Source organism: Pristiophorus japonicus, chromosome 22 (assembly GCF_044704955.1).
Source record: "Pristiophorus japonicus isolate sPriJap1 chromosome 22, sPriJap1.hap1, whole genome shotgun sequence".
In the NCBI taxonomy this organism is placed as follows: Eukaryota; Metazoa; Chordata; class Chondrichthyes; family Pristiophoridae; genus Pristiophorus; species Pristiophorus japonicus.
In genome coordinates this window covers 53,407,675-53,539,670 of record NC_091998.1, presented here as the reverse complement: position 1 = coordinate 53,539,670, position 131,996 = coordinate 53,407,675, and the positions used below count along the sequence as shown (strand labels likewise).

At 49.1% G+C, this 131,996-nt stretch overlaps 3 protein-coding genes across 7 annotated transcripts in view; 2 read left to right on the top strand and 1 right to left on the bottom strand.

Annotated features, from left to right (window-relative positions):
• The window catches only part of LOC139235039 (phospholipid phosphatase 5-like), a 21,008-nt gene extending 19,283 nt beyond the window's left edge, over positions 1 to 1,725 (top strand). For 2 of the 3 annotated variants that reach the window (XM_070866148.1, XM_070866149.1), the window contains exon 8: positions 1 to 1,725. This exon is cut by the window's left edge and continues 2,026 nt beyond it. The gene's annotated coding sequence lies outside the window, so the exon portion shown is untranslated. The other variant, XR_011588406.1, reaches the window with a different exon arrangement.
• An 8,955-nt stretch (positions 1,726 to 10,680) lies between these two features.
• On the bottom strand, positions 10,681 to 62,487 carry LOC139235038 (triacylglycerol hydrolase DDHD2-like). 3 transcript variants are annotated; one of them, XM_070866143.1, is made up of 18 exons: positions 61,793 to 62,487; positions 60,812 to 61,182; positions 55,727 to 55,937; positions 53,676 to 53,869; positions 50,517 to 50,606; positions 47,598 to 47,808; positions 45,319 to 45,460; positions 43,882 to 44,090; positions 34,831 to 34,943; positions 32,009 to 32,101; positions 30,343 to 30,438; positions 28,967 to 29,128; positions 25,947 to 25,997; positions 21,816 to 21,971; positions 20,639 to 20,741; positions 19,210 to 19,383; positions 13,582 to 13,729; positions 10,681 to 11,627 (listed from the first exon to the last, which is right to left on the bottom strand). In XM_070866143.1, the coding sequence occupies exons 2-18, from the start codon at positions 61,163 to 61,165 to the stop codon at positions 11,546 to 11,548; spliced, it is 2,589 nt and encodes an 862-aa protein (XP_070722244.1). In that variant the 5' UTR covers positions 61,166 to 61,182; positions 61,793 to 62,487; the 3' UTR covers positions 10,681 to 11,545. The 3 variants fall into 3 exon arrangements, with proteins under 3 accessions (XP_070722244.1, XP_070722246.1, XP_070722245.1); XM_070866145.1 differs by having other exon boundaries at positions 43,882 to 44,003; XM_070866144.1 differs by lacking the exon at positions 25,947 to 25,997 and having other exon boundaries at positions 61,793 to 62,486.
• Positions 62,488 to 78,396: 15,909 nt separating this feature from the next.
• Positions 78,397 to 94,037, top strand: LOC139234634 (matrix metalloproteinase-21-like). Its single transcript, XM_070865320.1, has 8 exons — positions 78,397 to 78,586; positions 84,630 to 84,742; positions 85,608 to 86,304; positions 88,163 to 88,302; positions 89,324 to 89,465; positions 91,338 to 91,595; positions 92,651 to 92,823; positions 93,741 to 94,037. Exons 1-8 carry the CDS (start codon positions 78,397 to 78,399, stop codon positions 94,035 to 94,037), a joined length of 2,010 nt encoding a protein of 669 aa, XP_070721421.1.
• The last annotated feature ends 37,959 nt before the right edge of the window (positions 94,038 to 131,996 follow it).

Here is a 131,996-nt window from a genome sequence, read left to right as displayed (position 1 = left end):
CTGTGGGCTTGTGTATTTATGTCGCTCTGCTGCTTTAAGTATTTTGTACAGAATGTTATGTATAGTTTCCATGGACCCTTCCACGGTGTGTGGGAGGGAGGGAGCAGAAATGTAGACCCTGGTCACAGATGGGCTGTTCACATTCCATTTACAGACTGGGAGTGCCTGGTCTTCACAGCGACCGCCTTTCAGGCTTGCTGCGGGGCAAGGGCAGAGATCAGCGTTCCCTTTAGGCTGGCTCTGCTCTCCCGCGCAGGTTTATAACTGAAAAACCACGTGCGCACGGAAATTTGACTGGGCCAAATTCTATAGAATTACAGAAATTTACAGCACAGAAGGAGGTCATTTTGGCCCATCGTGTCCGCGCCAGCCGACCAAGAGCTACCCAGCCTAATCCCACTTACCAGCTCTTGGTCCGTAGCCCTGTAGGTTACGGCACTTCAAATACTGTATTTTTTAAATGTGGTGAGGGTTTCTGCCTCTACCACCCTTTCAGGCAGTGAGTTCCAGACCCCCACTACCCTCTGGGTGAAGAAATGTCCCCTCAAATCCCCTCTAAACCTCCTAGCTTTAAATCTATGCCCCCTGGTTGTTGACCCCACTGCTAAGGGAACTAGGTCCTGCCTATCCACTCTATCTCAACCCCTCATAATTTTATACACCTCAATCAGGTCTCCCCTCAGCCTCCTCTGTTCGAAAGAAACAAACCCAGCCTATCCAATCTTTCCTCATAGCTAAAATTCTCCAGTCCAGGCAACATCCTCGTAAATCTCCTCTGTACCCACTCCAGTGCAATCACATCTTCCCTGTAATGCGGTGTCAGGATCTTGGATTGCCCCAAAATTAGAGGGAACATTAGTAGAGAAAATTATTTTTCGAATCACATTTCAAATTAGACAAGAGCGCGGGAGAAACTGGGTGGGACTGTTCAATCACAAGACTTCAGTCAACAACCCCCTGAGGCTGCATCTTGGAGCCAGAATTGGTTAGATCAGTGGTGAATAAAACACACACGCACACCTTCACCGTTTTGCTTTAGTGCCACTTCCAACAGGACGACAATCCTGAAAGGACACACTCTCGTTGGGCACATTCCAACCTTGTACTGTCATGTTGTGATATTCCTGTCATGGACCTTAGTCTGAACCACGGACAGGAGCAGGGTCTGTTGAACAGGCCGCCGGTTGTACATGAAACTGAAACCCTCCCCCTTGTTCCCCTTCACCATGATCCGCTGGTAGTCTTTGAATAGCAACTGTTTCCAATTGCAGGCGAAGCAATGAGCTAGTGAGCGGAGTCCTCGCCGCCTGTGCGTGTGGTTCTCGTGGGCCGAGCGCAGTGCCTGTTCACGCAAGTGTAAATATCGAGACACGTGTAAACAACTGTCTATGTAACCAAACTTGCTGCTTTCGTTCAATAGGCAGAGAAAGGGGCTACAGTCGGAGTGTAGTCCAGAGGGAAGGAAAGCGCGAAGCAGCCCGCACATACACCTTGGGATATTCCCGCTCCCCTTCCCTGGAATGTGAATTTGACCAGAATATGGTAACTGCAGACCCAACTATTGTCTTTGTGAATTGACCAATTCACTGAGTGTATTGTGAATTATACAAGGGGAGACTGCGGCAAGTTTTAGTCCTCTGTTGATCACGCTGTCTGAACAAAGTAATCTTAAAGTCAACTCTGTGTATAAATGGGAGTCATCTCTTTGTCTTCAAATAAAACAAGGACCAATATTTAAAATAGTTTTAGATTTCTTTCTGGTATTTTTCTCTTTGAGCTTTACTTGCATGGCACCATGATTAGTATAGAATTAAGCAGTCCCTCGTATCGAGGATGACTTGCTTCCACACCAAAAAGGCTTGAGTTCATAGGTGTTTCACTGAAGGACCTAATATTCCAGATCCCGAACTACATGTTGAAGGGTGGAAGATGCCTGTGCGTGGATGTTTTTAACGGGTGGTGGCAGCAGTTGCACACCAGCCACCACACGGGCTCGACAGGGCTAGGTCTTGGTCCAGTGGCAAGGATTAACCAATGAGACTGGAGACCTGCTCTGCTGCACAGACCGAGTGCACCCACATACTCCTACTATCCATAGATCGCAGTGTGGGCTGGCCCATGTTGCCCCTAGGCCCTCGCCTCTTCTGGGCCCCAAACCCTTGCCTCTCCTGGGCCCCGATCTCTCTCTGCTCCGGTCATTCGCCACAACTCCGCCCCGATCATTCGCCGCACCTCCGCCACGATCTCTCGCCGCACCTCTGCCCCGATCTCTCGCCGCACCTCCGCCACGATCTCTCGCCGCACCTCCGCCCTGATCATTCGCCGCATCTCCGCCACAATCTCTCGCCGCACCTCCGCCCCGATCTCTCGCCGCACCTCCGCCCCGATCTCTCGCCGCACCTCCGCCCCGATCTCTCGCCGCACCTCCGCCCCGATCTCTCGCCGCACCTCCGCCCCGATCTCTCGCCGCACCTCCGCCCCGATCTCTCGCCGCACCTCCGCCCCGATCTCTCGCCGCACCTCCGCCCCGATCTCTCGCCGCTCCTCCGTCCCGACCTCCCCGCTCCTCTGCTGTAACTGGGACCCGCTGATGTTCCTGCCCACACTCCAATCGGCAATCTGTGTTTAGGGTCTGTCAACTCGCTATGCCATACTCCAGTTTGCAGGCCATCCCACAATCCAATCGCTATCAATCTCAATGCCCATTCCCTACATGTCAGCACAGAAACGACTCTCTCAGAAACAGCAGAGGCAGCTTTTTTTTTGAAAAATAAAATCCCAGTCTACCTACAGTCCCACACGAAATGAGACAAGAAATATTTAATCACGACGGGTTGGAATCCAAGGCGACTCAGTGTCTGCACTCGCGCCTCTGAGTCAGAAGGTTGTGGGTTCAGGTTATACTCCAGAGACAAGAGCACGTAAATCTAGGCTGACACTCCCAGTGCAGTGCTGAGGGAGCACTGTCGGAGGGGCCATCTTTCGGATGAGACGTTAAACCGAGGCCCCGTCTGCCCCTCAGGTGAACGTAAAAGATCCCATGGCCACTATTTTGAAGAAGAGCAGGGGAGTTCTCCGCGGTATCCTGGTCAATATTTATTCCTCAATCAACATCACAGAAACAGATTATCCGACCATTATCACATTGCTGTTTGTGGGAGCTTGCTGTGCGCAAATTGATGATGCGGTTCCCTGCATCACAACAGTGACTGCACTCCAGAAAAGCACTTTTAGATGTCCTGAGGTCGTGGGAGGCGCGATATAATTGCAAGTCTTTCATTTCCTTTTAACCGTATCATCCACTTTTTAGTGCAAATGTAAGATCTGAGAAACTGAGCGTGGTGCTATTGGATTCAGTATAAAAAGTACCCAAAGACATGACTTTTAATGAAATTAAAAGGGAACTAGCCCATGTAACGTGGACAGAAAAATTGACAAAGAGCACATTGCAGAAACAATGAGAAACATTCAAGCAGGAGATAGCAAAGGTCTGCTCCAGACAATCCCGCCAGAAGGAAAAGGCTGAAAACATTGGGCTCACTCAGAGAGATTTCGCTGCGAGAGTTGTCAGGATCTGGAGATTTCTGCCTGAAAAGGTGGGGGAAGCTGATTCTATAAATAATTCTAAACAGGAGCCGGACAGGTACATGAGGATGACCAACTTACAGGGTGGCAGACAAAAAGCAGGGGTGTGGAGACATGGGGGGGCCGAGTGGCCTCCTTCTGTGCTGTAACTTTCTCTGAGTAGAGAAATTCAAATTAAAATGTGGTGGGAATTTTGAAAAGAGGCCTATATCAAACATAGCTAGGGCTGATAAATATATGGAATATAAAGAGGAGAAACAAAAAAAGATTAGCCAGGTGAAGCAATAGCATGAAGAAAGACTGGTGAAGAAAGTAAAGGGAATTACTGGATAATTTTATAAAACCTTTAAGATGAGTTAAAGGAAGGTAGGGGCTAATTAGAATTGGAAAAGGATGATAACCGAATTTCAGAGATGCTAAATCAGTGCGCGGCCTTGGTTTTTCACATAAGATTGTAGTCCTGTGAATGCAAAGGTACAAAAGGAGTAAATGGATAAGATAACGGGATTAGATGATAGATAATAAGGTTGTACTGAAAGAAAAAGTGCAACTCAAATTGGAAAAATTTGCTGGCTTGCATCCAGCCCAGAGTGAGAGAGCGCCACCAACTGACCGAAGCTGACAAGTGCATAACATGTCATCATCATCGGCAGTCCCTTGGAATCGAGGAAGACTTGCTTCCACTCTTAAAATGAGTTCTTAGGTGACTGAACAGTCCAATACGGGAATTACAGTCTCTGTCACAGGTTGGACAGACAGTCGTTGAGGGAAGGGGAGGGTGGGACAGGTTTGCCCCATGCTCTTTCCGCTGCCTGCGCTTGATTTCTGCATGCTCTCGGTGATGAGACTCAAGGTACTCAGCGCCCTCCCGGATGCACTTTCTCCAATTAGGGCGGTCTTCGGCCAGGGACTCCCAGGTGTCAGTGGGGATGTTGCACTTTATCAGGAAGGCTTTGAGGGTGTCCTTGTAACGTTTCCTCTGCCCACCTTTGGCTCGTTTGCCATGAAGGAGTTCCGAGTAAAGCGCTTGCTTTGGGAGTTTCATGTCTGGCATGCGAACTATGTTACGAGGATGTTACCTGGACTGGAGAATTTTAGCCATGAGGAAAGATTGGATAGAGATTGAGATTGTTTTCTTTGGAACAGAGGAGGCTGAGGGGAGACCTTATTGAGGTGTTTCAAATTATGAGAGGCCTGGATAGGGTGAATAGGAAGGACCCATTTCACTTAGCAGAGAGGTCAACAACCAGGGGGGCATAGATTTAAAGTGAGTGGTAGGAGGTTTTGAGGGGACTTGAGCGGAATTTTTTTCACCCAGACGGTGGTGGGGGTCTGGAACTCACTACCTGAAAGGATGGTAGAGGCAGAAACCCTCACATTTAAAATTGAACTAAATGCATGGACCTGTTCATCCGTTTTTCCCTCTCTGTGAAGGCTTCCTTTTTTCTCTCCAAACTTTAGATAATTTCAGTGCATTTTATGCGCAAAATGGGCAAAGTGCTCCAAAGCAGTGAATGTGAGACAATCCCAACTCCTTCCATCCTCACAGCCCAACATCGAGGGAGGAAAAAGAACTGTATTCAACTTTGCTTCACTGAAGACTTGCATTTCTACAGCACTTTTCATGAACTTGGGATGCCCCAAAGCACTTTACAGCCAATTAAGTACTCGTGAAGTGCAACCACCTTTGTAATGTAAGAAATGCGGTGGCCAATATGTGCACAGCAAACTCCCACAAACAGCAATGCGATAATGAACGACTGTATAATCTGTTTTAGTGATGTTGGTTGAGGGATAAATATTGACCAGGATACCGGGGATAACTCCCCTGCTCTTCTGGGATATTTTACAAGAGAGGGCAGACGGGGCCTTGTTTTAACGTCTCATCTGAAAGATGACAGCTCCCTCAGCACTGCACTGGAGTGTCAGCCTGGATTTTTGTGCTCAAGTCTATCTTCACAGCCCAGTGCTGGGGACCATCATTGCTGCCCATTTCACAGTCCCAGTGTAACTCCTGAGCTAGGTACCTCCTAGTTTTGCATTTAATAGAATGGGCCATATATCCTTGGACCCTTCTTACTCTGGCCATGTCCCCCTGATACTCAGAACCTAAAGCTTGAGACAGCAATGAATGATCGTTTCCAACTCTTTCATTTTCTCCCATAAGCAGAAAGCTTGACTTCCAGCTATACGAATATACAGAAAGGACATTCAAACTTGGGGAAGGAAATAGAAGCAAAACAACTCAGTATGGTTTCATGCTCCAAAGAGTGTTCACTTTGAGGGCAGAGAGAATGGACTGGCAATGGTGAGTATTGACCCAAAGGATTGCAGCAAAGGAAACCAGGGTGGTGACGAGGTCGCCAGTTTGCTTTCCAAGCGTGCTGCTGCATGTGAGGTGCCTTCAAACCCCACTTAAAAGCCATTGTCTTTGAGTGTGGAAACAACGTGTATAATTTAAAGCGGTATGGAATGACATTAACCTGGAAGCTATAATGGTTCAAAGCTTGGTTTCCAACACCATGGCTTTTGCATTTGATTTGCATGGGGATGAAGCTAGGAAACAAAGTCTATCATTTAAAGCATGGTAAATGGAGCGTAGAAGTTAAGTATCAACCCCAAAGTGTTTCTAGAGCAAAGAAGGGTGAATGGCTTGCGGAGAAGATGTTCACCTCCTAGTGTTGGAGATGTGTGTGAAGTAAGTTCAAACTCAGAGAGAGTTTAGTTTAGTGAGGGTGTGATGTGAATCCATATTTTGAGACCTAAAGGAATGTTAAATACCAACCCCAAATGTGCTAAAACTAGGGAAGGCAGAGTGGCTGAAAGGATTGCAAGTTTGTCTTTCTGTGATTATGGGGCTGTAGGGTCCAGGTTCAAGACTGGCTAAAGGCAGATTAAAGTTAGAGACAGTGGGTCAGAATAAGATTGGGCAGATAAGTGGAACATGATGGGTTACAGCAGGGGATAAGGAATGCAGTGGAGTAGTGACAGGTAGACAAGCAGCAGAATAGTGTGGGAAGAAGTATCCCCCTCCTTGAGGGAGGAAAGGAGAGAGTGCTTGTGGAGGACAGGGGGAAGAAAGGGTTAGTTGGGATCAGTAGAGAGGAAACACATTATTTTCACTGCAGTCTAACAAAACAAGGGGACATGTTTTCATCACCTCCTCATTAACTCTGTCCTCCAGTGTTCACTCTCTTCTTTCTCCCACCAGGGCAGGGCCTCATCACTCAACCCTTCCAACTCCTCCTGTTGCTAATCTGCCTGCATTCCTTATCCAGTGTTGTAACCCATCATATTCCCCTTAACCAACCCATTTACTCCAGCCCTGCTATTCCTGCCCAATCTCACTCTGGCCCACTGTCTCTAAACTTTATCTGGTCTTGAACCTGTATCTTACACCCCCATATTGCAGGAAGGTGAGCTTGCAATCCTTTCAGCCACTCTGCCTTCCGTGCTGGTATCATGTTTGGGGTTGATACTTAACTTCTGCTACTCTTCTTGACTTTAAATGACATCAGCATGTCTTTAAACCGGAAAAGGTGGGACATTTTGCACTCTGTCTATAATCTCTACCTAGGCATGAACTTGCTTCGCACCAGCCTTCACCACTGGAAGGTGAACACCTTATCCTCAAGCCATTCAATCTTCCTTGCCCCAACACCTTCCACTTGTTACCTAACATCTTCATTCCCTTTAGCGTGCCTTAAATTAAATACTTAGCTTTTTCGCCCAATGAAAATTAAATAACAGACCCCAGTCAGCTTAGAACCAGGTTCTTACATACAAATACCATTGGAAACCAAACATGCAGCCTCTTAGCCAGCATGATTCCTTGACTGCAAGGTATTTTGGGTTGGTACTTAATTTCTTCATTCCCTTCAGAGTACCCTCAAACACACACTTAGCTTCTTGTCCCAAGGAAGACTGGACAAGCTCCAGGCAGTATTGAGCATGGGTCTTACACACGAGCAGCATTGGATACCAACCTGATATCCTCTTGCCCACCGCGTCTCCAGCTGAAAGGCTTTCGGTGAGGTAGCTCTTCAATTCTTTGTGATTTAAAATTATCCATTTCTTCACACCACAGAACTGGCCCAGGGGGGCTGCAGTCTTGTTCCGACACACTCCTGCTTACGAAGGACCAATCCCAGGTCTTCACCTGGATCCTAGCAACACTCACAGGAAGCTTGCTATTCGTTTTCAGCATGTTCAGGTTGATTGTGGTCAATCCGTCCCCATCACAACATCTCAAATTACTATTTCTTTCTTTAACAGTGATAACAGAGAAGGATTAGAAGCAACACCAAGATTTGAAGACAGAGATGATACCAATTTGACGTTCCCTTCCCTGGTCGAGTGCTGCCTTCCAATTTCATATTACATACACTTAAAATTCAGCCTACATTTGAAGCATCAACCCTTTAAACCCAAGCTTCTCCCTACTTCTCTATCCCTTTATCATTCTTAGAATTGCAAGTTTGCAAATACTGCAGAGCTGGGGTGAATGGAGAACAGTTCAATTTTAAGGCAAATATTCCCGAGCTGGGCTGAATTGAGGGCAACTCAACTCGGAGGCAAGGATATGCCCCTTGATTCCCATGTTCTTCACTGAAGGGGATTTCTCTGCACAATTTTAATGGATAAAAGATTTGAACCAGGGAACAGAGTCCGCTTGGGAGAGCTTTGGCCCATTCAATGATCTCCTCTGCTAATTTCTCGCCCTTCCCTCAGTTTGCTTTTCTAAATGCAGACCCTGTCCTTCAAATATAAATACCCCAAAAGTATATTGGATGAATACTTGAAGTGGAAAGATATGCAGGGCTATGGGGAAAGAGCAGGGGGTGTGTGCGAGTGATTGGATAGCTTTTAACGAGCCAGCAATGACTTTCCTTCTAGCGATAGAGCTGGACCTGTTTCAGGCTGGGGTGGAGATCATCTCTGGTGGAGGTGGGGATCCTGTGATTTAAATCAGGGCCTGTGTGATAATTTGGACATGTTTGGATTCTCTCCGGTGGGAGGGGGGGGCGGCGGAGAGAAATTCTCCAACACACGCCCCCACCCGTAATTAGCTTGGACTTTTATATCTTTTTGTATTTCCCTGGAAAGGACATGGATCAGTGGGGAGTGTCTGTCTTGTGGTGCTAAATAAGAACGTAATAGGAACAGGAGCAGGCCATATGGCCCCTCGAGCCTGCTCCGACATTTAATACGATCATGGCTGATCCAATCATGGACTCGGGTTCACTTTCCTGCCCGCTCCTCCTATTCCCTTATCGGTTAAGATATTTCTGTCTTAAATTTATTCAATGTCCCAGCTCCCACAGCTCTCTGAGGCAGCAAATTCCACAGATTTACAATCCTTTCAGAGAAGAAATTCCTCATCTCAGTTTTAAGATCATGCTCTCGAGTTCTAGTCTACCCCATCAGTGGAAACATCCTCTCTGCATCCACCTTGTCAGGCCCCCTCATAATCTTATACGTTTCAATAAGATCACCTCTCATTCTTTTGAATTCCAATGAGTATAGGCCTAACCTGCTCAACCTTTCCTCATACATCAACCCCCTCATCTCAGGAATCAACCTAGTGAACCTTCTTTGAACTGCCTCCAAAGCAAGTATATCCTTTCGTAAATATGGAAATCAAAACTGTGAACATCACAATCGTGTGGGACAGGCTGGATGGACCAGTAGGTCTTTCACTGTCCATCATTTTCATAGGTTCACGTATACCATTCAGACACATTGCAATATGACTGAACTGCTCGGTTATGACAGCAAACACTCACACCCAGATGATGAACTTGCTCAATGTGATTCCAGGGCAGGGCTTCGGGAGTGAGCCCTTAAAGTTTTACATGGATTTCTGAGAAACATGGCGATTTCAGGAAATGAAGCCAAAAGTTAATGCTGCTGATATAATGGATCTTGGACCACCTTGGGTATACCCGATTGTTCATGGACAAGGAGGGATTAGAATCAAGTCGACTCCTCGGTTGTGTTCCCAAGTGTTCTGCTGGCTGTGTGCACCTGCTCAAGTGATATTTCATAGCCCTCCGGACTTCAGCCTTGCAAATGAAGCTGTTCAGAGGGCGAGCCACTGGTCAGAGGACATGGGCTCTGCCGGGCGCGCGAAGATCTGGCGTGGAGATGGAAGGTCCAGGTATGTTTCTGGGCTGTGGTGAGCAGCCCCTATGCTGTTTATGGAGGATACATCAGCCACAGTGGTGCTGTGGGAGGGAAGGGGGAAGATGGTTGAGATTTTTCATGTTGGAGATAGCCATTGTATAATTCATTTGTTACCTGCCACGTGTCAGCTTAAGGCAAGAGTCAATCAACAGGAGCTGCCTCTTATGTTCTTATTTGCAAGATAAGTAATTAAGAGTAGGCCATTCGACCCCTCGAGCCTGCTCCCCCCATTCAATAAGATCCTGGCTGATCTTCTACCTCAACTCCACTTTCCTGCACTGTCCCCATATCCCCTCGATTCCCTTAATATCCAAAAATCTGTCCTTCTGTCTTGACTGTACCTAAAAACCAAGCCTCCACAGCCCTCTGCGGTAGAGAATTCCAAAGATTCATCACCCTCTGAGTGCAGTAATTTCTCCTCATCTCAGTCCTAAATGGCCAACCCCTTATTCTGCGACTGTGACCCCTGGTTCGAGACTCCCCAGCCCCAGGGAAACATCCTCCCTGCATCTACCCTGTCAAGCCCTGTAAGAATGCTGTACGTTTCAGTAAGATCACCTCTCATTCTTCTAAACGCGAGAGAATATAGGCCTGGTCTACTCAATCTCTCCACCTAAGACAATCCCCCTCTGTCCCAGGAGTCAGGCTGGTGAGAGGAGAGGGAAGGGAGAAGATGGAGGTGGAGAAGGAGAAGAGTGGGAGACAGAACGAGGGAGAGTGGAAGGATGAAGAGGGAGGGAGGAAGTTCACGACGCGTGTGTTGCTCAGGCTATTTCGCTGGCGTTTCCTGCAACGACCTCATCACACACTGCTCAAATACACTCCAGCAATCATCTTGTACTGGGCCTGCACACAACATGCACCGCTAATGCATTACAGTATTCAGAAAGAGTCTCGGTAACATTACAGTGCATGCAATATACAGCTGCAACATTCAGAAACAGTGTTTATCTTTATTGCTGGTGCACAGGCTTGCATTTGGTCCACTTACACCCACCCCGTAATTATGGAGGACACAGGAGTGGAATTTTTATTTTTGAGTGAGGAGGAGGAGGAAGAGGAGTTAGAGAGAGCATCCAAATTGAAAAATAATGTTGTAAAAGCAGCTTTTCTGTTAGTCATATCTGAAGCAGCTCAATTGTAAACTGGTGAATCATCAAACAACAGGGTTTGATTAAATCTGCACTCGGGTCAGGTGCAAACCCAACACAAACCAGGAATTCGACAAATAAATAACGAAGGCCGTGCAGAAATCACGACTGGTCCGATCTGTGCCAAGGATGCACTTTGCAAAATGTTTGTCGAGGACAATCTTCACCGCCAGCCGCTGAAGACCCACAGCTCCTTGGCCAAAGTGAATCTTCCAATAGTTGCCGTTAGTGATTAGGTTTGTGGGCGGGTTGTGGTGAATGACATACGCCGTGTGCTTCTTCGAGCCGTGCCCACCACCCCCGTCCGCTGGCGAGACAGGGGGCAAGTCCTTGCGCCACGCCTGGCGGCCCCCCTCACGGGGAGCACCGCTCAAAACAGCAACCTCAAATCGGACAAGAGTTTCCAAGAGGTTTGAAGACCAACCTCATCCCTTCTGGAAGGGGCACGGCATTTTCGGTGCTTGCCACAAGGGGAAGACAAATCAACCGTGTGGTCCAGGGCAAACGGCTCCCGTTTAGCAATTCAGCTTTAAAAACAGAAACAAAAACAAACAGGGCGAGGATACATTGACGCCTCCCCTGGGTCCCGTTAGTGTTAGTGATGAGTCGAGATGCCCTGTCTATCAGTGCTGCGCTTGTTCAAGACTGACTCCCAGCGTTTGGTAGACCTCCTTCAGAATTAACAGTGCTGTGTCTTCCGATTCCCTGGAGGACAGGACGACAAAATGTAGGTCAGCTTCGAAAGAAATGGCAACATGTGTTTTCATTCTGTTATTTATACAAGAACATAAGAATTAGGAGTCAGCCATTCGGCCCCTCGAGCCTGCTCCGCCATTCAATGAGATCACGGCTGATCATCGACCTCAACTCCACTTTCCCGCCCGATCCCTCGATTCCCCTAGACTCCAAAAATCTATCGATCTCAACCTTGAATATATTCAGAGACTCGGCATCCACAGCCCTCTGGGGCAGAGAATTCCAAAGATTCACCACCCTCAGTGAAGAAATTCCTCCTCGTCTCTGTCTTAAGTGATCCTGAGACTGTGACCCCGGATTCGAGGCTCTCCAGCCTGGGGAAACAACCTCTCTGCAGCTACCCTGTCAATCGCCCTCAGAATCCTGTATGTTTCAATGAGATCACCTCTCATCCTTCTAAACTCCAGAGAGTATAGGCCCATTCTACACAACCTCTCATCGTAGGACAGCCCTCTCATCCCAGGAATCAATCGAACATCCATCTAATTGTTGAGTGAAGAGGGATTAAAGGCGTAAAGGTCGGCTCAATGGGCCCACCTGCTAAATCCTGGGCCTAGTTTCTTCGATGAGTCAACCCGCCAGAATGAGGGCAGGTCAGATGGTCAGCAACTCCAACGTAGAAAAACACCCCAAGGCACTGCACAGAAGTGTAATCAGGCAAAAATGGATGCCGACCCAGGAGGAGCAGAGGGTGGGAGAGCGACCAAAAGCGTGGCCAAAGAGGGGGGGGGTCTTAAATAAGGGAGGGAGATGGAGAGACAGAGGGGAGGGAATTCCAGAGTTTGGGGACTAGATAAAAAGACTTTTGCATTTATATAGCGCCTTTCACGACCACCGGACATCCCAAAGCGCTTTTGGGGTGTAGTCACTGTTGGAATGTGGGAAATGCAGCAGCCAATTTGCAGCACAGCAAGCTCCCACAAACAACATTGTGATAATGACCAGATAATCTGTTTATTTGTTTGTGATGTTGGTTGAAGAATAAATATTGGCCAGGACACCGGGGAATAACTCCCCTGCTCTTCTTCGAAATAGTGCCGTGGGATCTTTCTGTCCACTTGAGAGAGCAGACAGGGCCTCGGTTTAACGTCTCATCCGAAAGACGGCACCCTCCGACAGTGCAGCGCTCCCTCAGCACTGCACTGGGAGTGTCAACTTAGATTTCTTTGTGCTCAAGTCTCTGGGCTTGAACCCACAACCTTCGGACTCAGAGGCGAGGCTGCGGCCCACTGAGCCACTAGTTGGCACAGAGTGGGAGAGGTGGCCAAAAGGAGGGGTCTTAAATAGGAGAGGGAGATGGAGAGACAGAGGGGAGGGAATTCCAGAGTTTGGGGACTAGATGATTGAAGGCCCGGCCACCAATGGTGATCTAAGGGTTGGGGGGGGGGGGGGGCGAGATGTATAAGAGGTGAGAGAAATACAAGTTTATTTTCAGATCTGCTGCATTTCTAGTTCCTCCCCACCTGATGCACTAAAGCAGGGTAACCCAGTATAATGGAATGGGCTATTTTTCAGCAAAGAACATAGTTTCTGTCTCCGTCATGCTCAGTTCCACCCATTATGTCTCGGCTCTTAAAAATCCCCCCCACCCCGCAACCCCCTCGCCCAACAGCACACCTTTGGCTCTGGTGTTGCTCCAGGTCACTGGGCCAAGGCGTGCACTCTGTTTAAATGTCACGTGCTGCAACGCTGACAGTGACTTAGAAAACACCGCAAGCCGCTAACTGACCCAACGCCTCCGTCAGCGAATCGCCGCCAAGTCTTATTCTACGTCGCAGTCCCGCTGCTCAACCAAGCGAGCTGTCGGATCTCAATCTCGTGTCCCTTGCTCGCCTGGCTCCCCAAATCCGAGCACTGAGCCCCCCCCCCCCCCTCCCCCCTGCCACTGTGCCGCCGCCCCTACCAGTAACAGAGGTGGCTCTGCAGCGCGAAGAGATACTCGTTGAAACTTTCAATGGGTTTCTCCTGCAGCACGTAATCGATGCGCCGTCCCCCGTTCAGCATTCCGATCTTGATCTCCTCCTCCAAGGAGCAGCTGCTGTCGGTCTCCGCTTCAAAAAACAAAATCAACTTCGGGTCACGCATCTGGAAGGCACTGCCTGAGAGGGCACTGCCTCAATCACAGCTTTTAACAATAACTTGTATTTATAGGGCAACAGGCATTGACATAGAAACACAGAAAATAGGTGCAGGAGTAGGCCATTCGGCCCTTCGAGCCTGCACCACCATTCAATAAGATCATGGCTGATCATTCACCTTAGTACCCCTTTCCTGCTTTCTCTCCATACCCCTTGATCCCTTTAGCCATAAGGGCCATATCTAACTCCCTCTTGAATATATCCAATGAATTGGCATCAACTCTCTGTGGTAGGGAATTCCACAGGTTAACAACTCTCTGGGTGAAGAAGTTTCTCCTCATCTCAGTCCTAAATGGCTTACCCCTTATTCTTCGACTGTGACCCTGGTTCTGGACTTCCCCAACATCGGGAACATTCTTCCTGCATCTAACCTGTCCCGTCAGAATTTTATATGTTTCTATGCGATCCCCTCTCATCCTTCTAAACTCCAGTGAATACAAGCCCAGTCGATCCAGTCTCTCCTCATATGTCAGTCCTGCCATCCCGGGAATCAGTCTGGTGAACCTTCGCTGCACTCCCTCAATAGCAAGAACGTCCTTCCTCAGATTAGGAGAGCAAAACTGAACACAATATTCCAGGTGAGGCCTCACCAAGGCCCTGTACAACTGCAGTCAGAGATCTGACGACGAGATCCAACAACGCCTCCAGTGCGCCAGTGCAGCCTTCGGCCGCCTGAGGAAGAGAGTGTTTGAAGACCAGGCCCTCAAAACTGTCACCAAGCTCATGGTCTACAGGGCCGTAGTAATACCCGCCCCTCCTGTATGGCTCAGAGACGTGGACCATGTACAGTAGAAACCTCAAGTCGCTGGAGAAATACCACCAGCGATGTCTCTGCAAGATCCTTCAAATCCCCTGGGAGGACAGATGAACCAACATCAGCGTCCTCGTACAGGCCAACATCCCCAGCATTGAAGCACTGACCACACTTGATCAGCTCCGCTGGGCAGGCCACATAGTTCGCATGCCAGACACGAGGCTCCCAAAGCAAGCGCTCTACTCGGAACTCGTCCACGGCAAACGAGCCAAAGGTGGGCAGAGGAAATGTTACAAGGACATCCTCAAAGCCTCCCTGATAAAGTGCGACATCCCCACTGACACCTGCGAGTCCCTGGTCAAAGACCGCCCAAAGTGGAGGAAGTGCATCTGGGAGGGCGCTGAGCTTGAGTCTCGTCGTCGAGAGCACGCAGAAATCAAACGCAGACAGCGGAAGGAGCGTGCGGCAAATCGGGCTCCCCTCCAACCCTTCCCTTCAACGACTATCTGTCTCACCTGTGACAGAGACTGTGGCTCTCGTATTGGACTGTTCAGCCACCCAAGAACTCATGCTAAGAGTGGAAGCAACTCTTCCTCGATTCCGAGGGACTGCCTATGATGATGATGTATTTATAAAGCGGTTCCGTGTGGCCCTGGCCCTGATGCCAGCCCGAGATCCCCTGGCAATGGCAAGACTGGACGGTCAAGATTCGCGTTGAGGAACCGTGCCCGTTGATGGCGTAACCATTCTTTGTGACTCACTTTTTGTATAGTTACAAGGTCAGCGCCTTCAAAAGGAGCATACCACGTCAAGGTACAGCATGTGCTGGAGAGCGACGGCTGTGAAGAGGGCGACTGGATTGGATGTCACCAAGGTCGAGGTCGCTGATTGGAGCGTGGGCAGGTACTGCAGGAGCAGCGAGGTTGGGGCGCAGGAGTGGCGAGTGATCGTGGAACAATGTGATCGAGGCCCAGGAGAGGCGAGGGCCCAGGGGCAGCACGGGCCAGCCCACACTGCGATATGTGTGCACACTGGGTCCGTGCAGCAGAGCAGGTCTCCAGTCATCCTGGTTAATCCTTGCCACTGGACCAAGACCTCGCTCTGTTTAGCCCATGTGGTGGCTGGTGTGCAACGGCCACCACACGTTAAAAAAAAATCAATACACGGGCATCTTCCACCCTTCAGGATGTAGTTCGGGATCTGGAATATCAGGTCCTTCATTGAAACACCTGTGAACTCATCCCTTTTTGGCGTGGAAGCAAGTCATCCTCGATATGAGGGACCACCTAAGAAGAGAAGTATTTATATAGCAACTTTAACGTAGTAAAACGTCCCAAGGTGCTTCATAAAAACATTATAAGACAAAAATTTGACGTCAAGCCACATAAAAAGAAATTAGGGCAAAAGCTTGGTCAAAGAGGTAGGTTTTAAGGGTGTCTTAAAGGATGAAAATGAGGCAGAGGTGTGGAGAGGTTTAGGAAGGGAGTTCCAGAGCTTGGGGCCTCGGCAACAGAAGGCACAGCCACCGATGGTTGAGCGATTATAATCAGGGATGCTCAGGAGGGCAGAATTAGAGGAGCGCAGAGATCTCGGGGGGTTGTGGGGCTGGAGGAGATTACAGAGATAGGGAGGGGCGAGGCCATGGAGGGATTTGTAAACCAGGATGAGAATTTTGAAATCGAGGCATTGCTTAACCGGGAGCCAATGTAGGTCAACGAGCACAGGCGGTGATGGGTGAGCGGGACTTGGTATGAGTTAGGACACGGGGCAGCTGAGTTTTAGATGACCTGAAGTTTGAGTAGGGTAGAATGTGGGAGCCCAGCCAGGAGTGCGTTGGCATAGTCAAGTCAAGAGTCAATTCAAAAGGGAATCGGCTAAGTACCTGAAGGAAAAAAACATTTGCAGGGCTATGGGGAAAGGGACTGGCTGAAATGCTCTTGGAGAGCTGGCACGGGCTTGACGGGCCGCATGGCCTCCTTCTGTGTTGTAACCATTCTATGAAGACTAGCGAGGTGTCCACAAAGCATTGCTTCACGGGTGGCAATACCAGCATTTATACAGTGCCTTCTGTTGTAAAGCCTCAAAGGGCTTCTCACATCCTAGTCAGTGAATTTATTTGGGGCGGGTGGGTGGGCGCGCAGGGAGGGGGGGTTGGGTGAGGGAGACACACGGTGATGGTTAGGGAAAAGGGGCAGCCAGTCTCACACTGCCACGTGATGTTGCCAAGAAAGACAAGTTGACCAGGGCACTGGGAGATCACCCTGCTCCCTCTTCAGAGAGGAATGTGGGAATGAAGGGTTGTGGACAGTCTGTGGGATCGGCAAAGCACGTGTTACAAATTGTGTCGAAAAGCAAGGCGACCTTGACAGGAAAGTAGAGTGCAAGAGTCACTCGGCCATGTCTGTAATGGTCTGGAATAGGTCAGCTTGGTCACTTATGTTTGTGGGCATGGGATGAGTTCATGATGGCAATGAGGTCCCTTCTGGTCAGGGTAATAAATGATTGCCCTGAAAAACTCGTCCTATCAGGTCACTTGTGTTTATGGAAGTGCATGTTTGTTTAGTTCATGCTGTTATTCTGTTTGTATCTTTGATTTGTTGGTGTCATGCACGGATTGTGGCGATTAACGGAGGGATTTGGGAGGAGCGAGACGGGAGGAAACCACTGTTTATCAGCAAGCTCACACTGGACTCTGGAAGTGTGTTGTCTCACGGAGCTCTCATACTGGTTTAGTGAGGTGCGGAGTTCCAATCAAGACCCGATCCTGCATCGCTACAACTGGCTGTGTGCGCAATCTGGCGTTTAAAGTCACGAGACACAGAAGAACAAGGGAGCAGACCAACAAGAACCTCAAAAGATGCCAGGCCCACAGATCATGCGGCGCTCCCTCGGCACTGGAATGCCGGCCGATACACCCACCACATCTCCTCCCCCACCCCCCCACCGCCGGGTTTAGGCTCAAAACTACGATCAGCCGACCCCTGGCCGAACCCCCGGCAAATGCTACCGATGGAGCCAAGCTAACGGGCGCACTGACCTGAGGAGAAGGATACCTGGGGAGAGAGAGAGGGAGCACTTTGAGACACTTGTTAAAATCAAGACCGATTTCAATTCAATCGGCAGGACTGGTGTTCCAGAGCTGACTGGTGACTTGAACGCGAGTTAACAATAGAGATGGAACTAATTGCACATCTTTCCCGCAGTGCCGAGACGCACAGGTTTCCATAAGAACATAAGAAATAGGAGCAGGAGTCGGCCATTCGGCCCCTCGAGCCTGCTCCGCCATTCAATAAAATCATGGCTGATCTTCAACCTCAACTCCACTTCCCTGCCCGCTACCCATAACCCTCGACTCCCTGATAGTTCAAGAATCTGTATATCTCTACCTTAAATATATTCAATGATCCAGCCTCCACAGCTCTCTGGGGCATAGAATTCCAAAGATTCACAACCCTCAGAGAAGAAATTCCTCCTCATCTCTGTTTTAAATGGGCGACCCCTTATTCTGCAACAATGCCCCTAGTTCTAGATTCCTCCACGAGGCGAAACATCCTCTCTGCATCTACTTTGTCAAGCCCCCTCAGAAATAAGATCAGCTCTCATTCTCCTAAACTCCAATGAGTATAGGCCCAACGTTTCCTTAGAAGACAACCCCTTCATCCCAGGAATCAATCTAGTGAACCTTCACTGAACTGCCTCCAAAGCAAGTATATCCCTCTTTAAATAAGGAGACCAAAACTGTACAGTTACATAGAAATATAGAAACTAGGTGCAGGAGTAGGCCATTCGGCCCTTTGAGCCTGCACCACCATTCAATATGATCATGGCTGATCATGCAACTTCAGTACCCCATTCCTACTTTCTCTCCATATCCCTTGATCCCTTTAGCCGTAAGGGCCACATCTAACTCCCTTTTGAATATATCCAACGAACTGGCCTCAACAACTTTCTGTGGAAGAGAATTCCACAGGTTCACCACTCTCTGAGTGAAGAAGTTTCTCCTCATCTCGGTCCTAAATGGCTTACCCCCTATCCTTCGACTGTGACCCCTGGTTCTGGACTTCCCCAACATCGGGAACATTCTTCCTGCATCTAACCTGTCCAATCCCATCGGAATTTTATATGTTTCTATGAGATCCCCTCTCATTCTTCTAAATTCCAGTGAATACAAGCCTAGTCGATCCAGTCTTTCTTCATATGTCAGTCCTTCCATCTCAGGAATCAGTCTGGTGAACATTCACTGCACTCCCTCAATAGGACTTTTCTGCTTTTATACTCTATCCCCCTTGCAATAAAAGCCAACATTCCTTTAGCCTTCCTGATTACTTGCTGTACCTGTATACTAACTTTGTGTGTTTCATGCACAAGGTCCTTCTCTGAACTGCAAGTACATCCCTCCTTAAATCCTTGTTTTGGTTCAAACCCTTCGGCTGAATTCACCCACCCCACCCTCCCATCAGGAAGCCATGATTGGAGGTGGAGAGTAGGCCGTGATGATGTGACCCAGTCTCGCTCCGGCCTGGATACTTGCTGGGATTCTGGGAATGCCGAATCGATCCCGCTTGTCGTTTGGGACGTGAACGTTTTACGAGAGCTATAGAGAGAGGCACGGGGAGGTGTTGGAGGGAGTTGGCCCCACCTTCAGTCTCCTTGGCTGCCGGCTCGTTGCCGTGGTGACCCATGGCGGCTGCGTCGGCGAGCAGTTGCGGCGTGGCCGACTGGATCCGGGTCAGCGACTGCCAGGCGCTCCTCAGGGAGCAAAACAATCCATTCTTCAAATCCGAGCCCATCCGGGTCAGGCTGTCCTTCAGTTCTGCTCGGACACACACACACAAACAGATGGCAGTGCAACAAAATAATCTTCATATATAACCCAAGATCCCGCCCCCAGACCGGGAGAGACCGCCCCGGGCCCCGCCCCCAGTCCGGGAGAGCCCGTCCCCAGAATGGGAGACCCCGCCCCGAACCCTGCCCCAGACAGGGAGACCGCGCCCCGAGCCCTATCCCCAAACCAGGAGACCACACCCCAGGCCCCGCCCTCAGACTGGGAGACCCCGCCCCGGCACCCCCCCACCCCCAGACAGCAATCGAACGGAAGGGAAAATATGTACTTTTGATAAAAGTTTTTTTCCCAAACAAAAGTTCTTCGACTCAGTAATTTAATTTGTGCGCTGTCTCGCCAGTTCCAGTTGTTGCCGGGCTTGGCCGCATGGAACCAGGTGGCCATTTAGCCTGGAGCCACCTCCGTGCACACCTTTGGTTACAGACACGGGGGCTGAAAGTGCCCCCCTCTTTAAGGCCCATTACCATCTCCAAGAGCCTGTGTGACTTCAAGCAGGGTTGAGGGAGGCTGTGGAGGTCCTAGTGGACGGGGAACGGACAATAGGCCACCGAGAGGGGAGGAACCAAGACGGGGGGCGGGGGGGGAATGGGTGGAAAGAGTAAAAGAACAAGTCAGGGAGGGGTGTGGGAACAAGAACTAGAGAAGCGTCACTCTCTGGTCCACCTTGGCGGCCTCGTGTCTCGATCGTAATGTGCAAAGCAGCCAGCGCAGACTCGCTCCAACAGTGACCTGACCCAAGTGGTAGGGGAAGCGGGCATTAGCACCAGAGTGCCTGCACCCGGGTACAAACAGGATGCTCCTGTCCTCCACAAGAACCCAGCAAGATAGTGGATTGCAACTACAGCACCGTGTGGGCTGTGGGGACAGAGTGTGGGGGGGGGGGGGGGGGGGGGGGGGGGGAGGAGGGCACTAATTGGGTCACTCTTTCAAAGAGCTGGCACAGGCACGCTAGGCCGAATGGCCTCCTTCGGTGCTGTACCATTCGCTGTATGCAACCACAAACCTTTTGGGCCATGTCCACAGCAGCAGGGTAGACCGGTGTCCACAGCAGCAGGGTTACCGGTGTCCACCTCACCCCTGTGCAGAGCCAAGTTGGATTCAGAACTCAGAAAGGCTAAATACACCAGATAAATTGGAAGGCGTTGGGTCAAACGTGGTCAGACCTTGCACTGGTTTAACAGGTGCCATGTTCGGGTCTGACCATTGCCATCTGGATGTTACTTACCCAGGTGCATTCTCTTCCTGCCCTTGTGGTGAGGGATCAGCATTGGCTCCAGCTCCACGTCTGGCACGATCATGGGCTCCACCCTGTAAGCAACGGGATCAAACTACAAGGGCGGGTGGGAGGGGAGAGAAGGACAGACGTCAAAAAGGGTCATCACCAAGTGTGACACAAAGCTGCACCATCTGACCCCAGACCGTTTCCTGGCTTCAAACTCAAAACCCCGGCACCTTCATCAGGAGAGAATTACGGAGGAGATAAGCCTCCAAAAGGGACAAAGCAGTTGTGTTACTTGTGGTGAATCTGGCTAGTGACCTCTAGACTTGACTATTCCAGTGCACTCCTGGCTGGCCTCCCACATTCTACTCTACGTAAACTAGAGGTGATCCAAAACTCAGCTGCCTGTGTCCGAACTTGCACCGAATCCAGCTCACCCATCACTCTCTTTGCTCTCTGATCTACATTGACTCCCGGCTAAGCAACGCCTCGATTGCAAAATTTTCATCCTTACTTTCAAATCTCTATGGCCCTCACCCCTCCCCATCTCTGTAATCTCCTCCAGCCCCATAACGCCCCCTCCCGCAACAAGATATCTGGGCTCCTCTAAATCTGCCCTCCTGTTATAATCGCTCCACCATCGGTGGCGGTGCCTTCTGTTGCCTGGGCCCTAAGCTCTGGAATTCCCTCCCTAAACCTCTTGGCGTCTCCTTTAAGACTTGCATTAAAACCTACCCCTTTGACCAAGCCTCTGCCCTAATTTCTCCTTATGTAGCTCGGTATAGAATTGTGTTTTATAAGACTCCTGTGAAGCTCCTTGGGGTTTTAGTGTCACAGTGGGCAGCACTCTTGCGGAGTCAGAAGTTGGGGGTTCAAGTGTTTTTTGTGTCAATTTTTAAAAATTTTTTCCAGGGAAGCCTCTCTCGGGGTTGCTCCAAGGCTGGCTCCTTGCCTTGGGATTTTCAGTTGCTCAGATGGACTAGCGCACTAAGAGGAGGCGTGTAACACCTCCCTTCGCGCTCCGCCCCACTCTCGGGGCCCAGCTGCTGAATGCTACGGCTGCGGACGCAAACCATCTCCCGGCGCAAACTTTACCGCCCCGCCGCCATTACCGCCCTGATAAACCCTCCGTCCGAAAACGCAAACCCCGAACTTGCCCGCAGAGCCCGGAGCCGATACCTACGGGGTGATAGATGTTGAGGAACCTCCGGCACGTGGGGAAAGTGTAGTTGGGATCGATCCTCTTCAGCCCTCGCACCGTCAGGAACATCCCGATCGGCGAGCCGAACGCAAAGAAGATCTCCGGTTCAAAGTTGAGGCGCGGATAGTTCACTGAAACCTGAGGCCCGGGGTGTTGGGGTGGGGGGGGAAAAAATAAATAGTTCTTTTTAAAATTCAATATAAATGCCAGATGGCGAACCACCTTCACAGAGCAACTGTTGGCTCATGCTGTGCAGCCTCGACAACCAGCAATTCTATCACCGATTGGTTCCTAGGACACGAGGGTTGTCCAATGAGCAGAGATCAAGTAGATTGAGCCTACATTCTCTGGAGTTTAGAAGAATGAGAGGTGATCGCATTGAAATGTATACATTTTTTAGGAGGGCTTGACAGGGTAGATGCAAGGAGGACGTTTCCCCCTAGGCCCAGGGGTCACAATCTCAGAATAAGGGGTCGGCCATTTAGGACTGAGATGAGGAGGAATTTCTTCACTCAGAGGGTGGTGAATCTTTGGAATTCTCTGCCCCAGAGGGCTGTGGAGGCTCATTCTTTGAGTATATGCAAGACAGAGATCGATAGATTTTCAAGACTGAGATCAATAGATTTTTTAGACAATAAGGGAAGCAAGGGATTTGGGGATAGTGCAGGAAGGTGGTATTGAGGTAGAAGATCAGCCATGATCTAATGGAACTGCAGAGCAGGGTCGAGGGGTAGCAAGGCTTACTCCTGCCCCTAATTCTTATGTTGCCCTTGGCAACGCAGGCCAAAGGGGCACAATTCATGGCTGCAACAAGAGGCACCAATTCCTCGAAAGACAAGTAGCTTCCTCGGATGACCTATCCCCAGGTGACCTTTGGCTTTGGCCTGCTCTGTTGTCAGCCAAGCAGCTGACAGGCCAGCGCCCATTCGGAAGCAGATGGGAGTCACGGCTGCCCTGCTCCCATTCTAAAAGGAGGCCCCATGGAAAGCCACATCCTCTGCATGCCCTTCATTCCGAGCAGCTTCTCCCACAAGACTTGTGAACGCCATGATTGTCTGCCACCTGGCAACGTTTCGCACCCAGGCTGCACGGAGGGGATGACGCAGTCGTTGCAAGAGTGGTAATTTCAGCTTAGCACCAGCTGCAATGCCACGCGCTGGATCACCCCCCCATGCTGCTTGGCTTGGCGTGGCGTACTACACATTAATCGCACAAGCCCAACAACACAGGGGCCAAAGCGTTATATGCTAAAAGTGGGCTGCTCTGAAGATACTTAGACTATAAGAACATAAGAAATAGGAGCAGGAGTCGGCCATTTTGTCCCTCGAGACTGCTCCGCCATTCAATAAGACCATGGCTGATCATCTATCTCAACTCCACTTTCCTGCACTATCCCCATATCCCTTAATAGCCATAAATCTATCTGTCTTGAATATACTCAACGACTGAGCTTCCACAGCCCTCTGGGGTAGAGAATTCCAAAGATTTACCACTCACCGAGTGAAGAAATTTCGCATCTCAGCCCTAAATGGCCGACCCCTTATTCTGAGACTGTGACCCCTGGTTCTAGACTCCCCAGCCAGAGGAAACATCCTCCCTGTGTCTACCCTGTCAAGCCCTGTAAGAATTGTGTAAGTTTCAATGAGATCACCTCACATTCTTCTAAACTCCAGAGAATATAGGCCTAGTCTACTCAATCTCTCCTCATCGGACAATCCTCCCATCCCAGGAATCAGTCTGGTGAACCTGCGATGCACTCCCTCTATAGTTAAGTATATCCTTCCTTCGGTAAGGAGACCAGAACTGTACACAATACTCCAGGTGCGGTCTCACCAGGGCCCTATATAATTGCAGCGAGACATCTTTATTCTTATACTCAAAACCTCTTTTAAGAAAGGCCAACACATCATTTGCTTTTTTGATGAGGATGAGGATGGAGGAATTTCTTCTCTCAGAGTGCTGCAAGTCTGTGGAATTCTATGCCCTTGAGAGCTGTGGAGACTGGGTCATTGAATATATTTAAGATGGAGATAGACAGGTTTTTGAGCAATAAGGGAGTCAAGGGTTCTGTAATATAGGACAACATACCATACCATACCATACATCAGCCAACATATCAGACTGGATAAAACATGCAGTTTGGTTACAGTGCATGCTACCAAAAAACGTTTCACCCAATTTGAGCATGCCATTTCCTTCATGGAGTACAGTAGTTCAGGGGCTTCTATTTATTATATAACATAATATTATAAAGAGCCATTGACCTTGCAATGATGGATTGCGTGTCAGCAGTGGCTCAGTGGGCAGCACTCTCGCCTCTAGGTCAGAAGGTTGTGGAGCACAAAAATCTAGGCTGACACTCCGAGCAGTGCCAAGGGAGCGCCGCACTGTCGGAGGTGCCGTCTTTCGGATGAGACGTTAAACCGAGGCCCCGCCTGCTCTCCCAGTTGGACGTAAAAGATTCCACGGCACTACTTCGAAGAAGAGCAGGGGAGTTATCCCTGGTGTCCTGGGGCCAATATTTATCCCTCAATCAACATAACAAAAACAGATTATCTGGTCATTGTCACATTGCTGTGTGTGGGAGCTTGCTGTGCGCAAATTGGCTGCTGCGTTTCCCACATTACAACAGCGACTGCGCTCTAAAAGGTTGTGACGAAGGGTCACAGACCCGAAACGTTAACTCGGTTTCTCTCTCCACAGATGCTGCCTGACCAGCTGAGATGTCCAGCATTTTCTGTTTTTATTTCAGAATCCCAGCATCCGCAGTATTTTGCTTTTGCTCTACAAGTACTTCATTGGCTGTAAAGTGCCTTGGGACATCCGGCGCTCGTGAAAGGAGCTATATAAATGCAAGGCTTAATAAAAAAAAAAACTCATCCTGAAGCCGTGATCTGCCCGTTAATGCCGTCAAAACCCTCGGGTCTTCCACCAATCAGGGCACTTGGAAATAGCCAAAGTGGCATAAATCTACCGGGGCATCTGATGGAAAAACAGGAAGAGCAAACCTGGAAAGGTTTAGAACATCGGGATCCAGACAAGGTATTCTCTTGGAGCTCCCTGCCAATGTCATGCTCCTCGGTATGTACCGCGCGCTCCATTTCCCCGTGAACAGAACCCCCGTGCTCGTTCAGTGAGAAAAATGCTGCGTTACAGAATAAACTCGACATTTACCAATGACTTGGGGAACAGAAATGGTGCAGAGTTCAAAAGATGCTGCCGAGCAGGTTCAGCCGAGCGCTGGATCAGCATTTAATCACAGGTTGCAGAATATTAACTATTCACTGAGCAGAACCGTTTCAGGTAACACCCCTTGAAATTACTCGCGTCACCGCTCATTATACTCGCTCTCTCCCCCCCACCACCCGGGGAACCAACATGCGATCAGGACACAGGTTCCTTCAAAGCTGCCTGGCCTCGCGTTAATTAAAATGTTAATCCTCGGATGTGGGCGTCGCTGGTAAGGCCGGCATTTATTGCCCATCCCCTAATTGCCCCTTGAGAAGGTGGTGGTGAGCCGCCTTCTTGAATCGCTGCAGTCCGTGTGGTGAAGGTGCTCCCACAGTGCTGTTAGGGAGGGAGTTCCAGGATTTTGACCCAGCGACGATGAAGGAACGGCCGATATATTTCCAAGTCGGGATGGTGTGTGACTTGGAGGGGAACGTGGAGGTGGTGGTGCTCCCATGCGCCTGCTGCCCTTGTCCTTCTAGGTGGTAGAGGTCGCGGGTTTGGGAGGTGCTGCCGAAGATTAAGAGGAACGGTCCCACACAGGACGCTCAATGGCCTTTGCATTGTACAAACCGCACGTGCGCAAAACTTGAATTTAAAGGGACCGCGCACGGTAAAAAAATATTAGAGGGAACTATGTGCGCAAATTTAAAGGGACCATGCACTAAAAGGAACAGGCCACGCAGAACAAAGTGCAGCTTGTAGGGAACATTGTTCCGGACGTGCTCACATCAGAGATTACACACGCACGCAGACACTCGCTCGCTCGCGCGCACACACACTGCAAACCGTGCATGCAGCTGTCGAGAGTGACAGGGACAGACCAAGGCACAACACAGCAAACACAGGAGACGAGCGAGAGGAGGAGGTACGTGAGAGACCAACCTGGCCAGTGCCAATTGCCAAGTACCAGCTGGTGGCATTGGGAGGCGCGGGCTATTCACAAAGATAAATCCAAAAAAAAAAAATCACACAGGGGTCAAAGTTAACAACGCAGCCAACACCGACCTTCAACAGGAGCCTGCGACGAAGGCAGAGAATGCTGGAAACGCTCAGCGGGTCGGGCAGCGTCCGTGATAAGAGGACAGCGTTAACATTTCAGGCCCACCACCCTTCATCAGAACTGGGAAAAGCTGGAGATGTAACGGGTTTTAAGCAAGTGTCAGGGGCAGGGGGGGGGGGAGGAAATAACACAAAAGAGGTGTGTGATAGGGTGGAAGGCAGGAGAGATTAAATGACAAAAGGGATGATGGTGCGAGGCGAAAGGAGATGGTAATGGGACAAGTAAAGGAACAGAAGATGGGTCTAGATAGGGTGTCAATGGGAATGGCAGAATTACCTGCTGTCCAAAAATAAATAACATTTTAATCTCTCCTGCCCTCTACCCTATCACAGACCTTCCCTTTTGTTCTTTCCCCCCCCCCCCCTCCCCCTGCCCCTACATTTGCTTAAAACCGGTTACATCTCTAATGCTTCCCACTTCTGACGAAGGGTCATTGCCCCGAAACGTTAACTCTGTTTCTCTCTCCACAGATGCTGCCTGACCCACGGAGTGTTTCCAGCATTTTCTGGTTTTATTTCAGATTTCCCGCAGCCGCGGTATTTTGCTACCGTTTCACTCGAACCCGTCGCTGATACAAAAGCAGACGAGGCAGCCGCTTGTAAAAGGCACCGACGCTTCGGGTGGGCATCCGGTGATGAAAATTCCCACGCCGAGGGCTGGATTTTCGGCGTCGAGGATTTCGGGGCGTTAATGGGGGCGGGGCGGTCCTGATACCGCCCCGGGAACAGTTTGCGCCTCAGTCAGCAAAATTGGGCAGCTGGGCCCCGGGTGTGGGGCGGAGCGCTAAGGGAGGCGTTGCACACCTCTCTCAGGGCACTAGGCCGGCTGAGCAAGGGGCAATCCTGAGCCAAAGAGCCGGCTTGCGGATGCCCGGAGACAGGCCTGGTGAGAAAAAAAAAACCCGATAAAAAAACCCCACCTCGGGGCTGGATTTACGGCTCGTTGCTGCCCGTGTTTTCGGCAATGGCGGCAGTGAGCTTTTCCGGGCGGGCGGCCAGCTTCCTGTGTTTTTGGGGCCGGGATTGCGGGACGTGGAGCATTACCGCCCGGGAGAGATGAGCCGGCGTGCAACACCCCGCTGGTTGCGACACCGGCCAGATTTTTGCCTCCTGCATTACCCGTAGCGCCCTGCAGCGCCCCCTGGTGGGATCGCCTGTGAACGGGGACGGCCCGACCTGCAGCGCCCCCTGGTGGGATCGCCTGTGAACGGGGACGGCCCGACCTGCAGCGCCCCCTGGTGGGATCGCCTGTGAACGGGGACGGCCCGACCTGCAGCGGCCCCTGCAGCGCCCCCTGGTGGGATCGCCTGTGAACGGGGACGGCCCGACCTGCAGCGCCCCCTGGTGGGATCGCCTGTGAACGCGGACGGCCCGACCTGCAGCGGCCCCTGCAGCGCCCCCTGGTGGGATCGCCTGTGAACGCGGACGGCCCGACCTGCAGCGGCCCCTGCATCGCCCCCCGGTGGGACCGCCTGTGAACGGGGACGGCCCGAGCTGTAGCGGCTCCCGCAGCACTCCCTGGTGGCCTGACCCGTAACGTCCCACAGCGCCCCCTGGTGGGACCGCCTGTGAACGTGGACTGCCCGAGCGACTGCAGTGAAGTCAGTAATTGCCGACCTCGGGTAAGCGCGATTAGGTTTTTTTTATGCGATTTATGTGGTGGTGGTGTGGGCTGTGGATTGGGAATGTTTTGTTACAATCTATGTGGGAGTGTTGAACTTTGCAGGTTACACACACTTCACTCTCGAGCGTGTGTATTGTCAGCTGTAAACAGCTCCGGGATTGCAAGGACGGGATGACCTCGGGGAGAGACACAAAGAGTTCCAGAGGGTGGCTGCATTCAGATTCGACGCAAGGGTTTCCTGACCTGTGCAGGGTTCTGCTTTTAATGGATTAACAACTAGTACAGGCAACAAGGACAGCTCAAGTGGTTGTGGGAAACACCTCAATGCCTAGACTGCACTCAGCTCTATTGAAGTGTGTATTGCACCATGTGTAAAACTCTGCGATGCCACCCTCCAACAGCATTCGACCAGAGCACATCCAAACGGACTGGGTCAGAGTTCATCCGAGCAACACTCCTTCCAGGGACAGACATCTGGTCAACTCTTGGTCACTAGGAAACCTTGGGAGTCCATGAGATTCATTTGTTAGCGTCGATTATTGCCCACTGCAGAGAGGGGAACAGCAGGAGGAAGATGGATGTGTATTGAATGGAGTGAGTTTGTCAGCCATGGCTCAGTGGGCAGCACTCTCGCCTCCGAGTCAGAAGGTTGTGGGTTCAAGTCCCACTCCAGAGACTGGAGCACAAAAATCTCAGTTGACACTCCAGTGCAGTGCTGAGGGAGTGCCGCACTGTCGGAGGTGCCATCTTTCGGATGGGATGTTAAACCGAGGCCCCGTCTGTCCTCTCAGGTGGACATAAAAGTTCCCATGGCAGTATTTGAAAGAAGTGCAGGGGAGTTATCCCCGGTATCTTGGACCAATATTCATCCCTCAACCAACATAACAAAAACATCACATTGCTGTTTGAGGGAGCTTGCTGTGAGCAATTTTGGCTGCGCATTTCCCACATTACAACAGTGACTACACTCCAAAAGTACTTCATTGGCTGTAAAGCACTTTGAGACGTCCGGTGGTCGTGAAAGACGCTATATAAATCTAAGTATTTCTTTTTGTCTTTTAAGTTTGTGCTTCCGTAGGTTTGTGAAATTACACACAATTATTGGCACTTTCTCAAACCTCAACAAGCCAAATTGGCAAATAAAATGCAGGCCTGTGCCACTCCTGGATTTACTCAGGAAGCCGGATCCTGTGTCAGCTGTTGGTCAAGCAGTGCTTACCTGACCGATGCCGACATCGAACTGTTCGTAGTTGACCGAAGTGACGCTGCTGTTGGACAGGGGGCGCTGCGACTGCTCGCCGCCCCCTTCCTCCTCCGCGGACTGGCCCACTTTCCCAGGAATGGCCCTCGGCTCGCCCATCTGCTCCTCTTCCCGGTTCTCCTGCCAGATATAAACGCACTTGCAATAATGCCGTCACTGCAACACTCTGCGGATTGCCGAAACAGAGATTTCAGCTCAGGAGGCCGATCGGGCCAGTGCTCAATTCATACCTCCCCCCTCTTCCTCTCTGCCCCCCACACCCAACCTCCGCCCCCCCCCACCTCTGCCTTGCCTCCCCCCCGCCACCCCATGCGCCCCTTACTTACCTCCACTCCCACCACCCCCCCACCTACCCCCGCCTCCCCCATCTCCCTACCCCCCTTACCTACCTCCGCCCCCCCCACCTACCTTTCGATTATTTCATTACAATAGTGACTACACTCCAAAAGTACTTCATTGGCTGTAAAGTGCTTTGAGACATCCGGTGGTCGTGAAAGGTGCTATATAAATGCAAGTCTTTCTTTCCTTCAATGGCCTCTTAGAATAAAATCAGAATTTGCAGCACAGGAGGAGGCCATTTGGCCCGTCGTGCCTGTGCCGGCTCTTCGAAAGATTGCTTTGTCCCCCACCCCACCGCCAGATTTTTGTCCAGAGCCCTACGGCAGTGCATTTGACAACCAGAAACCTCCACCACGCGGCAACATTCCTTCCGACCGCACTCTTCACGTTGAGGCAGAGTTGTAGCTTACACTGGAGGTGATACAAAACTCGGCTGCCCCGTGTCCTAACTCGCACCAAGTCCCGCTCACCCATCACCCCTGTGCTCGCTGACCGACACTGGCTCCCGGTTAAGCAACACCTCAATTTCAAAATTCTCATCCTTCTTTTCAAATCCCTCCATGGCCCTCGCCCCTCCCTATCTCTAATCTCCTCCCCCCCCCCCCCCCCCCCCCCCCCCCCCCCCGAGATGTCTGCGCTCCTCTAATTCTGCCCTCTTGAGCATCCCTGATTATAAATCGCTCAACCATCGGTGACCGTGCCTTCTGTTGCCTGGGCCCCCAAGCTCTGGAACTCCCTGCCTAAATCTCTCCACCTCTCTACCTCCTTCAGGACATACTTAAAACCGCCCTCTTTGACCAAGCTTTTGGTTACCTGCACTAATTTCTCCTTATGCGGCTCAGTGTCAAATTTTTAATCTCATAGTACTCCTGTGAAATGTCTTGGGATGTTTCACTACGCTAAAGGCGCTATGTTAATACATGTTGTTGTTGTATACCAGCAGCAAGGGCAAGCAATCAGCAAGCGACGCAGCACAGCGCGATCAACGGCTATACCTGGGCACTGGCCAGCTTCTTCGCCAGACTCAGGATTTTTTTCCTTGGTCCCAGAGGAATCCCCAGCTCCTTCAATTCGGTGTCGGAACACATCACCTGATCAAATAAAAATCAAAAAAAATGCGTGAACGGAAAATCAGGAAGATTTACAAGATTCATTTCACTCCACTGATTTGAGTATAACTTGTCACACATTGCAAAACATTATGCATTCGAGCCAAACTTCCCCTATCTTCTGACACTCCAGTACAGTGCTGGGGGAGCACTGCACTGTCGGAGGTGCCGTCTTTCGGATGTGACGTTAAACCGAGGCCCAGGCAGCTGAAGGCTCGGCCACCAATGGCTGAGTGATTATAATCAGGGATGCTCAGGAGGGCAGAATTAGAGGAGCGCAGACATCTTGGGGGGTTGTGGGGCTGGAAGAGATTACAGAGATAGGGAGGGGCGAGGGCCATGGAGGGATTTGTAAACAAGGATGAGAATTTTGAAATCGAGGCATTACTCAACCGGGAGCCAATGTCGGTCAGCGAGCACAGGGGGTGATGGGTGAGCGGGACTTGGTATGAGTTAGGACATGGGTCAGCGAGCACAAGGGGTGATGGGTGAGCGGGATTTGGTGCGAGTTAGGACATGTGGCAGCTGAGTCTTAGGTGATCTCAAGTAAGCTAAGAATCATTTTAGTGAGCAGTTAATTGGGTTTGCATGTATACTTGCTGAAGCTTTATCGGGTCAAGGGGTAAACTATGGTTCTATCCAACTTGATGACTTGTGGAACCAATGAAATATCAAGCCTAGTGACCAAAATGCTTCAGAACATGAGCTTGGCAGCTTCTCGGATTTCACAGGGACAGAACTTCAATCCAAGTATCAACCAGGATGGCAGGACTGACATATGAAGAAAGACTGGACCGACTAGGCTTATATTCACTGGAATTTAGAAGAATGAGAGGGGATCTCATTGAAGTATACAAAATTCTGACGGGATTGGACAGGTTAGATGCAGGAAGAATGTTCCCGATGTTGAGGAAGTCCAGAACCAGGGGTCATAGTCTAAGGATAAAGTGTAAGTCATTTAGGATCGAGATGAGGAGAAACTTCTTCACTCAGAGAATTGTGAGCCTGTGGAATTCTTTTCCACAGAAAGTTGTTGAGGCCAGTTCGCTGGATATATTCAAAAGGGAATTAGATGTGGCCCTTACGGCTAAAGGGATCAAGCGGTATGGAGAGAAAGCAGGAATGGGGTACTGAAGTTGCATGATCAGCCATGATCATATTGAATGGTGGTGCAGGCTCAAAGAGCTGAATGGCCTACTCCTGCACCTATTTTCTATGATTCTATGTAACTGGCACATGCTCTTTGGCTTCCCCCTTGAATCAACCAGTCTCGGGTTGTCCATCTGTGTTGCAAGGACAATCGTTGTGTGGAAGAGGAAGAGGGAACGGATGAGGTGCATCTCAACACCGCAACAATGCCTCTGGGCCCGTTGGCCCAATGCCAAGTCATTGACTGTTCCTGTGGCGCTCCATGGGTTCAAATGTCCCAGGCTACCAAGGACTGCGCACTTTTCAGGCGATTCACCTTGGAGAGGAGGTTTGGGGGCGCAGGAGAGAGATGTGGAATTGATTGAGAAGAAAAAATGCAGGAAGACTTTCAGACGCATCTTACCAGTGACTCCAAGTCCAGCTTTTCCTTTTCCAAAATGCTCAGGAACTCGGACAATCCGTGTTTTTTCAGGGCTTCCTCCACAGTCCTCACCTCCTGGGGTGTTCAAACAGAAAAGAAAAAGGCTTCAGCGTTGCGTACAGTTTGGCCCAAACTCCGTGCGGCCGGTATCTGTCTGGCGGTCCCGTGCCGAGGGCACAGGTACTGATGTCGGGTAAGGAGAGGATCGGGTATAGCTGAAACCGTCCTCAACGCTTGAAAAGCCGTGCTCACGTTCAGCGCTGTGGTTCTCAGATGGCCAAATAACAACATGTGGGACTGTTCGAACTGTCCCCGAAACAACAGCCACAGCGGGTGGAAATTTGAACAATAAAAAAAAAAAGAGGCTGGAAATTGTTGTTTGCAAAATTAAGATTCGCGTTTCTATAACGTTGCTCCGTCTACTTCAACACAGGCATATGCCCATTTAACATCTCGACTAAAACAGTAAAGGAATTGTTATGTATGTAAACCTGTAATTACCATGTCTAACCACCAGAGAACTTATCCCCTGGAGTCCCAAGGGATCCCACAATCCCTTGGGAGCACCTGTATATAAGGAGACCTCACAGGCTGGAGAGGCACTCTGAGATCTGTTATAAAGGACTACGGTCACACTTACTTTGAGCTTACAGTATCTAGCCTGACTCCTTATCCAAGAACAGGAATTTCATACAAACTCAATAAGCAGTTGTACATAAGAAATAGGAGCAGGAGTCGGCCATTCGGCCCCTCGAGCCTGCTCCGCCATTCAATAAGATCATGGCTGATCTGATCTTGGCCTCAACTCCACTTCCCTGCTGGGTCCCCACAACCCTCGCCTCCCTTATCGCTCAAAGATCTGTCCATCTCCACCTTAAATATAGTCAATGACCCAGCCTCCACAGCTCTCTGGGGAGAATTCCAAAGATTTGCGACCCTCAGAAGAAATTTCTCCTCATCTCAGTTTTAAATGGGCCTCCCCTTATTCTGAAATTATGCCCCCAGTTCTAGATTCCCTCACGAGGGGAATCATCCTCTCTGCATCTACCCTGTCGAGCCCCCTCAGAATCTTATATGTTTCAATAAAATCACCTCTCATTCTTCTAAACTCCAATGAGTATAGGCCCATCCTGCTCAACCTTTCTTCATAAATCAACCCCTTCATCTCAGGACATCGTATACACCAATATTGCTGTTATTAAAGACCAGTAGGTAGTGGAAATACATCAGTGGGGCAGAGGGAGGAGGTCACTTTTCAAATGACAGTTTGATCACGTTTAAATATACAGGACATCGGGTACAGGAGAAGGCCATTCAGCCCCTCGAGCCTGCTCCATCATTTCATTAAACCAAGGTCGGTCTGTAACTCATCTCCATTTCCCCGCCTCCGTTCCGTATTCCTCGATACCCAACAGACATCTGCTGATTTTAGTCTTGAAAATTTCAATTGATCCCCAGCATGCACCATCTTAGGGGAAAGAATCCCAGATTTCCAATGCCGTGTGTGGAAAAAGCACTTCCTGATTTCACCCAGGAAAGGTATAGATTTAATCTGGATTCCCAACTCCTCCTTCACCAGGAATTGGTAAACCAGATGACATTCCATTACCCGCGCTACGCCTTAACGCTGCTCCCAAGGCCGCTTGCCGCTCCTTGTATGGCCCCGACCTGCCGCTGCTGTTCTCACGCAGGCCGCGGCCATAAAAGGAGCGGCGAGCGACCATGGACAGCGTGGAGGAATACCGCTTCAGGGAGCAGCGCGAGCTGGTGCACTAGGGCGACGGCAGCAAAGAGTGACATCATCAAGGTCCAGGTCGGTGATTAGAGCGAGAGCAGGTACAGCAGGAGCACCGAGATCGGGGCAAAGGAGCGGCAAGAGACTGTAGAGGGATGTTATCGGGGCCCAGCCCGCACTGCAATATGTGTGCACGCTAGGTCCATGCAGCAGAGCTGGTCTCCAGTCGTCTTGGATAACCCTTGCCACTGGACCAAGACCTAGCTCTGTCAAGCCCGTGTGGTGGCTGGTGTGCAATGGCCACCACACGTTAAAAAAAATCCACGCACAGGTATCTTCCACCCTTCAGGATGTAGTTCAGGACCTGGAATATTAGGTCCTTCAGTGAAACACCTGTGAACTCATTCTTTTTTGGCGTAGAAGCAAGTCATCCTCATTTCGAGGGACCGCCCATGATGATTATTATGTCTGTGACGTACCTATGAATGACTCCACGAGGCAATGTGTTGTACTCAAACTGTAGTGACCTTGGTCCTTTATTCGTAACTCCAGAGTGAGGCAGCCGCATGGTGGCTCCCCTTTTATGCAGCCCCTGCCACCAGGGCAGGAAACCCCAGGCTCCACCAGTTGCACCCTCTAGTGGTCCCAGCATAGTATATACACAGTGTAAACCTTATTGATAGTACATCAGGTAAACAAGTCTCCATCTTGTGCAACTATACAGTGACTACGCAGGAGTATATCTATAGTCTGCATATATAACAATGATGACAGGTGGTAAATTGCCTCTGTGAATGTGCAGCCACCATAGCTCCCTCCAGTGTACTGTAGCACTGCTCCTCGCATCTCCCGGGATGTGAAGAATGGTGAGGAGCTGAAGTTGCATTAAACTTACACAAGGAGGGAAGCAACTCCAATGAACGTCAAAAAACCAGAGAGAGAAAATTCCAATGCACCACTCTCTCGTTCCCCTTCCAGCCAGAAATCCCAGTAAAGCCCTCCCATAAACCGCACTGGTGTGACGAGCAGCCCCGGTCTCCATGCGCGGGACCTCCCGGACTGACTGTACCTTGGTGGAGGAACGACAATTCTTCCTTGCCTCGTGCCGTCTGCCAGTGGATTCTCTGGAGCTGGAGCCGGAGCTCGCCTGGTTTGTCAGAATGTCGAAGATTATCAGAGAGCCTGAGAAAAATGGGACACCACGTTAATGGGAGTGAGTTCCACCTTCTCACCACTCTCTGGGCGAAGAGTTTTCTCCCGAATTCCCTGTTGGATGCATCAGTGACTATCTATGGAACTTAGCTTTGGTCTCACATGTAGAAACATCTTCTCTACGTCGACCCTATCAAACCCTTTCATAATCTTAAAGACCTCTGCCCCTCGAGGTTAGTTGGGGTTAAGTAACTCCTTGTACAAGGACAATATAACTCATGTGGGGTACAGTACCATAGTGGCTATGTTACTGGACAAGTAATCCAGAGGCGTAATCCAAAGATCCGGATATCATGAGTTCAAATCCCACCACGGCAGCTGAGGAATTTAAATTCAGTTCATTAAATAAATCTGGAATTTAAAAAAGCTAAATAGTCAGCACACTCAACCCGGTAAAAGTAAAGCCGTTGCATTTGACTCCAATGGTACTGGCAAAAGCTTGCCGATATTTACATTTATTTTATGGCACAGAAACAGGCCATTCGGCCCAACTGGTCCATGCGTTTATGCACCACATGAGCCTCCTCCCACCCTACTTCATCAGTACGGTAGCATCATGGTTATGTTACTGGACCAGTAATCCCGAGGCCTGGACTAATGATCCGGAGACACGAGTTCAAATCCCACCTCGGCATCTGGGAAAATTAAATTCAGTTAATTAAATAAATATGGAATAAAACGCTAGATGCAGAAATGGTGACCATGAAACTACCGGATTGCCGTAAAAACCCATCTGGTTCGCTAATGTCCTTCAGGGAAGGAAATCTGCCGCCCTTACCCGGTCTGGCCTATATGTGACTCCAGGCCCACAGCAATGTGGTTGACTCTCAGCTGCCCTCTGAAATGGCCCAGCGAGACACTCACTCAGTTGTATAATGCGGCTCAGCACCACCTTCTCGAGGGCAATTAGGGATGGGCAATAAATGCCAGCCTCGACAGCGATGCCCACAATCCGTGAATGAATTTTAATAAAAGCTTCAGCACAGAGATGTAATCGTAGGCTCATCAGCTCCAGCAGGAGTCCCAGTTGTCACAATCGGACAACGATACCTGGGAGTGGGTTAGAGGCAGAAATCTACAGAGGGCTTCCATGGTTTATATTTATAATAATGGACACACAGATAGAAACATAGAAAATAGGTGCAGGAGTAGGCCATTCGGCCCTTCGAGCCTGCACCACCATTCAATGAGTTCATGGCTGAACATGCAACTTCAGTACCCCATTCCTGCTTTCTCGCCATACCCCTTGATCCCCCTAGTAGTAAGGACTACATCTAACTCCTTTTTGAATATATTTGGTGAATTGGCCTCAACAACTTTCTGTGGTAGAGAATTCCACAGGTTCACCACTCTCTGGGTGAAGAAGTTTCTCCTCATCTCGGTCCTAAATGGCTTACCCCTTATCCTTAGACTGTGTCCCCTGGTTCTGGACTTCCCCAACATTGGGAACATTCTTCCTGCATCTAACCTGTCTAAACCAGTCAGAATTTTAAACATTTCTATGAGATCCCCTCTCATTCTTCTGAACTCCAGTGAATACAAGCCCAGTTGATCCAGTCTTTCTTGATAGGTCAGTCCCGCCATCCCGGGAATCAGTCTGGTGAACCTTCGCTGCACTCCCTCAATAGCAAGAATATCCTTCCTCAAGTTAGGAGACCAAAACTGTACACAATGCACCAGGTGTGGCCTCACCAAGGACCTGTACAACTGTAGTAACACCTCCCTGCCCCGTACTCAAATTCCCTTGCTATGAAGGCCAACTTGCCATTTGCTTTCTTAACCGCCTGCTGTACCTGCATGCCAACCTTCAATGACTGATGTACCATGACGCCCAGGTCTCGTTGCATCTCCCCTCAACATCACTCGTCCTCCATTATCATTGGGTCAAACTATCGCTATCTTACTCCATCACGAGGGGACCATGGAAACGTTACCAGAACTGACAGGTTGTACCCGTTAGGAACGATCGAACAGACTGGGACTCTTTTCTAAAGACAAAGCTGAGGGGTGAAGTGATCGAGGTCTTTATGATTATGGAAGGGTTTGACAGGGTAGACATAGAGAAGATGTTTCTACTAAAACTCGGGGACATAGAATAAGGGGCAGCCCATTTAAAACTGAGATGAGAAGGAATTTCTTCTCTGAGGGTTATAAATCTGTGGAATTCTCTGCCCCAGAGAGCTGTGGAGGTTGGGTCATGGAATAAACTTAAGGCAGAGATGACACATTTTTGAGCGATAAGGTTATGGGGAGCGGGCAGGGAAGTGGAGCCGAGTCCATGATCAGATCAGCCATAATCTTATTGAATGGCGGAGCAGGCTTGAGAGGCCAAATGGCCGACTCCTCCTATTTATTATAAAGAACATAGGAAATAGGAACAGGAGTAGGCCATACGGCCCCTCGAGCCTGCTCCGCCATTCAATAAGATCACGGCTGATCTGATCATGGACTCAGCTCCACTTCCCCGCCCGCTCCCCATAACCCCTTCTCATTTAAGAAACTGTCTATTTCTGTCTTAAATTTATTCAATGTCCCAGCTTCCACAGCTCTCCGAGGCAGCGAATTCCACAGATTTACAACCCTCTGAGCGAAGAAATTTCTCCTCATCTCGGAGTTCGGAGCAGCGGGAGTCCGGGGAGTCGGCGGAGGCCTATAAAAGGACCAACGTCGGCGGGAAGTGGGAGTTCGGAGCAGCGCAAGTCCGGGGAGTCGGCGGAGGCCAGCTGGTGCAGCTGCAGCAGGGACAGAAGGTAAACAAGAAGTAGAAAGAAATCGAAAGGTGACAGCCAAGGGGGTAAGTGATTGGTGAGTAGTTTTTCTTTTTCTTTTTCTTTTCCTTCATTAGTAGATAACCTTTATCATTGTTGTTGCCAAATTAAATTAATCTAGGGGTTAAGTCATGGCAGGAGAGCTCGGACACGTGTCATGCTCCTCCTGTGCTATGTGGGAAACTCGGACGCTTGCAGTGTCCTTGACGACTACATGTACGGGAAGTGTGTCCTGCTGCAGCTCCTGACAGACCACATTGCGGCACTGGAGCTGCGGGTGGATTCGCTCTGGAGCATCCGCGATGCTGAGGATGCCATGAATAGCACGTTTAGTGAGTTGGTCTTACCGCAGGTAAAGATTACACAGAGATAGGGAATGGGACACCAACAGGAAGAGCAGTGGAAGGAAGGTAGTGCAGGGGCCCCTGTGCTCATCCTCCTCCAAAACAGATACACCGTTTTGGGTACGGCTGGGGCAGGGGCGAGGATGACTCATCAGGGGAAGGCAGCAGCAGCCAAGTTCATGGTATCACGGGTGGCTCTGCTGCACAGGAGGGCAGGTAAACGAGTGGGAGAGTTATAGTGGTAGGGGATTCTATTGTAAGGGGAATAGATAGACGTTTCTGCAGCCGCAACCCAGACTCCAGGATGGTATGGTGCCTTCCTGGTGCAAGGGTCAAGGGTGTCTCGGAGCGGGTGGAGGACATTTTGGAAGGGGAGAGTGAACAGCCAATTGTCGTGGTGCATACAGGTACCAACAATATAGGTAAAAAACAGGATGAGGTCCTACAAGGTGAATTTAGGGAGCTAGGAGTTAAAATCGCAGGATAGCTCAGATGAATACATGGCTTGAGGAGTGGTGCAGAAGGGAGGGATTAAAATTCCTGGGACATTGGAACCGGTTCTGGGGGAGGTGGGATCAGTACAAACCAGACGGTCTGCACCTGGGCAGGACCGGAACCAATGTCCGAGGGGAAGTGTTTGCTAGTGCTGTTGGGGAGGAGTTAAACTAATATGGCAGGGGAATGGGAACCTACGCAGAGACAGAGGGAAGTAGAATGGGGGCAGAAGCAAAAGATAGAAAAAAGAAAAGTAAAAGTGGAGGGCAGAGAAACCTAAGGCAAAAAACAAAAAGGGCCACATTACAGCAAAATTCTAAAAAGGGTCAAAGTGTGTTAAAAAGACAAGCCTAAAGGCTCTGTGCTTCAATGCGAGGAGTATTTGTAATAAGGTGGACAAATTAACTGCACAGGCAGCAATTAGTGAATATGATATAATTGCCATCATGGAGACATGGCTCCAGGGTGACCAAGTCTGGGAACTCAACATTCAGGAAGGATAGACAGAAAGGAAAAGGAGGTGGGGTAGCGTTGCTGGTTAAAGAAGAAATTAACGCAATAGTAAGGAAGGACATTAGCTTGAATCTGTACGGGTGGAGCTGCGGAACACCAGAGGGCAGAAAATGCTAGTGGGAGTTGTGTACAGACCACCAAACAGTAGTAGTGAGGTTGGGGACAGCATCAAACAAAAAATTAGGGATGCGTGCAATAAAGGTACAGCAGTTATCATGGGCGACTTTAATCTACATATAGATTGGGCTAACCAAACAGATAGCAATACGGTGGAGGAGGATTTCCTGGAGTGTATTAGAGATGGTTTTCTAGACCAATATGTCGAGGAACCAACTAGAGGACTGGCCATCGTGTAATGAGAAAGGACTAATTAACAATCTTGTTGTGCGAGGCCCCTTGGGGAAGAGTGACCATAACATGGTAGAATTCTTCATTAAGATGGAGAGTGACACAGTTAATTCAGAGACTAGGGTTCTGAACTTAAGGAAAGATAACTTCGATGATATGAGATGTGAATTGGCTAGTATAGATTGGCGAATGATACTTAAAGGGTTGACAGCAGATAGACAATGGCAAACATTTCAAGATCACATGGATGAACTTCAACAATTGTACATCCCTGTCTGGAGTAAAAATAAAACGGGGAAGGTGGCTCAACCTTGGCGATCAAGGGAAATTAAGGATAGTGTTAAATCCAAGGTAGAGGTATATAAATTGGCCTGAAAAAGCAGCAAACATGAGGACTGGGAGAAATTTAGAATTCAGCAGAGGAGGACAAAGGGTTTAATTAGGAGGGGGGAAATAGAGTCTGAGAGGAAGCTTGCCGAGAACATAAAAACTGACTGCAAAAGCTTCTATAGATATGCGAAGAGAAAAAGATTAGTGAAGACAAACGTAGGTCCCTTGCAGTCAGATTCAGGTGAATTTATAATGGGGAACAAAGAAATCGCAGACCAGTTGAACAAATACTTTGGTTCTGTCTTCACGAAGGAAGACACAAATAACCTTCCAGAAATACTAGGGGACCGAGGGTGAGTGAGAAGGAGGAACTGAAGAAAATCGTTATTCGGAGAGAAATTGTGTTATGGAAATTGATGGGATTGAAGGCCGATAAATCCCCGGGGTCTGATAGTTTGCATTCCAGAGTACTTAAGGAAGTGGCCCTAGAAATAGTGGATGCATTGGTGATCATTTTCCAACAGTCTATCGACTCTGGCTCAGTTCCTGTGGACTGGAGGGTAGCTACTATAACACCATTTTTTTTTTTAAAAAGGAGGGAGAGAAAAAACGGGTAATTATATACCAGTTAGCCTGACATCAGTAGTGGGGAAAATGTTGGAAGCAATTATTAAAGATGAAATAGTAGCGCATTTGGAAAGCAGTGACAGGATCGGTCCAAGTCAGCATGGATTTATGAAAGGGAAATCATCTTGACAAATCTTCTAGAATTTTTTGAGGATGTAACTAGTAGAGTGAAGGGAGAACCAGTGGATGTGGTGTATTTGGACTTTCAAAAGGCTTTTGACAAGGTCCCACACAAGAGATTGGTGTGCAAAATTAAAGCACATGGTATTGGGGGTAATGTACTGACGTGGATGGAGAACTGGTTGGCAGACAGGAAGCAGAGAGTCGGGATAAACGGGTCCTTTTCAGAATGGCAGGCAGTGACCAGTGGAATGCCGCAAGGCTCAGTGCTGGGACCCCAGCTATTTACAATACACATTAATGATCGGGATGAAGGAATTGAGTCTAATATCTCCAAGTTTGCAGATGATACTAAGCTGGGTGGCGGTATGAGCTGTGAGGAGGACGCTAAGAGGTTGCAGGGTGACTTGGACAGGTTAGGTGAGTGGGCAAATGCATGGAAGATGCAGTATAATGTGGATAAATGTGAGGTTATCCACTTTGGTAGCAAAAACACAAAGGCAGACTATTATCTGAATGGCGGCAGATTAGGAAAAGGGGAGGTGCAACGAGACCTGGGTGTCATAGTACATCAGTCATTGAAAGTTGGCATGCAGGTACAGCAGGCAGTGAAGAAGGCAAATGGTATGTTGGCCTTCATAGCGAGGGGATTCGAGTATAGGAGCAGGGAGGTCTTAATGCAGTTGTACAGGGTCTTGGTGAGGCCTCACCTGGAATATTGTGTTCAGTTTTGGTTTCCTAATCTTAGGAAGGACGTTCTTGCTATTGAGGGTGTGCAGCGAAGGTTCACCAGACTGATTCCTGGGATGGCAGGACTGACATATGAGGAGAGACTGGATCGACTGGGCCTGTATTCACTGGACTTTAAAAGGATGAGAGGGGATCTCATCGAAACATATAAAATTCTGACGGGATCGGACAGGTTAGATGCAGGAAGAATGTTCCCGATGTTGGGGAAGTCCAGAACCAGGGGACACAGTCTTAGGATAAGGGGTAACCCATTTAGGACTGAGATGAGGAGAAACTTCTTCACTCAGAGAGTTGTTAACCTGTGGAATTCCCTACCGCAGAGAGTTGATGATGCCAGTTCGTTGGATATATTCAAGAGGGAGTTAGATATGGCCCTTACGGCTAAAGGGATCAAGGGGTATGGAGAGAAAGCAGGAAAGGGGTACTGAGGTGAATGATCAACCATGATCGTATTGAATGGTGGTGCAGGCTCAAAGGACCGAATGGCCGACTCCTGCACATATTTTCTTTGTAAATGAGTGCCTCCTTATTCTAAGATCATGTCCTCTCGTTCTAGTCTCCCCCATCAGTGGAAACATCCTCTCTGCATCCACCTTGTCAAGCCCCCTCATAATCTTATATGTTTCGATAAGATCACCTCTCATTCTTCTGAATTCCAATGAGTAGAGGCCCAACCTACTCAACTTCCTCATAAGTCAACCCCCTCATCCCCGGTATCAACCGAGTAAACCTTCTCTGAACTGCCTCCAAAGCAAGTATATCCTTTCGTAAATATGGAAACCAAAACTGCACGCAGTATTCCAGATGTGGCCTCACTAATACCCTGTATAACTGTAGCAAGACTTCCCTGCTGTTATACTCCATCCCTTTTGCAATAAAGGCCAAAATACCATTGGCCTTCCTGATCACTTGCTGTACCTGCATACTATCCTTTTGTGTTTCAAGCACAAGTACCCCCAGGTCCCGCTGTACTGCAGCACTTTGTAATCTTTCTCCATTTAAATAATAACTTGCTCTTTGATTTTTTTCTGCCAAAGTGCATGACCTCACACTTTCTAACATTATACTTGATCTTCCAAATTTTTGCTCACTCACTTAGCCTGTCTGTCCTTTTGCAGATTTTGAGTGTCCTCCTCACACATTGCTTTTCCTCCCATCTTTGTATCGGCAGTAAACTTGGCTACGTTACACTCAGTCCCTTCTTCCAAGTCGTTAATAGAGATTGTAAATAGTTGGGTCTCAGCACTGATCCCTGCGGCACCCCACTGGTTATTGGTTGCCAACCAGAGAATTAACCATTTATCCCGATTCTCTGTTTTCTGTTAGTTAGCCAATCCTCTTATCCATGCTAATATATTACCCCCAACCCCATGAACTTTTATCTTGTGCAGTAACCTTTTATGTGGCACCTTGTCAAATGCCTTCTGGAAATCCAAATACACCACATTCACTGGTTCCCCTTTATTCACCCTGTTCATTACATCCTCAAAGAACTCCAGCAAATTTGTCAAACATGACTTCCCCTTCATAAATCCATGCTGACTCTGCTTGACCAAATTTTGCTTTTCCAAATGTCCTGCTACTGCTTCTTTAAAATGGACGCCCAACATTTTCCCAACCACAGATGTTAGGCTAACTGGTCTATAGTTTCCTGCTTTTTGTCTACCTCCTTTTTTTAAAAATAGGGGCATTACATTTGCAGTTTTCCAAATTGCTGGGACCTCCCCAGAATCCAGGGAATTTTGGTAAATTACAACCAATGCATCCACAATCCCTGCCGTGACTTCTCTTAAGACCCTCGGATGCAAGCCATCAGGTCCAGGGGAAATGATGTTCTTGTGTACATGCGGGTGAGGCCAGAACTCGGGGCCATAAATATAAGACAGTCATCAATAAATCCAACAGAGAATTCAGTGAACATTTCTTTACATAGACAATGTGGAACTCGCTACCACAATTAGTCAAGGCGCATAGCAGAGATGCATTTAAGGGGAAGCTGGATAAACACATGAGGGAGAAAGGAATAGAAGAATACGGTGATGGGGTGAGATGAAGAGGGATGGGAGGAGGCTCATGTGGGGCATAAACACCGGCACGGACCTGTGGGCTGAATGGCCTGTTTCTGTGCTGTACATTCTATGTAACTGCAGGACTGCGGGGGTTGAAAGTAGTGGCCCACCATCTCAGGCCCAGTAAGAATGGCTAATTGGCCCACCTTCCAAGAACGAAGAGTGAATCCCCGGGAGTGAGTTACAGCTGCAGCCTCCTTGCCTGGCTTGGATGGTTTAGTCACAGTACCCTGGACAGCTGGGAATGCGTTTAGGGTCGATACCTAACGGAGGGGTTCATGCAGCGAACTTGCAGCCTGCAACTCACTCGAGAGCAAAACTAGAGAGTCATCTAAACAAAGAGACTGGATTACAATTTTGTCCACCGGCAGGTATCTGTTGCTCTCTCTACTTTTATTTTTAGGAAAGTATCAGATTCCCCCCCCCACTTGATCACAACCACTTGGAAACACAGGCAACTGGCACAGAGACCAACAGGAGAAAAGCAAACAAAAAAACCACCCGACTGGCAAATAGAGAGAGCAAATAATAATAAATACTTTACCGAGACTGTGTCCAGTCACCGAGATCCTGCCCTTGAAGTCCGGGTTGCGTTGCTGGAAGATGGTCAGGAGCTGGTTCATCTCATTGGCAACCGTGTCCACGATGGTCTGGCAGTAGGTAGGGCTGTTGTAGAAGAAGAGATCCAGAAGCGTCTCGTTGGTGAAATGCCTCAGGCGACTGATGCTGGGCAGCGTGATTCTCCGAATGTCCCTGAGGGGGACACAGGGCGAGAGGCTCAGCGCAAATGGGAGACACCAGTTGTAACATACGCGCCTGCGCGCTTGCTCATGGGTCTGCAGGACCAGGTCCAGGCAGTGGGTGGTCGAGGGGATCCTTCGACCCGACTGCCTGCCTCTCTTCTGCCGGCTACATTCGCGCCAGGGTGCCCCTGGAGATGGAGCACGCGGTGTCCACAGGTACGCTCGTGGCCTTCCGCGAGAGGTGGGCGCCGGAGGGACTGGAGTGCATCATCTCAACAGGGAACAAAATTTTAAACTTAATTTGATTTGACAAGGTTCCCTTTAATGTTTGCTTGTTAATTTGTGGGTTTTGGTGCCCTTAGAAAAGGGGCACTTGCTTTAAAAGTTTTATCAAAATAGCTGTAGAGCTCTTGCATTGAAAGTGGCTTAGCCAGTCACGTGATGTTCACAAGACTCCATAAAACCCCAGCCAGTTGCGTTCGGGAGATCCACGATGAGGCATGCAGTTGCGAGCCTAGTGGATTAACTGGCAATGTGTAGTGTAAATAAGGGGCTTTCGGGAGCAGGCAGGGAAGTGGACCCGAGTCCATGATCGGATCAGCCATGATCGTATTAAATGGTGGAGCAGGCTCGAGGGGCCATACGGCCTATTCCTGCTCCTATTTCTTATGTTCTCAAGAGCAATGTGTTGCTATGAATTCTTGAGCAAAGAACCCATGAAGAAAATACACTGCAGCCAGCAACGCTGACAGTTTTACCTTAACACCTTATGAATTATAGCTTGAGGAATGTCATGGTTGAGGTACATCATGGGAAATGGAACATTTTAAAGACACGGTTTAAATTTGGCACAACCACCACGCCCCGAGGATAGGTACAGGATCAGTCGGGATAAAGCTCCCTTGGCTCGGTCCTGCCCCGCCAATTCGCCCACTGCAACAGGGCGACATTTTAACTCCAGCCCTGGCTGGTCTTGGCTCCCAATTTGCGCCAAATGAACGATCTCTGGTGTGTCGCGAGTGGCCATTTTACCGCGGTGATCCCGTGACTCGTGGGTGTGAAAGGGCCCTCGCCATACTCGGGTGCAGGAGAGAACAGAAACTACGAGGGGGAAAGACAGGCCAAGGAGGTACTTGAAACGCAGTAGAAGCGCACAGGAATCGACTCCGCGCTGAGGCACACTTTGCAAGACATTCTGGTTAAAATACTCGATATATATTGGGAATCAAGGCACTCACTCATCCACACCTGTCGCGTCTCCGTGCAAGGTGCAGTACCAATTGACGGGGAGAAATTCCACCCTCCCGACCTTCTGCTCGTCTTGGGCTTTCTTGAAGTGCGTTTGCAGCAGGTTGAGGGATGCGTTGCGAAAATCATTGACTGTAACGAGCAGGAAAAGTGGGTTTAGCGACGGCTCGGGAGCTGGAGGGAGGCCCGAGGCAGAAGCGGTTGCTGGGCAACCAACACGTCGGGTGCAGCGTCCCCCCTCCCCCGGAGCGATCTGGCGGGTAGCGCGCAGGCCGCTCACAAGTGGCTCCCTCCACGACACCGCGCGGGACGTTTGCCCCACACTGAAATAAACAGGCCCCGCGCGGCAAAACAATTAGCGGGAACATCGGTCAAAAGGCAACATGTCCTTGTACGGCAGTTGTATCCCAATGCTGACGATGCAAAGATGGGAAAAGCAACGTGTGAGGAGGACACACAAAATCTGCAAAAAGGACATACATAGACAGGCTAAGTGAGTGGGCAAACATTTAGCAGATGGAATATAATGTTGGAACGTGTGAGGTCATGCACTTTGGCAGAAAAAAAATCAAAGAGCAAGTTATTATTTAAAAGGAGAAAGATTGCAAAGTGCCGCAGTACAGCGGGACCTGGGGGTACTTGTGCATGAAACACAAAAGGATGGTTTGCAGGTACAGCAAGTGATCAGGAAGGCCAATGGTATCTTAGCCCTTATTGCAAAGGGGATGGAGTATAAAAGCAGGGAAGTCTTGCGACAGTTATACAGGGTATTGGTGAGGCCACACCTGGAGTACTGCGTGCAGTTTTGGTTTCCATATTTACGAAAAGATATACTTGCTTTGGAGACAGCTCAGAGAAGGTTCACTAGTTGATTCCGGGGATGAGGGGGTTGACTTATGAGGAAAGGTTGAGGAGGTTGGGCCTCTACTCATTGGAATTCAGAAGAATGAGAGGTGATCTTATCGAAACATATAAGGTTATGAGGGGGTTTGACAAGGTGGATGCAGAGAGGATGTTTCCACTGATGGGGGAGACTAGAACTAGGGGGCATAATCTTAGAATAAGGGGCCGCCCATTTAAAACTGAGATGAGGAGAAATTTCTTCTCTTGGAGGGTTGTAAATCTGTGGAATTCGCTGCCTCAGAGAGCTGTGGAAGCTGGGTCATTGAATAAATTTAAGACAGAGATAGACAGTTTCTTAACCGATAAGGGATTAAGGGGTTATGGGGAGCAGGCAGTGAAGTGGACCCGAGTCCATGATCGGATCAGCCACGATCGTATTAAATGGTGGAGCAGGCTTATTCCTGTTCCTATTTCTTATGTTCCTATAACGGTGAAGGCGCGTGGACACTGCTCCCGCGATCAAAGCTGGTACCCCACAACATCAGATGAGAGGCAGCAGAAGATGAACTCCAACAAGAGCCAGGGGTGGGGGGTTATGCTTGAACCGTACAAAACACTAGTTAAGCCACAGCGGCAGTTCTGGTCACATTAGAGGAAAGATATGATAGCACTTGAGAGGGTGCAGAGGAGATTTACGAGGATGATGCCCGGACTGGAGGATTTTAGCTATGAGGAAAAGATTGGATAGTCTGGGTTTATTTTTCTTTGGAGCAGAGGAGGCCGAGGGGAGACGTAAAAGATCCCATGGCACTATTTTGAAGACAAACAAGGGGAATTATCCCCGGTGACCTGGCCAATATTTATCCCTCAATCAACACAAGAAGAAAAAAAATGATCTGATCATTATCACACTGCTGTGTGTGGGAGCTTGCTGTGTGCAAATTAGCTGCCGCGTTTCCTACATTACAACAGTGACTACACTCCAAAAGTACTTCATTGGCTGTAAAGCGCTGTGAGACGTCTGGAGGTTCTGAAAGGCGCTACAGAAATGCAAGTCTTTCTTTCTTAAAAGCAGGTACATGGTCTCTCACGGAGGACGACACCTCCTGCGATGTGGTGCTCATCGCGAGTGTCAACACAGATTTTGTGCTCGAGTCCTTGGTGAGGACAGGGAAGAGCAACAGATTAGAATGGTGAAGACCAGCGTTCCCCGCGGAGCGGTCTGGAGTTCCTGCGCAGGCCGCTCACCTGAGAAAACGCACATGCGCCAAAATCTCAGTGAGCCGCTCAGCCGGGTAACGGGGCCTCGCGGCCAAAATAAAAACAAATGAAGACGGAACATTGGCCAAGACTGCAGAGATATTTGCCTTTGCACAGAGGGAGCTGGCAGGCCAGCACAACTGCGGCCGAGACAGCGGACACTCACCGCACTGAATGATGCTGCGGAAGTGTATGTCGCACGCTGGTCCGATCCCATGCACCATGAACACCAAGTGGTCCACCTTCACGGGCTCGCCGACGAGGATGTCCCCGTAGGTCTGGTCCGTCCCCCTCTTCACAGTCCACGGTTTGCTGTGCTCGGCAGACGCGGAGGCCCACTCATCCAGCGCTCCAGACGGTTGGAAATGCATCATCAGCTGCGACACACGTGGGGGGGGGGGGGGGGGGGTGCGGGGAAAAGATAAAAACCGGGCAGACTTTAGACCGAGTCGCGAGGAGAGCTCCAACAACGAGCGGTAATTCCGCAGCTGCTCGAACATTGCTGGCCTTGGCTTGCGCTCTTGCCCGGGTCAGAAGCTCGTGGCCCCAAGGCCCCAGTTCACAGCCTCGAGCACCCAAGCCAATCTGGCACTTGGGTGCCGTACTGAGGGAGCGCTCCACTGTCAGAGGTGCCGTCAAACTGAGGGCCCCTCTGCCCTCTCGGGAAGCTCTGTTACCCCCTCACTGAAAAGATCCCATGGCAATATTTGGAGTTGTCCCCAGTGTCTTGGCCAACATTTGTACCTCAACCAACACCAGAGGCAGATGGTCTGGTCATTTTCCCATTACTGCTTGTGGGAGCTTGCTGTGTGCTATAACAGGCATTTGATATTCAACAGTGAATCGCCATGCAATTTCCAAATGGAGACGCTTCAACAATAGATAAATCTACACAGCGAGTGTCGAGCCAATGGGAGAATGTGATATCGTGGCAAAATAATTACAATCGAAAGGATGGAATCTTTTTTTTAATAAATATGTAAATATAATTGTCTGCCACGTTTCTGACATCACACAGCAACTACACTTCACTGGCTGAATAAAGAGCTCTGTGACGTCCCAGGGTCATGCAAGGTGCCATATGAATGCAAGTTCTTCCCTTCTTTTCATTTTTCACATTCTGCGTAAATTGGAGGTGATCGTAAACTCGGCACCAAGTCCCGCTCACCCATCACCCCGTGCTCGCTGACCTACATTGGCTTCTGGTTAAGCAACGCCTCGATTTCATAAATTCTCATCCTTGTTCAAATCCCTCATGGCCCTCGTCCTCCCTATCTCGGTAATCTCCTCCAGCCCCACAACAACCACCGCCTTCCCCCCACCCACCCAGAGATGTCTGCGCTCCTCTAATTCTGCCCTCTTCAGCATCCCCGATTACAATCGCTCAACCATTGGTGGCTGTGCCTTCTATTGCCTGGGCCCCAAGCTCTGGAACTCCCTGCCTAAACCTCTCCGCCTCGCTTTCCTCCTTCAAGACGCTACTTAAAACCTACCTCTTTGACCAAGCTTTTGGTCACCTGTACCAATTTCTACTGACGTGGCTCGGTGTCAAATTTTGTGTCTCATAACACTGCCGGGAAGCACCTTGGGACGTTTCACCGCGTTAAAGGTGCTATATAAACGCAAGTTGTTGTTGTTGTGTTCAGCTGATTTTTTTCCTTCCAAAGGCTGTTTCTGGCAACGGCCGCGATTGGCAGCGGGTTTCGGGAAAGGCAAAGAAAAAGGAAGCAGTCTGGGTTTCACCAGCTGTGACCCCTGCTGGCAGGTGTGACGGGGCAGACTCCGAGCTGCCCACCCTGCCAACACTCGCTGCCCGACCAATGCCCACACTCCAGAGTAACAGGGAACGGGTGTCACAGCAAGAGTCTGCACGCCGAAGAGTCAGGCAGCAGTTTAAACAAATATATTCGCTGCACTTTTACTGTGAAATTCTTAAATATATAGAACTGATGATGGACTATACCCTGTATTCCCTGGAACTTAGAAGGTTAAGGGGGTGATTTGATCGAAGTTTTCAGGATATTAAGGGGAACAGATAGGGTAGATAGAGAGCAGCTATTTCCACTGGTTGGGGAGTCTCGGGAGAATAGTCTAAAAATTAGAGCCACCCTTTCAGAAGTGGTCAAGAAACACAAAGGTGGTAGAAGTTCGGAACTCTCCTCCACAAATGGCAACTGATGCTGGGTCAATTGTTAATTTTAATTCTGAAATTGATAGATTTTTTTGTTCACCAAAGGTATTAAGGGATATGGGGCAACGGCGGGTATGTGGAGTTAGGTCGCAGATCAGCAATGATCTCATCGAATAGCGGAACAGACTCGAGGGGCCTGCTCCTGTTCCTACGTTCCCTGCAGTATTGCAATCTCGCATGCCCTTTGTCGTCGTGTGAGTCGTCCATTTTACCGTTCACTGCTGCTTACATCCCCCCAACCCCCGTCCATGGTGTGAATGCACACATTAGAACACACAAACATCAGCCCTGCTCCGTCCCTTGCTCCTTCTCCGCCCATAATGCCCAAAACACCCCAACAATGCCACAACAGGGAACATATGAGGAGAGATTGGATCAACTGGGCCTTGATACATTGGAGTTTAGAAGGATGCGAGGGGATCTCATAGAAACATATAAAGATTCTGACGGGACGGGACAGGTTAGATGCGGGAAGAATGTTCCCGATGTTGGGGATGTCCAGAACCAGGGGTTACAGTCTTAGGATAAGGGGTAGGCCATTTAGGACTGAGATGAGGAGAAACTTCTTCACTCAGAGAGGTGTTAACCTGTGCAATTCCCTGTCGCAGAGAGTTGTTGATGCCAGTTCATTGGATATATTCAAGAGGGAGTTAGATATGGCCCTTATGGCTGAGGGGGATCAAGGGGTATGGAGAGAAAGCAGGAAAGGGGTACTGAGGGAATGATCAGCCATGATCTTATTGAATGGCGGTGTAGGCTCGAAGGGCCGAATGGCCTACTCCAGCACCTATTTTCTATGTTTAACACCCCCCACCCCCTCCCCGGCTTGGCCCACTGCCCGCGATGGATTCGCTCGCGAAGCTGCTACAACCCCCAACACAGCAGGACCGTCACCTTTGGATTGTGCAGGACAATGAACTCCCCCGTGGGGAATTCCACCCTCTTGTTCCATTCATTGGTAGTCACGGCTTCCTTGTATGCTTGCTGTGGAGAGACAAGAATTTCGGTTCAGCCTTTCGGATATACAAGAGTCAGACTTTCAAACAGTGTTGTAAAAAAAAATATATAGACAGACCGCTGGTTAGTATTGACTCTGGTCACAATGGAAATTGGTCGAAGGATGAGAGGGGATTTTTAGGAGAACTTCCGTCACCCAGAGGGTGGTGGGGGTCTGATACTCACTGCCTGAAAAGCTGGTAGAGGCAGAAACGTTCATTGCATTTAAAAAAGGACTTAGATACCGATAAGACTACGGACTGTATTATGCGCACCTGTGATTATGCTCAGCCAGTCACGTGATGTTCACAAGACTCAATAAAACCCCAGCCAGTTGGGGTGAGGTCATCCACGATGAGGTATGCAGTTGTGAGCCGAGTGGATGAACTGGTAATGTGTAGTGTGATTGTTAAACCTTTGATTAATAAACCAACTAGTTCTTAATAGCAACGTGTTGCTAGGAATTCTAAGCAAAGAAGCAAATACATTACACGGACCAAGAGCCGGAAAGTGGGATTAGGCTGGATGGCTCTTTTTCGGCTGGCACGGACATGATGGGCCGAATGGCCTCCTTCTGTGCCGTAAATTTCTATGATTCGATGACTACTGTTCGACTGGTAGCCGCTGGCGTCAGGCTCAAACAGCCACAGGTCAGTTGCAGCCCTGGCTGGGTGCAACATCAGCCAGGCTCGGCACACTCTCAGTGTCCGCCGTGGCTCAGTGGGCAGCACTCTCGCCTCTGAGTCAGAAGGTTGTGGGTTCAAGTCCCACTCCAGAGACTTGAGCACAAAAATCTAGGCTGACACTCCCAGTGCAGTGCTGAGGGAGTGCTGCACTGTCAGAGGTGCCGTCTTTCGGATGAGACGTTAAACCGAGGACCCGTCTGCTCGCTCAGGTGGACGTCAAAGATCCCACGGCACTATTTTGAATAAGAGCAGGGACTCCCAATATTTATCCCTCAATCAACATCACTAAAATAGATTATCCGGTCATTATCACATTGCTGTTTGTGGGAGCTTGCTGTGTGCAAAGTGGCTGCCGCATTTCCCACATTACAACAGTGACTACAGTTCAAGTACTTAAATGGCTGTAAAGCGCTTTGAACGTCCGGTGGTCGTGAAAGGCGCTATATAAATGCAAGTATTCTTTCTATCATCACTCTTTTATGGCAACATGTCAATTTCCCATGTCCAGTCCTTCTTTTGGTATTCTACAGCAAGGTAGCAACTCAGCAGCCAGTATACTGTGGACTTCAATGCACAAGTCCACAAGTCCACTTCAATGCTGTGGACTTGTGCCCACCACGAACTAGGCTGATGCTTCTCACTTGTGCAACAACTGATAAACAGAAGAGATTTATAATCCCTTCAGTGTAAAGTGCTCAAAGGCCCAGAGGCTATAGTGAAATGGAATGACTCACTGCATCAACAAAAGCCAGTGGTTCGGGTAACCTTCAGTAACATACACACTGCAATAATATGTTCCAGCTTGCCCTCCAACCTCTTTTGTTTCAAATATTCCAGCTGCCTTTGTGAATGAATAGGCGCGACTGAATTTGACATTGGCAGTGTCACTGGCTGAGGACAGACTGGTTGACCGAGGGTAGAACGCGGAGAGCAAAAGGCCGAGGGAATAACGGATGTCCGGGGAGAAAAGGAGGATCAGACAAGTCGGATTTGATTTTTTTTTAAACCAAATCTGAACTCTGAAATGGAGACAGACAGATTTTTGAACGATAAGGGAGTCGAGGGTTATGGGGAACGGGCAGGGAAGTGGAGTTGAGGCCAAGATCAGATCAGCCATGATCTTATTGAATGGCGGAGCAGGGTCGAGGGGCCAAATGGCCGACTCCTGCTCCTATTTCTTATATTCTTGTGAACTCCTGGGGTTTGAAGGATTGGACGAGCTCACGGACTGAGCATTGGCAGGAGGCACTGCCGCTTGCTTGGTGCCTCCGTGAAGCCCAGTGATGTTCCCATCCACAAACGTGGGGGGGTGCAGGAAGAGGGTCTTTGACACAAAGGCGCTGGTCCGATCCCCGTACTTCACTGCGAAGGGCTGATTTTATCAATGGGCATGCCTGGGAACTGGGGCTCGAAAGTCAAGTGTGCTCGACATGATTATCTGTGAGTTACGAGCAGAAAGTGCTGAGGGACAGGCATACAGCAGATCTTCAGAATTAGGAGCAGGAGTCGGCCATTCGGCCCCTCGAGCCTGCTTCGCCATTCAATGAGATCATGGCTGATCTTCCATCTCAGCTCCACTTTCCTGCACCGTCCCCATAACCTCGCTGGCCGAATTGCTGACGTGCGTTCCTGGTGTGCAAACTTCTGCGTCCGGAGCGTGAATCGAGCAAACCTTTTTGGTTTCCATATTTACGAAAGGATATACTTGCTTTGGAGGCAGTTCAGAGAAGGTTCACTCGGTTGATTCCGGAGATGAGGGGGTTGACTTATGAGGAAAGGTTGAGTAGGTTGGGCCTTTACTCATTGGAATTCAGAAGAATGAGAGGTGATCTTTTCGAAATGTATAAGATTATGAGGGGGCTTGACAAGGTGGATGCAGAGAGGATGTTTCCACTGATAGGGGAGACTAGAACTGGGGGGGGAATGATCTTAGAATAAGGGGGCGCCCATTTAAAACTGAGATGAGGAGGAATTTCTTCTCTGAGGGTTGTAAATCTGTGGAATTCGCTGCCTCAGAGAGCTGTGGAAGCTGGGTCATTGAATAAATTTAAGACAGAAATAGACGGTTTCTTAAATGATAAAGGAATAAGCGGTTATGGGGAGCGGCAGGGAAGTGAAGCGGAGTCCATTATCGGATCAGCCATGATTGTATTAAATGGCAGAGCAGGCTTGAGGGGCCGTATGGCCGACTCCTGCTCCTATTTCTTAGGTTCCTGAATTCTGAGCTGGAATTATTTCGGACGAGGGCAGCGGGAGTGAAACGGCGGCGAGATGGGAATGGCGGCGACCGACAGTGTTGGTAACTCTGGCGGGATGCCTGGCCGCGGTGCCGATAATTAAAAGGGGCGGAGCTGGAGGAATTGGCACGTACCTCGATCTGTTCGCCCAGCTCCTCGGCGTACGGGTTGAACCGGCTGTCCTTCTCGCCCTTGGAGAACCACGTGCACCGCCGCACCTGGGTGGGGGCCTCCTGCCAGTACACGGCATGCCTCACCCGCCGGGCCAGGAACACATCGTATCGCCCGCCGTCCGTCGCCACAGCCACGTCCTCCGAATCCAACGTTTCTGCACAAGGGAGAGACATTCCTGAAAACATGACAAACAGGGGCAGCAGTCGGCCATTCGGCCCCTCAAGCCTGCTCCGCCATTCAATAAGATCATGGCTGATCCGATCTTGGCCTCAGCTCCACTTCCCCGCCCGCTCCCCATAACCCCTCACTCCCTTATCGTTCAAGAATCTGTCTATCTCCGCCTTAAATATATTCAATGACCCAACCTCCACAGCTCTCTGGGGCAGAGAATTCCACAGATTTACAACCCTCAGGAGAAGAAATTCCTCCTCATCTCCATTTTAAATGGAGATTCTGAAACTATGCCCCCAATTCTAGATTCCCCCAGGGGAAACATCCTCTCTGCATCTACCCTGTCAAGCCCCCTCATAATCTTATACATTTCAGTAAGATCACCTCATTCTTCTAAACTCCAAGGAGTACAGGCCCAACCTGCTCAACCTTTCTTCATAAGACAACCCCTTCATCTCCAGAATCAACCTTCTCTGAACTGCCTCCAATGCAAGTATATCCCTCCTTAAATAAAGGAGACCAAAACTGTACGCAGTACTCTAGGTGTGGCCTCACCAATACCCTGTACAGTTGTAGCTGGACTCCTCTGCTTTTATACTCTATACCCCTTGCAATAAAGGCCAACATTCCATTTGCCTTCCTGATTGCTTGCTGTACCTGCATGCTAACCTTTTGTGTTTCATGTACAAGGACCCCTAGGTCCCCACGACGCACTTCCTGCCTTTTCTGTGATTCCCGTCAAATTCCCTTCCTTCAGGACGGTAGGACTGACGAACCAGAAACGCTCACAGTGCTTGCACCACTCCGCCAGCATCGGGCAGGACCAAGCTTCCCATCTCCACATGTGCCGCTGTGCTCCACGCAAAGTGACAGCAAACCCGTGCAACAGTCGGGGAGTCAAGTACCACTGTTTCTTCAGGCTCGCCCCTCCCCTTGTCCCAAATGTTTTCCTCCCATTCCTGCAAACTCCAAACTTTCTGTGTGCTGCCAGGTGCGCAACCTGCTGCACACCATCGTTACACCAAAGCCGCACGGGGACATTGAGGAGTGCCCAAGGTTGGTATTCACCCTCCCGAGGTGGAAGCTTACTGGCTCGCTCCAAGTCATGGAGACCGGGCAGCGGGGTCGAGCAGCGTCCTGCTTGGCGCAGTTACAGAGACTATGCGACAGGCTGGCTTGGCATCTTACACATCGCTCCACCATTGGCGGCCGTGCCTTCAGCTGCCTGGGCCCCAAGCTCTGGAATTGTCTCCCAAAACCTCATTGCCTCTCTTTCCCCCTTTAAGAAGCTTCTTAAAACCCATCTCCTTGACCAAGCTTTTGCCCTAATATCTCCTTATGTGGCTCTATATAAATGCAAATTGTAATTACAGCTACAGCAACTTGTTCCACAGCAAGGAAGTGCTAATTTCAGTTAAGTACCAATTTCAGTTAAGTACCACGGTTTCCCCCTCCCTGGCTCCCCCCCTCCCCGCTAAACCTCCACCTCCCCCTACTCCACCAGCCACCCCTACTCCCCCGCTCCACCAACATCCCCCCCCCACCCCGCTCCACCACCCCCCCCCCCTCGCTCCACCCAACACCTCCCACACCCCCTTCCCCTCGCTCCACCAACTCCCCCCTCCCCCCCGCTCCACCCAACTCCCCCCTCCCCCCCGCTCCACCCAACTCCCCCCTCCCCCCCGCTCCACCCAACTACCCCCTCCCCCCCCACTCCACCAACCCCCCCGCTCCCCCCATCCCGCCAAAGACTCTCCACTGCCCACAATTCACAAAATCTCTGCATGCCGGCAACATGTTTCCACTAAACCAACGTGCATTCAAACCGACCGATGCTTACCGGAGCAATGCTTCTTCTCCAGCGTCAGGGAATCCATTTTACTGAAGGGAACCCAGATGGGTTTGGAGTCTTCCATCTTGCAGTAGAACCAGTGAGGCTGCACTGCCTCATACATGTTCGGCCCAGGTTTCGCCTCGGCGACATCGCCACGATGGGTTGGCAACGCCCGATCGCGTTGCCCCTCTCCCGAGCCCAACGTTCCCGGGGAATCCTAAAACATTTGAACAAAGCGTTTGCTGCATTCCAGAAGAGATTGCGGGCGGACATAATCGTGTAACACGCGCGATATGGAGCTACAAGCCCCAAGTCACAGCTGTTGGTCTGTTGCTGCTCCAATCACAAGTGATCACTGGGTATTCCACCACCACCAGCCCCACCCTCTCCCCACTTTGGTCTCTCCAGCCTGGTGGCACGGGTACTGATCCCTACCTTCGTGTGGACCTCTGTTGGACACCCAGCGGAGAGATGGATGTGGGACCTCTTGGGGAGTTAAGGGTTAATAAGTCGTACTTCTTTGTATCGAGGTGCAGCAGACTTTCCCAGACAAACAGGAATAAGTGCGAGTTATGACGTCAGCCATGAGTGATTACAGTTCAACTTTGGTGCTCGGATAATAAACATAGATGGAGGAATCCACTAACTATGGTATGGCAAGCTAATAGTTAATAAATCCTGTTCTTCAGAGAGGTTAAGAACAGTTACTTCAGCAAGTCTTGATGGAGGAAGTAGCTTTGGAGTAAACAACTACAAATGTTTACATAAGATGTAAAAGATCTTATGCAAAAGATTTGAGAAAAGATACATCATGAGGTCTCAGCTGGGACACGTACGCTTGATGGAGGCAAAATATGGTGTATAAAGGAGCAGGGTTTTCAGTAGTTCTTCAGAGTTTGAAAGATATCTGCTCTCTCTGTATACAGTTAGGCCGATCACTGCGCTGCACAGCAATAAAGTCCGTTCCTTACACTCCACCATCAAATGCTTAAGTGAAACTTGGAGTTGGGAACCAAAGAAGGAGGTTCAATGCCAACAGCCTCCAGTAAATCAACAAAGTGCAAAAGGCTATCGAACTGAATCACACAAATTTACAGCACAGGAAGAGGCCATTTCGGCCCATCGTGTCCGTGTCGGCCAACAAAGAGTTACCCAGCCTAATCCCACTTTCCAGCTCTTGGTCCGTAGCCCTGTAGGTTACGGCACTTCAAGGTGCACATCCAGGTACTTTTTAAAAATGTGGTGAGGGCTTCTGCCTCTACCACCCTTTCAGGCAGTGAGTTCCAGACCCCCACCACCCTCTGGGTGAAGAGATTTCCCCTCAAATCCCCTCTAAACCTCCCACCAATTACTTTAAATCTATGCCCCCTGGTTGTTGACCCTTCTGCTAAGAGAAATAGGTCCTTCCTATCCACTTTATCTCCGCTGTTCTTAATTTTAATAAGGAACAGGGGACATCACAGCTGGATGTGCCTTACCCACACATGCGCTCATTCCAGCTATGGGGGAGGTGGTGGTGGGGGGGGGCATTACTGGGTAGCAAGGGATGGGAAGACTGGTTGATTGTCACCCTCCTTAGTCCAAGGGCTCTGAAACACCACCGCACTCAAACACCACCGGAGTTAGATGAAGTCCTTACTACTAGGGGGATCAAGGGGTATGGCGAGAAAGCAGGAATGGGGTACTGAAGTTGCATGTTCAGCCATGAACTCATTGAATGGCGGTGCAGGCTAGAAGGGCCGAATGGCCTACTCCTGCACCTATTTTCTATGTTTCTATGTTTCTACCCCATGGAGATCAACGAGGAGTGATGCCTTATAACTTTCTCTGTTTTGTAACAGAGTCCAGCTATTTTTCTACCCCTTAAGTCGCCATTATGCACAGAAACTAAAGTGGGATTTAATACAGGGATGAAAACTTTTAGCAGACGGAATTGTCAAATGTATGTGTGTTGATATCACTCGGATGATAATCTCACCTCCCCCAACAGCTCTGAGAACCATGGTCAGATACTTGGTAACAAGTCACTCCTACTCTACAAATTTTTAAAAAAAGTACCACGATTTATCTTAAAAGCCTGGATCACTTCTCCTGGGTACAAGCCAACAGGAGTCTCAGTCGCTTCCACGCCAAAAGGGCCCCATAGGACACAGAAAGCTTACAAACATCTTCAGTCTGTGTAAATGGAGAAAGTGCAGTGAGACAGTCGTCTATTGCGTGACACATTAAAGATTTGCATTTATATGCCACCGAACATCTCAAAAGTGCTTTACAACCAATGAAGTACTTTTGGAATGTCGTCACTGTAGTAATGTGAGAAACGTGGCACTCAATCTGTGCACAGCAAGCTCCCACAAACAGCAATGTGATAATGATCAGATAATCTGGTTTTTTGTTATCTTGATTGGGGGATAAATATTGGCCCCAGGTCACTGGGGATAACTCCCCTGCTCTTCTTCAAAATAGGAGCCATGAGATCTTTTAAGTCTACCTGGGAGAGCAGATGGGGCCTCTGTTTAACATCTCATCTGAAAGAACTCCAGCAAATATGTCAAAAATAATCTCCCTTTCACAAAACCAAGCTGACTCTGCTTAATTGAATTATGCTTTTCCAAATGTCCCGCTACTGCTTCGGTTATAATGGACTCCAGCATTTTCTGAATGACAGATGTTAGGCTAATGACCAGATAATCTGTTTTAGTGATGTTGGGTTGAGGGATAAATATTGGCACAAGACCCCGGGGAGAACTCCCCTGTTGTTCTTCGAAATAGTGGCCGTGGAATCTTTTACATCTACCTGGGAGAGCAGACGGGCCCTTGGTTTAACGTCTCATCTGAAAGACAGCACCTCCGACAGTGCAGTGCTCCCTCAGCACTGCACTGGGAGTGTCAGCCTTGATATTTTTGTGCTCAAGTCCCTGGAATGGGACTCGAACCCACAACCTTCTGACTCAGAGGCGAGAGAGAGTGCTACCCACTGAGCCACACCTATCTGCCCTCTCAGGTGGACGTAAAAGATCCATGGAAAGTTCTCCCAGTGTCTGAGCCGATCTTTATTCCTCCACCAATGTTCTTAGGAAAAAACAGATCAGGTCATTTCTCTCAAGCTGTATTGCTTCGACTGCCTTCATTACAGCAGCAACTGGACCGCACTGGCTGTGAAGTGCTTTGGGATGACCGAAGGGCATGAAAGGCGCTATATAAATGAAAGTTTGTTTCTTCTTCCTTGAGCTTCAGATTTCAAATTTGAAGGATGTGTGTTAATACTACATTTAAGGACGAGAGTGGAAAAGAACAGAACTTGCCTTTATATAGCACCGCCAACGTCCTTCACAACTACCAAGCCATGATGTTATTGAATGGCAGAGCAGGCTCGAGGAGCCAAATGGCCTAGTCCTGCTCCTACTTCATATGTTCTTAAGTTGCTTTTGAAGTTAAGCCGACGCTGTTTTGAAACCAATCACAAACAGGGTAGATGCAGGGAGGATGTTTCCCCCGGGTTGGGGAGTCTAGAACCAGGGGTCATAGTCTCAGGATAAGGGGTCGGCCATATAGGACTGAGATGAGGAGGAATTTCTTCACTCAGAGGGTGATGAATCTTTGGAAGTCTCTATTCCAGAGATCTGTGGAGGCTCAGTCGTTGAGTATATTCAAGACAGATTTTTGGATATTAAGGGAATCAAGGGATATGGGGATCGGGCAGGAAAGTGGAGTTGGGATAGATCAGCCATGATCTTATTGAATGGCGGAGCAGGCTCGAGGGGCCGAATGGCCGAATCCTGCTCCTCATTCTTATGTTCAAATTCGATCAGTTGGAGTTGATCTGTTTCAGTGGTGTCAGTTTGAGGACTGGCAACTGGTCGAGACTTGAGAGAGAGAGAGTGCCAACGGATCTTTCACAGCCGCCCGAATGTGTAGATGGTGCCTCAGCTGAACACCTCACCCGAGAGGCGGCACTCCCAATGGGGCAGCACTCCCCCGGTACAGCACGGAGGCCGCAATGTTTGACTCGGTAGGCATATGCTGCCGTTGAGACAGAAGCTAGAGACGGTTCCAATTGTCCTGGCGCAACAGTCCAATGCTTCACTCGGAAGCGCGGGCAACATGACAGGTCGGAGGCAGGGACAAGGGCAGGGGCAAGATGCTGTCCTTCAATCTCCGTACCTCTGGGTTTGAATCGAGCCTCAGCCAGTGAAATGGAAATTCTACCCTGCCTGCAAGAATCTCACAGGAACTGAAGTTAGTCGGTCCAATCCAGCTCATAGTGAACATTGCCCCGAATTCAACATCGAATGGGAAATTTTTAAATTATTATTCGTTCCTGGGATGTGGGCATCACTGGCAAGGCCGGCATTTATTGCCCATCGCTAACTGCCCTGGAGAAGGTGCTCGTGAACCGCTGCAGGCCGTGATACTTATTTGTAGCGGTTTTGGTATAACCGAGTGTCTCGCTGGGCCATTTCAGAGGGCAGTAAGAGTCAGCCACATTGCTGTGGGTCTGGAATCACATTTAGGCCCAGACCGGGTAAGGACGGCAGATTTCCTTCCCTAAAGGACATCAGTGAACCAGATGGGTTTGCATGACAATCCGGTAGTTTTATGGTCATCATTACTGACCTACATTGGCTCCCGGTTAAGCAGCGCCTCGATTTCAAAATTCTCATCCTTGTTCAAATCCCTCCATGGCCTCGCCCCTCCCTATCTCTGTAATCTCCTCCAGCCCCACAACCCTCCCCGAAATGTCTGCGCTCCTCTAATTCTGCCCTCGAGCATCCTGATTATAATCGCTCATTGGTGGCTGTGCCTTCTGTTGCCGAGGCCCTAAGCTCTGGAACTCCCTGCCTAAACCACTTTCCTTCTTCAAGATGCCACTTAAAACCTACCTCTTTGACCAAGCTTTTGGTCACCTGCGCTAATTTCTACTTATGTGGCTCAGGATCAAATGTATTTGTTTTTGTCTTATAATACTCCTGTGGGATGTTTTATCACGTTAAAGGCGCTATATAAATATAAGTTGTTGTTGTGCAGAATCCTCCTTCCATCAAATTGAACATCAGCCCAACCACCACGGGGGGGAAAGCCGGCACTCACCTGGCGAGTAGGGGTGGTGTCCAGAATGATTTGCTGCTGCTGGTCGGATTGAAGCGCGGCAGTGCGGGGCCCCCCCGGTGGTGCGCTGTGGACCAGGTTGAGCTCCTCCCACGCCTCGGTGCCGCCGTGTTCGTCGGCCGCCGCGGGCCCTGCCGCCTCCTGGCGGGCCGCACCGGCAAGCGGCTGAAAGACGCTGGGCGCGGAAAGAGGCGGAGAAAGCCTTGGCTGCAAGGGTGCCTCCGGGGCGTCCGCCGTCAGCAGGAACCATCCTCGAGCCTCCGCGCCGACCAGAATCCCGCTTGTATTTCGCAGCCCGTCGCTGGTGGCAGCAACGGGACAGGGCGGCCCGTCCATCGCTCCGACCGAAGGAACTACACGTCGAGAAAAACACAAAAATACAATTTAACGCCACAGCTCAATGCAGTCGTCTCCACTTCATTTCGCAAACAGTACCAATAGATGGCGCCTCCGGCAGTGCGGCACTCCCTCAGCGCTGCCCCTCAGGCAGTGCGGCGCTCCCTCAGCGCTGCCCTGGAGTGTCAGTCTGTGGAGTGGGATTTGAACCCACAACCTTCTGAGTCAGAGACGAGTGTGCTGCCCACTAAGCCACGGCTGACGCTAACAATTGAACTTCTAGTTTTTTTTGACAGGCTAGTTTGTTCGGTTTGAATTTTGTGGGCCTGGGAGAACTTTGGGAAAAAAGACTGTTTTGGCACAGCTGTGTGAGCGAATCCCAATCAGCCGAGATCTGACAGCTTGAGAAGTAGTAACATGGATTTAATGGGGGCACATCCGTGTGGCCCTCCAGTCGAACCCAATTGAAGAGGGACACAATATGTGACAGGCACACCTTCCACCGTCATAGATATAAACAAACATTTAAAAAAATGGGTAGAGAAGCTTAGGAGAACCACAACAACAGAGCAGAATACAGCTGCAACTCAAAACCACAAGCTGGACAGCCTCCAACGTTATACTCACGGGCAGATGAGGGACAGAGAGTAATTCCAGCAAAATCCTCGCTTAGATTCTAAAGCGTTTGCAATTTTTTTTAAAGCAGGGTTTCACAGCAGTACTCTTACTACAAACTTGAGGCAAGACCTTAGCAGAAGAGGGGCTTCTATTTATTGCCAAGCCTAGCCGTGGCGAAGCCCTCGGCTTCCTGGAGGGCGGAGCCAGGCGAGCTCCAGCGGTTGCAACACTTTTTCAAAAGGTTACATGCGAAATGGAATGTCGCGACTGTTCAAATTGATACAATTGTCCGGGCCAGCGTTCCAAAGTCAGGCGCTCGCACCGCCCGGACCGGAAACTGACGATGGCGGCCTGATGCAAACCCAGGCAATTCCTCTCTCGCTCTCTCTGGGAGACGCTGACTGGTCGATTTCACCCTCTTGTCGAGCGCCTCGCACGGAAGATTCCACCTCTTTCTCTTTCGCTCCCGGTTTTTGGTGTGTGTGTTTTTGGAAGGGAGGAGGTGGTTGTTATTCTCCTCGCCACACACATTCACTCCCATGCCATAATAAAACGTCAGCGACAAGAGCAAAGGTCAATCGGCGTCACCACGTGGGCAGGATTTGCGGAATGAAGCCACTGGTATTGTGTTCACAAAGCTGACACATTGCACCGGGTTCGAAAACATTGTGCACGTATCCACCAGAGATCGTTAAACGGGTGAAGCAAAGTCCAGGAGCTGCACTTTGGCTTCAAGCACTCCCCCTGTTGAGGCTTTATAAAATAGCCTTTCAAATAACAACTTGTATTTATATAGCGCCTTTAGTGTAGTAAAACGTCCTAAAGCACTTCAAAGGAGTATTATAAGACAAAAAATGAAAAGACTTGTATTTATATAGCACCACAACACTTTACAGTCAAGGAAGTATATTTGAAATGTAGTCACTATCGTAATGTAGGAAACAGCAGCCAATTTGCACACAGCAAGCTCCCACCCACAACAATATGATAATGACCAGATAATCTTTTAGCGATGTTGATTGAGGGATAAATATTGGCTATAAATATCTTATTTGAAATTGTTATATATGCAAACTATAGATATATGCTCTGTGTAGTCACTGTATAGTTGCATAAGATGGAGACTTGTTACCTGATGTACTATCAATAAGGTTTACACTGTGTATATACTATGCTGGCGCCACTAAAGGGTGCAACTGGTGAACACCGGCGTCTCCTGCCCCTGTGGCAGAGGCTGTCCACCAGAGGGCACTGTAGTGGGAGACCTGAGGCTGCTCAACATGCTTGTGCCTCACTCTGGAGTTACAAATAAAGGGCCAAGGTCACCACAGTTTGAGTACAACACATTGCTTCGTGGAGTCATTCATAAGTACATTACAGACATAACAGAAATAGTGTCATAGGATCTTTTACATCCACCTGAGAGGGCAGATGGGGCCTCGGTTTAACGTTTCATTCGAAAGATGGCACCTCCGACAGTGCAGCACTCCCTCAGCACTGCAGTGGAGTGTCAGGCTAGATTTCTTTTGTGCTCAATTCTCTGGATATGAACCCACAACCCTCTGACTTAGAGGTGAGGGTGCTACCCACTGAGCCACATTGAATATCAGATAAAGCTGGTTCCTCTGCTCACTCTCTTGGTGACATATGTGGCAGGAAGGGGCTGTGTGCATCTTGGAGTAACTCCATTCATTGCAGTGGGGACCGTGACTTTGGACTAACTTGGATGATCCTTGCACCTCATGGCAATTGGTCGACAAAGCAGTGCGCAGACCTACACACTTGGGGCTGGATTCCCGGCGTTGACCTTTTTGGGGCGATAATGGCGGCGGGGCGGGAAAGTTAGCACCCGGGAACAGTTTGCGTCTCAGAAGTTTGGGCAGCTGGGCCCAGCGCTAAGGGAGGCAATGTACACTTGGGGCGTTAGCTTGGGAAACTCCCGAACTAAAGAGCCGGGCCGGGAACGCTCCGAGAGGCAGGGTGGGGGAACGAAAAGCAAACACAAACAACATTCCCAAACATTGCTCACGCCACGACAACACAAATCGCAAAAAAAAAATTAAAAGAGAAAACAAGCACACTTACCTTCGGAGTCCATTACCTGCTTCTTCGGTGTCTGCATTGTTGGACCGCCCGATTTCCCAGGCGGTCGCTGTGTGGCGCGCTGCGGGGCGCACGGGTTGGGCAGGAGTCCAAACTCGCGCCGGTGTCACAACCAGGGACGTTGCAGCTCTTCCGGGCGGTGCTGCTCCGCGCCGCCGCTAAACCCGACCCGAGGATCGCTGCGGGGCGCTGGAGGCTGACTGCCCGGCCAAAGCACTGCACTGCCGCCATTGCTGCCGCTCCGGGGCCAACAACGGAGTGCAGGAGACCCGAAAATCCAGCCCTTATAGTAAATACCACGGCACCACAAGAGAGTGCAGAGCCTTGATCCACCTCAGCCCATTGCCGCTGACCGCCGGCTCCATGGGTCAATTATTGTTGTGGGCGAGTATTCCTGGGATCGTTTTGCAAGGCTGGGATTCCCAGCTGCAGCTCCTCATTGGGGCACCAGGAATTAGCAGCGGGAGCAATTCTGGGAATGCATGGAAAGGGAAGCAGCAACAGAAAGGGAGGATGGAAGGCCAAGAGGCCAACTTTACCCGGGGCGTGGGAGAGGCGAATGGTTAGAGGCATAGGATGGCCCTCTGAATTGGGGAAGGAGAGTTAGAGGAAAGGTTCTCTGAATTGGGAGGAAAGAGGGTTAAACACCGGAGTGCTTCCAAATTGGAGATGGTTCGAAGTTAGTAAGAAATGGCAAGTTACATGAAGTACTTCAAACAATATAGACAGAATCAGCTAACATTGTGCTGAAAATTTCCTTGTTGTATTCTCTTGGATGAAACAGTCTTTCATAGAACTTGGTGGAATAAGTTGTTCCGTTTACCCATCAGCCCTGTGCTCGCTGACCTACATTGGCTCTCGGTTAAGCAATGCTTCGATTTTAAAATTCTCATCCTTGTTTTCAAATCCCTCCATGGCCTTGCCCCTTTCCTATCCCTGCAATCTCCTCTAGCCCCACATCCCCCGAGACATCTGCGTCCCTCTAACTCTGCCCTCCTGAGCATCCCTGATTATAATCGCTCAACCATTGGTGGCCGTGCCTTCTGTTGCCTGGGCCCCCAAGCTGTGGAACTCCCTGCCTAAACCTCTCCACCTCTCCACCTTTCTTTCCTCCTTTAAGACACTCCTTAAAACCTACCTCTTTGACCAAGCCTTAATTTCTCCTTTTGTGCCTCGGTGTGAAATTTTGTTTTATTACAATCCTGTGAAGCACCTTGGGATGTTTCACTACATTAAAGGCACTATATAAATACAAGTTGTTGTTGTTATTGATGCTGCTGACCAATCTTTGGGCTCCTGATCTGCACACAGATGAGCTGAGAAACTAAACTCCTTTGATGTCCTCAAGAAGCCCAATCGCACCTCAGAGCTCACACCTTGTGGGGAAAGGGTTAATGTAGAAATATCAATGTCCTCCAGCAAACATCTGTCTTTAATGGTTCAGTCACCACAGTCATTTAAGTTGACTACTCCCAGCTCTGGTTAACATTTCAAAACAGCCAGTCGTAGTCATTGACAAACCTGTGATGCAATTAACTGGGTACTACACTCCAGTATACATGTTTGAACATAACATAAGAACATAAGAATTAGGAGCAGGATTAGGCCATTTGGCCCCTCGAGCCTGCTCCGCCATTCAATAAGATCATGGCTGATCTGATCATGGGCTCAACTCCACTTCCCTGCCCGCTCCCCATAACCCTTCACTCCCAAAAATCTCCACCTTAAATATATTCAATGACCCAGCCTCCACAGCTCTCTGGGGCAGAGAATTCCACAGATTTACAACCCTCTGAGAGAAGAAATTTCTCCTCATCTCAGTTTTAAATGGGCGGCCCCTTATTCTAAGACTATGTCTCCTAGTTTTAGTTTCCCCTATGAGTGGAAATATCCTCTCTGCATCCAGCTTGTCGAACCCCCTCATTATCTTACAAGTTTCAATATCACCTCTCATTTTTCTGAACTTCAATGTTTGAATCCAGCTCAGACTATTAAAAGAAAACTTGGATTTATATAGCGCCTTTCATGACCACCGGACGTCTCAAAGTGCTTTACATCCAAAGAAGTACTTTTGGAGAGCAGTCACTGTTGTAGTGTGGGAAACACAGCAGTCAATTTGCGCACAGCAAGCTCCCACAAACCGCAATGTGTTAATGACCAGATAATCTGTTTTTTTGTTATGTAGATTGAGGAATAAATTTGGCTCCAGGCACCGGAGATAATTCCCCTTGCTCTTCTTCGAAATAGTGCCATGGGATCTTTCACGCCTGTAAAGTCCTTACTTTACAGTATGAAACCACACGAGGCACATTCTGGGGACAAGGTCACTCTGTGACCTTAACTCTTTATTCGCAGGACTCCAAAGACGATGACCCTGCATGGGACCTCCCTTTTTATAACTGTGTGATCAGGTAAGGAGTGTCTCCCACAAGTTCACCCCTGTGGTCAAGGCGTGCATCTAGGTTGAGTGTATACAGTAATACAGTGGTGTTACATTGTGGTTACATACATGACACCACCTTCCCCCCCCCCCCTCCCCAAAGTCTTATTGGGATCATAGGTTTAGTCTTTCAGGTGGTCTACGCTCCCTCGTGGAGCGCCGCAGTTGGGGCTCTGGTTGTTGGACACTGACGTGAGTGTCTGTCACCTGTGGTGATTCCGGCCTGTCCGGGCTGACCGCAGGGACTGTGCATTCTTCCGATTGCTCCTGTTGCTCGTTCACTGGCAGTGTTGTGAGCTCCATCTCATGGTCTTCTTCAGGTTCCTCCGTGTTGATGCTGAACCTTTTTTTTTACTTGGTCCAGATGCTTACGACATATCTGACCATTGTTGAGTTTTACCATGATGACCCTATTCCCCTCTTTGTCAATTACAGTGCTCTCAAGCCATTTGGGTCCCATGGTGTGATTGAGGACAAATACAGGACCATTTATTTCTATACATCTCCCCCTCAAATTACGGTCATGGTACTTGTTTTGTGACTTGCGCTTGCCCTCAACTATGTCGGTTAGGACTGAGTGAATGAGGGACAACCGAGTTTTGAGTATCCGTTTCATTAGTAGTTCTGCGGGCCAGAACCCCGTGAGCGAGTGTGGTAGGGATCTATAGGCCAGCAGGAGACGCGATAGGCAGCATTGTAGGGAGGGTGCTTGAATCCTGAGCATACCTTGCTTAATGATTTGGACCGCACGTTCCGCCTGGCCATTGGAGGCCGGCTTGAACGGCGCAGTCCTGACGTGGTTGATGCCATTGCCCAACATAGAAACATAGAAACATAGAAAATAGGTGCAGGAGCAGGCCATTCAGCCCTTCTAGCCTGCACCGCCATTCAATGAGTTCATGGCTGAACATGAAACTTCAGTACCCCCTTCCTGCTTTCTCGCCATAACCCTTGATCCCCCGAGTAGTAAGGACTTCATCTAACTCCCTTTTGAATAAACTCTCGGAATTCGTAGCTTGTGAAGCATGGGCCATTATCACTAACCAGGATGTCCCGGCAAGCCATGGGTTGCAAAGACCGCACGTAGGCTTTCCAAGGTGGTGGATGACGTGCATGAATTCAGAATGATGCACACGATCCATTTCGAGTATGCATCTACCACAATAAAGAACATCTTACCCATGAACGGGCCCGCGTAGTCAACATGAATGCGTGACCATGGCCTGGTGGGCCAGGGCCACGGGCTGAGCGGGGCCTCCCTGGGGGCATTACCCAGCTGGGCACACGTCGTGCATCTGCGAACACAGTGTTCCAGGTCTGAATCAATTCCAGGCCATCAAACGTGTGACCGGGCAATGGCCTTCATCAGCACAATGCCTGGGTGCTCGCTGTGGAGTTCTCTGATGAATGCCTCCCTGCCCTTCTGGGGCATAACTACCCGGCTGCCCCATAGTAGGCAGTCGGCTTGGATGGAGAGCTCATCCATCCATCTGTGGAACGGTCTGACCTCCTCAGGGCATGCTACGTGTGCGGGCGCCCAATCCCCAGTCAGGACACGTTTCTTAATCAGGGATAGGAGGATCTCTGTTTGTCCAGATTTTGATCTGGTGGGCTGTGATGGGGGAGCCTGCAATGTCAAAGACATCGACAGCCATGACCATCTCAGCGCTTTGCTCCGCTGCCCCCTCAGTGGTGGCCAGTGGAAGCCTGCTGAGCGCGTCAGTGCAATTTTCAGTGCCGGGCCGGCGCCGGATGGAGTAGTCATAAGCAGCCAGCATGAGAGCCCATCGCTGTATGCGAGCTGATGCGTTGGCATTGATATCCCTTCCTGTCTGACAACAGGGATGTTAATGGCTTGTGGTCCATCTCTAATTCAAACTTCCTACCAAAGAGGTACTGATGCAATTTTTTTACACCATAGACACATGCAAGCGCTTCCTTCTCGGCCATCCCATATCCCCGTTCTGCTTGAGAGCGCGACCTGGAGGCATAAGCCACAGGTGGTAGTTGACCCTCAGCATTGCCCTGCTGCAACACGCACCCAACCCCATAGGACGATGCATCACATGTCAGAACCAATTTTTTACAGGGGTCATACAGGGTCAACAACTTGTTTGAACAGAGTAGGTTTCGCGCCCGATCAAAAGCCCGTTCCTGACAGTCCCCCCAAAACCAATCGCAACCATTAAGCAGGAGCACGTGTAGCGGCTTCAACAACGTGCTCAAGTTCGGCAGAAAGTTCCCGAAATAGTTCAACAGTCCCAGGAAAGAACGCAACTCCGATGTGTTGCAGGGCCTGGTGCTCGTCGAATCGCCTCTGTTTTGGGTTCGGTGGGCCGAATCCCATCTGCAGCAACCCTCCTGCCCAGAAACTCAACCTCAGGAGCTAAGAGCACACATTTAGACTTCTTGAGTCGCAGGCCTACCTGGTCCAGTCAGCGTAGCACCTCCTCCAGGTTGTGGAGGTGTTCCTCGGTGTCTTGACCCGTGCTGAGGATGTCATCCTGGAATACGATCGTTCCAGGAATGGATTTGAGCAGGCTTTCCATGTTTCGTTCAAAAATCGCGGCCACTGATCGAATATCAAACGGGCGCCTGTTATAAACAAACAGTCCCTTGTGCGTGGTGATGGTGGTCAGTAGTTTAGATTCGTCGGCCAGTTCCTGGGTCGTATAGGCTGAAGTGAGGTCCAACTTGGTGAACAGCTTGCCGTCTGCCAGCGTGGCGAAGAGGTCCTCCACTCTCGGGAGTGGGTATTGATCTTGTAGGGACACCCGATTGATGGTGGCCTTGTAGTTGCAACAGATCCTGACAGAGCCATCCGCTTTTAGGACGGGAACGATGGGGCTCGCCCAGTCGCTGAATTCAACAGGCGAGATGATGCCCTCTCTCAACACCGGTCCAATTCACTCTTGATCTTTTCCTGCATCACATACGGCATCGCTCTGGCTTTGTGGTGCACTGGCCTGGCGTCCAGGGTGATGTGTATCACTTCTTTAGTGCCTTTGAAAGTCCCGACGCCAGGTTGGAATAGTGAATCGAATTGTTGTAGGACTTGTGAGCACGAACTTCGCTCCACAGATTACATTGCATGAACATCCCCCCATTTCCAGTTCATCTCAGCTAACCAGCTCCTCCCCAACAGTGCGGGACCATTGCCCGGGACAATCCAGACCGCCAGCCGATTCACTAATCCATTGTGTGTCACAGCCAACATTGCACTGCCTAGCACCGGAATGATTTTTTTAGTGTAAGTTCATAATTGTGTCTCAATATGTGTTAATTTGGGTCTACTGGCTTTAAGTGACCAGAGCTTCTCAAATTGCTGAACACCCATGAGTGACTGGCTGGCCCCTGTGTCCAGCTCCATGCGTACAGGGATACCGTTTAATAAAACCCTCATCATCATTGGTGGCGTTTTGGTGTATGAACTGTGAATATTCACCACATGGACCCGCTGCACCTCGGCATCCATCGATTTGCGCCAAAGGTCATCCTGCCTCAAAGATCCTCTTCTGGTCCATCCACCTCATATATTAGTCTCGTTGCAGACTTCCTGCACATTCGAGCTAAGTGGCCACTGAGATTGCACTTCCTGCAGACAAACTGTTGAAATCTGCAAGATCTAGCTGAGTGTTTTCCCCACACCTCCAGCATGAGTTAAAGTTTCCATTGTTGGGAATAAAGGGACTATGGCCAGGCATTCCGCGCTGACTGTCCCTTTGACTGCTCTTAAGTATCCTATTGGTGGGTGTCAATGGCCCCATCCCGGGCCGCATTGACCACTGTGATGGCGTGAATGTCCGTTCAGCCTGCCATTGTCTCTGTTGAAGTCCTACTCTGGGGTCTATTGCTGCCTGGGGAGCGTCGGACTGCCCCTGCCTGCCTGCGGGGCTCTGAGTCACATTGATGATGTTGACTCCCTGATCCATCGCTGCGTTAGAGGCAGAATTGCGCACGTATATTATTTTCATTTCTTCCTCCCCCGCCATGAAAGTTTGAGCTATCAACACCGCCACTTCCAATGTCAAATCCTTGGTCTCAATTAATTTGCGGAAAATTCCTGCATGACCGATGCCCTTGATAAAGAAGTCCCTTAGCATCTCCCCCCTGCAGGTGTCTATGAACTTACAGAGGCTGGCCAAACGCCGGAGGTCCGCTACGAAGTCCGGTATGCTCTGTCCTTCACGATGTCGATGGGTGTAGAATCTGCGTCGGGCCATATGTATGCTACTTGCTGGTTTGAGATGCTCTCCAATCAATTTGCTCAGTTCTTCAAAGGCTTTTCGGGTGCTAGCAAGTCCTTCATGAGTGCGTAAGTCTTTGGTCTACAGCTGGTCAAAAGATGAGCCCTTCGCTTGTTGGCTGCTGCATCCCCCAGCCATTCTTTCGTAACGAAGCTTTGCTGAAGCCTCTCGACAAAATCGTCCCAGTCTTCCCCAACACAGTACTGTTCCTCTGTGCTACCGGTGGCCATTCTCGTGGGTCGTGAATTCCCGTTTCTCATCGCCAATGTAAAGTCCTTACTTTACAGTATGAAACCACACGAGGCACATTCTGGGGACAAGGTCACTCTGTGACCTTAACTCTTTATTCACAGGATTCCAAAGACGATGACCCTGCGTGGGACCTCCCTTTTTATACCTGTGTGATCAGGTAAGGAGTGTCTCCCACAAATTCACCCCCTGTGGTCAAGGTGTGCATCTAGGTTGAGTATATACTGTAATACAGTGGTGTTACATTGTGGTTACATACATGACAACGCCCACCTGAAAGAGCAGAAGGGGCCTCGGTTTAACGTCTCATCCAAAAGACGGCACCTCCGACAGTGCAGCTCTCCCTCAGCACTGCACTGGGAGTGTCAGCTTAGATTTTTTTTTGTGCTCAAATCCCTGGAGTGGGACTTGAACCCACAACCTTCTGACTCAGAGGCGAGGGTGGGAAGAGGCTTCCCTGTCTCAATAGCTGCAAGGATCTAGAGATTCTGCATCCTCTTTCACAATTCATAAATTCATAATGTCATTAGCGAGAAGTCTATCCAACAGGAGCAGAGGCCTTAACATAGACACAAAGAGTCGATTCCTAGTCAGACATCTCCCTGTACCTCAGTCCAATTGAGCAACGAGTTATGTGAATTGCTCCAATTGCCACAGAAATAACTCTCATTCTTTAGGGATACAACAGGCTGTTGACAACGTTACCCTGTCTATCTAAAGTCATGTAAAAGTATAAGTGTAACATCAAGAGTCTCTGATCATTTGACAACAACAACTTGTATTTATCGTGGGCTGTCCCTCGAAATCGAGGAAGACTTGCTTCCACTCTAAAAGTGAGTTCTTGGGTGACTGTACAGTCCAATGTGGAACCACAGTCTCTGTCACAGGTGAGACAGACAGTCATTGAAAAAAAAGACTGGTTTGCCGCACGCTCCTTCCGCTGCCTGCGCTTGGTTTCTGCATGCTCTCTGCGACGAGACTCGAGGTGCTCAGTGCCCTCCCGGATTTATATTTATTTGCATTTGTATTTACTTGTATTTATAAGGTGCCTTTAACATCCCAAGAGCTTCACAGGAGTATATTGTCTCAAATTCTGCCCGGTTCCAATGCAGCACACGCTTCTCGTGGTAGGTAATTGTCAAAAGAACTAGAGGCAGTGTGAGGAAAAAAGAATTACGCAGAGAGTTGTATGATCTGGAACGCGCTGCCCGAAAGGGCGGTGGAAGCAGATTCAACAGTAATTTTCAAAAGGGAATTGGGAAAATACTTGAAAAGGAATAAAAACATTTGCAGGACTATGGGGAAAAAGCAAGGGGAGTGGGATTAATTGGATCGCTCTTTCAAAGAGCCGGCACAGACCAGAAGGGCCGAATGGCCTCATTCCGTGCTGCATCATTCTATGAGGACTAATTCAGAATCTGTTCAGATCGCTAGCTTTTGAAAGATTCTTTTCTGTCTCATAGCTGCTACATTTCTACTCCTTAAGCATCAATGTGAGGACATTTTAGCAGCTCTTGACTGTTTTCTTGCTCCCAGATCACAATAAAAAGCAGCCCTCCAGTTAATCTAGATTGCTAATTAATGTAACAATGCTTCACTCATTAATCCAATTAAATATACTTAACAGATTTCACCTCACAGAGAAAAAGGAGATAGGATTGTGGCGGCTGAGATACAAATATCTCCTGGTCAAATGGGCGTTAGTCATCAAGACTTGCTAATGCTTAGGGCGAGATAGCAGTTTCTCTCAGCAAACAGAATCTCTTGTCAACAGAAACTTGTACCTGCTTCATAGTTGTGTGTGGGACCGAGGGCCCAGGTTTAATGATTAACCCCTCACCATGGTCATAGGCAGTCCCTCGAAATCGAGGAAGACTTGCTTCCACTCTAAAAGTGAGTTTTTAGGTGACTGAACAGTTCCGTACTGGAACCACAGTCTCTGTCACAGGTGGGACAGACAGTCGTTGAGGGAAAGGGAGGGTGGGACAGGTTTGCCGCACGCTCCTTCCGCTGCCTGCGCTTGGTTTCTGCACGCTCTCGGCGATGAGACTCGAGGTGCTCAGCGCCCTCCCGGATGCACTTTCTCCACTTAGGGCGGTCTTTGGCCAGGGACTCCCAGGTGTCAGTGGGGATGTTGCACTTTATCAGGGAGGCTTTGAGGGTGTCCTTGAAACGTTTCCCCTGCCCACCTTTGGCTCGCTTGCCGTGTAGGAGTTCTGAGTAGAGCGCTTGCTTTGGGAGTCTTGTGTCAGGCATGCGATCAATATGGCCCGCCCAGCGGAGCTGTTCGAGTGTGGTCAGTGCTTCGATGCTGAGGATGTTGGCCTGGTCGAGGACACTAACGTTGGTGCGTCTGTCCTCCCGGGGGATTTGCAGGATGTAATGGTGTATGTACTCATCATGGTGTATGGAAGAAGTGCATCCGGGAGGGCGCTGAGCACCTCGAATCTGGTCGCCGAGAGCATGCAGAAAATAGGCGCAGGCAGCGGAAGGAGCGTGCAGCAAACCTGTCCCACCCACCCTTTCCCTCAACCACTGTCTGCCCCACCTGTGACAGAGACTGTAATTCCCGTATTGGACTGTTCAGTCACCTAAGAACTCACTTTTAGAGTGGAAGCAAGTCTTCCTCGATTTTGAGGACTGCCGATGATGATGATGATGATGTATGGCCCACTGGAGACCACATGGGATGACTACCATCTACTCAGATCACTTCCAGGTCAGAAAAGGACATGTCACCAGACCAATGGTACAGGTTAAAACTATTTGGTCAGATTTATTTGATGTAGAATTTAAGAAAAACATAGAACCACAAGAAACCAAGCACTAGGGTTTATTTCTAGAGTGTTAAAATTGAAAAGTAGGGAAGTTATGCTAAAATCTGTATCGACCCTTGGTTAGGCCACACTTGGAGCACTGCGTACAGTTCTGGTCGCCATATTATAAAAATGATATAGAGGCACTGGAGAGGGTGCAGAGAAGATTTACAAGGATGATACCAGAAATGCGAGGATATACATATCAGGAAAGGATGAACAGGCTGGGTCTCTTTTCTCTTGAAAAAAGAAGGCTGAGGGGTGACCTAATAGAGGTCTTTAAAATTATGAAAGGTTTTGATCGAGTGGATACAGAGAGAATGTTTCCACTTGTGGGGAAGAGCATAACTAGAGGCCAGCAATATAAGATAGTCACCAAGAAATCCAATCGGGAATTCAGAAGAAACTTCTTTACCCAGAGAGTGGTGAGAATGTGGAACTTGCTACCACAGGGAGTGGTTGAGGCGAATAGTATCGATGCATTTAAGGGGAGGCTGGACAAGCATATGAGGGAGAAGGGAATAGAGGGTTATGCTGATAGATGTAGATAAGGAAAGACGGGAGGAGGCTCGAGTGGAGCATAAACGCCGGCATGGACTGGTTGGGTCGAATGGCCTGTTTCTGTGCTGTATATCCGATGTAATCCTGTGTAATATATTGAAACAGTGAAATTTCTACAAAGAGTAGAACTGGAATCCGTCCACAAGGGGTTAACATACCGGTTCCTGGAGAGTGTTTCTGATCGTCTCTTCTCAGCAAGCTCCTGGAAACAAAGTCTCGGATGTTGAGCAACTTGGGAATAGCATGAGGTCAAATATGGGACTCCGAAGGTCTATCTTCGAAGTCGCCATTTTCCTATAATTTTTTTCTATTCGTTCCTAGGATGTGGGCGTCGCTGGCAAGGCCGGCATTTATTGCCCAACCCTAATTGCCCCTTGAGAAGGTGGTGGTGAGCTGCCTTCTTGAACCGCTGCAGTCCGTGTGGTGAAGATACTCACTTGAAGGTATGGCAGCATAGTGGTTATGTTACTGCGCTAGTAATCCAGAGCCCGGGGCTAATGATCTGGAGACATGAGTTCAAATCCCACCACGGCAGCTGGGGAATTTAAATTCAGTTAATTAAATAAATCTGGAATAAAAAGCTTGCATCTGTAATGGTGACCGTGATTCTCGTAAAAACCCATCTGGTTCGCTAATGTCCTTCAGGGAAGGAAATCTGCTGCCCTTACCCGGTCTGGCCTATATGTGACTCCAGACCCACAGCAAAGTGGTTGACTCTGAACTGCCCTCTGAAATGACCCAGCAACTCGCCAAGGCTTCTTCGGCAGCACCTCCCAGACCCACAACCCTCCACCACCTAGAAGGATAAGGGCAGCAGGCGCATGGGAACACCACCACCTCCACGTTCTCCTCCAAGTCACACACCATCCTGACTTGTAAATATATCGGCTGTTCCTTCATCGTCGCTGGGTCAAAATCCTGGAATTCCCTCCCTAACAGCACTGTGGGAGCACCTTCACCACACGGGACTGCAGCGGTTCAAGAAGGCGACTCACCACCACCTTCTCAAGGGCAATTAGGGATGGGCAATAAATGCCGGTCTTGCCAGCGACGCCCTCATCCCATGAATGAAGAAAGTTGTTCAGGAGGGAGTTCCAGGATGATGACCCATTAACTTATTCTAGATGGTCAGGCAATTAAAAACATTAATCATTTTCTTGGGTATACTGAGACTTCCTGGCGGTTTGCTTTTGACACCTGACTGCAGTTGCAAACACAGGTCCTGTGAGCAGCCTCGGAAGCAGCATGGAGGTGTACTACTCCAGGGAGCAGTGCGAGTTGGTGCAGGAGGGCGAGTGAAGAGGGACGTCATCAAGGTCCCGGTCGGTGATAGGGGCGTGGGCAGGTACAGCAGGAGCTGCAAGGTCAGGGCGAAGGAGCAGCGAGTGATTGTAGAGGGACATGATTGGGGCCCAGGAGAGGCATGTGTTCGAGGCCAGGGGTCCAGGGGCAGCACGGGCCAGCCCACACTGCGATATGTATGCACACTAGATCCGTGCAGCAGAACAGATCTCCAGTCATCTTGCCACTGGACCAAGACCGAGCTCTGACAAGCCCGTGTGGTGGCTGGTGTGCAATGGCCACCCACGTTAAAAAAATCCACGCACAGGCATCTTCCACCCTTCACGATGCAGTTCAAGACCTGGATTTTTATTCTGTTATGTCTGTAAGTATTTATGAATGACTCCACGGGGCAATGTGTTGTACTCAAACTGTAGTGACCTTGGTCCTTTATTCGTAATTCCAAAGTGGGGCACAAGCATGCTGGACAGCCTTTTATACTGGACCCTGCACACCTTTGCAGGTGACCCTCAGGTCTCCCACTGCAGTGCCCTCTAACGGACAGTCTCTGCCACAGGGGCAGGAAACCCCGGTCTCCACCAGTTGCACCCTCTAGTGGTGCCAACATAGTATATACACAGTGTAAACCTTATTGAAGTACATCAAGTAACAAGCCTCCACCTTATGCAACTATACAGTGACTACACAGAGAGTATATCTATAGTCTGCATATATAACAAGGGCCTTCATTGAAACATCTGTGAACTCATCTTTCTTTTGGCTTGGAAGCAAGTCATTCGAGGGACTGCCTATGATGATGAATGGCATTAAATGGAATTAACGTATAAAGTTGCCGCTGTCCAAAAAATCCATAATTGGATTAAGCTGGGATTTCGAACCAGGCCAGTGTCTCCCAGGCTACACACTTCTGTCATGTGGAGTTTTCGGTAATTTCATCAAAGTCCTCACAACAGAATAAATCAGTTCTTTGTATCACAGGGAAAAAAAACTGCTATTTAAATCTTATGATCAATTGTTGTTGTGGCAAAGACACTGTCTCAACGCCACGCTCAAAGAAACAAATAATGCAGACTTTGTATTGAATCATATACCAATCTCCTGCCCCCTCCCGCGTGCAATCTCGCGGGACACTTGGAAAAGTAATCCCCTTATTTTCCTCAATTTCAAAAATAACTCAATAATGCAGGTGCTTCTACATCACAAAACCAATATTGCTGATGCTCAGCATCACATGGTCTTGCAGTGGCACTGGGACTGGGCAAGGGGCAATTGTAACAGCCATGAACAAAATAATTGTTCATCAAGTTTAAGCCTTGGCTCCAGTCTCAGGGTTCAAATATTTAGATCGTGGGTCACAGTTGATGATACCCAACCGAGGCCCCTGATTGGATCAAAAACGGAAAATGCTGGAAATACTCAGCAAGTCGGACAGCATCTGTGGAGGAGAGAGGAACAGAGTTAATGTTCCAGTTTCAGCCCTAGATTGGATTACTGTGTTTAAATGTACTGAGCAGGTCCGGGCTAAGCGACAGCAGCAATCGGTGTGGTCGGACCTTGTCAGCATGAACCTTGTTCAGGAGCTTACCAACCCTAGGACTGCTCGAGAGCATCGGTATCATTTCAGTGAGACTGTTCGGTGACATGCCATCTCCCCAGTGACACGTGATACACTGTTGTATTTACCTCCGCCAACCCCATCTTGCTTGACTGATGTGTAGCAATGCCCCCTCCCTCCCTTGCGGTGTAAGAAAGAAATGCTTGCATTTATATAGCGCCTTTCATGACGTCAGGACGTCCCAAAGCGCTTCACGCCAACGAAGTACTTTTGGAGTGCAGTCACTGTTGTAATGTGGGAAATGCGGCAGCCAATTTGCGTACAGCAAGCTCCCACAAACAGAAAAGTGATAATGACCGGGTAATCTGTTTTAGTGATGTTTGTTGAGGAATAAATATTGGCCAGGACACTAGGGATAACTCCCCTGCTCTTCTTCAAAAGACTGCCGCGGGATCTTTTACGTCCACCTGAGACGGGGCCTCGGTTTAATGTCTCATCTGAAAGACGGCACCTCCGACAGTGCGGCGCTCCCTCAGTACTGGTACTGGGAGTGTCAGCCTGGATTCTGTGCTCAAGTCTCTGGAGCGGGATTTGAATCCTCAACCTTCAGAAGGCGAGAGTGCTGCCCACTGAGCCACAGCTGACAGATTGCTGTTCGGTTTCTGTGCAGCTGGGGGCAGGCAAAGATTTGTGCCAGAGCACTGGATCTTCTGTGGCTTTGCCTGCAGGCTGTTGGGACGGAGCAGACATCCCTGTAAGTGCATCAGAGATCATTGCGGCCCTCAGTGTGGGTACGGGCAGCTTCTGGACCTTATGAGCTCCATCTAGTGGTTGCTGCAGGTGTGCCACACATCACAGGCTGAAGCTCACTGAGGGAGTCCGTGAAAGTAAGTTCAATAAATTAATGGGTCGGATTTTCGGCTTTTGGAGTTTTTCGTCGATACGTGAAACTTAAAGTTTTCGCTGCGCGACCATTTTTAGGCCGAACGTTCGGCCTTTACGTCAGCGGTGAGGGGAGGGGGTGGGGGGGTGGGGGGCGTTGCACAAGCATTCGTGGTGCAAACCGTGAGTTTCGGCAACTTTAGTCCGGGGCCGGGTGTGCTGCGAGAGAGACCTTAGGAGGGGGGAAAAAAAAATATTCCAAACAACATTCACAAGACCCTTAACTAAGTAATCGCTGCAAAAAATATTAATAAAAACTTTAACGTACCATTTTTTTTTCACAGATTTTTGTACTTACCGCTGCTGGCAGGGCTGCACCGACAGGTTTGACCCTGTCGCTATTCTGGGCGCGGCGTACGGGTCGGGAGAGAGCCGAAAGTCGGTCGCAATCCGCGGCGATGCACGTCGGCGCTAATCTCCCCGGCGGTAATTGGAAACACCGCCTTAAACAGGTCCCCGGGGATCCTGCCGGGCTTGGCGACTGGGTTTTCGCCGCGGAGAGCCAAATCGTCATGAAAACCTGGTCGCCAACCTGCCAAAAATCCGGCCCAATATATTATTGGTCGATCTCTGGTGGTGTTGCTCATGGTAGGTCACGGCCAAATTAGGTGAAAGTGGGGTGGGGAGGGGGAGAGAGATAATGAAACTAGGCATTATTCAATCCCCATTTTAAAGCCATGCATGGTGTCCATTTTGTATTTCCATTATAAATTCCTTGTACGTGATTCTAATGGAAACTGCCTATTTAAGTTTGTTATAATACGCTTCGCAGCATGTTAAAATGGCTAAATCTCTAACCGTGGGCAAGAATAATCTAAGACATCACTGGCTGGCTTTGGTGTTAAAAGTCGACAGATCGGTTCTGTCCGGGTTATCTGCCCACACTGGGAACACAAGTCCCTCAGTCCATGTACTGTGCTTGCTTTTAAATGGAAGATTTAAATAAAACACCTAGTGCTTTTAATGTAAAAAAAATCCCAAAGGTTCTTCACAGTGGAAATAGATATCTAGAATCATAGAATCATAGAATCATAGAAATTTATGGCATGGAAGGAGGCCATTCGGCCCATCGTGTCTGTACCAGCCGAAAGAGCTAGCCAGCCTAATCCCACTTTCCAGCTCTAGGTCCATAGCCCTGTAGGTTACGGCTCTTTAAGTGCATATCCAAGTACTTTTTAAATGTGGTGAGGGTTTCTGCCTCTACCACCCTTTCAGGCAGTGAGTTCCAGACCCCCACCACCCTCTGGGTGAAAAAGGTTCTCCTAAACTCCCCTCTAATCCTTCTACCAATTATTTTAAATCTATGGGCCTTGGTTTATGACCCCTCTGCTAAAGGAAATTGGTCCTTCCTATGCACTCTATCTAAGCCCCTCAAAATTTTATACAGTTTAATTAAATCTCCCCTCAGCCTCCTCTGTTCCAAAGAAAACAACTTTAATCTTTCCTCGTAGATAAAATGCTTGACCACCGCGCCAAGCATTTTAGCTGTGGAGGGAGAGATTACTGCGGACAACAGGTAGCTTGGTACAAAAAATGCATTTGCGCCCCACCCCCACACACTACGCATAGAAGGCGATCAGGAACAGGATGTCACAAGGTGAAATCTATTTGTATTCATTCCCGGGATGTGGGCATCGCTGGCAAGGCCGACATTTATTGCCCATCCCTAATCGCCCCTTGAGAAGGTGGTGGTGAGCCGCCTTCTTGAACCACTGCAGTCCGTGCGGTGAAGGTGCTCCCACAGTGCTGTTAGGGAGGGAGTTCCAGGATTGTGACCCAGCGATGATGAAGGAACGGCCGATATATTTCCAAGTCAGGATGGTGTGTGTGACTTGGAGGGGAACGTGGAGGTGGTGGTGTTCCCATGCGCCTGCTGCCCTTGTCCTTCTAGGTGGTAGAAGTCACGGGTTTGGGATGAGCTGCCGAAGAAGCCTTGGTGAGTTGCTGCAGTGCATCTTGTGGATGGTACACACTGCAGCCACGGTGCACCGGTGGTGGAGGGAGTGAATGTTGAAGATGGTGGATATGGGCTGCTTTGTCCTGGATGGTGTCGACCTTCTTGAGTGTTGTTGGGTGAAATTTGACTTGAATGCCAAAGTGGATAATGCCCATTTGGAATCAGTGGTACGTGTGGCTAGGAAACAGGAAATTGCCGAGAGTACATTGTATTAGCAGGCTGCTAATTGTGGAGAAAATCCATCAGTCTCCTGTTTTGTGTTGAACCTGGAGTGTCATCTCCAGGAGACTTAATGCCTGGTAATGAACAGTCAGGCAAACTTCTGCCGGAGCAGTGCAGCAAGACTTGTGGGAGTTGGGGAGGGAATTCACAAGACCTGACTTACAAAGCAACAAAAATAATGGAAGAAACAAATTTATTTTCTCAGAAACTGAATTGAAAGGAAAGAAATAAATCAGTTATGGAATGCTGTGGATTACCGGTGCAGTTACACAGCAAGATCCACACATCACTGCATCCCACGACTGCCGGGTGACCTGGTTTCTGATCCTGGTGGTTGATTGAGGATTGGTAATCAGTCATTTAATGAGAACTAAAGGACTCCTTCAGTAACGGTCCAGTGACATCGAATGGCAATCAAAATGAGAAAGAGGAGCTTGTGATATGTCAAAACACACAGGATAATTCACGGCAGCAGTGAGCTCTGCGTTTTCTCAAATGGTCACATTTTGAGAGAGGCAGTTGGGCAATTTCTGGTGATTTCCATTCTTTTGTGTTTTTGCTGTAAAATCAGACTTGTTCAATAGGGCCAGAAATTGCAGGAGCGGGGGCATCTCAGTCAGACTTGTTCCTGCACCCGTCAGTTCAAAAATGTTTTGCCCACAAAGTTGCTGGAAGTGCGAGCCGATAACGCCGCAGCGAGGGCAACAGGGCATCTGGGACCTCGGTGAACAACAGCACAAACAGTGTATCTCCTTCACCAATGAGGTGAAAGGAATTTGAAATAATTAGTGGAAAAAGGGTGAATTCAATGTCAAATCAGCTACAGAAAGAGAAGTATATAGAAGGTGTTATGTCTGTAATGCACTTATGAATGACTCCACGAGGCAATGTGTTGTACTCAAACTGTAGTGACCTTGGTCCTTTATTCGTAACTCCAGAGTGAGGCACAAGCATGGTGGGCAGCCTTTTTTTACTGGGTCCTGCACAACTATGCAGGTGACCCTCAGGTCTCCCACCGCAGTGCCCTCTAGTGGACAGCCTCTGCCACAGGAGCAGGAAACCCCGATCTCCGCCAGTTGCACCCTCTAGTGGTGCCAGCATAGTATATACACAGTGTAAACCTTATTGATAGTACATCAGGTAACAAGTGTCCATCTATGCAACTATACAGTGACTACACAGAGAGTATATCTATAGTCTGCATATATAACAGAAGGAAAGAACGGCTTAAGAGAGAGAAAAGGAAAAGTAAGATTTTATTTCAATTTTAAAATGTGACTTTTTAAAATCTCCAACAACAATTCACTACCAGAAGGAATGAGACTTCATACTTTTAATTGTCCTCTTTCTGGGCAAGTGCGATTGATTGGCAATCATTAACAATTATCACGCCGGTAAAAGAAAACTTCATCACATCAGCATAGGCAGTCCCTTGAAATTGAGGAAGGTTTGTTTCCACTCTCAAAGTGAGTTCTCAGGTGACTGAATAGTCCAATATGGGAATTACAGTCTCTGTCACACGTGGGACAGACAATAGTTGAAGGAAAGGGTGTGTGGGGAGTCTGGTTTGCCGCACGCTCCTTTCACTGCCTGCGCTTACTTTCTGCAGGCTCTCGGCGATGAGACTCGAGTTGCTCAGCGCCCTCCCGGATGCACTTCCTCCACTTAGGGCGGTCTTTGGCCAGGGATTCCCAGGTGTCGATGGGGATGTTGCATTTTATCAAGGAGGCTTTGAGGGTGTCTTTGAAATGTTTCCTCTGCCCACCTGGGGCTCGCTTGCCATGTAGGAGTTCCGAGTAGAGCATTTGCTTTGGGAGTCTTGTATCAGGCATGCGAACAATGTGGCCCGCCCAACGGAGCTGGTTGAATGTGGTCAGTGCTTCGATGCTGGGGATGTTGGCCTGATCAAGAACACTAATGTTGGTGCTGCTGTCCTCCCAGGGGATTTGCAGGATCTTGCGGAGACATTGTTGGTGGTATTTCTCCAGCGATTTGAGGTGTCCACGTCTCTGAGCTAATCAGGAGAGCTGGTATCCTGTAGACCATAAGTTTGGTGCCAGATTTGAGGGCCTGATCTTCGAACACTCTCTTCCTCAGACGGTCGAAGGCTGCGCTGGCGCATTGGAGGCGGTGTCGAACTTCGTTGTCGATGTCTGCCCTTGCTGATAATAGGCTCCTGAGGTATGGGAAATGGTCCACATTGTCTAGGGCCGAGTCGTGGATCTTGATGACCGGGGGGGGGTGGGGGCAGTGCTGTATGGCGAGGACAGGCTGGTGGAGGACCTTTGTCTTACGGATGTTTAGTGTAAGGCCCATGCTTTCGTACGCTGCAGTGAAGATGTTGACTATGTCCTGGAGATCAGCCTCTGAATGTGCGCAGACGCAAGCGTCGTCCACGTACTGTATCGCGACTTACACTATTAATGACTAGACTTAACTTTATGTTGAGTTTAATCGGCAATTGATGTGCAAATGCCCCAACTTTATGGACAGGAATTTGCTGAAAAAAGTAATGGGGGAACAAGGCACGTGTTCACTCAGAATCCCTCCGCTCGCTGACCTATATTAGCTCCTGGTCCAGGCATGCCTCGATTTGAAAAGAAAAATCATTCTTTATTTCAAATCCCTCTATGGTCTCATCCCAACCCTCCGAGATCTCTGCGCTCCTCCAATTATGGCCTCTTGCTTATCCCTGATTTTAATTGCTCCACTGTTGGTGTCCGTACCTTCTGTTGCCTGGGCCCCAAGCTCTGGAATTCCCTCCCTAAACCTCTCCACCTCTCTCTCTCTCCTCCTTCAAGACACTCCTTAAAACTAACCCTCTGCCCAATCTTTTGGTCACCTGTCCTGATATCTCCTTACAAAAGCAAAATACTGCGGATGCTGGAATCTGAAAGAAAAATAGAAAAATGCTGGAAATCTCAGTGGGTCAAGTAGCGTTTGTGGAGAGAGAGAGACAGAGTTAACTTTTCAGGTCGATGACCCTTCGTCAGAACTCTGGTGGAGTTCTAACGAAGGGTCATCGACCTGAAATGTTAACTCAGTCTCTCTCTCTCCACAAACACTACCTGACCCGCTGAGATTTCCAGCATTTTCTAATTATCTCCTTCTGTGGTTCGGTGTCAAATTTTGTCTGATATCGCTCCGGTGAAGCACCTTGGGACGTTTTACTATGTTACAGGTGCTACATAAATGTGAGGGGATCTCATAGAATAACATTCTGACGGGATTGGACAGGTTAGATGCAGGAAGAATGTTCCCGATGTTGGGGAAGTCCAGAACCAGGGGTCACAGTCTAAGGATAAGGGGTAAGCCATTTAGGACCGAGATGAGGAGAAACTTCTTCACTCAGAGAATTGTGAACCTGTGGAATTCTCTGCCACAGAAAGTTGTTGAGGCCAGTTCGTTAGATATATTCAAAAGGGAGTTAGATGTGGCCCTTACGGCTAAAGGGATCAAGGGGTATGGAGAGAAAGCAGGAATGGGATACTGAAGTTGCATGATCAGCCATGATCATATTGAATGTCGGTGCAGGCTTGAAGGGCCGAATGGCCTACTCCTGCACCTATTTTCTATGTTTCTATGTTTCTAAGTTGTTGTTTCAATGTTAGCCTTTTGTTGTGAAATTGTGGAAAACGATTTATTTTGCAAAGAAAGAATTGAAGAATCTTTCTTCAAGATATGCACTTACTCTCAATTTGCAGTTTAATTGTTGCAATCTATCCAGGTCAGCCGGGACACCTCCCCTTCAATATCTTTAGGATGCTCCAAAGATCTGGCAATTCAAGTACTGCAGCATAATACAGCTCGACAAAAACAGCACAGAAAACCTATGACATAAGTGTGCTGGTCAGGCATATCATTGTTCCGTGTTCTTCCACTGCAAAGATTATCTGGCAACAAAAAAAAATGATCTTCGCCTGGATAGTTCGGAGGTGGAGCCAGGTGAGAAGGTTTCAATATAAAAAAAGAGAGCGACTCAACAGGAACACTCCCCCATCCCTGCTCCTGCAGAACCCTGAATGAGACTGAGCGGCCTCAGAAATGAACTGCCCTGTTGTCCTTGGCACCATCGCCGGCATCTTCTGCAACCTGGCAGCCTTAGAGAGAATCTTTCACTCCAGGGATCGCTCTGACATCAGAGTGTCCCATCAAGCCACGCCGATCGCCGCTCAATATTCCGCCCAGGTAACGGAGCGGCGCAAATCACTCGTTCTGCGTCTGGTTTTAAAATTAATGCCGAGCGAACACAGTTTCTGGTCGCTAACTTATACTTGCTGTCCGCCTTTTTTGCAACCCGTGAAAGCCGGATGTGAATTTCAATTTTTGTTGGAACATTCTATTGTTCGCAGGTTTTAAGGCTGTTCCATTGGATCCAAGTTGAGAGTTATAAAGGTGTTAATGTGGACTGTTTTGTTATAATGCACCAAAACTTGCTTTCTTTCCTTGTAGCTTTTAAAACCCAAGATGCCCATCGGAACCACCAGATCCTGATTGAGGTCCGATTTCTGAAAATGCCACTTGCTCAGAGCAAGCCAATCAAGTGCTGCCCTCTCAAGGACAGGGTTGTTCCACCATGTATTCTTCTGCTGCCAACTGCAGCCCAACCTGATTCATACCCAGGTCCCTGGGATTAACTGCTGGCCACATCCAATCTCCTTGCTCGGATCTTAGAAATTTACAGCACCGAAGGAGGCCATTAGGTCCATTGTGTCCGCGCCGGCCGACAAAGTCCTATCTGGCCTAATCCCACTTTCCAGCTCTCAGACCGTAGCCCTGCAGGTTACGGCACTTAAAGTGCACATCCAGGTACTTTTTAAATGTGGTGACTGTTTCTGCCTCTACCGCCCTTTCAGGCAGTGAGTTCCAGACCCCCACCACCCAACTGGGTAAAGAAAATTCTCCTCAAATCCCCTGTAAACCTTCGACCAATTACTTCAAATATATGCCCACTGGTTATTGATTCCTCTGCTAAGGGAAATAGGTCCTTCCTATCCACTCGATCTAGGCCCTCATAATTTTATACACCTCAATTCAATCTCCCCTCAGCCTCCTCTGTTCCGAAGAAAACAAACCCAGCCTATCCAATCTTTCCTCGTGGCTAAAATTCTCCAGTCCAGCCAACATCCTCGTAAATCTCCTCTGTACCCTCTCTAGTGCAATCATATCTTCCCTGTAATGCGGTGACCAGAACTGCACGCAGTACTCTAGCTGTGGCCTAATCGGTGTTTTATACAGTTCAAGCATAACCTCCCTGCTCTTGTATTCTCTGCCTCGGCTAATAAAGGCAAGTATTCTGTATGCCTTGTTAACCACCTTATCCACCATCTTCATCCCAAAATCTGGAGTGCTGAGCAAGGCATTCCAGCAGATGTGTAGAACCAGCTATCTTTGAACGGCTAACAGACTTCGTTTCTCCATCCCAACTAGAAATTCCTCGCCAAGTACGGATGGACCCAGCCTGTGAATTGGGAGGCCATCTTGCACCAAGATACAGCCACGGCCGCTGGTGAAGACCCAGCTCCCCCAGACTTGATGAGCCTGATTGGAGAAGACATTAAGGTCCCAAGCCAGACGGACCCTTCGACACACCGAGCCACAGAAAGCCCAGCTTTTGCCCGGGCCTTGAAGGATTTCCAAGAAACGAACGGGCTGCCAGCAACTGGGGTCCTTGATGCGCCTACAAGAGAAGCAATGAATGCTCCCAGATGCGGGGTGCCGGATCAGAAGACCCTGCCCGATGCTCAGTTACCCCTCAACGCGACATCTTCCCCAAGTGGCACAGAAGGCACCGGCCAGGCGGCCGGAGTCGGAGCCAAAGCCAACGCAACCACCAGCGGTCTCGTCCGCGAGAAGCGATTTCTACGCCGCCTCTTCCGCGGGCGGAAGTCAAGAGGCAGGAGGACGGAGGTGGCAGACGGCAATGTCTCCGGCCTGGCCTTTGGCAAGCGCAAGCTCAAATGGCGATTGCTGAGTGAGGGGTACAGCTCTCAGCTGCCGGTGGCGGAGCAGAGAGCCGCGATCCGCCTCGCCTTCCGACTGTGGAGCGAGGTCACGCCCGTGGACTTCGAAGAGGAGCTGGGGTCATCCGTCTCAGCTGTGGACATCACACTGGGATTCGGAACAGGTAAAAAAGTCGCCAGGTTCGCTCAGACCTGCTATTGGCAGCACCTATAAGAACATAAGAAATAGGAGCAGGAGTAGGCCATACGGCCCCTCGAGCCTGCTCCGCCATTTTACACGATCATGGCTGATCCAATCATAGACTCAGGTCCACTTCCCCGCCCGCTCCCATAACCCCTTATTTCCTTACTGTTTAAGAAACTGTCTATCTCTGTCTTAAATTTATTCAATGTCCCAGCTTCCACAGCTTTCTGAGGCAGCGAATTCCACAGATTTACAACCCTCTGAGAGAAGAAATTTCTCCTCATCTCAGTTTTAAATGGGCGGCCCCTTATTCTAAGATCATGCCCTCTAGTTCTAGTCTCCCCCATCAGTGAAAACATCCTCTCTGAATCCACCTTGTCAAGTCCCCTCATAATCTTATACGTTTCGATAAGATCACCTCTCATTCTTCTGAATTCCAATGAGTAGAGGCCCAACCTACTCAACCTTTCCTCATAAGTCAGCATCAGTGAACATGAGTGAGAGCAGTACCGAGCATGCAGGAAAGAATGGAGGCGGCTGAGGGGAGATTTAATTGAGGTGTATAAAATTACGAGGGGCCTAGATAGAGTGGATAGGAAGGACGTATTGCCTTTAGCAGAGGGGTCAATAACCAGGGGGCACAGATATAAAGTAATTAGTAGAAGGATTAGAGGGGAGTTGAGAAATGTTTTCACCCAGAGGATGGTGGGAGTCTGGAACTCACTGTCTGAAAGGATGTTAGAGGCAGAAACCCTCATCGCATTTAAAAAGTACTTGGATAGGCACTTGAAGTGACCACCGGGCATCTCAAAGCGCTTTACAGCCAATCAAGTACTTTTAGAGTGTAGTCACTGTTATAATGTGGGAAACGCGGCAGTCAATTTGAGCACAAGCAAGCTCCCGCAAACAGCAATGTGATAATGACCAGATAATCTGTTTTTGCAATGTTGATTGAGATATATATATTGGCCCCAGGACACCGGAGATAACTCTCCTGCTCTTCTTCGAAATAGTGCCATGGGATCTTTTACATCCACCTGAGAGAGAACAGACGGTGCCTCGGTTTAACGTCTCATCTGAAAGACAGCACCTCCGACAGTGCAGCACTCCCTCAGCACTGCACTGGGAGTGTCAGCCTAGATTTATCTGCTCAAGTTCCTGGAGTGGGACTTGAACCCACAATCTTCTGACTCAGAGGCAAGAGTGCTGCCCACTGAGCCACGGCTGACGTGTAGTCGCTGTTGTAAGGTATGAAAACCTACTCGACAGTGTCCAAAATGTTGTGCGACACAAAGGACATCAGCTTCATAGTTCAGCAACGTTTGGAACTTTCCTTTCAGTGGGTTTAAAAGCACATTTCCTTTCTGACATGTCAAGAAAGACTGGATCGACTAGGCTTATATTCACTGGAATTTAGAAGAATGAGAGGGCATCTCATAGAAACATATAAAATTCTGACGGAATTGGACAGGTTAGATGCAGGAAGAATGTTCCCGATGTTGGGGAAGTCCAGAACCAGGGGTCACAGTCTAAGGGTAAGGGGTAAGTCATTTAGGACTGAGACGAGGAGAAACTTCTTCACTCAGAGAATTGTGAACCTGTGGAATTCTCTACCACAGAAAGTTGTTGAGGCCAGTTCATTAGATATATTCAAACGGGAGTTAGATGTGCCCCTTACGGCTAAAAGAGATCAAGGGGTATGGCGAGAAAGCAGGAATGGGGTACTGAAGTTGCATGATCAGCCATGATCATATTGAATGGTGGTGCAGGCTCGAAGGGCCGAATGGCCTATTCCTTGAACCTATTTTCTATGTTTCTATGTTTCTATGTTTCCTCAGGACGCCATTTAGGCTGCTCGCAGGCATTCGACGGGGCTGGGCTGGAGGTGGCTCACTCATGGCAGAATGGAGCCATTCACTTCGATGATGACGAACACTTCACCGCGCCCAACAACAACCAGGGCATCAGCCTGCTGAGGGTGAGCAAGAGGGTTCGCCAGAAGGGGGGGGGAGTGGGGGGGGGTGAAACGGCTTCCTCCAGGCAGCTAACCAGAGGGCTCAGATTTCAAATCATTGGTAACAGAACCAAAGACGTGATGTGGAGAATTATTATTTTTTTTACACGCTGTATGCAATGACGACCCGAAAGGTGGAAGCCGATTCGAAAGTAACTTTCCAAAAGGGACTTGGATAAATACTTGAAAGAAGCAAACATTTGCAAGGGCTGTGGGGAAAGAGCAGGGGGAGTGGGACTAATTGGATCGCTCTTTGTCGGCCGGCACAGACACGATGGGCCGAATGGCCTCCTTCTGTGGTGTAGGATTCTGTGCTTCTAAGCCCGAATTCCCAACATAATAACTTGTATTTATATAGCACCTTTAACGTAGTGAAACATCCCAAGGCGTTTCACAGGAGTATTAGGAGATAAGAAAATTTGACACCGAGCCCCATAAGTAGAAATTAGCGCAGGTGACCAAAAGCTTGGTCAAAGAGGTATGTTTTAAGGAGCGTCTTGAAGGAGGAAAGAGAGGTAGTGAGGGGGAGAGGTTGAAGCAGGGAGTTCCAGAGCTTGGGACCCAGGCAACAGAAGGCACGGCCACTGCTGGTTGAGCGATTATAATCAGGGATGCTCAAGAGGGCAGAATTAGAGGAGCGCAAACATCTCTGGGGTAGGGGGGGGGGGGCGGGGTGGTTGTGGGCTGGAGGAGATTACAGAGATAGGGAGGGACGAGGCCATGGAGGGAAACAAGGATGAGAATTTTGAAATCGTGGCGTTGCTTAACCGAAAGCCAATGTAGGTCAGCGAGCACAGGGTGTGATGGGTGAGTGGAACTCGGTGCAAGTTAGGACACAGGGGCAGCCGAGTTTTGGATCACCTCTAGTTTATGCAGGGTACAATGTGGGAGGCCAGCCAGGAGTGCGTTGGAATAGTTGAGTCTGGAGGTAACAAAATTCTGTAACACGGAATAACCGTAGTCTGTGCATTTTCCTCACTTGTAGGTGGCCGTGCATGAGGTGGGACATGTGTTGGGCTTGCCTCATACATACAGCAGGGGGTCAATAATGCAGCCCAACTACAGTGCGCTGGGCAGAGACATGGAGTTGGATCGGACGGACAGAAAAGCCATTCAGCAGCTGTATGGTAAGGACCCTCTTTGTACGTTGGGACGTTGAGACGTATTTTGGAAGTTGGTCCAAGCACAGGGGCACCTGTTTCTAAACCGGATTTTGTATTTAACTTTCATTAATTCACGGGATGTGAGTGTCGCTGGCATTTATTGCCCATCCTTAATTGCCCCTGGAGAAAGTGGTGGTGAGCTACCTTCTTGAACCGCTGCAGTCCATGTGAGCAGAAGGAGCTCCTACAGTGCTGTTAGCGAGGGAGTTCCAGGTCAGGAGGGTGCATGACTCATAGGGGAGCTTGGATGAGATGGTGCTGAGGTATACCAGCAATAGACTGATCCTCCCAGAGACAGTCAAAGAATGCGCATCCCACAAGATAAGTACATAAAAAAGCAGGAGTCGGTCATATGGCCCCTCATGGCTGATCTGATCTTGGCCTCAACACTTTCCTGTCTGCTCTCTATTAACCCTTGACTCACCCTGTAGCTCAAGAATCTGTCAATCTCAGCCTTGAATGTGATGGTGGATACACAGCCCGTGATTTTCTGTCCTTTAAAATGTGAGGCGGCAAAACCATGGGCCATGCACCCGATATTCCAAGACTTGCTCCCTGCCAGTGTCATTCCTCGCTGGGAGACCCAGATCATGTGATCACTCCATTTGTTTCCCGTCCAATAAACTGATCCCCTTATAGGGCTGGCACTTGCTGAGGACCGCTTTCAAAGACCGCAACAATCCTCCAGCAGCCTACCCAAGTGTCCGTTCTTCTCGTGTGCGAGTGGGCAGCGGCTTTCATTGGACGGAGGGAGGAGGGGGAGGCGGCTTTGGGGTAAGGCAGTCTACATGGCAGGGTTTATTCCGGGTGGGGGAGTAAACAGGTGAGGTGTAAGTAGGTGTACATGCGTGTGTGCGTGTGTGTGTGTACGTGTGTATATGTGTGTGTGTGTACGTACGTGTGTGTGTGTGTGTGTGTGTGTACGTGCGTATGTGTGTGTGTGTACGTGTGTATATGTGTGTGTGTGTACGTATGTGTGTGTGTGTGTACGTGTGTATATGTGTGTGTGTACGTGCGTATGTGTGTGTGTGTGTTTGTTACAGGAAGGGGGAAATGTTGCAGGAACAGAATAGAATTGGGGAGAAGTAAATGTGAGAAAGGTGTAGAATGGGGACTAGTAGATCGAGAGAGAAGTTACCAAATGCAGCGTTGCTAATTATGCCGTCCATGGATCCCAAGTAACAGATACTGTGAACCACCAACAGTACTGTATCTACTTCCTTATATGTTGCGGAGTGACTTTCCTTGAGTGTCAGCTGTGGCTCAGTGGGTAGCACACTCAGAAGGTTGTGGGTTCAGGTCCCACTCCAGAGACTTGAGCACAAAAATCTAGGCTGACACTCCAGTGCAATACCGAGGGAACGCTGCACTGTCAGAGGTGCCGTCTTTTGGATGAGACGTTAAACCGAGGCCCCGTCTGCTCTCTCAGGTGGACGTAAAAGATCCCGCGGCCAGTATTTTGAAGAAGAGCAGGGGAGTTATCCCTGGTGTCCTGGCTAATATTTATCCCTCAATCAACATCACTAAAAACAGATTATCTGGTCTTTATCACATTGCTGTGTGTGGGAGCTTGCTGTGCGCAAATTGTCTGCTGCGTTTCCCACATTACAACAGTGACTACACTCCAAAAAGTACTTCATTGGCTGTAAAGCACTTTGGGACGTGAGCTGGTTGTGAAAGGCACTATATAAATTCAAGACTTTCTATAAAAAGAAACGCGGTCAAACTGAAGATAAAAAAGACCACTTATCTTTCACTGGTGACAGCCTTTGATGCACTTCTGTGTTCTTCTTTCATTAAGTTTTTACAACTTTTCCCTCTTTCCTTCCTGGGCAGGGGTCTGCGAGGCACCGTTTGACACAGTCTTTGACTGGGTGCGAAGGGAGAGGGGTCCGGACGGCAAGCTGGTCATCGGCTTCAACACGTATTTCTTCCGCCACAGTTGGTACTGGATGTACGAGAACCGGCACAATCGGACCCGCTACGGAGACCCGCTGCCAATCTCCACCGGCTGGCGTGGCATTCCCACGGCGGGCATCGACGCCTTTGTGCACGTCTGCACGTGGTCAAGGGACGCCGCTTACTTCTTCAAAGGTAGCCAACTATCCAGGCCGCAGCCCTAATCACAGAAAAATTTACAGCACGGAAGGAGACCATTTCGGCCCATCGTGTCGCGCCGGCCGACCAAGAGCTATCCAGCCTAATCCCACTTTCCAGCTCTCGGTCTGTAGCCCTGCAGGTTACGGCACTTCAGGTGCACATCCAAGTACTTTTTAAATGTGATGAGGGTTTCTGCCTCTACCACCCTTTCAGGCAGTGAGTTCTAGACCCCCACCACCCTCTGGGTGAAAACATTCTCCTCAACTCCCCTCTAAACCTTCTACCAATTACTTTAAATCTATGCCCCCTGGTTGTTGACCCCCCTGCTCAGGGAAATAGGTCCTTCCTATCCATTCTATCCAGGCCCCTCATAATTTTATACACCTCAAAAAGGTCTCGCCTCAGCCTCCTCTGTTCCAAAGAAAACAACCCCAGCATATCCCATCTTTCCTCATCGCTAAAATTCTCCAGTCCGGGCAACATCCTGGTAAATCTCCTCTGTACCCTCTCTGGTGCAATCACATCTTTCCTGTAGTGTGAGCAGAACTGCACACTGTGGCCTAACTAGTGTTTTGTACGGTTCAAGCATAACCCTCCCTGCTCTTGTTGGAGTTCATCTTCTGCTGCCTCTCATCAGATGATGTGGGGCACCAGCTTTGAACGCGGGAGCAGGGTGGCGGAGCAGTGTCCACTCGCCTTCACCGTTACGGCCCATTGGGATACAACTGCCGAAAGAGGCTATTTCCAGGGGTAAAGACAGAACTTGCATTTATATCGCACCTTTCGCAATCTCTGGACGTTCCACATTGGGAGCAAGAGCTCAGAAACTCGCTCCACAGAGCCACCTTGTGGCCAGAGCCTAAAACTACAGCACGATAGTTGACAGGACAAACATGAATGAATGAGAAACATCGGCCGTGGTTTACAACGCTTGACAGAAAAACCTGACCAGTAATGGTGAGAGAGAGTGAGCTTCCTATTCAATATGTTTTGATAATATTTCATAACTTTGACACACGCCATTCCATATGGTTCCATTTGTCCGATAGGAACTCAGTACTGGAGGTATGACAGTATAAACGACCGTGCGTACACAGAGGACCCGCGGGGTGTCAGATATCCCAAGCTCATCTCCAGCGGATTCCCTGGGATTTCTGGTCCCATTAACGCCGCCTTCTTCGACAGACGCGATCAGTGTATTTACTTCTTCAAGGACAGCATGGTGAGCGTTACTTCCCTGTCCAAGTGTGTCCATCCCTCTCGGCTTCTCCATTGGTGGCACTGTATTCATTTTCCCTTTCCCCTCAGGCTTGCTGCAGGGATGATGGGTCTTTTCTAAGTTGCAATGATCGATTGTAACTAATTCCATAAAAAAACACCGACTCCGAGGATTTCCTCCCGTGTTACACTGCAGCTCATTCACATGTCTGCGTCACACTCGTGCCCAATTACTCCGACCACCAGAGATCTACCAACGATTAATTGAGATGCAAAAACGATGTGACATTTCCCGAGCACAAAAGGAGAGAAATTGCCCCTCGCCCCTTGCGGTGGGGCGGGGGGGGGGGGTGGGTTTGGTAACCTTCCGGGGTTAACCTTCAGTTAACGCCCAGGTCGGAAGTGCCTCCGCCAGCGTGGAATTGCTGTTTGCGCCCCTCAAACGAGGCAGAGCGCTGTCACAGGCGCCCCACTCCGTCGTGGGGGGGGGGTGGGGGCGGGGGAGCGCTCCCGAGCTGTCAGCGTCACGCTGATGCGCCACAATGCTCCGCCCCTTCAGTTAAGGGGGGGGGGGTGGGGGGGCACCGCGGACACTGCACGGCCCTCTGGTGGTCACCACCGGGCCACCAGGGACAATCTGAACTGGGCCAGCGGCCCGGCGCACAATGAGGAGCGCTGGGCTGCACGATGGCGGCCCATCCAAGGCAAGCACCACCATTGTCGGGCGACGGAAAAGTCATCTGACAAAAAAAGATGGTAGGCTATGGCGCAAGTGGCCTCCCCTTTAAGGAATGCCCCGGCCAGATGTCAGCGCCCTGTGCTGTGATGTTGGTGATAGTGGGTCTGCCGTTGGTTTCGCTGCTTGACTATTTCCTTGATGCGCGTTTTTTTCCAATCACTGATAAACTCTGGTTCCAACAGGTTGCGGCGTTTAATGTCAACACGAACCTGAGGGTGACTGGACACCCGAGAAGCATCATCGATGTCTTCCCGCCCGTGGTGCCAGGGGACCATCCGACGGGCAATCTGGACGCGGTCTACTATTCCTACACCCACAGGGCCACCTTCTTCCTCAAGGGGGTTTATTTCTGGAGGGTGATCAGCAGGCGGGAGAGGGCGACCAGCCCCAGCCTGCCTTACAATGGCCTGTGGCCCCGGAGCAAGGTCAGCGAGCAGTGGCTGGATATCTGCGACGTGCACCCCTCCACCGTGACATGAGGCCAAGAACCGACCCTGGCAAAGTTAGAGGAGTTATTCAGAGAGCGTTTGGACCGGGACAGAGAGGCAAACAGACAAGAGGAAAGATCAAGACTCACGCTCTTAGCTTTTCACGCCCGAGTGGCACCACACAGCTGGGAGGAGACTTGTTTTAAGGATCCACCCGAGCTCTTCAACAACAACAACAACAACTTGTATTGATATAGCACCTTTAATGTAGTAAAACGTCCCAAGCCACTTCACAGGAGGGTTTTAAGACAAAACAATAAATTTTCCACCGAGTCACACAAGAAGAAATGACGGCAGGTGACCTAAAACTTGGTCCAAAGAGATAGGTTTTATGGAGCATCTTAAAGGAGGAAAGGTAGAGAGGCGGAGAGGTTTCGGGAGGGAGTTCCAGAGCTGCAAGTATCTGTAGAGTGAACCGAGTATTTAGCTGAGTGTGCAAGCTTCTGGTTCTGCCATACCGTAATGGCATTTTTTTTGAAGACGACAATGTTCTCTCGAGACGTTACATTGTGGAACACTGCTGTAAAATTCAGCAGTACTTTCCGTGTTTGACATTCTTTCACCATTGAGGTGGTTATCTGCCCCAATCGGTGTTTCAATTGTACAACATTAAGTTTGAGCAGCATTGTTCAGTTCACTGACTGCTGTTCCTTGTACTGAGTTAAAGTGTTCAATTCATTGTCAGATGATCACAATGGATGCAATATTTTCCCTTTGGGATAATTTTTACTCCATCATTTTTGGTCATGTGATCTTTTTTTGAATATATTAGTGTGATGATTATATTTAAATATTACTGAACATATTTTACAAGCCAAGAATGAAGCGGGCTGCTTGATGCATATTAACCTGCTGTCTCGCTGTAGAATTGTCGATTCAGCTTCACTGCGGCTGCTTTTCTCGTGTAAATTCTGATGCTCGTTCAGTTGAAGAACATGACTGCTGGGGAAGGGAACACTTGCATCTTGGACACACACCCCACCGCCTGATATGCCACATGCAAATGGAAACTAAAATCACCCCGAAGTTCTGCCTTGATCCCAGCAATAAGGCTGCCCCATTCTATTCTGCCCCATCCTGCAACAGTGTGCTGCGTGGTTCGAAGTGTGCACAGGACCGCAGATAATGAGAAATCTCCAGTTCAGATCACGCCTGGTTATATGCAAGCTTGATATACGCACAGATCCCGAACAACTTCAAACACTTGCAGGACAGTGATAGCTTTTGGAGTTGTGGTGTACTGACCAACATTCCCCCCTCAAATAACAGCACCTAACTGTAATGTATTTTCTTCATGGGTTCTTTGCTTAAGAATTCATAGCAACATGTTGCTATTAAGAACTAGTTGGTTTATTAGCAAAAGGTTTAACAATCACACGACACATTACCAGTTCATCCACCAGGCTCACAACCACCTGCCCCATCGCAGATCCCCCGAACCCAACTGGCTGGGGTTTTATTGAGTCTTGTGAACATCACGTGACTGGCTCGGCCATTCCCAACTCAACAGCTGTACAAACCTGTGAGCATACTCACAGGGGCATACATTACAACAACCAATGGCTATCTGATTATTCATTGATTTAATGTTGGTGGGAACTTACTGTGTGCAACTTGGCTTCTGTATTTATCTGCGTAACCGTGGCGACACTTCAAAAGAAATCCATTGATTGTACAGTGTTTTGGAAAGTCCCGAGAATGTGATCGGTGCCACATAAAAGCAAGTTTGTTCTTATTGATGATTACAGATGTGACACTGGCAGTAAGGGAACAATTTGATGTCTGCAATTCTGATTTGATCAGAAGGAATTTATTGCTTTGCATTACGGGAAAAGGCTTGGGTGCAAATTTTTTTTCTGTCACGTAGTGTTATTTAGTCAACACACTAAATAAGCCTGGGGACATTATTACAAATGCCACATTGTTTGAACAAAATATATAGAAAGAAATCAATAGAATGTTACAGCTCGGAAGGAGGCCATTTGGCCCATTGTGCCTGTGCTGGCTCTTTGAAAGAGCGGTCCAATTGCACCCTCTCTTTCCCTGTCCATACCCACTCCATTCCCTTTTCAAATATACAGGCAACTCTCGATTATCCGGTCCCTCGGGGATAGGGCTATGCCGGGTAAACGATTTCTCCGTTTGAGCGAGTTGACATTATAGTTAATGCTTACAGTACTGCAAGGTGTGCTCTAATCAATAGCTGTAGCATATCTTCTAACCTTTGAATTCTAGTCCTCTAGATCTAAAGACCATTAGGCTTGTTGATTACTTCCTGTAACTGTTCGTGGCACTTTAATGAATTATGAGAGGCAGTGGACCTGTGAGCGAGCAAGCGAGCCAGGGCGGGAGCTGATGCAAGGCAGGGCGCTTAAAAGCAAGGCTGAAGAGGCAACATTTGAAAAGGAACATCAGAGTTTCAAAGTGACGTCACACACACGGAATTTTAAATGCCGTCACAATGGTTTCCCGTTGCATCCGTGTGTGGATATTCGAGAGTCGCCTGTATATCCAATTCCCTTTTGAAAGTTCCTGTTGAATCTGCTTCAAGCAGCGCATTCCAGATCACAACAGCTCACTGCGTAAAACTATTTCTCCTCATCTCCCCCTCTGGCTCGTACGCCAATTATCTGAAATCTGTGTCTGCTGCTTGCTGACCTCCCTGTGCCAGGGGAAACAGTTTTTTATTTGTACATTCTAACGAATCCCCACGTCATTTTGAACACCTCTTTCCAATCTCCCCGCCCCGGCCGTCTCTGTTCCGAGGAGTCAGTACCAACTTCCCTCATCTCTCCACACAATTAAAGCCCCTCATCCCTGGAGTCATTCTGTTAAAGCGTGGGGGGAGGGAGCGGAAGAGCTGGAGTCGGAGTTGAATGCATTGCAACGTTCCCTGCCCATACACCGGGGGCTAGACTTTCCTATGAGCCCCTCAACGGCCGATTGCCCGCTCATGAAAAAACGCTAATGTTTGGTGAGTAACCCTGGCGAGAATTTCCACTTTTATATTGAATGGCGGTGCAGGCTCGAAGGGCCGAATGGCCTACTCCTGCACCTATTTTCTATGTTTCTATGTATATTAAAACTAAGTGCCCGGCAAGAAAATGGGCATTGCTGCATTATTCTCGGCGGTTTTCTTGCCGGTTAGAGTAAACTAAGTAAAACGGGCGGTTTTTAAAAAATTTAATCTGAGGCTGCGGTTGGGCCTAGGGAGGGGGTAAAACTTTTAAAAAAAAATTTCAGTTCAAAAAAATCCGTAAAGAACATTCTCAAGACACTTTTACACTTAATCGCCGTTTTAAAATTAAAAAAAAAAAGAACCTTTAACTTATGTTTCTTTGCCGAGTATTCACCTACCGCCCTGTTTGGGCAGCTTTCACCGGGCGGTTACCTCGGCAATCTGGACGGGCTTCCGTTGAGGCCAAACTTACGCTCTGCTGATTTTCTCGGCGTTGCACGTCGGCGGTTTGGTCCCGGCGGGCGTGTTCAGATTTGGGCGATACCGTTAAAAAAAACTAAGGGGGAAACTTTCGCCAGGCGGAAAAACAGCTGTACCGCGGAGAAAATCGGCGCGAGCCCGCCGAAAATGAACGGAAAGTCGGTGTCTTATAGTACCGCCAATCGTCAGTGGGAATGTGACTGTTTATGATATTTTATCGCTTTGACCTGAAACATGTACCCTCTCAATTTGGGAGCTGCAGACAGCCCCAGATTGTTATAGCTGTCCGTTTTTTTTGTTCACTCCTATTAATTTAAAACATTTTATGTGTATAGTTTGCACTTTGCTGCATATTTTGCAATGGCAGCATTTACAGGAGTGCACAGTTTGTTGGTGCATGTGTGTGAGATCTGATGTCACATACTTGAGGATCAATAGGTATTATTAGTGCTTGCCTTCACCTTGAGAATTTATTTTTCACTGGACTGTTTTTTTTTTAATGAATTTGAGATATATGTACTCATTGTGACAACGTTTGCATTTTTATCTTTTGCTGATTAGAAATAAATTCAGACGAAATATCTCAGGCTGAAGGATGTCTTTTTAAAATCCCTCACCTGAACAAAGTCCTCGTGACCACAAAGCAAGAGGTATCTCAGTCTGCATCGCTCCAGTCCCAGATCAGTCCTCTAATTCCACACCACTCTCAGTTTAGTCTCGATGCTAATTCCAAGTTCCTTTACACCACTAAACTAGCACTGAGAAAGCATCCCTTGAGGTGATACCACCCCCCCTTTAAATTGCAGGCATGTTTGCATCGGCTATCTTCTTATGATAATACTGCGTATCTTACATGCGTACAATCAGTCTTAGAATCATAGAATGGTTAACAGCACAGAAAGAGGCCATTCAGCCCCTCGAGCCTGTGCCGGCTCTCAGCAAGAGCACTTCAGCTAGTCCCACTCCCCCTTGTCCTTTCTCCCTGCCCCCAATATTTATCCCTCAATCAACATCACAAAAAAAACAGATTATCCAGTCATTATCACATTGCTGTTTGTGGGAGCTTGCTGTGCACAAGTTGGCTGCTGCATTTCCTACATTACAACAGTGACTACACTCCAAAAGTTGTGTCATTGGCTGTAAAGTTCTTTGAGACTTCCGGTGGTCGTGAAAGACTCTATATAAATGCAAGTCTTTCTTTCCCCGCAGGCCAACGAGATTTTTTTCCTTCAGGTACTTTTCCAATTCCCTTTTGAAAGCCGCAATTGAGTCTGCCTCCACCACCCTCTCAGGCAGCGCATTCCAGATCCTAACCACTCGCTGTGAACATTTTTTTTTCCCCATCTCGCCTTTGGTTCTTCAGCCAATCACCTTAAATCTGTGCCCTCTGGTTCTCAACCCTTCCACCAATGGGAACATAGAAAACATAGAAACATAGAAAATAGGTGCAGGAGCAGGCCATTCAGCCCTTCTAGCCTGCACCGCCATTCAACGAGTTCATGGCTGAACATGAAACTTCAGTACCCCCTTCCTGCTTTCACGCCATACCCTTTGATCCCCCGAGTAGTAAGGACTTCATCTAACTCCCTTTTGAATATATTTAGTGAATTGGCCTCAACTACTTTCTGTGGTAGAGAATTCCACAGATTCACCACTCTCTGGGTGAAGAAGTTTCTCCTTATCTCGGTCCTAAATGGCTTACCCCTTATCCTTAGACTGTGACCCCTGGTTCTGGACTTCCCCAACATTGGGAACATTCTTCCTGCATCCAACCTGTCCAAACCCGTCAGAATTTTAAACGTTTCTATGAGGTCCCCTCTCACTCTTCTGAACTCCAGTGAATACAAGCCCAGTTGATCCAGTCTTTCTTGATAGGTCAGTCCCACCATCCCGGGAATCAGTCTAGTGAATCTTCGCTGCACTCCCTCAATAGCAAGAATGTCCTTCCTCAAGTTAGGAGACCAAAACTGTACACAATACTCCAGGTGTGGCCTCACCAAGGCCCTGTACAACTGTAGCAACACCTCCCTGCCCCTGTACTCAAATCCCCTTGCTATGAAGGCCAACATGCCATTTGCTTTCTTAACCACCTGCTGTACCTGCATGCCAACCTTCAATGACTGATGTACCATGACACCCAGGTCTCGTTGCACCTTCCCTTTTCCTAATCTGTCACCATTCAGATAATAGTCTGTCTCTCTGTTTTTACCACCAAAGTGGATAACCTCACATTTATCCACATTATACTTCATCTGCCACGCATTTGCCCACTCACCTAACCTATCCAAGTCGCTCTGCAGCCTCATAGCATCCTCCTCGCAGCTCACACTGCCACCCAACTTAGTGTCATCCGCAAATTTGGAGATACTACATTTAATCCCCTCGTCTAAATCATTAATGTTCAATGTAAACAGTTTCTCTCTATCTACTCTGTCTAGACCCCTCACGGTTTTGAACACTTCGATCAAATCTCCTCTCAACCTTCAGCCTCCCCAGTCTATACGCGTAACTGAAGTCCCTCATCCCTGGAACCATTCTCGTAAATCTTTTCTGCTCCCTCTCTGAGACCTTCACATCCTTCCGACAGTGCGGTGCCCAGAATTGGACACAATACTCCAGTTGAGGCCGAACCCGTGTTTTATACAGGTTCATCATGATTTCCTGATCTGAAGATTTTTTTAAATCTCAAGCATGGGGCCATCTCGTTACCAATCCCAAGTTAGCTCATCTCTCAACCTGCACTTGGGTCTTGCAGTGTATTTGCTTCATGGGTTCTTGGCTTAAGAATTCACAGCCACACATTTGCTATAAAGAACTAGCTGGTTTATTAGCAAAGGTTTAATATTCAACTGAACTCGACCACTTCATCCAACCAGGTTCACAACTGCCTCATCATGGAGAATCTGAACTCAAATGAACTGGGGTTTTATTGAGTCTTGTGAACATCAGATAACCGGCTAGACCACTCACAGTGCAACAGCTCCACAACTATTTCAATTGAAACAATAATCAAGTGGCCCTAAAACCGACAATTTAAACAAATTAACTTTTTACTGTAAACTTAAATCAAATTAAAATTTGGTTGCCGGGGATGATGATGCACTCCAGTCACTCCGGCGCCCACCTCTCGCGGAAGGCCGCGAGCGTACCGGTGGACACCGCGTGCTCCATCTCCAGGGACACCCTGGCTCGAACTAGCCCGCGGAAGAGAGGCAGGCAGTCGGGCTGAACGACCCCCTCGACTGCCCGCTGCCTGGACCGGCTGATGGCCCCCTTGGCCAGGCCCAGGAGCAGTGCTACGAGGAGGCCTTCCGACCTGCCCGCTCCCCTCTGCACAGAGTGCCCAAAGATCAGGAGTGTGGGACTGAAGTGCAACCAGAATTTGAGGAGCAGTCCCTTCAGATATTGGGCAACAACTCCACAAGCCTGTGAGCATGCTTACAGGTGCATACATCTCTGAAAATTCGGAGAACTCAATTTCCAATCAAACCTACTCTCGAATCATCATCATCATAGGCGGTCCCTCGAAACGAGGATGACTTGCTTCCATGCCGAAAAGGAATGAGTTCACAGGTGTTTCAATGAAGGACCCAATATTCTGGATCCCGAACTACATCCTGAAGGTGGAAGATGCCTGTGCGTGGATTTTGTTAACATGAAGTGGCCATTGCACACCAGTCACCACACGGGCTTGACAGAGCTAGGTCTTGGTCCAGTGGCAAGGGTTAAGCAGGACGACTGGAGACCAGCTCTGCTGCACGGAGCTAGTGCGCACACATGTCGCAGTGTGGGCTGGCCCCGTGCTGCCCCTGGGCCCTCACCTCTCCTGGGCACTCGAACAGGCACGATAGCAGTGAATGCCACCAATGCAGAATGAGAAACAGAATCGTTGCTGGAATCAGCCAGATGGAAAGGGAAATGATAGACGAAGGTTGCAGAGTGGATTAGTCAGTCCATGAGTAAATTAACCTGTATTTGCTCTTTCAGATGCAGTTTCTGGTTTTATTCCTGTTTTGAGCAGACGGTCTGTGGAGCGTCTCGCCCAGGTCCTCGCTGCGGTGTCGATCGGGGGCAGGCTGAGGTCAGGCATCTTTTCTGGAATTATTTTTTTTTGTTAAAGAAAAGATTATTAATTATGAAGCTCCTCAAGTGAATCCGAAGGCCTATGTAACTCTATCCAGACATGCTGAGGCCAGCCGAAGGTACGAAATCTGACCTCCCACAGTACTAGACGGAACCGCACCGTTAGCGAGAGGGAGAAAGAGGGTGGCCCAGGTCCCCTCCCTGCGACGTCCTCCAGCTCCCAACGGTTGCCACGGCTGACAGACCGGATCGCTGTCAGTCCGTGACAGAGAGAACAGAGACCTCAGCGTCTGGCCTCCGCGACACGATCTGCCCGATGTTTCCAAGCAGTTAATCAGCGACACACTTGAGCGGTGTGCCTTACAGGGGCCGGGGTCACCATCGAGGGGGAAGCAGAGAGAAGCCCAAACAGTCACCCATTGTTTCCAGCCGAGAAACCCACCCAGGATTAACTCACGCTTCTGGTTTCTGTAAAATAAAAAGCTTCCATTCCCTCCCTTTCTCTTTCCCTCCAGCCCTCATCAGTCACTGGGGACCTGCCCCCCCGGAGACCAATGATCGAGAAAACGTGGGTGTTCTTAAAAAAATGTGGATGGACTCATCATCATCATAGGCAGTCCCTCGGAATCGAGGAAGACTTGCTTCCACTCTAAAAATGAGACCTTAGGTGTCTGAACAGTCCAATAGGAGAACCACAGTCCCTGTCACAGGTGGGACAGATAGTGGTTGAAAGTAAGGGTGGGTGGGACTGGTTTGCCGCACGCTCCTTCCGCTGCCTGCACTTGGTTTCTGCATGCTCTCGGCGATGAGACTCGAGGTGCTCAGCGCCCTCCTGGATGCATTTCCTCCACTTAGGGCAGTCGTTGGCCAGGAACTCCCAGGTGTCAGTGGGGATGTTGCACTTTATCAGGGTGTCCTTGTAACGTTTCCTCTGCCTACCTTTGGCTCGCTTGCCGTGTAAGAGTTCCGAGTAGAGCACTTGCTTTGGGAGCCTCGTGTCTGGCATGTGGACAATGTGGCCCGCCCAGCGGAGCTGATCGAGTGTGGTCAGTGCTTCAATGCTGGGGATGTTGGCCTGGTCGAGGACGCTAACGTTGGTGCGTCTGTCCTCCCAGGGGATTTGTAGGATCTTGCGGAGACATCGCTGGTGGTATTTCTCCAGCGACTTCAGGTGTCTACTGTATATGGTCCATGTCCCTGAGCCATACAGGAGGGCGGGTATTACTACAGCCCTGTAGACCTTGAGCTTGGTGGTAGATTTGAGGGCCTGATCTTCAAACACTCTTTTCCTCAGGCGGCTGAAGGTTGTGCTGGGGCACTGGAGGCGGTGTTGGATCTCGTCGTCAATGTCTGTCCTTGTTGCTAAGAGGCTCTTGAGATATGGGAAATGGTCCACGTTGTCCAGGGCTGTGCCGTGGATCTTGATGACTCGGGGTCGGGGGGCGGAGGGGGGGGGGGCAGGGGAGTGCTGTGCGGCGAGGACAGGCTGGTGGAGGACCTTTGTCTTACGGATGTTTAGCATAAGGGCCATGCTTTCGTACGCCTCAGTGAATACGTTGACTATGACTTGGATTAACCAAGTAGAGACCCACAGATATATCACCGACAGGGATGTAACCAGTAGGTTTCCACGACATTCACACATCCCGATAGATAACCAGCAATGCCTGTGATTTCAAGGCTGCGGTCTGACCTTGGAATATCGGTCACTGTAATGTGTGACCTGCGATTATGCTCACAGGATTGTAGACCTGTTGATCTTGGCCAAGGGGGCCATCAGCCGGTCCAGGCAGAGGGCGGTCGAGGGGGTCGCTCAGCCCGACTGCCTGCCTTTCTTCCGCGGCTATATCTGAGCCAAGGTGTCCCTAGAGATGGAGTACGTGGTGTCCACCAGTACGCTCGCGACCTTCCGTGAGAGGTGGGCACCTGAGGGACTGGAATGCATCATCACCCCCGGCAACCAAATTTTAATTTGACCATTTAATGTCCAAAATGTAATTTATTCATTTGTTGGGTGTAGTGCCCCTTTTAAGGGGGGCTCTTGATTTATAGTTTAATTAAAATAGTTGTCGAGCTGTTGCATTTTGAGTGGCTCAGCCAGTCACGTGATGTTCACAAGACTCAATAAAACCTCAGCCAGTTGGGTTCGGGGGATCCACGATGAGGCAGGTGGTTGTGAGCCTAGTGGATGAACTGGTAACGTGTCGTGTGATTGTTAAACCTTTGCTGTTGAGAACTAGTTGATTTGTTAACAATGTGTTGCTATGAATTCTTAAGCAAGGAACCCATGAAGCAAATACATTACAGTGCCCATTCGCCAAGGTGTCACAGCATCTTCCCAGGATTAGATCGTACTGTGAATGGATTCCTTGCTCTGTTATTCTGCAGATACGCGTTGAATTCGCAGCAGGATTAAATCTCACTTTGATATGCACACACTGAGGCAACAATTGCTTGGTGCAGGGGCAGGTTTACTGATGATTGCCGCGCCGTCAGGTATCAATCTCATTGCAGTTTGAGTCACAGCCATTTGTTAGCAGCGAGACACGTCCAGGAACACTTTCTTGCACTCCTAATGAAAATATATTTGAGTGAGTGCAGAATCATGAAATCTTCAGCAGAACCAGAGAGAGAGAGAGGAGAGAGAGAGAGAGAGAGAGAGGAAGAGAGAGAGGGAGAGAGCGCGAAGGCGGGGCGGGGGGGGGGGGGGGAAGAGAGAGAGAGAGAGAGGGGGGGAGGAGGAGAGAGAGAGCGAGAGAGGGAGGAGGAGAGAGAGAGCGAGAGAGTGAGGAGGAGAGAGAGAGCGAGAGAGGGAGAGGCTCACAACTACATATCTCATTGTGGATGCCCTAGACCCAACTGGCTGGGGCTGGGTGGAGAGAGAGTGGGAGAGCAGGAAAGAGGGGCAGAAAAAACACATAGGAACCTATCTAAATTAAGTTGAGGGGGAAAGATAGGAGGGGTAGTGAGAGAGGGGCAGAGGGAGAGAGAGGGGGAGAGAGAAGCGGAGGGAGAGGGATTGAGGAACCACACAGGAACCGATCTGAAATAAGTCTCCATCCAGCACCATGTGCACAAGCCCGCCATCTGAAACGGTTTATCAATTGCCAATCCCACAGAGGGAGAGCGTGGACAGGGAGCGCTGACATACTGGTGCACCAGGGGGCGCCCGTGAGCCGAGGGCAGAGGGCCATGGTTGGGATGGGCCACAGGGAGAGTAACTCTGCAGGCAATGCTGCATTCACACTGCAGGAGAAGCTTGGACGCTGCTGCTCTGCCTGTGCAACCGGTGTAAAAGCTGCCTGACCGCGGAGTCAATGGCCAGACCCGGGCTGCAGCAAAGAAGGAACGAGACTCCCTGGGAGCAGCAAACTCACTCGGCTTCGGACTCACTTCTTATTTTCACGCCCGATTTACAAACCCCACGTTTAGCATCAGTGTGTGGCCGTGCACCCGTCCTGGGATTTGGGAGCGTGTGACCTCATTACGGGCAACAGAGGCAGCATTTCCTGGTACTACCATCGTCGTCCTGATGAGCGCCCAAGATGTGCACATTTTTATAATATTCGTTTCTGGGATGTGGGCATCGCTGGCGAGGCTGGCATTTATTGCCCATCCCTAATTACCCTCAATGGTGAGCCGCCTTCTTGAACCGCTGCAGTCCGTGTGGTGACGGTGCTCCCACAGTGCTGTGAGGGAGGGAGTTCCAGGATTGTGACCCAGCGACGATGAAGGAACGGCCGATATATTTCCAAGTCGGGGTGGTGTGTGACTTGGAGGTGAACTTTCTCTGTCTTGAATATACTCAACAACTGAGCCTCCACAGCCCTCTGGGGCAGAGAACTCCAAAGATTCACCACCCTCTGAGTGAAGACATTCCTCCTCATCTCAGTCCTAAATGGCCGACCCCTTATTCTGAGACTGTGAACCCTGGTTCTAGACTCCCCAGCCCGGAGAAAACATCCTCCCTGCATGGATTGTGTGTGTTTCAATGAGATCACCTCTCACTCTTCTAAACTCCAGAGAATATAGGCCCAGTCTACTCAATCTCTCCTCATAGGAAAAGAAAGAAAGACTTGCATTTATATAGTGCCTTTCACGAGCACCGGACGTCTCAAAGCGCTTTGCAGCCAATTAAGTACTTTTGGAGTGTAGTCACTGTTGTAAAGGACAAACCCCCCCATCCCAGGAATCAGTCTGGTGAACCTTCGTTGCACTCCCTCGAAGGAAAGCACATCCTTCCTTATGTAAGAAAACCAAAAGTGCACACAATACTCCGGGTGTGGGCTCACTAGGGTCCTGTATAATTGCAGTAAGACATTTTTACCCTTTGAAATGTGTGCACCTGTAAGTATGCTCACCGGTTTGTAGAGCTGTTGCATTGTGAGTGGCTTAGCCAGTCACATGATGTTCACAAGACTCAATAAAACCCCAGCCAGTTAGGTCTAGGTCATCCACGATGAGGTGTGCAGTTGTGAGCCTAGTGGATGAACTGGCGATGTGTAGTGTGATTGTTAAACCTTTGTTAATAAATCAACTAGTTCTTAATAGCAACGTGTTGCTATAAATTCTTAAGCAAAGAACCCACGAAGCAAATACATGACACTGTTATACGCAAATCCTCTTGTAATACAGGCCAATGTAATATATTCTTTCTTAATTGCTTGCTGTGCCTGCATGTTAACTTTCAGTGATTCGTGTACAAGGACACCCAGGTCCCTCTCACCACTTAAAAAATACTCTGGTTTTCTATTTGTGGGTATTTCATGCCTTAAGTGCGCCCATCATTTGTGTGAGTCCATTAACGATCCCCAGAAGCATTACCCTTCAACCAGCAACACTGCGAAGAGCAAAAGGTTAAAAAGAATGGAGATAAATGCTCACACAAATGCTGAGATGGTAAACTCGACTGTGATGGTTTTTTTTTTGCTGAGCGCGACATATATTTTCCAATCAGTCAAGAGAACGAGCCAGGCCGTTGCCTGCATCAGCTGTCACTTGCAGACATTACCTCATTCCCAGACCCACGTCCTGAAGCGATTCATTATTCCTGCCACAGTGCCGCTCCCCAGCGGACAGATCTGCACTCCCTTCCATAGCTCATCACGTTATGCTTTGCCTCTCACAACAACAACAACTTGTATTTATATAGCGCCTTTTACGTAGTGAAACGTCCCAAGGCGCTTCACAGGAGTGTTATCAGACAAAAATTTGACACCGAGCCACATAAGAAGAAATGAATGCAGCGCTTGATCAAACGGGTCGGTTTTAAGGAGCGTCTTAAAGGAGGAACTAAGAACATAAGAAATAGGAGCAGGAGTCGGCCATTTGGCCCCTCGAGCCTGCTCCGCCATTCAATAAGATCATGGCTGATCGGATCATGGATTCCGCTCCACTTCCCTGCCCGCTCCCTATAACCCTCGACTCCCCGATCATTCAAAAATCTGTCTATCGCCACCTTAAATATATTCAATGACCCAGCCTCCACAGCTCTCTGAGGTAGATCATTCCAAAGATACACGACAAATACAAAAGAGAGGTAGAGCGATTTAGGCAGGGAGTTCCAGAGCTTGGGGCCCAGGCAACAGAAGGCACGGCCACCGATGGTTGAGCGATTAAGATCAGGGATGCTCAAGAGGGCAGAATTAGAGGAGTGCAGATATCTCGGGGGGGTTGAGGGGCTGGAGGAGATTACAGAGATAGGGAGGGGCAAGGGCCATGGAGGGATTTGTAAACAAGGATGAGAATTTTGAAATCGAGGCATTGTTTAACCGGGAGCCAATGTAGGTCAGCGAGCACAGAGGGTGATGGGTGAGTGGGACTCGGTGCGAGTGAGGACACGGGTCAGCGAGCACAGAGGGTGATGGGTGAGCGGGACTCGTTGCGAGTTAGGACACGGGGCAGCCGAGTTTTGGATCACCTCAAGTTTACGTAGGGTAGAACGTGGGAGGCCAGCCAGGAGTGCGTTGGTATAGTCAAGTCTAGAGGTAACCAAGGCACGGATGAGGGCTTCAGCAGCGGATGAGCTGAGGCAGGGGTGGAGACGGACGATGTTACGGAGGTGGGAATAGGTGAGCAGCTCGCGGACTTCCTCCGCCCCCCCGCACCCTCCGCAACCCAGGTGCGAATCAGTCCACCCTCTGTCCCGGCTCATTCAGGGATCCAGACCAGGCCGCGATCATCTGTGCAGCTCACAGGTCGAGGATTGCCCGCTGCCAGTCTGGGGGATACCGAGGGGCTTCTGGGTTGTGCAATTCCGGTGTAGTGTCAGCCTTGGAGTCAAAAATTCTCTGGAGTTTAGAAGAATGAGAGGTGTTTCCCCTGGCTGGGGAGTCTAGAACCAGGGGACACACTCCAAAAGTACTTAATTGGCTGTAAAGTGCTTTGAGATGGCCGGTGGTCATGGAAGGCGCTATATAAACGCAAGTCTTTCTTTCTTTTCCTATGAGGAGAGATTGAGCAGACTAGGCCTATTTTCTCTAGAGTTTAGCAGAATGAGAGGCAATCTCATTGAAACATACACAATTCTTACAGGGCTTGACAGGGTAGATGCAGGGAGGATGTTTCCCCCGGGCTGGGGAGTCTAGAACCAGGGGTCACAGTCTCAGAATAAGGGGTCGGCCATTTAGGACAGAGATGAGGAGACATTTCTTCACTCAGAGGGTGGTGAATCTTTGGAATTCTCTGCCCCAGAGGGCTGTGGAGGCTCAGTCGTTGAGTATATTTAAGACAGAGATCGATAGATTTTTAGGCACTAAGAGAATCAAGGGATGTGGAGATTGGGCGGGAACGTGTTGCGGTTGAAGATCAGCCATGATCTTATTGAATGTGGAGCAGGCTCGAGGGGCCGCATGGCTAACTCCTGCTCCTAATTCTTATGTTGTTGAAATTAATTAAAAAAAGATTATGTGGAGTTAACGAGCATTTTTCTCCACTTATTGACTTGGCTATATTATCCCTCACCATTGAACCTGTCATAAGCGATACTCGAATGGGATCAGCTGGTATCTCTCTCTCTCTCTCTCTCTCTTTATCTTAAGTCTTGAATTAATCACGGTTCCAGCCAGATAGCTGCACCATTTCATAGCCCATTCAGTATCTGGGACAAGCACTCAAGCGGACGGTGTTACATTACCCAGTGACCAGCTGTAACTCTACACAGGCTCGAAGAAACTAGGCCGCCTGAGGCGACTCAAGCCATTTGTTCACCAGCCCCTCTCTTTCATTCAGGCTCCTTTTAATTGATTTTCAACAAAGTGATGACATTAGGTGAAGGCAGAAAGAGACAATTTATCGAGCCCTGAAAGTGAATTTCAGGTAAGATGATCGCAGGAGCCCCCCCGTGCGTGACTGGACTTAACCGAAGCACAAAAACCATCGCCGCTTTTTATTCACATGAAAAAAAAATGCAAAATGAATGGTGACCTTGGTGAGCAGGTCCCTGAATTCCTTTGATACCCGTGCAGTGTCAGTGGTGGCTCATTGGGCAGTACTCTCGCCTCTGATTCAGAAGGTTGTGGGTTCAAATCCCACTCCAGGGACTTGAGCACATAAATCTAGGCTGACACTCCCGGTGCAGTGCTGAGGGAGCGCCGCACTGTCGGAGGTGCCGTCTTTCGGATGAGACGTTAAACCGAGGCCTCGCCTGCCCTCTCAGGTGGACGTAAAAGATCCCACGGCACTATTTCGAAGAAGAGCAGGGGAGTTATCTCTGGTGTCCTGGCCAATATTTATCACTCAACCAACATAACAAAAACAGATTATTTGGTCATTATCACATTGCTGTTTGTGGGAGCTTGCTGTGCGCAAAGTGGCTTTCGCGTTTCCCACATTATAACAGTGGCTACGTTCCAAAAGTACTTCATTGACTGCGAAGCGCTTTGGGACATCCGCTGGTTGTGAAAGATGCTATATAAATGCAAGTCTTTCTTCTGCTCCCAGCGAGATTGACTGGGCAGTCAGCTGCAGAGCATCGAGGTACCAAGGCCAGTGACTCGAAAGCGACTCAGGACAAGTTTGTCCCAAATCACACCGCGCTCTCAGCCCCAGGACTGCGCCGCGCGGACCAAGCAAGGTTGGGCAGGTCGCGACTCAAACGAGGTACGCAGAGACCGTTGGCTCATCGCTAACATTTTAAAGATTACGTTAAATATCTTCAAGAACAACTTGCATTTATATAGGACCTTTAACATAGTGAAACATCCCAAGGCGCTTCACAGAAAGAAAGAAGAGAAAGACTTGCATTTATATAGCGCCTTTCACAACCACCGGACGTCTCAAAGCGCTTTACAGCCAATGAAGTACTTTTTGGAGTGCAGTCAACGTTGTAATGTGGGCAACGCAGCAGCTAATTTGCTCACAGCAAGCTCCCACAAACAGCATTGTGATAATGAACGGATAATCTGTTTTTGTTATAAAAACAGAGAATGCTGGAAATCTCAGCGGGTCAGGCAGCATTTGTGGAGAGAAAAACAGAGTTAACGTTTTGGGTCAACGACCCTTCGACAGAACTGGCGAAGCCCAGGGCCTGCTCGGCCGTGAGGGAGGCTCAGTGGATGCGTTCGGCAGCTTGGGCCTCGGGGCTGCTGGATAGGTCGGAGGCAACGTGGTGTTAGATGCATGCGCAGAAAAAGGTTAATGAAAGTTGCGCTGTGGGGAGTGGGGGGGCGGAGTCGGTGATATTTGTCCTAACTCTCGTTTCTGCGCATGTGTCGGGAGACTTAGTTCATGGTCTACAGGGCTGTAGTAATACCCGCCCTCCTGTATGGCTCAGAGACATGGACCATATACAGTAGACACCTCAAGTCGCTGGAGAAATACCACCGACGATGTCTCCGCAAGATCCTGCAAATTCCCTGGGAGGACAGACGCACCAACGTTAGTGTCCTCGACCAGGCCAACATCCCCAGCATTGAATCACTGACCACACTCGATCAGCTCTGCTGGGCGGGCCACGTTGTTCGTATGCCAGACCCGAGACTCCCAAAGCAAGCGCTCTACTCGGAACTCCTTCGCGGCAAATGAGCCAAGGGTAGGCAGAGGAAACGTTACAAGGACACCCTCAAAGCCTCCCTGATAAAGTGCAACATCCCCACTGACACCTTTCCCACAACGACTATCTGTCCCACCTGTGACAGGGACTGTGGTTCCCATATTGGACTGTTCGGCCACCTAAGGACTCATATTAAGAATGGAAGCAAGTCTTCCTCGATTCCGAGGGACTGCCTATGATGATGATGATGATGATAGCAACTGCGCGAAAAAAAGTAAAATTTTTCTTCCAATTTTGGCGGGTTCCTGCCTGCGATCGTGCAGACCGACACTCTGCTTGACGTGCCGGGCTGATCGCATGGTATTGGACCAGGTCGGCACTTCTTATTTTGCAGAGCCGGTAGCGACGGCCCTTCCCTTTACTGCTGCGCTCTCCGCCCCGCCCGCTGCCGACTGCGCTCTCAGAAGGACGTGGAATGCTTGATTTTGCGCTCCACTTCCTCCCTGGAGCGCAAACAACTAATTTTTTTAAAAGTTTGAAATCGTTAGTGCCTGGCGCTAACTTTTCAAACTTCTAAAAGTTACAGCCCCCAATGAGGCGATAGTGAATTTCTCCCAGGTCTTTAAGATGCACACATTTAAAAGGAGTTACATTAAACGCTCATTTGCAGATCACATGGACGATTTGACAACATTTGCCCTTGTTAATGTGCCTCGTATGCCGGCCCCTCAATCAGTGCAGAAACAGGTTGGAACTTAGAGACTCGTGGCCAGCGATGCTTTTGAAATGAAATGACTTCAATATTTGGCACATGTCTCAGAATTTGAGACAGGCAGTCAAAGTGAGACAACAGCAAACAATGGAGGAGGCTGAATCATAAAACAGAGTCAGGTCCCAATCAGAGTGTGAACCAAACAGGCTGCCATTACAACCAGTGGCCACTGGAGGGAGCTGGTGTACAACTCACAGCGTGGGAGAGGCCTGGGTATAGAGAGAGGGAGGGAGAGAGAGAGAGGCATGGGTACAGAGAGAGGGAGGGAGAGCCTGGATACAGAGAGAGGGAGGGAGAGAGAGAGAGGCATGGGTACAGATAGGGAGAGAGAGAGAGAGAGGGAGGGAGAGAGAGAGAGAGAGATGGGGGCCTGGGTAGAGAGAGAGGGAGGGAGAGAGAGAGAGAGAGGGGGGGGAGGGAGAGAGAAAAAGAGAGAGAGGGCCTGTGTACAGAGAGAGGGAGGGAGAGCCTGGATACAGAAAGAGGGAGGGAGAGAGAGAGAGGCATGGGTACAGATAGGGAGAGAGAGAGAGAGAGAGGGAGGGAGGATGGGAGGGAGAGAGAGGGGGCCTGGGTACAGAGAGAGGGAGGGAGAGAGGGAGAGAGGGAGAGAAAGTGGGGGGAGAGAGAGAGAGAGATGGGGGCCTGGGTAGAGAGAGAGAGGGAGGGAGAGAGAGAAAAAGAGAGAGAGAGGGCCTGGGTACAGAGAGAGGGAGGGAGAGAGAGAGAGAGAGAGTGGGGGGGGGGGGGGGGAGAAGGGAGGAAGGGAGAGAGAGAGAGAGGGTCTGGGTACAGAGAGAGGGAGGGAGAGAGAGGCATGGGTACAGAGAGAGAGAGAGGGAGAGAGGGTGGGAGGGAGAGAGGGGGGCCTGGGTACTGAGAGGATGAGACAGAGGGCGAGACAGAGGGAGGACAAGACAGAGGAGAGGGGGGTCCTGGGTGCAGAGTATGGTGTTACTGAGAACCACTTATATCTGCTCCTTTAAGCCAACCTTTTATCAGTGTGGTTCAAGCACTAATTCTGTCATATTCGGATATCACTCACACTGAAGACTTTCATCACATTCCCTGCAGCCGTGAGTATTCCCAGAACCATTCAACACCAGTCGGACGTTTGTATCACACCAGCCCGCACAGATTGCCAGGCCGCTGGCTCCGGGAACCATAGGCCTGAGAGGTGATCACTGATCCACAGTGTGTATCTGCCTCTGTCCTCGATTGGGCCAAACATTTATTTCCGTTGGTTGACCCCAATGAGTCGCGCTGCCTTCCATTGCTCCCTCTCCCTCTCCCACTCCCCCAGGAGTGCCCCCGACACTTGCCAGGCCTCCCCCATACGGCCACACTGGAAAGGCCTGCGACCGAGCAGAAGAGGCACACGGTGCGGTCGGGGATGGAGGGGGCATTTGTTACAAACTTTCCCCCCCCCCACACCGCATCGCAATTAGCCAAGAGAACAAAGGACTCATCGTCATAGAAACAGAACCTTCAAGGTTGATTGCTCTCTGATAAACGTGGATTGACACTTCTGCCACCATCTTCCATCCTCCTTCGGTGTCATGTATTTGCTTCATGGGTTCTTTGCTTAAGAATTCATAGCAACACATTGCTATCAACAACTAGATGGTTTAACAATTACACCATACATTACCAGTTCATCCACCGTGGTTCACAACTCATCGTGGATCCCCAAACCCAACTGGCTGGGGTTTTATTGAGTCTTGTGAACATCATGTGACTGGCTAAGCCACTCCCAACTCAACAGCTCTACAACTATTTTACTTCTAACTATAAATCAAGTGCCACCTTTTGGCAGGAGCACTACAACCCTCAAATGCGCGTGCTCCATCTCCAGGGACACCCTGGCTCGGATGTAACCGTGGAAGAGAGGCAGGCAGTCGGGCTGAACGACCCCCTTGACCGCCCGCTGCCTGGACCGGCTGATGGCACCCTTGGCCAGGCCCAGGAGCAGTCCTATGAGGAGGCCCTCGGCCTTCCCGCTCCCCTCCGCACCGGGTGCCCAAAGATCAGGAGTGTGGGACTGAAGTGCAGCCAAACATCGAAGAGCAGCCCCTTCAAATAATGGAAGAGGGGGCTGCAACCTCTCACATTGTATGTACATGGAACACGGACTCTTCTAGACCGCAGAGATTGCAGGCGGCCTGGGAGCCCGTGAACCGACTTAAAAACTGATTGCACGGGACTGCTCCGTGCACCAGATGGTAAGGTGGCAACAGCTTCACAAAGCTGTGAGCAGCTCACAGGTACGTACGTTACAGGCGACGAGCGCTCATGTTCAGGAAATAATCTGCGTGCGAGGCAGAAATACGTGGTGACAGCGTGGAGCAGTGCGGGTGGGGCGGGGCAGAGTTCCCGCTGGTTTTATCAGCGCAATTCCGGGTTAAAAAAAAAAATCGGCCGAAGCAGCGGGGCGTTCTAAAACGCGAGTTGCGCCAAATGGGAATCGGCTTTCCGCCATCTTTGAACGCTGGTTTTAAAACCGTTTAGCCCGAAGCTGGCCCCGCCCAGCAGTGGAAATAACGAGGATGGAGAATTTCCACCGTGTGAGCTGTGATTCAGGGGGCAGCACTCTCGCCTCTGGGTCAGATGGTTGTGGGTTCAAGCCCCACTCCAGGGACTAGAGCACAAAAATCTAGTCTGACACTCCCAGTGCAGTGCTGAGGGAGCGCCGCACTGTTGGAGGTGCCGCCTTTTGGATGAGACGTTAAACTGAAGTTCCGTCTGCCCTCTCAGGTGGACGTAAAAGATCCCACGGCACTATTTCTATCTCCCCAGTGTTCTGTGCCAATATTTATCCCTCAATCAACAGAACAAAAACAGATTATCTGGTCATTATCACATTGCTGTCTGTGGGAGCTTGCTGTGCGCAAATTGGCTGCCGCGTTTCCCACATTACAACAATGACCACTTCAAAAAGTACTTCATTGGCTGCAAAGTGCTTTAAGATGTCCGATTATTGTGAAAGGCGCTATATAAATGCAAGTCTTTCTTTTTTAATGCAATGCCCGTACAAGGAGGGTCTTCACCTGCCGCACACGCTCGTCACCGCGGTTTAAAAATGATTACATATTAAAAAATATTTATACTATTTGGAAACTGACTCGTGCACACCAATTGAATTTATTTACAAACCATTGTCATTGGTTTAAAAGCACAGGTGGTACACTGGACTACCTTATGAAAAATGCTTTTTTTTAACGATAAACCCATTTTCAGCTTTGTTCATAACATTGCACCAAGAAAAACATAATTACGTTCGACAGCTCTGGTTCATGGGAGATTTTATGTTGGTTATTGTGCAAATGAACTTTTGCAGAAAATTGAGCATAACTTCAGTAACTTTGATAGACTGGAGAAGCTGGGGTTGTTCTCCTCGAAGCAGAGAAGGTTGAGAGGAGATTTGACCGAGGTGTTCAAAATCATGAGGTGTCTGGACAAAGTAGATCGAGAAAAACTGTTCCTGTTATGTTCAGAATAAGTCCACAAGTCTGCACACTGTAAGCTCAAACTGTTGTGATCTTGTTCTCTTTGATGTAACTCCAGAGTGAGGAAGCAGCATGGTGGACTGCCTTTTATACCTGCTTGCCTGGGGTGTGCAGGTGACCCTTGGGTCTCCCACAGGTGCGCCCCCTGGTGGCAAATCTTACACATTGGTAATGTTTACATACATAACTGTTCCCATTGGCGGAAGGGTTGAGAACCAGAGGACACAGATTTAAGGCGATTGGCAGAAGAGCCAAAGGCGACATGAGGAAAAACTTTTTTTACGCAGCGAGTGGTTAGGATCTGGAATGCGCTGCCTGAGAGGGTGGTGGAGGCAGACTCAATCGTGGCTTTCAAAAGGGAGTTGGATAAGTACCTGAAGGAAAAAAAACTTGCAGGGCTATGGGGAAAGGGCGGGGGAGTGGGAATATCTAAGATGCTCTTGCAGAGAGCCGGCACGGGCTCGATGGGCCGAATGGCCTTCCATGCTGTAGCCAATCTCTGATTCTATGTACAATAAAGTGGAAACTTACCCCCAAACTAGTTTTAAAATTTAGGGGAGTAATTCCAATAGAAAGGTGAATATAAAGACTTGTTGTTAACTGAGATTTAGAGAACATAATTACACTAAAGGTATTTTATTTATTGTCAGGAGTGGATGTGGGAAAGGGAGAGAGCTGGAATTTAAATAATATACATGTTGCTGTTAAATTGTTTGTTTGAAATTCTTCCAGTGGAGGTTCCTGTGTGTCGGATAGTTGGAAATAAAAGCAGGAAATGCAAAGATATTCTGTATATTTAAAAAAAAAATTGGTAGCTTTCTGTAAAAATGGTGCCGTGGCTGTTTAAGATACAGACGATTATTTTAATCGTGACTTTGTCATAAAATCCTGCAGCTCCCCCGGGCTCACAAACAGTCGCAGGAAAGCAGAGACAAGCTGGATGAGATGACTTTAACCCTTGACTGGTGCATTAAGTTGAACGGCTTCTGGGGGCTGGGGGGTGGGGGGTGCGGGGAAAGGAGGAACACAGGCAGGCTCCTCTCAGCCTGACTGCAGGGGCTGCTCAGGTCACGGAGCAGACTGACTGTCGGCCGGGAGATTACGGAGAGGAAGGGGGTTGTCTTATGAAGAAAGGTTGAGCAGATTGAGCCTGTACTCTTTGGAGTTTAGAACAATGAGAGGTGATCTTATTTGAAACGTCCAAGATTCTGAGGGGGCTCGACAGAGAGAATGTATCCCCCTCATGGGGGCGTCTAGAACTAGGGAACATAGTCCCAGAATAAGGGGTCGCCCATTTAAAACGGAAACGAGGAGAAATTTCTTCTCTCAGACGGTTGTAAATCTGTGGAATTCTCTGCCCCAGAGAGCTGTGGAGGCTGGGTCATTGAATATATTTAAGGTGGAGATAGAGAGATTTTTGAGCGATTAAGGGAGTCGAGGGTTATGGGGAGCGGATAGAGAGATTTTTGAGCGATAAGGGAGTTGAGGGTTATGGGGAGCAGGCAGGGAAGTGAAATTGAGGCCAAGATCAGATCAGCCATGATCTTATTGAATGGGGGAGCAGGTTCGAGGGGCCAAATGGCCTACTCCTGCTCCTATTTCTTATGTTCTTACAACATCTTACATTTATTTCGTACCTTTTAATCACCTGTCCGAATATCTCTGTGTTAGATTTGTTTGCTAACTGCCTTCCTCTGCATGCCTGCTGTTGCCTGCCTGCTTCTGCTTGCCGACCTGCCTCTGCCTTGGGACATTTTACTGGAATAAAGGCGCTGTATAAATGCAAGTTGTTGGTTCATAATCTGCATCAACCAGAACGGTGCTGTTGCTTTTGCAGAGGGCAGTGTGGAGACAAGACTGATGGCGTCACCCTGGCTGCTGTTGATTGAGACGTGCCCAAGTGCCGTTGTCAGCCTGGGGCGCTATAATGAAGCCATGCGCATCGCTCAGGAGAGCAGCAGAAAGTCCCGACAGCTGCTGGTGTAGGCGGAGCGGTGGGCGAGAGACCCGATCGGCACCAGAACCCCGGGACCACCACCCGACCTCACTCAGCCAGAAGTGAGGGGCCCACCGCACAGCTGCTGGGTCAGGGCTGCCCCCCAAGGACCCCCCCCACACAGGGAGGACAGGCTGGATCACCACAAGTGCCGTCAATACATTTAAAAAACACAAATCATTCTCAGGATGTGGGCGTCGCTGGCAAGGCCGGCATTTATTCCCCGTCCCGAGGCGGTGGGTCCTATTCAGTTTGATATAATAGAGGGCAATATAATATAGTCACCAAGAAATCAAATAGGGAATTGAGAAAAAGGCTTATTTTCTACATTCCAACAGTGACTGCACTCCAAAGCTACTTCATTGGCTGTAAAGCGCTTTGAGATGTCCGGTGGTCAGGATAGACGCTATATAAATGCAAGCCTTTCTTTCTTATTTACCCAGAGGATGGTGAGAATGTGGAACTCGCTACCACAGGGAGTGGTTGAGGTGAATAGTATCGATGCATTTAAGGGGAGGCTAGACAAGCATATGAGGGAGAAGGGAATAGAGGGGTATGCGGATAGATTTAGATGAGGAAAGACGGGAGGAGGCTCGAGTGGAGCATAAACGCCGGCATGGACTGGTTGGGCCGAACGGCCTGTTTCTGTGCCGTATATCTTAACTAATCCTGTGTAACATAACATCGGAAATTAGGAGCAGGAGGCGGCCATTCGGCCCCTCGAGCCTGCTCCGCCATTCAATAAGATCATGGTTGATCTGATCTTGGCCTCAACTCCATTTCCCTGCCCACTCTCCATAACCCTACACTCCCCGATAGTTCAAGAATCTATCTATCTCAGCCTTGCATGTATTCAATGACCCAGCCTCCACAGCTCTCGAGGGTGGAGAATTTCAAAGATTCACAACCCTCGAAGAAATTCCTCCTCATCTCCGTTTTAAATGGGTGACCCCTTATTCTGAAACTATACCCCCTAGTTCTAGATTCCCCCACGAGGGGAAACATCTTGTCTGCATCCACCTTGTCAAGCCCCCTCAGAATCTTATATGCTTCAATAAGATCACCTCTCATTCTTCTAAACTCCAATGAGTACAGGCCCTACCTGCTCAACCTTTCCTCGTAAGACAATCCCTTCATCCCAGGAATCAACCTCATGAACCTTCTCTGAACTGCCTCCAAAGCAAATATATCCCTCCTTACATAAGACCAAAACTACGCAGTACTCCAAGTGTGGTCTCACCAACTCCAGTTGTTGTAAGGGCTTGCTAGGCCATTTCAGAGGGCAGTTCAGGGTCAACTACATTGGTCTGGGATTGGAGTCACATGTAGGCCCAAGCAGATTTCCTTCCCGAAAAAGGATGAGGGTGAAATGGTTGTTTTTTTTTTCAATAACCGGACATTGTTACTTTTACTGAGATCAGCTTTTTAATCGCCAGGCTTTTTATACTGAACTCAAATTCTCAAACTGCCGTGGTGGATTATTACTGCAACTCTCTTGTTTGCTAGTCCAGGAACATAACCATAAGACCATCGTCCATCTCCGCAGACTCAGAATCATCATATTGGGATCAGAGCCAGAGATTCGTGACTTAAAGCCTCGCGGAGTAAAATTGGAGAAAATTTTAAAGCCGTGTGATCCGAATGCGAATAGCTGTACCTCAAATCCATATCCCTGGTTATCCTAACCCAACAAAAATCCATCTCTCTCAGTCAACTGGCCCCCAGCATCCAGAGGGCCTGAAATTGGTCGATGCACAAGGTCCGCCCAGTTCTTGGCACTATGCCGACAGTGCGTTGCTTCAAACGGCCGGCATATCGCCGAGACAGAAGAGGACAAAATTGGTCCATTTTTTTTCGGTGTTATGTCGGTGGTGTGTTAGCGGTGTGCAGCGGGTGGTATGTAACATAGTAGTCGATCCAGATCGACGTTCTCTTCGATGCGGCACTGAACTGCACATGCACAATTCCCCCGCCCCGTTTTTTTTCACAGAAGCATTTTACCGCGATTTCGGGGGGGCAGGAGTCACCTGTGCATGTGCAGTGAGCTGCAGAGGAGGCAGAGAGAGAGAGTGAGAAGAAGCAGCAAGCTAGTTGACGGCCACTTACTTTAAAAACGCATTGCAGAGTTAAAAAAATATTCATAACTAATAATTCTACAGTTTGAATAAGATATATTTTACAAAACAAAAATCATAACATAAATATTATGGAAATGTAAAAAAAAAAATCAAAGCGCAGGATCATTGAAAAGGACAGGAGGTTGAGGACACCCGCCTTTGACGTGACGGAGTTACCTGCCCTTTGAGAATATCACACAGAGGTACTCTGAGCTAACGAAGGGTGGTCGTGGAAAGCCTCCCCGGGGAAAGGTGGCGTAAGAGGTGGAACGACCTGGTGAGGGTAGCAAGAGTAATGTGTGTGAGCGTGAGCATGAGTGTCATACTGCAATGTTGGGGGCATGTTACACAATGCATATATGTATTGTCTGTCCGCAATAGGTAATGCAGTACTACAGCAAGGGGACATTTAAGTAAGACTGCGATAAGTCACTGTACTATGTACTCATGTAACCCTGACCCTTCCCCTGGTGCCAAGCATTTTTAAATATTGTTTTGTACTTCCAGACTCAGCCAATTCAGACCACACCAACACAGAGAGACCAGACGACAGACCAACTGCCAGGTTTTGCGGCTCTATCAGAGTGGCAGTCGAAGGATATGTTGCGTATGATCACCGGGATGGAGCAGACCGCTGACGCTGACGAAGCCATGTGGCAATCGACGGGATCGGGACATAGCATGGAACCCCCCCCCACTCCCCCCCCCCCCACTCCCCCGTGCCATAGCAGTCAGATCGACAGCACCGGAGGGTGGGGAGCTGACATCTTCCAGCCCTGAAGCCGTGTCTTCCACATCACGAGCTTCTCCTGAGGCCCCATTCATTGCGCCTGCAATGTCTCACCCCCAATGACAGCAACAGCACTCGGGGTACGGCGCTGCACGCCAGCTGGGTACCACCACGGGGAGGTCAGGGGCACTGGGAAAGGAAAGGGCGGGAGTAAGAAAGGGGGAGAATAGTCCCAAGGGTGGTGTAGCAAGCGGTCTAGGGCAGGGTCAAGGTCGAGGACAGTAAAGGGTCTTTTGTTGGACTTGTTCACTGAATAATTGAATTTTGATTTATAAAAGTTTACTAAAGTTGTTATTAAAGTTGTTAATAGTTATAAGTTTCACAAAGTTTTAAAATTGTTGTATATTTGACATTGTTACACAAACATTTGTACAGTGTCAAACTTTTGGGGTAACAGTCATCAGGGTCCCAAAATGCAGCTCTCCACATTCAAGCAAAGTGTTCATTTATAAACCTTCTCACATCTGGTTCCTCCATTTGACAGGTAGCCAGAGAGTGGTGAACCTGTGGAATTCTCTACCACAGGAAGTTGTTGAGGCCAATTCACTAAATATATTCAAAAAGGAGTTAGATGTAGTCCTTACTACTAGGGGGATCAAGGGGTATGGCGAGAAAGCAGGAATGGGGTACTGAAGTTGCATGTTCAGCCATGAACTCATTGAATGGTGGTGCAGGCTCGAAGGGCTGAATGGCCTACTCCTGCACCTATTTTCTATGTTTTCTATGTAATACAGGCTGAGATAGCACAGGCCCCATTCTTTTTAATTCTCCGCAATATTTTTCAATGAAAATAATATAACTAAAATGCCTTTCATCTCAATACGTTACTCAGTAACAACAAAAATACCTTTTCCACTCTAAATCGCACTGTAAAGTCACTGTTCATCTCTGAAATACAGAGGTGCTGCTTTAGCTGACAGTTCCCGATTTCCAAAATGGTGGCTCCGTGCACACTGCCCATTTAACATCGCGTAAAACCACCTTTTCCAAGACGGTATGCAGTTCCAGTGATACATCGGCGATATGCGATGAAAACCGGACTTTTTAGGCGATATGCGGGCGGTCCTGCACAGCGGACGGTGTGCATACTGTTCAGCGGTGTGTCAATGATGAATATTCCGCCGAGTGTTATGTCGGCGGTATGTTGGTGTTTTTTCACCAAAATCGCATTTTTGGGCGATACGCGGATGGTAGTGGGCGTCGAAGAATTTCAGGCCCGTAGTCTTTTGGAGGAGTATTCCAGATTCCAACTCTCCTTTTGTGTGAAGACGGCTGTTCTTCCTGATTTCACTGCTAAATGTGATTTATAGGTAGGTTGTTCAATTTAATCAACCTATTATTTAAACGAGATCAAGCACCATTAACCAGAGCCACCGCACAAACACCCTCACCTGAAGCACAGCGCTGTCAGAATCAGCGAGGCCCAGTACACACACGTATTATACTCACACACACTACACATCGGAGTAAGGCCTTGGAGAGGGCGCAGAGGAGATTTGCTGGAATGGTACTAGGGATGAGGGACTTGAGTTATGTGGAGAGACTGGAGAAGCTGGGCTTGTTCTCCTTAGAGCAGAGATGGTTAAAGGGAGGTTTGATGCGTCTGTTGAAAATATTGGAGAGGTTTTGATCGAGTAAATAAGGAGAGCAAGGGGTGGGGCGGTGGGACTAATTGGACTGCTCTTACAGAGAGCCGGCACAGGCATGATGCGCTAAATGGCCTCCTGCCGTGCTGTATGATTCTGTGATTATCTGTACTTAAAGACACACAGCTCCTCCAACCATTGTTGGTGAAAAGTCAGAGTGTATGAAGCAGTGAAATCAGCTTTCAAAGCACGTTCATTTTTCATTACCTTGAATGAAGAGAGGCTAATATCTTCCACAGAGGCAGTCGGGGAGCTGAGAAAATACTGTGAACAAGATCCATTTATGATTTACAAAAGAAAAATAAGACACAGCATTTTCCTGGAATATCCGAGTGACATTTTACAGCAGGGAGTTGCAAGGTGGTTCAGTATAACGGAACAGATTCTGTAGAGGGCTGGGTTTAAAAAAACAGATATACCCTGTATATCTATTTACACGTCATTTTCCTAGAGAGATTTTCGGAGCTGTGGATTCTAACCAGCCGGCTCCCGGCATTTCCCTCGAATGCAGACGAAGACGTTTAGCTGAATCATCAGCACTGCTCAGCGAACTGACTGCTCCCAGACACAATCAGAATCCCGGCCAGATGTGACTGCACACACAGTGCATTACAGGTCTGTGACTGGGCCTGCGAGCCCAGGTGAAACTTCCTCACCCAGACGGTGGCGAGAACGTGGACCTCACTCACACAGGGTGTGGTTGAGGCAATTAGCACAGATGCATTTAGTGGGGAAGCTGGATAGATACGAGGGAGATTGGGACAGAAAGATGTGGCGATATGGCTTGGATGATGCATCACCGTTCCTTCAGGGTCACTGTGTCAAAATCCCTCAGTACTGCCCCATCAACAGTGCGGCGCTCGCTCAGTACTGCCCCTCCGACAGTGAGGCGCTCCCTCAGTACTGCCCCACCGACAGTGCGGCACTCCCTCAGTACTGCCCCTCCGACAGTGCAGTGCTGCCTCAGTACTGCCCCTCCAACAGTGCGACACTCCCTCAGTACTGCCCCTCCAACAGTGCGACACTCCCTCAGTACTACCCCTCCGACAATACGACACTCCCTCAGTACCCAGTCACCATCACCGCACTGGGAGTGTCAGCCTAGATTTATGTGCTCAAGTCTCTGCAGTGGGACTCGAGCCCACAACCTTCAGACTCCAAAGCGAGAGTGCTGCCCACTGAGCCACGGCTGACAGACAGTTACCAGACAATTACCCCGAGCCATCATAATCTCACCGAATGCGTCCAGTGAAGTAATCAAGAATCACCACCTACCATCTGGCAGCAGGAGACCTTTCGTCAGAACCGAGCCTTCCGGTACTTTCCATTCAATTAAAATCGCCGACCAAGATGTCTTGTTCTGTTCGCACCAGATGGCTGGTCTGACTTCGGTTCCGAGTGGACATCTCACACTCGGCTTTATATTGGCCTCCTGCAGCACATCAAAAAAATTCCTATCCCAGTAAAACCCGCAGCAGGAAAATGCTGGCTAGATGTATTCGTTCCAACACTGCCTCGTTGCTTCAGCAAAAGCTTCTGGTGGAAGCAGCTGGTGGTGAGATTGGGCCGAGCGCGAGCAGTTTCGTGACAATCGCCCGCTAGACGCCCCGCCCCATGTTCAGTTCCTTCAGTAACACTGAATATCGGGAGGGCAAGAGAGCGGGCGACAGGAATAATAGGGCCCTTCCACATCCCCGCTGTAATGTATGCAGCGGTGAGCATGCTCACAGGTTTGTAGAGCAGTAGCATTAGCCAGTCACATGATGTTCACAAGACTCAATAAAACCCCAGCCAGTTGGGTCTGGGTCATCCACGATGATGCATACAGTTGTGAGCTTGGAGGATGAATTGGTAATGTCTTGTGTGAGTGTTAAACCTTTGTTAATAAACCAACTAGTTCTTAATAACAATGTGTTGCTATGAATTCTTAATCAAAGAACCCATGAAGCAAATACATTGTAGTCACAGTGTCAACAACTCCTGTTGATGCGGATCAGAGTACAGAATGGTTCACTCCATTGCGGCTTTTGGGAGGCAGTCCGGTGATGGTAACCTTCACTTAAATGCTGTGCTTGGACCAATAGGAGTGCCGTTCAATGCACTGGTGCAGCAAACCGCTTATTGCCTACAGCTGCATCCAATCATGGATCTAATCCTCTGTTCCTATTGGATGGGGTCCGTGCGCAACGAACCCCACTCCATTTGGCAAGAATTGCTGATCCAAATAGAATGCTTCAGAGAAGTCATTGTGAAACGCAACCCCCCCCCTCCCAAAAAAATCAGTCAATGGAATATAAAGAAAAAATTTGTGGCATGTGGGCGTCGCTGGCAAGGCCGGCATTTATTGACCATCCTGAATTGTCCAAGAGAGTGATGGTGAGCTGCCTTCTTGAACCAAGTGAAGGTTTTACGAATGGTTTGGCTTGCCAGGCCATTTCAGAGGGAAGTTAAGAGTCAACCACATTGCTCTGGGTCTGGAGTCACATATCGGCCAGACTGGGTAAGAGTGGCAGATTTCCTTCCCAGATGGATTTTTAGATGACAATTTCATGTTTACCATGACTGAAACGAGCTTCTTATTCCAGTATATCATCATGAATAGAAAGGGTGAACCTAGAACAAACCAAGAGTGTCACTGTCTGAAATATATCACCACGTCCATTAAGGAATAAGTCTGTGTGAATATAACTTAATCATTGCATAGATTTATTTTTTTTTAATTCGTTCAGGGATGTGGGCATCACTGACAAGGCTGGCATTTATCACCCATCCCTAATGGCCCTCGAGTTGGTGGTGGTGAGCTGCCTTCTTGAGCTGCTGGAACTCCCATAGTGCACTTTGTACTGGCCTCCTGGTATTCGCTGGGGCGAGGCGTATAATGGGCGACCAATGCATTCACATGCCTGCCCACAAACAATTTCAACCCCCGCCTCCCAGCAATCTTCTCCATTACGCTTTTTGCTGAAGCTACGAGATGACAGATCTAGGACTGCGCTCGCCTAGTTCGAAGTGACACATCTGGCCACTTTGAAACATGCTACAGGGAACCAATAGCAAGCCGAGTGCGAGATGTCCACCCGGAACTGATGGCAGGCCAGCCATCTGGAGCGAACAGAAGCCCATGACTGAGAGGGGAATACACTGTCGTATACCGCTCATCCGACATCTCGGCTTTACTTCAAAACCGCTCACAGGGAATCGCTAACTACATGCATTGAACAAATAAACTGGGCTGACCGCTCAAGCCCTCCTCAGCTGGCCGTAACTTGGGCTAGCAGTGGTGGGGACCACCAGAACAGCTCCCCAATCCTAGGTGCCCAGCCAAGGAAAGGCCAAGTGCGAGAATTTTAAGGGGGAGGAAAAAGCCCAACGTCCCTTTTCCCAGAAATCAACGCGTCACTCAGTAACACAGAATACATCTGCACTGACATATGCCAGTTGCCTGGGCCCCAAGCTCTGGAACTCCCTGCCAAAACCCCTCCACCTCTCTTTCCTCCTTCAAATCACTCCTTAAAACATACCTCTTTGACCAAGCTTTTGTCAAGGTTTTATCTCATAATACTCGTGTGAAGCGCCTTGGGATGTTTCGCTATGTTAAAGGCGCTATATAAATACAAGAAGTTGTTGTTGATGTGACAGGGTAGCCAAGAGGTCTACCGGATATAAAAGGGATCAGAGGGTCTAGTAAGGAGGGGGAACTGAGGGAAATCTTTATTAGTCGGGAAATTGTGTTGGGGAAATTGATGGGATTGAAGGCCGATAAATCCCCAGGGCCTGATGGACTGCATCCCAGAGTACTTAAGGAGGTGGCCTTGGAAATAGCGGATGCATTGACAGTCATTTTCCAACATTCCATTGACTCTGGATCAGTTCCTATCGAGTGGAGGGTAGCCAATGTAACCCCACTTTTTAAAAAAGGAGGGAGAGAGAAAACAGGGAATTATAGACCGGTCAGCCCGACCTCAGTAGTGGGTAAAATGATGGAATCAATTATTAAGGATGTCATAGCAGTGCATCTGGAAAATGGTGACATGATAGATCCAAGTCAGCATGGATTTGTGAAAGGGAAATCATGCTTGACAAATCTGGAATTTTTTGAGGATGTTTCCAGTAAAGTGGACAAAGGAGAACCAGTTGATGTGGTATATTTGGACTTTCAGAAGGCTTTCGACAAGGTCCCACACAAGAGATTAATGTGCAAAGTTAAAGCACATGGGATTGGGGGTAGTGTGCTGACGTGGATTGAGAACTGGTTGTCAGACAGGAAGCAAAGAGTAGGAGTAAATGGGGACTTTTCAGAATGGCAGGCAGTGACTCGTGGGGTGCCGCAAGGTTCTGTGCTGGGGCCCCAGCTGTTTACATTGTATATTAATGATTTAGACGAGGGGATTAAATGCAGTATCTCCAAATTTGCGGATGACACTAAGTTGGGTGGCAGTGTGAGCTGCGAGGAGGATGCTATTAGGCTGCAGAGTGACTTGGATAGGTTAGGTGAGTGGGCAAATGCATGGCAGATGAAGTATAATGTGGATAAATGTGAGGTTATCCACTTTGGTGGTAAAAACAGAGAGACAGACTATTATCTGAATGGTGACAGATTAGGAAAAGGGAAGGTGCAACGAGACCTGGGTGTCATGGTACATCAGTCATTGAAGGTTAGCATTCAGGTACAGCAGGCGGTTAAGAAAGCAAATGGCATGTTGGCCTTCATAGCGAGGGGATTTGAATACAGGGGCAGGGAGGTGTTGCTACAGTTGTACAAGGCCTTGGTGAGGCCACACCTGGAGTATTATGTACAGTTTTGGTCTCCTAACTTGAGGAAGGACATTCTTGCTATTGAGGGAGTGCAGCGAAGATTCACCAGACTGATTCCCGGGATGGTGGGACTGACCTATCAAGAAAGACTGGATCAACTGGGCTTGTATTCACTGGAGTTCAGAAGAATGAGAGGGGACCTCATGGAAACGTTTAAAATTCTGACGGGTTTAGACAGGTTAGATGTAGGAAGAATGTTCCCAATGTTGGGGAAGTCCAGAACCAGGGGTCACAGTCTGAGGATAAGGGGTAAGCCATTTAGGACCGAGATAAGGAGAAACTTCTTCACCCAGAGAGTGGTGAACCTGTGGAATTCTCTACCGCAGAAAGTAGTTGAGGCCAATTCACTAAATATATTCAAAAGGGAGTTAGATGAAGTCCTTACTACTCGGGGGATCAAGGGTTATGGCGAGAAAGCAGGAAGGGGGTACTGAAGTTTCATGTTCAGCCATGAACTCATTGAATGGCGGTGCAGGCTAGAAGGGCTGAATGGCCTGCTCCTGCACCTATTTTCTATGTTTCTATGTTTACACTCCAGGTATCAGCCACCACAGATTCGGATACGACACCTGGTAACTTACCAGCAGCTCTCTGCCTCTCTTGACATTTCATTGTTTATCAGAAGCATTCAAATGCTGATGAGCACAATACATCATCCTCCCGGAATGAAAGCGACCTGACCAGGTTCCTCAAAAGCATTTGCCGCACCAGAGGTGGAGCTGGAGGCTTTGCTCGCTCAACCAGGGATAGGAGGGAAGCGGACTGCCGATCGCTACTGATAACCAAGTTCAAAGAAAGACTTGCATTTATATAGCGCCTTTCACAACCACCGGACGTCTCAAAGTGCTTTACAGCCAACAAAGTACTTTTTGGAGTGTAGTCACTGTTGTAATATTGGATACGTGGCAGCCAATTTGCGCTCAGCAAGCTCCCACAAATGGCGATGTGATAATGACCAGACAATCTGTTTTAGTGATGTTGATTGAGGGATAAATATTGGCCCCAGGACACTTGCTCTTCTTTGAAATAGTGTCACGGAATTCTTTACGTCGGAGGGGCAGATGGGGCTTCGGTCTAATGTCTCATCCGATAGATGGCACCTCCGGCAGTGCAGCACTCCCTCAGCACCGCACTGGGAGTGTCAACCTAGATTATTGTATTCAAGTGTCTGGAATGAGCATTGAACCCACGACCTTCTTGACTGCAAGGCGAGAGTGCTGCCCACTGAGCCACCGCTGGCACTGTAGGTGGGTTAGGGAAGAAAATAGGAGAACGCGAGGCAGTGGAACGCACTGAGTTAGTGATTGGAGCAGAGACCATCGTCAGCCAAGAACAATAAGATCAACTCTTATTCTTCTAAACTCCAATGACTATAGGCCCAACCTGCTCAACCTTTCTTCATGCGACAACCCCAGCGTTAAAGGCGCTATATAAATACAAGTTATTGATTTATTCCCAGTTAAGGCTGGTTTTATCCCACTATTGAGGGGAGATGAGCCACTCACGCTGTCCCAGCCCACCGCTCTCGAGTCACCTTGATCGAGATGGAAATGCAAGTCCCAGGGGAAGGAGGGACAGCTTTTCCAAATTGCTGTGCACAAGATGTGCTGGATCATCAACTGCTTGATGAAATAATTATTCATGATTCCACTTTCATTATCGTTAAGTAAAGCCGCCTCCCTCAGCATCACATACATCCACAGACACACACAGACGAGTGCCGCAGTTCTGGCTGGAAGCGTCTGCCAATATTCAATGTTAATGGCTCTGTCTGGGAGACGTGGAGATGCTGATGGAAAAAAAACAGGACTGCAGAGCAGTCAATCAAATAAAGCTCGAATTTCCCGAAGGGGGGAGTGGGGGGAGTGAAGCCTCCATTAGTGACCCAGGCAGCATCTCTCTGCTTGGTGGTCAGGTCAAGCCCTAAGCTGATTTGGAGAATTGCTGATTTGGCTAGAAGTTTGCAAGGCGGAGAATGAAGGCAGTCCCATCAATCGCTGGCGAAATAGAGTGTGCGCTGACGAGCTGGCTTGCAAATCGTGGGCCCGCAATAAAAACTGGTGAGTCATGCTCCGACTGCAGTCATGGATCGTAAAGTGCTGCTGGGAGCCAAAGATGCAGACCACGTCGCTGGTATTATCATAACTCCATATTCATAGAGCCAGCAGCAAAGGGTTTATTGCCCCTGACTAATAGAATGTTAAATATTACATTGCAAATGCAGCATGGCATTTCAATGCTGCCTTTTTATTCTACACTCGCATCCAATAACTGAAACATCCGTGCTGTCTGTGTGCGGAAGGCACATCAATTGTCGGCTTGCAAGAGCGGTCATTGATTCAGCAAAGGAGTGATATGAGGGCCAGGCAAAAGGCGCAGGGATCTGCTGTGCTGTATTCGGGGGTCACACACCGCATCGTCAATTCGGCTGTGGGCCTCAGAGTGCGGAGTACGATTCGGGACTTCTGCTGCCAAATAAAAGCTGAAAGCTACTGTTGGGGCTGTAAGAGAGTAGAGTTACACAGGATATACGGCACAGGAACAGGCCATTCGGCCCAACCAGTCCATGCCGGCCTTTATGCTCCACACGAGCCCCCTCCCATCTTTCCTCATCTAACTCTATCAGCACAACCCTCTATTCCCTTCTCCCTCACATGCTTGTCCAGCCTCCCCTTAAATGCATCGATACTATTCGCCTCAACCTCTCCCTGTGGTAACCAGTTCCACATTCTCACTGCTCTCTGGGTGAAGAACATAACATAAGAAATAGGAGCAGGAGTAGGACATACGGCCCCTCGAGCCTGCCCTGCCATTCAATGAGATCATGGCTGATCCGATCACGGACTCAGCTCCACTTCCCTGCCCGCTCCCCATAACCCTTATCGCTCAAAAATCTGTCTATCTTTGCTTTAAATATATTTGCCAGCCGCCATAGCTCTCTGGGGCAGAGAATTCTACAGATTTACAACCATCTGAGAGAAGAAATTCCTCCTCCTCTCAGTTTTAAATGGGCGGCCCCTTATTCTAAGACTATGTCCAATAGTTTAATTTCCCCGATGAGTGGAAATATCCTCTCTGCATCCACTTTGTCGAGCCCCCTTATTATCATATAAGTTTCAATAAGATCATCTCTCATTCTTATGAACTCCAATTAGTATAGGCCCAACCTACTCAACCTATCCTCATACGTCAACCCCCTCATCTCTGGAATCAACCTACTAAACCTTCTCTGAACAGCCTCCAATGCCAGTATATCCTTCATTAAATACAGAGACCAAAACTGAATGCTTCTTCTGAATTCCCTATTGGATTTCTTGGTGACTATCTTATATTGATGGCCTCGAGTTATGCTCTTCACCACAAGGGGAAACATTCTCTCTGTATCCACTCGATCAAAACCTTTCATTATTTGAAAGACTTTTATTAGGTCGTCCCTCAGCCTTCTTTTTTCAAGAGAAAAGACCCAGCCTGTTCATCCTTTCCTGATATGTATACCCTCGCATTTCTTCCACATTCTCACCACTCTCTGGGTAAATAAGTTTCTCCTGAATTTCCTAGTGGATTTCTTGGTGACCATATTATATTGATGGCCTCTAGTTATCCCCGCCCCCACAAGTGGAAACATTCTCTGTATTCACTCTATCAAAACCTTTCATAATTTTAAAGAGCTGTATTAGATAAATCAACAATCTGCTGAGAGTATTGAAAGTCACGGCCAGCTCCTTTGAAATATAAACGGCAGTACAATTTCAGGTTTGATCAAGTTCCCTCAAAAAATATCTATCTTTCATTTTTATTATTAACAGTACAGTGCGCTATCAGTACTGCCCCTCTGACACTCCCTCAGTACTGCCCTTCCGACACTCCCTCAGCACTGCTCCTCCGACAGTGCGGCGCTCCCTCAGCACTTTCCCTCCAACAGTGCGGCGCTCCCTCAGTACTCACTCACTGTCACTGCAGTGGGAGTGTCAGCCTGGATTCTTGTGCTCAATTCTCTGGAGTGGGACTTGAACCCACAACCTTCTGACTCGGGGGCAAGAGTGTTACCCACTGAGCCTCGGCTGACAGACAAAAGGTGACTATATTTAGGAACTCCAGCTACCAGGAGTTCTCATTGAAGCTCTGGAACTCCCTCCCTAAACCTCTCCACCTCCATACCTCCTTTAAAACGTTAGTTAATTAACATCACTAAAACAGATTATCTGGTCATGATCATACTGCTATTTTGCAGTTTTGGTCACCTTACTTAAGGAAGGATATACTGGCTTTGGAGGGGGTACAGAGACGATTCACTAGGCTGATTCCGGAGATGAGGGGGTTACCTTATGATGATAGATTGAGTAGACTGGGTCTTTACTCGTTGGAGTTCAGAAGGATGAGGGGTGATCTTATAGAAACATTTAAAATAATGAAAGGGATAAACAAGATAGAGGCAGAGAGGTTGTTTCCACTGGTGGGGAGACTAGAACTAGGGGGCACAGCCTCAAAATACGGGGGAGCCAATTTAAAACCGAGTTGAGAAGGAATTTCTTCTCCCAGAGGGTTGTGAATCTGTGGAATTCTCTGCCCAAGGAAGCAGTTGAGGCTAGCTCATTGAATGTATTCAAGTCACAGATAGATAGATTTTTAACCAATAAGGGAATTAAGGATTACGGGGAGCGGGCGGGTAAGTGGAGCCGAGTCCACAGCCAGATCAGCCATGATCTTGTTGAATGGCGGAGCAGGCTCGAGGGGCTAGATGGCCTATTCCTGTTCCTAATTCTTATGTTCTTATTTGTGGGCACTTGCTATGCGCCGCGTTTCCTACATTACAACAATGACTACATTTCATAAAGTACTTAATTGACTGAGACGTCTGGTGGTCGTGAAAGGTGCTATATGAATGCAATTCTTCTTCTTAAAACCTATGTCTTTACCAAGCTTTTGGTCATCTGTCATAATTTCTTGTTTTATGACTCGGTGTCAAATTTATTTGTTTTGTCTTACAACACTGATGTGAAGCACCTTGGGACGTTTTACTACATTAAAGGCACTATATAAATATAAGTTGTTGTTGTTGTTGAAGACCTATCTTGCAGAAGGACAGTCACGTACTTGAGCACATCAGCATCCATTTGCTTGAACCTTTCTCCACCCCGCAATCTCTATAACCTTGTTGCTAATGATCTATGATCAGCTGAGTAAATAGCTGAGGTGACACTAACCAACATCAATTACTGAAGGTTCCAGACACCAACCATTTGTCTCCTACACTCCACCTTCCGCTCACCCGACCTCCAGTCCATTTAAAGGGACAGGGTCAACTCACTGAAACATCTTGCAGGACGGAAGATTGTGCAGTGACATGACTGGCATTGTGGATTATATCCACCCGTCAATTAATAGTGAGCACCTCGAGTCTCGTCATCGAGAGCATGCAGAAAACAAGCGAAGGCAACAGAAGGAGTGTGCGGCAAACCAGACTCCCCACCCTTTCCTTCAACGACTGTCTACCCCACCTGTGACAGGGACTATAATTCCTGTATTGGACTGTTCAGTCACCTGAGAACTCACTTTTAGAGTGGAAGCAAGTCTTCCTCGATTTTGAGGGTTGGCCTATGATGATGATGATGAGCATAGAGAAAAAGAGGGAAAAAATGAGGAAACGTTGGCAAGAGCGTGTGAAACAGATGCAGCAATCAGAACCAGGCAGGAGGTCAACGAACAGGACGGGGTGGGGGAGTGGGGGGTGGGGGGGGGGGCGCGAGATTGGATTTAATTCTGATGTTCGGTTTCCGGACAGTGAAACTGTACT

Coding starts and splice junctions, on each gene's coding strand:
- LOC139235038 (XM_070866143.1), bottom strand. CDS start 61,165: ATGGACGGGCCGCCCTGTCCCGTTGCTGCCACCAGCGACGGGCTGCGA. Junction 55,938..60,811: donor ACACCACCCCTACTCGCCAG/GTGAGTGCCGGC, acceptor CAAATGTTTTAG/GATTCCCCGGGAACGTTGGG. Junction 19,384..20,638: donor CAGGAAGAGAATGCACCTGG/GTAAGTAACATC, acceptor GTGTCCGAGCAG/AACTGAAGGACAGCCTGACC.
- LOC139234634 (XM_070865320.1), top strand. CDS start 78,397: ATGCACGTCGGCGCTAATCTCCCCGGCGGTAATTGGAAACACCGCCTT. Junction 91,596..92,650: donor CGCCGCTTACTTCTTCAAAG/GTAGCCAACTAT, acceptor TTTGTCCGATAG/GAACTCAGTACTGGAGGTAT. Junction 92,824..93,740: donor ACTTCTTCAAGGACAGCATG/GTGAGCGTTACT, acceptor TGGTTCCAACAG/GTTGCGGCGTTTAATGTCAA.